Genomic DNA, 142420 nt, shown 5'->3' with positions numbered 1-142420 from the left:
CTCCTTAAATGTTTACGTACCTAGGCCTCGATGGCCGCAGTGTTGTGAATAGTAGGGCTGGCATTGACCGTGGCAAGAAGGCAGCTACAAGGATTTGACCCTGAAACAAGTTTCCATATAGAGGGGTGAAAGTTCACAGGTTATTCTGTGAACTATCATCTCTCTTCTGCCCCCCCGCTGACCCAAGTAAGTAAGTCAATCATTTCCATCACAGCAAAGAATTGCTTGCCTTAAAATATACAAGTTTACACACCGGCACTGATAAGTCCATCAGTTATTTCGCATAGTAGGTTAGCTGACACAATGCCTAGTATTTTTGTGAAAATTTTACTCACTATCAGAGCAAACAGAACTTTCTTTTTCTTTGAGCTGTGTTTGCAAAAGTGTTTCCCAGATTTGGACAAAGGATAGGTCCTTGGTTTTTTGATTTGTATGTAAACAAAATCAGAAGTCTTACTTTTACAAAGACTAAGGATAATGTATTTTTACGGGGATTTCAAATTGGCAACTGACACACACTAATGATGTGTGTGTGTAATTCCCACTATACGTGGCGTCAAAAAAAATTTTTAAGAATTGCTGAAGATTGTGGCAGGACTTCTCCAAATATTTACCTATGAAACAGTAAATACCTATCAATCATGCAACTGGATACTGCATTTAATCACAAAGTGCTCTGATGGAAGAGTAGAGAGGCTAAGTGCATCTCTCCTGTCCAACATCTTTCTGACTGGTGCAGACCATGCAGTGTGTGTGTGTACACAGAGACAATCAGTTTCCTCGGTAAGAGCTGCCTCCATCTATACACCTAGAATGGCTTTTACTTACTTCCATTTTCATCCTCCCTTCTCTTTCCCAGGAACCTCTCACAAGAAAAGGGCAACCATTCCGAGAATGATACAAACCCCAGTCAATGTCACCCTGGGTTCCGATTCCTCTTTTGTACCTAGTTTGCAATGATAGAATTTCCAACATAAACATCTGTTTCACTATCGCCAGCGTATAATCAGTTCACAAATGACAGAGTGCAATTTCTTGATGAGGTCATTTTAATGTCACATAGCTTTCTCATCACACCTGTAAATGTACTGATTTGGGGTTTAGGAGTGGTGTAGAAAGAACAGAATCAAAATATTGCTATTCATAGTTAAAAATTAAAGCCTCAAGTTCCTGTATAGAAATTATCAGATCCTGAACAAATTCCAAATACTGGAAATAAAAAAAAAAGAATTCTCAATTCCAATGTGCAGCTTATTAGAAACATCTCTTCTAAAGTGTGAATTCAGAATTCTATCTATAGCAGGAATTTTTTGCACTACGCTGACTCTTCAATGCTTACAACAGAACCAAGGCAACAAGAGATTAGAAAAAGAAGTTTTGTTTCATTATAGAATAGCTGTACTTGTGCATCATACTAGAAGGGTAAATAGTAATTTGGGTACCAATATGAAAGTAGCCAGGACAAGTTTGTTTTTAATTCAATTCACTGAAGAAGCAAAGGCACACAGCAGGAGAAAAAGCTCTTTCAGTTTTTGGGGTTGTGTGTTTGTTTGTTTTTAAATAGTAACCCAAATATAAATCTCTAACGTCACCTCTACAATTATATTCTCTTTAACTATTTTTTTTATAATTTAATGACAGACAACTTCACTCAGCCCATGATTTAGTAGAGTACGGGTAAAAACTAGTGCTGTGTTTGTAATTACATTTGAAATGTAAAAATAGTAGAAACGTTAATGAGAGCAGGCAAGCCACATATGCATTTCTTTTCAATTTTAAAAATCACAAAAGGCCAAGTCACACGAAACTATTTAGCAGGTGTGCACCCTTGCAGATCTGGCTCATAAGGAGGATATCAAATTGAAAAGTATGCAATACCCAGCTAAGTATTTGGTTACTGTTGTTGAAATTAACTAATTATTTAGAAAACAATTGTTCTTTTTCGTTCACTAATCCCAATTTGAGTAAGTCTGCATAAAAGTTCAGTATAATTTTTCTCGTCTTTTGATCTCTGAATTTCATGAAAGGTCAGCCAAGTAAAGCACACTTCCATTCTGCCAGCAGATGGAGACAACTAATAAGCCACATTCTCATGTCAACACTTCTTTGAAAAGGTGACTAGAGAGTAAAATCTGATCACTTAAGCAGGGTTTTTTTTAGTAATTTTAATTTAAAATATTCCTCTTTTAAAGCTATGTTAGGACAACAAATTTTGGGGGACATGAATGCCTGAATTAGCACTTAAGGACTTAAACAAGCAAACAAAAAAAAAAAATCACTTCTGAAATATGGTATTACACATTGGGAATTTTTTCTGAAACACAGGTCAGAGAGTCATCGTTGTTTAAGTGCGACAACTGTCTTGGGGAAAAGGTTCAAGATTGAGCTGAACTATCTATAAAACAATACTTGTAACATCCAAAATATAAAAGCCATAATTACTTGAGAGATCTTAAAATACATCATCAATTTCTGCTCTCTGAAAATACTTATTCCTTCTCACAATGCTAACATGGCACTAAAAACAAGTTCTGTCAGAAGGAAGGTTTATTTCTTTTGAGCAATAATTTATTAAGCAAAGGACAACAAAGTCCTAAAGGTACTCAGTAGACGGTTTCAGCTACAGGACAATGGGCTGTCTTAAAGATCACTTTTAGACTAACTCCAAAGAAAATTTCTCTGTATCAAGTACTAGGAACAAGCATCTGTCTTTGGCAAAACTTTTGCAAAGTAGCTGAGTTTTCCATTAAATAAACTGGCACTTTTAGCAGCTGGCAAATTCTTTCCCCAGCACAAAATGAAAAATATCTTTCTAAAGAATCCCATCAAATGCCTTACAAAAACTACACTCGTAATCAGCGTCAGGATTTCTATTCTCAGCTTTTGCATAAGATCAGTAGAAAGTAAGCCAAAGATGGCTTGGAAAAACAAACAAACACCCACACCATATCTTGAGGACTGAACAGGGAGTCAGTCCAACATAACTAGCATGTAGTTGCTTTGCCTTGCTATGTGACATTTCCAAGGAAAGCTCATTGTGTCATATAATGCAATAAGAATACAATAATGGTGGTAAGCAGTCCTGTTAGAAGGTCAGCAGTCCTTGTGCAAGTAATATCACAAAATTCAGTTCCACCTCCATCACTAGTCTGAGTTTGATTCATCTGCTATGACTGTGGAAGAATGAAAAGAAATGCTTTAACTTTTCAGAACTTCCTACACAAAGCAGAGCATTCTAATGGCCACAGTAAAACTGCTTCTCGTGCTTTAGCAGATCCCAAGCATTAACCTATGCGTGTAAAACACTGCAGGAACCTTGTTTTGGAGAGCAAGCTCAGGCTCTAGAATTACGTTGATAAACAAGTGGTAAGTCTGGGAAAGTCTGAGTAAGTAGACCTCAACAGAATTTGCCTGGAAAAAAATATTTGACCACTTCTTCCAATTTAACACTTATTCAGCAACATAATATATTTGTAAGAAAAAGAAAAAAAGAGCAGCAACCTCCAGAAGAAGCAAGTCATATTTGTGAACTGATTACACCTATGATGATAAACTGAAACAGAAACCACTTTTCAAATTAAAAAGATAATGTTGTTCATAAAGCTGTTTTAATCATACAAGAAACCTAACAACATATTATTTGTTTATGAATACTGCTCAGAACCTTACGCATGAACATAATGAACTAGAACATTACTTAGAAAAACAAATGATACTTCTACTTGGTATGTCGATCATTCAAGTATGCCACATTAACCACTTCGGTAGCTAATTCCCTCAAAACTTTATTGCTATAGAATTGAAGTTGCAGGCACATTTTGGTTTGAGTACATATTACCTCTCCAGAGTCATTTTTACAGTACAAAATAAAAGCACAAATCCAAGAAATGCAAAGTGAAGACACCACTTATCAAACAAATTCCCCAAGTATTTTTTTCTCCCCTCCTAACACGGCTCTTCTGTTTTGTTACAATCTATCTGGTTTTGAGATTATCTCCCACAAGCACAAACTCTGCAGATGTTGTAATTACTTGTTTAATGATACACAAATAACTATCTGACATAGGCTCTGTTTCTGCTGAAAGGTGCACGTCCACAAGTCCTCTTACAGCAATCACTTACAGCAATCTACCAACCAAAATGCCTTCAGTAAACCACATCTTCAGTCAGAAACATGCATTAATTTCCACACACAACACACCCCCAGAAATTCCACAGCCCTACTAGCAAGATGAAAAATTTACAAATACTAGGGGTTTTTAATATTAAAATGCATTTTCCTTAGGCCAAAAAGAGGAGTACAAGTCTGACTTCCCAGTGCTACACTGCATAATTAACAGGAACTAAGTTACACAATTTCAAGAGCTTAAGTAAAATACAACCCGTACTTTGCATTTCATGGTTGGTTTGCATTCATGTCACTGAGAAAGATAACATGCATTCATAACCTGTTATCCCTACTTCACTTTTTTTCTGTGAAATCATTCTCTAACCACAGATGTAACTCCACATTAAGTTCTTCAAACCTAAGTTTTATGAAGGCTTTCACAGGACCCACCATTCCTAAAACAAAAACCAAGGTGAGTCTTGTGCAGCCCCTAATATATTTTGTAGAGGGCGCATGACCATAACTACTTGTCATCTCATGAGTTGATGGCAATGTGCTTGCAAATATGGAACCTGGAAAGAGCAAAAGAAGTCAAGCTGAGGAATGCCAGAGCAGGAAAGAGGACTGTATCCTCATCTTCTTCACCCAAAAACTCTTCTTGTTTCCAGTAGCAGCCTCCTTTCCAACAAACCACATGATGCTTGCAAGGGAGGACGCCCACTACTGCAAACCACTACATTTTTGCAGCTATGGGAAGGACAGAAGTGCTGCTGCTGACTCGCTCTTTCTAGATTCAACAAAAGGGTCAAACACGCTTCTACTACTCACAGCAGTCTTGTCCACAAGCCAGAGACCAGACTCTCCTCTCATTTTCTTTCTATAAAGCATTTTGTTGGGTTTTTGTTTTGTTTATTGGTTTTTGAAGTAGGTCACAGTGTGAAAACCAAGGGAAGAAGGCACTTGTCTTCTCCACTTAATTTCTGTTAGCAAACAGCCCTGTTACTGGAAGGCACAGAAGAGCACCACAGAACCTTGAGGAATGACAATGGGATGAGGAGGCTTGGGAAAGAGATGATCAGAGATGTTCCCTTTTCCCTCGCCCTGGGAATCCATTCAAGGTGTGCAGAAACTTAGATCCATCCTAGGCTTGCTGATCTCTTTCACAAGCCTTGTGGTGGAAATGCTCTCCTTTTCTCACCAATATATCGCTGAGGAGTTCTTTATATTCCTAAACTCCTCTGCCGGGTACAGGTGTAATCAAAGCTGACATTTTGTTACAATCTCAAAAGTTACTAATTGTTGAAATAAGACTTGATTATCTATGCTCTGTATTAATACTGAGAAGAGCCAAAAGATTCCCATCTAGCAAGTAACCTCTACCTCTTTGTTGCCTGGCTCTTGGTATTGCTTGACCATATAAAGCAGGAAAACAAGTTAGCGAATCTTGGCAAAAGTATTTCTGGTTTTAGGATGTTGTAATTCCAGATTTTTGTGTTCAGTTTACACCAAGTTTTATGGAAAATTCTACCTAAGCTTCAAATCTAACCTACCAGTTGAAGGTTGTCTTAACACTGTGTTCTCAAAGGATAAGCAGATACAGCATATACTCAACTAAGTGACTTCCAAGACTGACCACCATAATGAGTTATCCTTCCTGCCTGAAAGGTAGATATTGCTTGAATTCCTCAGTTCTACTTCTTGAAAGAGAACCAGTTCAGTATTTATTTTCAAAGATGAGGCATGAATTATTAAACTTATAAAACGCATGTATCTATGACGCATTGCACCCCCCAAAAAAGCCAGTATAACTCTGCAGTAAGAGGTAACTATCACTGCAGGATGACATTAAACTTATTAACCCAACTCCAACTTTGGGTTTAATGCTCCAAATCTTTGGCTCCCAGAAAGTGCTGGTGACACAAAGAGAAGAGGCAAAGTAGCAGCCAGACAGAACCAAGTCAAACAAAAGAGCAGTTTGGGACTTGGTTCACTGAAGCTGATGCTAAAACATCATTGACTTCAATAACATCAGGATCAAACCTTGCCATATCTGTCCCAATCCCATTAAAGTAGTGATGGACCTACCAATGCAGCCACACCAATATCATGAAAGTCATTACAGTGTAAGGTAACAGTATATATGAACCAATCTGACTCAAATACCAGACGCAGACCTTATTGAAGTACTCTATGTCATGAGCAACACCTTAATGCACAACAAAATGGACACAGCAGCAAGTATCTAAATTGATCAAAGACAACAATTTAACTCAACCTGTTGTATTTGACACATGCATTACCATAGGTTTTTAAGGCACATTTTCTGCATTTTTTGATACTTCCACTGCTGTTTAAAATGTGATAGTTAGGTAAGTATGTCTGCATAACTTCTACCTTTCTAATCCATGCTTGGGGACCACTGTTGGTCAGCTCATCCGAGGACAGAATCTGTGCTCCAGTACTTCCTGTGAATTGGCCAGGTATGGAGTTTGATTGAGCCCAGGCGTCAATCTACAAAATAAAAATCAACTGTAACACCAAAATAAAAATGTGTTCATTTTTCCTTTGCAATTCTCTAATTTTCCTCTATTTTCATCATGATTCCTCAGTTATGTTTAGTGCTGTGTTCATGAACGCTCATTTGTACGAAGATGCTCCAAAAACCTAAGCATCTTTGGACGTCTGAGCTCAAAGTCTAGCAGGTTCATGGTTTGCTTATCCTCAAAACCAGTGTTACAAAATGCAAAATAAAGGCAGAATTTCTAAACCTGTGCCAATAAACTGGGCTTCTAAAAACCTGTACTTAAATATGTAAGAAATATCAGCTGGTATGAGGGGTAAACATTTACTTCAAGTTCATCAAAATGCTGATAAAAAACGGCAACGTACCTGTTCCTGTGCGCGATTCAACATGCACATGGCGTCTAAATCAAATGCATTTTCATTAAGCCTTTTCTGAGCCAGCGCTCGATCATTCATAGCTGCAGTTATGTCCACACCCTAGGAAGAAAAGGATTATTTTTAAAAATACATCGGACCACGATAACATCCACTTGATTTGGAAAAAGCTGTTGTAGAATAAATGCTACAAAAACTACAGCAGTGTTTTACACAATGAACAGTTGGTTTGACATATAAATAGGCAATGTGAAAAAAATCTCAGACTACTTGTTAAGTATATACAATATGGGCTTTCCTAAACAAATATTCAACTTCAGATTTTGTTTAACACCGTGTACAAACAAAATATCACAATAATTATTTGCAGAGAACTATCTTGGTGACAAAAAGTCCTGGTGTATACTACTTAAAGAGAGAAGCATATTATTGTTCAGTGGACTCTTACTAACCAACAGAATTAAATGTAATGTAAATATGAATTTTAAAAAAAGGCATCAAACAGAGCTATTCACATGAGCACCCTACTATTAAGTCACATTCAAACTTCAAGTTTCATGTATTAAAAAGTTAAAGTAAGAATCACACGGATTCCATGAACTTGAGGTTTAGTGTTTTAAATCTTAATCTTCAGTGTAAAACAGACTTTCATAAAAGTAAAACCAGGCTGGTAGCTCATAAAATTGACGGTTATAGAAAGTATTATTTAGATCTGTGCTGCTGAACTAAAATAAAATTTAAACAAAAACAAATTTGAAACTATCTCACACATGGTAACCAGAATTATGTGGGTAAAAATTATGGTACAAATGAAGAAGCTCAATGCAAACCTCTATGTGCAAAGAAATCAAGAGAAACCCAAAATATTTGGGGATACAAAAATGTAACCAATTATGGCTAGAATACACCTCTTTTGTAAAATTACTTGTGCCTTGTTCTTCAGATGATGGGCATTTTATGGATCATTCTATTTTGAAAGGCGAAGAAGAAGAGTGCTCAGAGACAAGTGAAACTTCTTTGGAGCTGAGCACATGAAGGGGATTGAAAGGGTTGGAACTGTTTGAAGCGCAGAGGAAATCCAATAATCGGAACAGCAGGTAACATATAGACATAAATCAGGTTGATGATTGGCACTTTTTTCCCTGTGTTTTGTTGGGTTTGTTTGTTTTAGTTTTGGCTGTGTTTTTGTTTGGATGGTTTGGTTTTAGGGTGTTTTGTTTGGTGGGGTTTTTCTTCTTGTTTTGGTGCATGTTCGTTTTTTAATTTGTACTACAGAAGATTTGCACCTTTTGTTAGTCATTATCTCATAATCTTAGCCTCTCATACATTACACTACAATAAAGGGCCAGAAGAAGAAACTGAAACGAATTTAAAATTGACCCTGCTGAAGAGAAAAATACCCAAAATCCCTGACACATGGCCCAGGTCGAGAATTTAGTCAATATTAAAAAGCAGGAAGAGCCAGGCACACGTCTGCAATTGCATAAAACAGCATAATTATTTTTGTACTCTGGCTATTAAAACTTAGTTTAAGATGGGGGATTTTTTAAAATCGTTTAGGACAAGAAGAATTTCCGTCGGGAAGATCATTACTGAAACATCTGGCACTGACCAAGACAGACTTAAAATCCCAGAAGTCCTATGTGTCTATGAAATTGACTTCAATATTTATTTCCTCAGCTGACAAAAACACAGATCATGAACAAGGCACAAGAAGAATTAAAAGATTTTCTAACAATCACCTAGCATGACAGTCATGTATGTAAAAGAATGCCTGTTTACAATATATACTTTCTTATAAGTTCCCCTTATACAATTAAAATAATTCTTCAATGTTTTGTCTGTGAAACTCGTTCAGGAGAGAAATAAAAGTTATTCTACTCACCAAAAGCTTCAATCCAGCAATACACATAGGCATGCAAGCAGTCCACTGAAACCACATTGGGACCACTCACATACTTAAACATATATGTGTACTTTAGTGCTTTACCGGACTGGGGCCTATTAGTAGATACCCTGGTTAGTTAGAATTCCCACACTTTCCCCACATGGCCAGTCACCATTTTGGAGACCATCATGGCTTTGTTTTATGTCAACACACTCGATGGCAGCTTTGGATCTTGAAAAAAAAATATCTCTGCTTGAAGTACGAAAAGTTGTTATTATTTAGGCAAGTAAAACAGTTTCAAGTTCAGCATGCTATTTTCCACAAGAGCTCTGCCTTTCCAATCCTGACTTTTAATCTTAGTAACATTTTCCCCATGGACACAAGTAACAAATATTGAAGCAAGAAAGAAGAGAGGGACAGTAGAAAGCAGGCATTTTTGACATACTTCATAGGTCCACTGATACACCAAATGCATTTACTCCATATTTAGATCACAACGGCTTCTATGCGTAACGGTCACCTGTGTATATTCCAAACTAAAATACAACACCTCAGCTCTATTCTTTCAGACTTTCAAATATAGATTCTTTCTCATAGGTTTCTCTGGCTTCTAGATATGCTGATACTTCAGAATACTCAAGAATTTTTCGCCATCTCTCCATCTCCTGCTACCACAAACAGCTATATTAAAAAAATAATGTTTTATTAAAACAATTTGTAATATATTAGCAGGGCCATTTCAAGACTGCTTCTTCCCATAACTAAATCTGTTATTTTAATAAAAACATAACAATAAAACCAATTACATATTTTTTAATGTAAATATAGACTTGCATCAGAATCGTCACAATCAGATTTCAAAATCAGCAACAATGAAGGGAGGTAAATGATATGTCAAACTTCCTGAGGATCCAAGTACACTCCCCCACTACCCTACTCCAACAACAAGGGAGTTTATCTGGCGTATTTGCTCCAAGGAAGCCATTTCATCCACAAAGAATCCTTCTAAGTATTTTTAAAAATTAACAGAAAAACATTCTGTTACCTTTCAGACACCCTGGAGAAACATGCAGGAATTCTGTTACTACAAGAGTATTCCTGTATTTCAAAATTAAGGATTGCCAAACCCAAGGGAATTTTAAGTTCTGCTGTCAGCTAATGACCCCTGAAATCACCCTTAACACAAACCAAGTTAAGGTAAGTGCAAATAAAAATATTTATTTACAAAATATAAAAACAGACAATATTGTTACAAGCATTTATAAAGATACACACAACAGTAAGGAAATAAAGTTATGTTTAATATATTTACTCCAATATCAATTTTTACGGCCTTTTCTACACAATCAATACACAAACCATCAGTGCTTAGCTAACGCAATTTGTCAAAGACACAAGCCGAGCATCATTGGCAACGTGATGCAGCTATCAACAAAGCTCGCCTGAAGTATAAGCATATCATTAACCATTTGAAGGACAAGACTTTTTTACCACCTGGTAAAAATACAGCCAAATGTTGGAATAAAATGTTCCTATGCTCCGGACTTTTTATGTATACACTAGTAACTGGGAATGACATTCTGCACAAACATTTCAGAATGTTTGTCTTATTAGTGGTTCATGACAAAGACCAAACAGCAGTTATCATCTGCACTGAGGGAACAATGAACTGGATGCCTGACCTTCAAACTCTGAGGTACACCCATGAAAATGTCTGTTGAATTAATTATATTCACTGTGCTTCTAGTTCTGTAGAAGACACAGAAGAAAATACCTTCTGTGCTTCAGGAATTGAATTGTACAACATCATAAAGTTTTTGAAAAACAAAGTGCACCAAATGGAAAGATTGTTTCATCAGAAACTGATGCCAAGGCTTTTTCATTTATTTGCTTTAAAAAGTGTGAGGACAAGTCTTCAGATGGAATGAGGTTAACATCGACTTGAAAGAATTTACATCTGTTTTAAATATTTAATTTACTTAATTACAAAGACCCCATAAAATATCATTTTGAAGACATTTCAAGGGGAAAAACATGTCTTTTTTTAATTACACATACAATTACATTTTTCTTTGGAAGGCCACATGGAAGACAACTATGCAAGAAAATGTGACTGTAAAGCTAAAAAATTATTAGATACATCCAGATGAAACAGCAGTTTTAGAAACTACTTTCAAATCTATTTTTAATGGATTGCCTTTCAATGTAATGTTATTGCTTTAAGATTGACAGGACAATTTTAATTATTGTTGAATTTATAATTACGGAAGTCTCAACTTAGCGTTATTAACCTTTTCAAGAAACTGGACAGGAAACTTGCTTTTCATCTTCAAGCAAAAGTTTAAATTCTATCGAGACAACAAAGTCACTAGTTGACAAAAGTGCACAGTATGGGTACAGGTTGCTTTCATCATTGCACACGCAAGCAACTAAATTTGAAGACCGCAGCTGTTCAGGTATTAGCTTATTGAAGTGTTAGATACTACCTACTTAAGTGGTTTTTGTTTGGTTTTTTGTTTGTTTGGTTTTTTGGTTTTCTTCACAGACTGCGATTTAGCACCAGACTGACCAGGTAATGGCTTTGGTTTTCTTATATGATAAGCTTTCCTTCCCTTCCTTACCTCAATGGATGGTTTGGGGAAAACATCGTCCTTGCTGTCTTCTTTGCCTTTCTCAACTGGAACCCATTCTCCATAGACACTATCTGCTTCTTTTTTCCTATGTTGAGACCCAGATGACACAGGAAATTCCTTTGACAGGCTGACCTGATTTTTTGGTTGTGGTGGTGGTGCTGGTTTTATGCTGGGAGTCTTAAAGAAATAAAATTAGAAAGAATAAAAACTTGAAAACACAATACCCATAACACGTCTTTAAGAAACAATTTAATGCATACACTTGATATTAACTTTTCATAAAACAGTCATCCTTCTTACCAACATCAAACTGAAATACAGCCCTAAAAACACACAAGTGAGCAACAAACTGGAGTATAAGACAAAACAGCTAGAAGCTAATTTTGCTTAAATCACCTTCAGCAGCCAAAAATACAGAAAGCCTCACTCTTGCAACTAAGCTCCCTGCTTTCCCCACACCCTACCATAAAGAGAACAATCATAATCTGCCACATACGCATTTTGTAACGGAAAGCTCCAAAATAAAAATCCTGGGCAGCAAAAAACATTGGCTGTGATATCCACGTGATGATAAAAGCTCTACATTACTATACATAGAGAAAGCAGTTTTCAACATTTTCTACTTTTTAAAATTTTTTTAACAGCAATATAAATCTTGAAGTAAACTAAGTCTATAAGCTTGTTTTCCTTAGAAAGTATTGCTAATACATTAAGAATCCACAGAAACCTCTGACAGGTTCCTTTTCCAAGAGGCAAGCAGAGTCCAGACAATATTGAGTAAACTCCTGCTATCAAATGAGCACAGATGGGACCAGTAGTAAGACTAGAATCCAGGAAGAATGAAAAGAACAATACCAGAAGTGCCAAAATTGTGGAAAAGAGGCAGAGCAGCCCATAACCACTAAAGAACATTCCTCTTTGGAGCCTGTACACAATCCCAAGGTTTCTTGAGTTCTGTCGTACCAATTTCTAACAGTACGATATAAACTGTAAACCTGTTTCTACCTTACATGTTATGTAAACATGTATTACTGCTCATTTTGTGTCTGCCACAAGGTATATATATTGGTATACAGAAATATAAATGCTATTTATATTTTCACTTGGCATATTAATACTTTCATAGTACTTCATACCCTACAACATCAGAGCATACTTTCAAGGGCATAAAAAAACCCCAAAGATAAAACTGTTAAAAAAAAAATCTAGACTAATTCTAATCCATTCTTTAAAGCATATGAATCCCAGACGCATTTGAAGAAATGCTCCCTCATTTTATTCCTTCCAACCTGTTCATACCCAGGAAGTGCCAATTCTGACAGAGTCAAAAGCAGAGCCCAAGGAGGGGGCTTAATGGGACATTCAGACCCTCTTGGTAACAAGCAACATCAGTGACCTTCATTCTTAATACACCATTTACTTCTCTATTTATTGACTAACCTCAAAAATAACAGAAATTCTTTCTCCTTTAGGGAACACTTGAGATCTACCAAAGAAGCAGACATACAAGATTTGCAGTCTGCACAAAGCTGATGGCATAATCTTATTTAAAACACCTCAAAATGCTTTGAGAATTTTGCTAGGTTTTTTTTTTGTTTGTCTTTCAAAGAAAAACAATGCTGTCCCAAAACCACTTCCCAATTCCAATGCTGTTTGTAAATACATATTCATATTTTTGCAATGAAAATGAGAAGTAAAACTGATCCTCCTTACGTTATTTAAGCTTTAAAAACTATAAAGACCTTAAGGAAAAAAAAAGCCATTTCAAAAGACATTTCAATCCTATTATGGGAACTACCATGATTTCATAACTACAGGTAAGATTCTTATTGTAGCAAGAGTACTTTAAACAACATCCCCATGCAATTTCACCAAGATTATCAATCCCTGCTATATTTCTCCAAAATTACTGGCATTATTTAAAAATAAACCACAACTTAAATATTGAAAATTAAAGGAATACTCACACTTAAATTGAAAAAAATAGGTTTGGGTTCACTGAGCTTAAAAGGATGATTATAGAAAGGACGTTCTTCCTCCTCTTCATCAGAAACATGGGGTTTGTTCACTATCACATCATCTGTGCTTTGAGCAATCTTCTTGCATTTCTTAAAAAGAGAAAGGGGCAAGGGGGAAGATATGAGAGCTCTGAATAAACCCAGACCTTCCAACCAAAACATACAAAAATAACATTTTTACAAAACAGTGTTTTTCTTTTCCAAAGCAGGAGGTAGAATATAAGTAAACCTTTTAGCAATGTCATCAATATCTGTACTTTTGACATTTTACACACATTATCAAACACCTGCCTAGGTGTGCTAGACACTCATGAAGCAAATAATTTCACAGACGTAACATTTCAGCAGCACACTGTAAAACGTGCTACACAGTGCTAGTTGCAAAATGTGTGTCTAGGGCTGCAACGTTCCAGAGTAGCTACTCACTGGTTGTTTGACATCCCACATAACTAGCATATTGCACTCTGATAGGAATTTCAGTAGAACTCAGAAAACTATTACACAGGAAAATCTAAGAATAATTTCTAATTCCAAATTCCACTGGTAGTGCTGGGACCTAGTCAGAAGCAATGGCATCTCAGATTTCTTCTCCAATATTTTGACACTGGCCAGACATGCGAGATATCCCCAATTCATATTCAACAGGAGTTGAGTATAAAACATCCAGGTGTAATGGGGATACTGCAGTCAAACCTCTGCGGGGGGGAAAATGACATTCTAGAGAGGCTAAAATTTTATTATGAAAAACTCTACACAGATTCTGGTTATCTACACTGAGTGTTTACCAGTAGCAACTAACTTATTCAGCACAACATGTGTTTGAGAACATTATAGTCTAGTGTCATGCTTCTATTACGTCCCCATTCATGAAAAGTATAGGTACAAAGCTTACATGAGATTTGAAGACATCACATTTGAGGAAACAATACCAGCCATCATCTGATTAGATTCTAGTTCAAATTCATGCCATTTTAAGTTAGATCTGTTCATGACCTGACTGCTGGCATTAAGAAGCAAATAGGTAGCTCCGTCTCTAAAAAGCAGAGCGCACTGATGGTTCTGTTCTCATCAGTCCTTTTAAGATTCCTGAACTCTTCTGCACTAAGATGCCTCCCAACAACAACTGAAGCACATTCTTTAGGCAACAGGAAAGGCCTGCACTACTTGGAAAGCTAATCAACCAAAAATATTATCTATAGTTATTAACTGGCTCCTAACTAATTAGAAACAGTGTGTACGGTTTGCAGATTACATTGCAGAGAGGAAAGACAAGGCAGTTAGCTTGGCAAGAAGCTGAGCAGGCTTGGGAAGGGTTCTCCACCTGGACACACTACCACATCATGCAGGCCTGGACTGCTTCTGCAGCCAACTCTGATTCAATAGAACAGGAACGTAGTTCACCAGACTGCCACAGTTGGAAAGGGGAAGGGAAGGAAGGGGCAGGTTTTGGGCTTCCAGATTAGCACCAGCTACACTGGATCTTGGTCAGGTTACATGAACAACCACTTAATGTGTCTGCACAGTGTATCTGTACAATCTCAACTTCTTTACTAACAAGTACTTCTGTTTCCATCAACCCACACACAACTAAGAGATTACTTTTCAGCAATTTGACCTTGCCTAATTTCAGATGTTATTTCCATAAACAGATATTTCAGAACTGTCACACTGATTATACAATTAAAAAAAAAAAAAAGGCAGTACTTTTTTCCCCCAAATTTTCTTCAGTTTCCAGGAAAAAAAAAACATAGGTGGAAATTAGCAAATTTAACTAGGTGGCATTACTGTAGTAAAAGGACAAGAAGGACAAGTATCAAGTTTTTCCCCACAATCAGAACAAAACCATCCCATTTGTAGACTTGGAGTGCAACAGGATAGAACTGCAACAGTAACTCTCTAAAACTATATTAAAGTGCATATTAAAATATACAGAACTATGTGAAGCGGGCAATAGATTTTTAATCCAGCAATAACATTTGACAATGTGAAATTCACTAAGAAATAACATAAATAACTAACAACACAGAAGCAAAAACTAGAAGTGAAAGCTTTTTCTTAACAGGACTGCAAGGTGAACTATGAATTTGTAGAAAATTATAACAGTATCAAAACAAAAAAAAAAAAGCACAAGAACTAGATTTCATGCATTTCCATGGAATTAAATAGCCTGTTTTCAAGACTTAAAAACACTTTTGTAGAGAGTAAGACTTCAAACCACAAGACAGCTTACACACAAACCAAACACAGCTCTCCTTGAAGTCATAAAATCCTCTTTTGCTCATTTTCAGGTTTGATACCGTTGATCTCTCTTACCTCAGTAAGCTCTTTTAGCGTATCTCTTGATGACTTCTGATTAGCTTTGTCATCTTTCTTTTGAGATAATAGAGGCATCAGGCTTGGTGGTAAGGGAACACCAGACTTCGCACACATGGCAGCTGCATTAGCTTTGGCTATTTCAAGTAGCTGAGCCTTGTCTAAAAAAAAAAATTTAGAGAAAAATTATTATTTTTACAAATTACTGTTTTAGTAATAAATAAGCATTTCTAGCAGACTAAACTAATTACAAAGAGAAAACACAAGATTTTTACCCACACTGTGCATTTTTATATCCTGTGAAAATAGCTAAAATTGTACTTAGTTGCTCTGGACTTCTTCAAATTTGCTCTATCCAACAGCCAAGAGAAATTGCAACTTCAGCACAAAGCACAGAAGCCCAAATTATAGCACTCAAAATCTTCCAAAGCCCGGAAGTTCTGATGCTTATTTTACTTCACTGATTCATTCTTGTTTTGGAAATACTGGTTTACTTCTAGACACCCTAAATTCCATACTCTACTTCTTAGCTATCTCTGAAAAGCTTTCAAAGGTCTTGAGGAAGTCCCCCCCTCAAGTCCTCCAGTACATAGCCTGAAAGCTACTTACAACCAAGAGAAAAACATAAGCAAAATGTGCATTTACATAAAATACAACTACAAACAAAACTGTTAATGGAACAGTATTTTGCTTTAACAACAAAAACACATGTGGCCCTATCATAGAAAAAATGAATTAAAATAAGGTATGTCTTATTTGATCTGCTAGTTTGCAAATAAATGAGTTACCACCAACCTAAGCAAGCATACAGCTTTACAAAAATCCTAAAAGGACAATGTTCCTTTACTACTTAGGCAATTAAGCAACAGAAGTATATCGATACAGACTTGTTGCGTAATCAAAGCATGAAGGCCAATTCAGGGACGCTCATTAATTCTCATGTTCTGTACAAAAATACTACTCTGGTAGAGGGGCTTCCATAATGTTATGAGACAGGACTAAAAGGATCAGAACCTGAGGTCCACAACAGGAGGCTTCCTCACACACTGTGCAAGAGCTTGTCTCTCAAAAATCTCATTTCTTCTTTTGTAACTTACTACCTAAGGAAACTTCAAGGCCTCTCTTCCTCTAGTCACAGACAAAAGATATGATTCAATAGCATTTTTTATCTTCTAAGCAGCCAGGTCTGTGAACATATTCAGAAACAAGTCTCCCTTTTCATTAAGTTCTTATCATGGCTAAGAGGAAAAACAGAGTAATGGCAACAAATAAACAAGCATTACAGCTAACAACACAGCTAAGAACTCTCCAACTGGTGCTTACTTTCACATGTCCTTTCATGCCCAATTTGTTCTCAGGAAAACTAGAAATTGTTAAGTTTACAGTACTTGGTCTCTACTAACAATTAGAATGAATAGTATTCCTCAAAACTGCAACAGAGTAGCTTTATATAAAAGCTCTATAACCAAAACGTAACCTGCTGTGAACAGGCTTTCTTCCAAATGGCAAGCATGGATTCAGCTCCACCATATATGTTCCTACTTGAAGTCACTGCCTAAAAGTAACGCACAGAACGACTTCCAAGAAATTCCTTATGAATGCTAAAGATGGGTTAAAATAATACAACCTAGCCATAGAACTACTGAAAATAAAACCATCACTTACCCAAGTCTGTGAGACGTTTAGGTGACCTGACTGAAAACTCTGATGACCTCGACCTACGACGATCAGGTGATCTGCTGTATCTTCTTCTTCCTGAAGATCTGGATCGCCGTAGTCGAATTGGTGACCTACTAGAGCTCCGCCGTCTTCCTCTTGACCTTGATCGCCTTTGACGAATAGGTGTTCGACTCCTGCTCCGTAATCTGAGTGATATTCTACGATCTCTTGAATCTGATCTCCTTCTTCTTCTGTCAGTAGATCTTGATCTATTTCTCTGTGATCTCTTACGCCTGTCTCTTGATAAAGAACGCCGCCTTCTTGATGCTGACCTTGACCTACTCCTCCTTCTGTGCCTTGAACGTGACAATGAGCTAGAACGAGAGCGACGATTAGATTTTGATCTTGATGCTCTTCTCCGTGTTGCTGATCTGGAGCGATTCCGTCTAGAACGAGACTCTGTATCGTATCTCTGCGATCTGCGTTGGGAAGACCTGGAGCGTCTGCTTCTGGACCTCCGTGAAGATTCTTTGTCTGCTGCTTTTTCAATAGATTTGGATCGACTCCTTTGGCGAGCAGTGGACCTCGAGCGTCTACGTCTAGACCTCCGCGAAGACTCTTTGTCCGCTGCTTTTTCAACAGATGTCGATCGACTCCTTTGGTGAGCAGCGGACCTCGAGCGTCTGTGTCTTGACCTCCGCGAAGACTCTTTGTCTGCTGTTTTTTCAACAGATATGGATCTACTGGAACGTCTATGTCTAGATCTCCGTGAAGACTCGTCTGCTGCTTTTTCAACAGATGTGGATCGACTTTTTTGCTGAGTAGGAGATTTTGAGTGTCTGCTTATAGACCTTCGTGGAGACTCCTTGTCAGATGCTTTATCAACAGATTTGGATCTAGATTTTTCACGTTCAGAAGACTCAGAACGCCTACTTTCAGCTATAAAGGAAGAGTCCTGTTCCTCCGACCTCTCAAGAGGCATAGAATCCTGCTTATCTTCGTCTTCCAAAGAGGGCTCTGCATCCTCACCCTCTTCACCACTGGAAGACCCAGACTCGTGCTCATCTGACGATGAAGAGTCTCTTTGTTCAGCTGTCAAGGAGGGTTCCACATCATCTGCTTCTTCACCAGTGGTAGACCTCGATTCATGCCCATCAGGGGATGTGGAACCTCTGTGTTCAGTTGTCAAAGACTGCTCCATATCCTCTGCTTCTTCACCAGTGGTAGATCTTGACTCACGCTCATCTGATGATGTGGAATCTCTTCGTTCAGCTGTCAACGGTTCCATATCCTCCGCATCTTCACCAGTGGTAGACCTCGACTCATGTTCATCTGAGGATGTGGAGTGTCTACGTTCAGCTGTCAAAGACAGCTCCTGATCCTCTGCTTCTTCACCAGTAGTTGACCTTGACTCACGTCCATCAGGAGACACAGACCGTCTATGTTCAGCTGCCAAAGAAGAATCTAAATCCTCTGCTTCTTCACCAGTTGTAGACCTTGACTCGCGGTCATCAGAAGATGTGGAGTGTCTACGTTCAGCTGTAAAAGAGGTCTCCCCATCTTCTACATCTTCACCAGCAGTAGACCTTGACTCATGCTCATCAGAGGACATGGAGTCTCTTCGTTCAGCTGTCAAGGAGGGTTCTGCATCCTCTACCTCTTCCCCAGCAGAAGACCTTGACTCATGCTCATCAGAAGACACAGAGCATCTACGTTCCGTTGTCAAAGGCTGCTCCAGATACTCTCCTTCTTCACCAATGCTAGATCTTGACTCATGTTCATCAGGGGACATGGAGTGCCTGCGTTCAGATGTCAAAGAGGGCTCCACATCATCCATTTCTTCATCTATGGTAGATTTCTGGTCATGGTCCTCAGGGGACACAGATCGTCTGTGTTCAGAAGTCAAAGAGGACTCTAGACCCTCTTCCTCCATGGGAGATTGCAGCTCAGGACCTTCCTGATACGAGGATGTGGAATGTCTACATTCAGATACCAAAGGGGGCTCTAGATCTCCAGTTTCTTCACCAGGGCCAGATTTCCCTCTGTAGCCATCAGGGGACATGAAGCACCCACTTTCAGGAATTAAAGAAGGCATTGCATCATTCATTTTTTCAACAGGAGTAGATTTCAACTCACTGTCATCTGGGGACATGGAAGCTGTATCATTTAGTGCCAAGGGTTCAAGACTGCCAACTTTTCTCAACTCCTGGCCATCAGGCGATGCTGCATGTTCATTTTCAGGTGTTGGAGAAAGCTCTTGCTCATCTGCTTTTTGGACAGTGGTGAATCTTACCTCCTGGCTCTCAAAAGACATAACATGGTCATTTTCACGTATCAAAGAAGAATCCATATTCTCTGTTTTCTCTGCATGAGTCAATCTTGATTCATACTCTTCAGGAGACAGAGCACGTTCATTTTCAGATGTCAGAGAAGGCTCCCTAGCCTCTACCTTTTCAGCAGGGCTAGACTGCAGCTCCTGACTTTCAGGTGACATGGTACATTCACCTTCAGACAACGACAGCTCCTGCACCTCTGTTTTTCCAACAACAGTAGACTGCAACTCCTGGCTATCAGTGGACGTTGAACTTTCGCTTTCAGATGTTTCAGAATGTTCCTCCGTTTCTTCTTTTTCAAGAGGACTGGATCTCAAATCACGGCCCTCCGGGGATACAGCGTATTCATTTTCAGACAGCAAAGAACGCTCCTGCACCTCTGTTTTCTCAGTAACAGCAGAGAGCAACTCCTGACCTTCAGGGTATGCAGCATATTGACTGTCCGATATTAGTGAAGGCTCCTGCATGACTGTTTTTTCAGCACTGGTAGACCGTAATCCTTGGCCTTCAGGGAAGATGGTATATCCACTGTCAGATATAAGAGAAGGCTCCTGCACCCCTTTTTCAGCTGGGCTGGCTGGCATCTCTTGGCCCTCAGGAGATACAGCATACTCATTTTCAGACAGCAGAGAATACTCCTGTACCTCTGTTTTTTCGGCACAGGAAGGTGGCAATTCGTGACTTTCAGAAGACACAGCATATTCATTGCCAGGTACTACAGAAGCCTCCTGTACCTCTACCTTTTCAGGAGAGCTAGATCTCAACTCATATTCATTTTTGGACATCAGAACAAGCTCTTGCATTTCTATCTTTTCAACAGGGAGTGACGGCAACTCCTGGTTCTCAATGGACAACGAAGACGTTCCTTCAGACATCCGATAAAGTTGCCGCATCTCTGTTTTATCAGCAGGAGTTGATGTCAACTCCGGGTCATCAAGCGCTATTGTGTATTCGTTTTCAGATATTTGAGAAGGCTCCTCTACCTCAGCTTTCTGAAAAGGAGTGGATGTCAGCTCATGATCATCAGAAGAAACAGAACATCTGCTTTCCAGTATCAGAGGTGGCTCCTGCACCTGTATTTCTTCCTCATAGGCAGATCTCAACTTGTGGCCATCAGGGGATGCAATGCATTTCAGTTCAGAGGGCAAAGATGACTTTCGCACCTCTACTTCTTCAGCAGGGATAGGTCTCAATTCATTACTATCAGACAAGACGAGAAGTCCACCTTCAGATGTCAGAGAAGTCACTGGGGCCTGTGGTTTTTCAGTAGGTGCACTTACTGGTTCACAAATAACAGCAGACTTGGAGAACTCACTTTGCAGTGGGAGAGATTTCTGTATTTCAATTTTTTCAACTGCAGTGGATGTCAATTCATACCCTTCAGGGAAGACGGAACACCTAAGCTCAGATGCCATTGACAATTCTGCACCTTCTGTCTTCTCCAAGTAATTCTGTTTCAATTTATGGCCATCATGGCACACAGAAATTCCACTTTCGGACATCAAGAAAGATCCCGCACCTTCTGTTTTTCCAGCAGGCAGGTATCTCAATTCATGCACTTCAGAAGATTCAGAGCTGTCAATTTCAATTACTTGTGAGTGTGCTGGACCATCTAAATCTTTTTCAACGGACAATCTGGACTCATGAACTTCAGAAGACTTGTGGCTCTGGCCTATAGTTGTCAATACAACCTCCTGCGCTTTTTGAAAAGCTGACAGTGAATTCAGGTCATCTGAGATCTCAACAGGACCACACACGGATGTCAGGGAAACATCTGGAGCTTTTCCCGTTTCAACAGATAAAGATCTGTGTTCGTTTCCATCAGGTGACTTAAAGGAGCCACTTTCAGACATCAACAGAGGCTCCTCTATTTGTCCAGCAAAGCTGGATCCTGACTCATGTTCAACAGGAGACTTGAAGCATTCACTGTCAGAAATCAGAGAAGGCTCCTGCACCTGGCCCTCTTCAACAGGCAAGGAGGCTGACTCACACACATTAGGGAATGCAGAGCATGTAACATCAAGCACTGGAGATGATTTTTGAGTCTCTACTGTTTCAAAAGACCTTGACTCAAGACTGTCAGTCAACTTAGAAGGTTCACTTTCACGTACTTGCAAAAACTCCTGAAGCTCTGTTTTTTCAGCGGGCATGTGTCTCAATTCATGAGCATCAGACACGTCAGAAAGTACATTTTCAGGCACCAGCAAAGATCCCTGAACCTCTATTTTTCCAGAGGACAAGGAGGTCGTCTTGTAATCATCAGAAGATACAGAGCATCCCCTTTCAAGTGTCAGAAGAGGATCTGGGCCCTCTACTTCTTTGAGAGATCTCAACTCATTTTCATGGGAAGCGGAGAGCTGAAATTCTGTTACCAAAGAAGTTTCTGAATCTCCTCCTTTTTCAACAGATGAGGATCTTGACTTGGGTGTGGAATACGCAAGTTCAGGCAATGATGAAGACTCCAGAGCCACTGCTTTTTCAGCCGATCCATTTTCAGATGTCAGAGAGAGCTCTGAAACCTGTGCTTTTTCCACAGGCATGGACCTCAATTCCTGGTCATCTGAGGTCTTAGAGCTATCAAGTTCAGACATCACAGAAGGCTGCAGACCCATTGTTTGTTCAGATGAGGAGCTTTTTTCAAGACCATCAAAAGTTTTGGAAAATCCACTTCCAGATGCTGGCGGAAGCTCCGGACCATTTACTGTTTCAACAGGCAAAGCTACTGACATAGGACCATTAGAGAATTTGGAGGAGCAGCTTTCACTTGCAGAAGATGGTTCAGGAACATCTTTTTCAAGACATACGGTTGACTCCTGAGGTTCAGAAGACTCCACATGCTTGCTACTGCACTTTACTGAAGATAACTTACTCTCTTTTTTTTCTATAGATTTGGACCTTGACTTAACACTATCAGAGGACTTGGACCGTTTCCGTTTGGATTTTTTTGAAGATTCCTTACGCTTTTTTTCAACAGACCTAGATCTAGACTTATAACGTTCAGAAGACTTTGAGCGGCGGCGCTTAGATTTTCGCGAGGACTCCTTCTTTTTTTCCACTGATTTGGATCTAGACTTGTAACGGTCAGACGACTTTGAGCGCTGACGTTTAGACTTCCGTGATGATTGCTTTCGATCTCTTTTTTCTACTGATCTGGATCTAGACTTGTAACGGTCAGAGGACTTCGAGCGCTGACGTTTAGACCTCCGCAGAGATGTCTTCCGACCTCTCTTCTCAAGAGATCTTGACCTAGATTTTGAACGATCAGAGGAACCAGACCCTCTGTGCCTGAACCTCCACGAGTATTCTTTGCCCCCTCTCTTTTCTGAAGACCTGGATCTAGATTTAGAACGGTCAGAGGACCTGGAACGTCTGCGGCGGGATCTCCAAGGAGACAACCTGCTCCCCCTCTTTTCCACTGACCGTGATTTAGACCTGTAGCAGTCAGATGACCTGGAACGTCTGCGACCAGATCTTCGAGAAGACAGTCGCTTTTCCACTGACCTGGACTTAGACCTGTAGCGGTCAGAGGACCTGGAACGTCTGCGACCAGATCTTCGAGAGGACAGTCGCTTTTCCACTGACCGTGATTTAGACCTGTAGCGGTCAGAGGACCTGGAACGTCTGCGCCCAGATCTTCGAGAAGACAGTCGCTTTTCCACTGACCTGGACTTAGATCTGTAACGGTCAGAAGACCTGGAATGTCTGCGTCCAGATCTTCTAGAGGACAGTCGAATTTCCACCGACCTTGACTTAGATCTGTAGCGGTCAGAAGACCTGGAACGTCTACGTCTGGACCTTCGGGAAGACAGTCGCTTTTCCACTGATCTGGATTTAGACCTGTAGCGGTCAGATGACCTGGAACGTCTGCGTCTGGATCTCCCAGAGGACAATCGGCTCCCTCTCTTTTCTGCTGATCTGGATTTAGACCTGTAATGATCAGATGACCTGGAACGTCTGCGTCTGGACCTCCGTGAAGACACTCTTCTCTCTCTCTTCTCCACAGATGGGGATCTAGATTTGGAATGCTTTTTTCTGGAATCTGAATAGTTTCTGCTCCTAGAACGTGCTCTTTTGGAGGTCAAACGCCTGGAAGTAGAACGCGACCGTGATTTTTTCTTCCGCTTCCTAGACCTGGACTGAGACTTGGAGCGACTCCTTTTTTGTTTCTTTGCATCATGTTTTTTATCACTGCTTCTATGGCTGCTTTTTTCAATAACCTTCTCAAGTCTCATCAGAGTCTCCTTCATTCGTGCCGCCACATCAGGTTGCACATCAGATGTTTCTGAATCTCTTTTCTCTGACTCCTCTTCTGGAGTTGCTTCTTTGACAGCCTCAGCCTCTGGAATGACTTCAGACTGGCTTGTCTCTGCTGCAAGCACAGGAACTCCTGTAACAGTCTCAGGTGCTAAAGCTGCTTCCAAATCTTTTGTCTCTGCCTCCAAACCCACAGCTGCTTCTGCATCTTTCAGCTCTACAGTCTCAGGAAAAGGTGCTGTTTCCAAATCTTTTGTTTCTGTCACATGAGCTGGAGCTGCTTCCAATTGTTCAGTCCCTGCTGAATCTTTTTCACCTGCTGCATGTGAAGAACTAAAAACTGTTTCTGTTATTAAAGACTCAGATGCTGAAATTTGCTCTGCATCTTTCTCAACCACTATCTTGCATTCCTGAGCTTGACCAAGAACTCTCATATCCTCCATTTGTTGACTCTGTACCCCTTCTGCATACTGTACTTCTGCTGCCACTTCACGTTCCAGCATTGTTTCTGGATCTTTCACATCCCCTGGTTTGGGAACTGCATCAGAAGTTTCAATTTCAGCAGTAGTCAATATTTCCGGAGCTGCTTCTGTACTCTTCCATTCTGCAGCAGGTTTTGCTTCTAGAACTGCTTGCAAATGTTCTTGCTTTTCAGTGTGCAAAGCTTCTGGAACAGCTTCTGAAGCATAACCTAAAACATTCATCACTCCCACATCTCCAGACTCTCGAGAAGTTTCCAAACCTTGGATATCCATGTGTACCTCAGACTCTTCAACTGTTTCAGAACCTTTCACCTCTACTGTTGCAGACAAATCTTTTAAATCGGTGAGTGAAGGCTCATTTTTTGGTGTGCTTTCCCTCCTGGTTGCAATTGCATATTCTGCAGCAGGTCCCTGAGTTCTCACATCTGTCAAAATATTGGATTCCAGAGTTCCTTTCAAGTTTCTCCCTTCTGTTGTTATTTCTGATGTCATTGTTTTTTCTTCCACTCCAGAGAAAGACTCTAATACTGTTTCTGAATGACCTACTATTTGTTCCTGTGCAGATTTTGAACTCGTTTCTGAAGTTTGTACCATCACTGTTTGCACAGGTTCTAGCACTGCTTCTTGGCTCCCCACCTCTGCTTTGTTTGGATACTCTGGAGCAACATCAGAGTGCCTGATCTCTCTAACCACCTCAGACGCCAATGTTCTTTCCAACCCTTGCATTAGCGTCCTTGTTTCAGCCATTTCCAAATTTTTCATGTGTAAGGGTGAAGTTTTCAATTGTGCTTCCACATCTTTTACCTCTGAAACTGCCTCAACTTCGGATGAGTTGTCTAAACCTTTCACTTCTACACTGGCAGAACTGGTAGCTAGTTCAGAATCCCTTATGTCCCCTACAACCTCAGTTTGTGAAGTTCTTGTATGTGTCACGACCTGAGACTGTGAAACAATGGATTTCTTTGTTGTGCTTGCACCAAGAGGTTCTGCACCTGTTTCAGCATGTTTTGGTTCTCTCTCTGTTGTGGTTTTCAAATGCATACCTCCTAATGCCTCAAACTCTCTAACTGGTGCTATACTTGCACGTGCAACCACAGATTCAGGAGTCCTTTCTGACCTTTCTTCTAAGGTAAAAACTCCTGGACTTGCTTCCAAGACTTTGTCACCTGTTCTGGCTTCAGAAAGCACATTTTCTCTTGCAACTGCAAGGGTTCCAGGCTGCAAGACTGCTTCCAAAGCTTGTATATTTGCCATACCTACAGATGCTGGATCTCCTAAACCTCTCACACCTTTCATGTGCAGATGTGATAATGTAGTCTTCATCTCTGCCCTAGCTGTACCAAGGTCTGCTTCTGAAGCTTTCCTTTCTGTCTCTGCCACAGGTCTTACAGTTGTTTCTAAATTCTTCACCAGTCTTACATATCTGGCTTGCATAGCTAGGAGACGAGCACCTGAGCCTGCTTCTATTCCTGCTATGCTATCTAGATTTATTTCTGAACTTTTTGACACCACTGATGAACCTGGACCTTTCCTATCTTTCTGCCAAGACAGCGGAGTCACTTCCAAACCTCTCACATTTGATTCACGCTCCTCTGGTTGTCTCAGTAATGAAGTACCTTCTGAATCTTTTGCCTCTATTACAGCTACAGGCTTGAGAGTAGATTCTGAAATTTGGGAAGCATTAGTATTTTCCAGTTGCAGAGTAGCCTGACTTGTTTCTCGATCTTTTATTCCTGTTAGTGCTGCAACATCCACAGTTGCTCGTGGACCTTTAAAACTCTCCACCATCTGAATGCCTGGAGTTGTTTGAGGAAAGGTCTGCCCAACTGCAACAGGCTGTAAAGTTGCTCTTAAATCTTTTGCCTCTGCAACTACATTCACATCTTTCGATTCTGCTGAAACTGCAGATTGCTGTGTTCTATCCACATTTCCTGTTTCAGTCAAGATTGATGCATTCAGCACTGATGCAGGATCAGTGGTACCTTCCACACCTTTAACTACTTCAACCTGCAGACATTCTTGAGCTGCTTTGATATCTGTTGCTTTAACACCCAGAGGTTCTATGATTGTTTCCGAAGTTTTTGCCTTCACTACAGCAACCGGCTGAAGAGCTTCTTCCATGTGCACAGAGCTTCTAGCTGGTTCAATATCCTTCACTTTTGTAACAGCTCCTGGTTCCAGAGGTATTTTGGCACTTTTTGTTTCCACTTGGGTCACAGCAGTTGCTGCAGGTATTTCTAAAGGACGTTGCAGAGATACATCTGCCTTCAAGACACCCGAACTCTCCACAGTGCTGCATTGCATTACTCTCAAATTATCGGATGTAATTGAGGGCTTCAGGGTTGTCTCCAAAGGTCTGCTCACACCCCCTAATTCCAACAATCTTTCCACATTTCCCATATGCATACATTTTTCAGTTGCTTCTGGAATTTTCACTTCTTCCACAGCCACAGCCATGTGAGCTACTTTCACAGTATTCAGATCTGCCTGATTTGCAGATTCAGGAATTGTTGTCACATCACTTGCCAAAGTCACAGATTCTGAAATCGCTTCTAATACTTTTGCTCCTCCCTGTGCCACAGACTGTAGAGATGTGTCTGAATATTTCAACACCTCCATGGTTTCAGACTCAGGAGCTGTATCCAAAGCTTGTACTTGCCCAGTGCCTTTAGATTTCAGAATAACTTCTGAACCTTTTAGTGCTTCTGTTACCTCTGAAGGTAGAGTTGCTGCTGAATCTTTCTGAATTTCAGATTTATTGGTTACTCCCAACGGGATGCTAGATGAAGTATCATTTCCAGTATCAACAAGAACACCCTTTTCACTCACATTAATAGCTCTAAGATAAATAGTTTCATGAGACTGTTTAATTTGTTCTTCTCTAGTGCAAATTTCAGTTTGAGTTATACTAGCATTTTCTTGGATACCAGATTGGCTGCCCTCTAAATTAAGTGGAGGATTTGTTGCACACAAAGTCCCCTTCTCACTTCCAAGATTTTCTGTAGATTGCTGAGAATCAGTTCTTAAATCAGAAACAAGTCCTGCAGCTTGCCTATCAAGCTCCTCATTTGCTTTTAAGGACAGTTCTTCTGGCTGCACGTGGACAGCCGGATCCGTATCTCCAAATCCTCCATGCTGTACACTCAATTTGGAGCTTGATTTCTCTGGTATCAAGTGAGAAACAGGCTGCAAATCTCCATGATCTCCATGACGTGTACTCAACTTTGACTCCTTCGGCTGCTTTTTATGCTTTTTCTCTTTCTTCCTTTTCTTCTTCTTTTTCTTCTTCTTCTTGCTTTTGTGTTTCTTGTTCTTCTTTGATTTTTTCTTAGGAATTTCATCTTCACCAGTAGAGCTTCTTTTTGTAGACTTAGTACTACTTTTCACAGTATTTTTGTCTACATCTAGAAAAAATGATATTTTCATTGTCAACATTATTAAAACTGCATTTTAAAAATTCTTTTAGACTAGTGACCAAGTACATGGACAGAGATACAAAAAATTCAATCTTGAAACCCATGCCTTCTTTACTAAACTACCATACACAAATAGCACACACTCCCTTTTTCAGCCCTCTTACCCTCCCTCTCAGGAGTCACTTTAAGTAAAAATAAGTTAATTTCTTTCAAAAAGTTAACAGAATCTTCTTGATCAGCAACACAGTTCCAGTAGGAACATGACTCTTTGCAAGAACTAGTTGTATATAGTTATACCCATTTTCAACTGGGCAGTGCACTCTTCCAGGAGGCTGGAGATGTGCTTTTAAAGTAAATCAAGATGCACGTGGAAATGAAACAACTCCTCCTGATTTCCAGGCCAATTATCTACAGAGTGGCATGCTTATTGTACAAAATGTGGCTGTGCTGTTATTCCTTACAATGCTTTAACTTCTGAGTAAGCTTAATACTACTAATGTGTTAGAATTATCTAAATGCATGAAGTTCCTCAATAAGTTCTTCAAACAAATTTGGGGAAACAGCATCTATTTCACCAATTCTAAACAACGTTCAAGGCACTGCAGGCCACCAGCTGCTCAGACTGGACGCAGTTGCCACAAGCAACTGCAAACCTTCAATTGTTCGATGGAGCTTTTGCTTCAAACAAGAAAGTAACTAATACATTCAAGTGACTGCAGGGACAATCACTGAGAAGGGAAGGAAAGAGGAAGACTGAGGTTTCAATCACCTGTGATGCATCCATATGTCCTAAGGGAACTGGCAGCTGAAACTGCAAAGCCACTATCCATCATAGTTGAGAAGTTGTGGCAGTTCAGTTAAGTTCTCACTGACTGGAAAAGGGGAATCATAACCCCCATTTTTATAAAGGGAAAAAAGCAATACCTGGGGGACTACAGGCCAGTTAGTTTCACCTCTGTGCCCAACAAGATCATGGAGCAGATCCCCCTGGAAACTACACAAAGGCACATGAAAAATAAGGTGGTTCCTTGATTGGTAACAGCCAGTGTGGCTTCACCAAGGGCAAATCACACCTGGAAAAAATCAGTGGCCTTCTACAATGGGGTTACAGCATTGGTGGATATGGGAAGAACAACTGACATAATCTACCTGAACTTGTGCAAAGTATCTGATGCTGTCCCACACAACATCCTAGTCTCTAAATGGGAAACACATGGCTTCAACAGATGTTCCACTCAGTGAAAAGAAATTGTCTGGATGGCTGCCCTCAAAGAGTTGTGATAAGCAGTGTTCCTCACGGGTCAGTAGTGGGACCAGTGCTATTTAGTATCTTTGTCAGTGACATGGACGGCAGGACCAAGAGCACCCTCAGCAAGTTTGCCAATTACACCAAGCTGTGTAGTGCAGCCAATGTGCTGGAGGGAAGGGATGCCATCCAGAGGGACCTGGACAAGCTTGAGAAGTGGGCCCACGTGAACTTCATGAAGTTCCACAAGGCAAAGTGCAAGGTCCTGCATATGGATTGGGGCAATCCCAAGCACAAACACAGGCTGGGTGGAAAATGGATTGAGAGCAGCCCTGAGGAAAAGGACTTGGGTATGTTGCTTGATGAGAAGTTCAACGTGACAGGACAATGTGCACTTGCAGCCCAGAAAGCCAACTGTATCCTGAGCTGCATCAAAACAAGCATGACCAGCAGGTCAAGGGAAGTGATTGTCTACCTCTACTTTTGAGAGACCCCACCTGCAGTACTGTGTTCAGCTCTAGGGCCCACAACACAAGAAAGACATGGACCTGTTGGAGAGGGTCCAGAGGAATCCACAAAGATGATCAGAGGGCTGGAGCACTTCTCCTCTGAAGACAGGCTGAGAGAGTTGGGGTTGTTCTGCCTGGAGAAGAGGAGGCTCCAGGGAGACCTTATAGCAGCCTTCCAGTACCTAAAGGGGGGCTACTGGAAAGATGGGAAGGGTCTTACAAGGGCATGTAGTAACAGGACAAGGCATAATGGCTTTAAACTGAAACAAAGCAGATTTGGATTAGATGTAAGGAAGAAATTCTTCACCATGAAGATGGTTAGACACTTGAATAGGTTGCCCAGAGAAGCTGTGGATGCTCCATCCCTGGAAGCATTCAAGGCCAGGCTGGACAGGGATTTGAGCAACCTGGTCTAGTGGAAGGTGTCCCTGCCCACAGCAGGGGGGTCAGAACTAAAGATCTTTATGTCCCTTCCAACCCAAACCATTCTGTGATTCTTTTAATTCTACACCTCACTTCCCTCTGAATTTAACCTGTGTTAGGTTCTTACCCTTCTTTGGATCTAGTGTCATGTTTTCACGAGAAAGGCACTTGTATTAAAAGCAGCTTCTGATAATACAGCTCATATTTAACAAGTTATTAAGTCCACTTCTATGTTAGCTTCAATTATTATATTTATACTGGCCAGCGCAGTAAGAGGCATTCTCCAATTATAATCTTGGCTATGATTACAAAACATCCTCTTTCAAGTAAACAATGCAAAATAATTCAAAAGTTGTCGGTAACTGCAACATTAGTAAATTAACATGACTTATGATTCCATAGATAAGTATCTCAGCCAGCTTTAAGCTCACACTTTTTTATGGAATAAACAGCTTAACAAAAAAAACAGCGTTTCCATCAACATTGTTGTGAATGCAATGAAAGAGGACAATGAAGCAGAGTCAAATGACCTTTTCTAAACAACATTTTCACATAATTTCCATCGTTCAACAGCAACGTTAACTCCTTTCCAGATATGAGTAGTGGGAACATTTACCTTAGGTTAAGTTTATTAACTTCCACGTCAATAGGTCTCACTTATTACCATGTTCGCTCATCTCATTTGTTCATAACAGAAGAACAAAAATTTTAAAAAATTAAATAATAAAAATAAGCAAAAAACACAAAAAAACAACACAGGAGACAGCCTAACCTGTAAAGTGCTGCCTGTAGAGCGTAAGTGAAAGACTGTTGAAAACGCTCGAGGGAAATAAGCCACTGTATATAAAAGAAGGAAAAAGCAAACAAATTCTATGCTGCCCCTTAAAAAAAATTACTCTGGAACTATACTTACCAAGCACATAGTAGTGACCCATGTTTCAACTCCAAAAAATTACAATGCAGTAATGAAAGCCTTCATATCAGTAACTCTCACGATTGAGAAATTTTACAAAAAGCACTAGTCCCATAAGAAGGGATACTTGTAGGCAATTTTTTGGCAAAATAAATCCAGTATTTTATTGAAGTTATTTATTGAAGTTATGAGATTGCTACATAAAATATCTTAACCTTGGGAAGATTACAATCTGTGTATCTACACTTTAAAGATAAGTGCATTATTCACTTTAAAACAACAAAGCATCTTACTCTTACAGATTAACCATGTAGTTCTGAATTCTAATAAATGATTTTTAGAAATAATCTTGCAAACCAATCCAAAACAACACAATAAACAATGCTTCTATCCACCAGTACCAGCTCTGTTAGTAAGAACTGCTCATTGAGACCCTGAAGCAGGCATATCTAAAATAAAGCACAATTATATGTATGGATATTATTTATATGTTTTAACATTACTGTAGCTGAAATAAAAATAATTTTTTCATAATGCTTTTATGAAATAATGCTTCAGTAATGCTTTTATATCAGAACCAGATTCAATTTTTAAATTATGTATTTCTCTTTCCATCTTATGGTTGTAAATCACACTAAAAAAAAGAATACTTAATGAACATTACAATAAACATACAACTTGTCAGATAAAGGTCACTGAGAGGAGCAGTACTGAAAAGTACTTTTTCATCTCTATAAAACTGATTCAATTTTAAGCACTATGACAACCTTCTTAAACAAGAACATATTTGCCAAATGTGTTTTCATTTACCTGATTTGCACTGCAGCTCTGTATCAATGGCTCCAGAGAGCACTTCCTCTATTTTCTGCACTATCTGATCATTCTGACGACTCCCAGCACCAGCAACAGTGTCATCTGAAGGGTTGGCTTGCTCAGCTGGGATTGTGTCACCATTGGGTTGGCCTTCTACCTTTCCACTAACCAAGAAAAATATCAACTTAATACAAGCAATTTTGAGCCTTTTTTGATTTTTTAAATTCATAAGCATTTATTACACTCAACCCTTCAAAACAGTATTTTAGCCTCCTGAAGAAGCCATGCTTTTAGCCAAACATCTAGCTTTTGATTAGTTTTCACTTATTCACAACAGAACATGTTGTGACAACCGAATATTAAAGCACAAGTGACGAAAACATAATCTCGAATATAAACACTGTCCCCACGCTTTCTGTAAGAACTTGCACAGGCTCCCCTCATAAAATAAGCACCCAGCACTCACTTTTCTCCAGCAGATTTTCCTTACTTTGTGAGATAAGGCTGGGGAAAACCTAGGCAAGCTTAAACGTAATAAAACAAATCACACAGACGCTCGCCCCTTCCCCTCTTGCAGCAACGCAGCAGAACAAGAGGGAAAACCCGTGAGTGGAAAGGGGTGCGCGTCCGCCAGGAGACAACGCGCGCGTGCGTGCGTCCGTCCGACTGCCCCTCCCCCTCCCCCCCCCGGCATGTTTTCGCTCAAGGCGCTCGCAAGGGCGCGAGCCCCCTGTCCCCGCCACGCTGACACCGAAACGACCCGCAAAGAGCCCCGGGCCCCGTCCCGTCCCGTCCCCCTCCGTCCCGAGGCGGGGCCCGCGCACTTTCCCCCGCCAGCGCACCCCTCCTCTCCCCGCGCACTAGGCCTCGGCTCCAGCGCGGCTGCGTCGCCCTCCCCCGCCACCCCGGGCAGGCTCGTTACCCGCTGTGCTGCTGCTGCTGCTCTTCCTGGATCTCCCGGAATTTGCTAACCACAAAGGACCGAAAGATCTGCTCGATATTAGTCGCCATGACAGCTATACCGCACCGGGGAACCCCCCTCCCCCACACCGCCTCTCTCCGCTTTCCTTCTGGCCGAGACGCGAGGCCTCCAGTATCCCACAAACCACCGCCGCAACTAGAGGCCGAGGGCCCTTGCTGACGTCCTCACTATATGCCCTCTCGCCATTGGCTACCCCCTAACAGATGACGTCGCCGGGGAGGGTGGAGCGATTCAGGCCTCCGGGCGGCCGCTCTAGCGCTGTGTAAAAGCCATAGAGCGCCAGTCCCCGTCTGGCTTCCGGGAGGGGGGGAGGGGGAAGAAGTCTCGTGTCTCGAGGAAGCTCGCTGCTCCCCCCTCCCCCCCGCAGGAGCGCGCGGCGCCGCCATGTTGTTGCACTCGCCCCCGCCCTCCCCACCCCACCGGCCGCGCGCGCCTCCCGGCGGCTTCCCCCCCCCCCCCCCCCGCCTCCCGCGACAGGCAAAGCCCCAGCGGGCCGTCCTGCGCCCCCCCTGCCCCCCCGCCTTCCCGCCGCCGGGTGAAACCGTTAACTGCCGTTCTGCCCCCACACCGACACCACATACACACGCCGTTCCCGGCCCCTCTCGCGCCCCATACACCCAAAAGCTGCTCCTGAGCCACGGGGAGACCGGAGAGGGACAGAAGGTGGAGTGGGAGCAGGGTACCATCGTGCCCGGTGACCGCCGGTCCCTTCGGCCTCGTCCGCGTCCCGTTCCCCCCCACCACGCACACCGCCTCTCCCCCTTTTTCCCCCGTCGCGATCGCGGCCGCCGCCGGGGCCCCGAAAGTGTCTGGGCCTCCCCGAGAGGAGCCCGGCGTCCGGCACTCACCTCGCCGTGGGCCCGAGCGGCTGTGGCGGCGGCGGGGCCATGGTGGGCTGAAGCGTGTGGCTGTGCGTGCCGGCGGGCTCGGGGCCGCTGGGGGTGGGTGGGAGCGATGCCATTGGTCTCCATGGAGCGGGGGCCAAGCCCCGTGTGCCGAGCGCAGGCAGCGCCTAGCGGGGGGGCCTGCCGGCGCGCGAGTGCCGCATCACAGGGCCGGCGCGGCGCTGCCCTCCTCCCTCACTTACCGAGCGGTTCCATGCGAAACGCGCCCTGCCCCCTCCGCCGGGCGAGCGGGCGAGCCCGGCTGCGACACGCACGTGTGCTCCGGGGCTGCCGGCGGGGCGCGGGCGGGCGCCCGGCGAGATGGGGCGGGGGGGGGGGGGGAAATTAAAAGGAACAAAGGAAGACGAGGAAAACGCCGCCGCCGTGAAAAAATAAATGACAGCTGAGGGAAAGCCGGCCTCAGCCCACCTGCAAAGTCGTGTCTTCTGCGAGGTGCTTCGCTGAAACCAAAGTCAATTTAAGCCGGGGGGGGGATGTCGTCCCTTCCTGATGCCCCCAAACCAATTCTCAACTTTGTGTAAAAATAAGACTTTGCCATCTTCGGTCTTGTAAAGCCGGGTAACCTTACAACTCTTGCCTCGTAGGGTTTCTTCTTGTGTCACGAAGTAACTTAGGGGGGTTTAGTAAACCTGAAATAAATTTAAAATACCCCAAAACCTAGATATAACCATTTCATTGCTGCTGGGGTCTTTATTTGCAACATCAGCCTCAACTGCAATGTGGTTGAATAATCACATTGCAAGACCCTTTAAAAGCAGCGTTGTTCTTTACTGTGCATTGCTGGGATGTGTGGTGCCTTAATATTAACCTTGGGAAAATAATGGATTTGATACGTGGGTCGATTTGCTTACAATGTCTCAGTCAATTTATTACATTTATAATATAAAGCAGCTACATTTTAAGAGGGGCTTTCACAAATAACCTGCACCTTCCATGCCATGCCAACATTGACAAGTTTTAGATCTTACCAACAGTGTATCTAATTTCTGGTATTCAATGAGCTAAAGACTGAGAATGTTTCACTTGAACAATTTCAGACATATTTAGGTTCCCCTGATGCCAATGGCCTTGCCTAGACCAGGCACGTTTGTACCCAGAAACAAGTTGTGATATTCTACATAGGCCTAAGGTTACTAGCAGGGGGCCTAACAACAAAGCTGCGAAGGCTGAAGCACCATATAATCGTAACCTACACCTTCCAAAAATCCTCCAGCTCTCCTCGAGGGAACAGTGGGTTTGACTGGTGTAATTTAGCCCATGTTAGGAGTTTCAGGCAGAAAAGATGTTCCAGGCAGGGATCGCACCTCCAATGGAGGCTGGGGGCACCCACACCACCAACCTGCCCACCTGCAGGAGAGGGACCTTCTCCAACCACAGTTAATTGATTCCAAGGAGCTTAGCTACATTGATATCCCTACCAGCGTAGGCCTCCACCTATACAAGGAAAACCATGAACAAAGGTGTAAAAAGAAACAGGGGAGGATTTTAGTGCATGCCACATATTTCACTCTGGGTTCACTAAAAATCAACATGGGCAAAGTAATAACTACAAAAATTACTATCCATAGAAACCTGGATCCACAGCCGCACAGGAAAATAACTATTCCTGCTCACCCCATCTCTACTTGCTGCAAAAAAAACCACCACCACCTTTTAGTGAAACACCTTCATTCAGCAAGGTAGTTTTCAGGTTAATTAAATACTTTCATCTTGTCAAGACCAGTGGTTGTTGCTGATACATTCAGTGTTCGATTTGTAAACATAGTATTATGGGACTTCACTAATAGCAGTTCTGCTGCAATTGTCAGTACTACCTAGAGCATTTATTCATGTGACTGCTCCCTTTTAAAGCAAGAGTCAAAGGTGTGCTTAAATACGCAAACAGTATTGAACGAGCCTATATTTCATGAGCTAATTTACAAAAAGCAGTGAGGTTTTCACATTTTAGCTCTTGGCAGGGGGGAGAAGCAAAACTATGGATCAAATCTGCTTTCATTAACAATGTTGTTGCACAATTTTAATGCTAAATTGGACTGAATGTTGCCCAATACTCTTCGGTTTCATAAAGTGGAAAGTTCAACGTGGTACAAACTAAGGAGTTGTTCCTACACAGTACTTAAAGATGCATAGGAGCATTCGCCCTGAGAGGACACAGAAGCAAAATCAATCTTTGCACAAACAACTCAATTATCACCTTTAGCCTCTGTGGATAAAGTAAAAGCAATAACCTACACACAGGCAATGTTTTTCGGCCGGCTCCAGCACCTTCCCGACCCGGCTCAGCAGGCTCCGCAGGCAACAGCCGCTCTCCGCAGAAGATAACTTAGAGACTTGAAGAATCTACGTGCAAAAGCCAATTAATGGGTCCCGAAGCTGACACATTGATTACCCCGGGCTTCCCGGCTCCCGCCCCCGGGCCGACCCGCCGCCATGTCGCGGTGCCTCCTGGGTACTGTAGTTTTCGGCGGCGTGGCGGAGGATGCCTTCCCGCTCCTTAAAATCCCCCTGAAGAAAAGTAAGTTTTTTGTTTTCTTTTCTTTTATTTTCTTTTTCGCCCTGGAGAAGGGCACCCGCCGGCGGGCCGCTCCGTCCCGGTGTGGCTGCCCGCAGCCAGCCCCCCGCGGCCGGGCTGTCGGGCGGCGGTGCGGGAGGGACGCGGCGGGGCCATGTGCTCCCCGCTGCCCGGGCGGTAAAATGGCGGGGCGGCCCGAACCGGCGCCTTCCCGCCGGCTCCTGCTGCACCCAGGCCCGCCGTGGAGAGCCGGCCTGGCCTAAAAAAAGCCCTGGCGGCTTCGGTTTAACTCGGGTACTGCTCTGCCCGCGCCTCCGGCCATGGAGAGGCGTGTGGAGATCTGATGGCTAGCGGCTTATCCATTTATATATTTGTTTTAACTGCGCGTCTTCTACCCAGATTTACTTCTGGGAGAGCTTGGTGTGTAGCATTTTTAAAGGTACTGCACTTTAAAGTATTTTAAAACGCGCATGGCTCTTATTGCTACTTTTTTTTGTTGTTTTTTTTTTTTTTTTTTAAATCCGCAGCGCTTGGCTTTGAAAAAATGGCGAAATATTTGCTGTGAAGTAAATATTAAACTTCTAACCTCTCTAGTCTTGGACTTTGACTCACTTTGATTCTTTCCCTGCTGTTTGTGAAGTTGGGGACTTACCAACTTTAGCATTGGCATCCCGCCCCAATTCTAGTCTATCCAGTAGGTACTTGAAACTAATGAGAAGAGTTAATACCCTGTTTCCCCGAAAATAAGAAAATTTTTTTGCTCCAGTTGCTTACTTTTTTACATGTATAGCTGCCTAGACACTATTTAAATTGACTTTTGTAATGAACTGTAAGTAGGGCTTATTTTTGGAGTAGCGCTTGTATTTTGAGCATCCTCAAAAATCCTGAAAAAATAATTTTCGGGGAAAGAGGGTACTTATTTCACTATGTTGTGTGCATAACTGAAATAGTAACACAGGAAGGGCATTTCTCCCCCACCTCATTCAGTGTGGTTCTCACCTCATAGCTGCTTCTGAGGCTATGGTGAAAGGCACAAAGCAGTTCCAGTTTCCCACAAAGAGTATGATGGGTCAAAATTTAATGCTTTGGGGAGGGTGATAAAACTTTTAAGGTACATTTATTTTTAGTAGTGAAACTTGCAGCAACATTTTGCCTAGGAAACACACAATCCAGCCATTCCAAGGATCGCACCGGGAGGCAAGACGCCTGCTGTGCAGATCCTTAAATCGGGCCATGAAAGTTTTATTCTCAGCTCTGAGTCAGGCCTTCAGTATGATGCTCTGGTTTCTGCAGGGCTGAAAAACAGATAGTAATTCTTTTCTTGTTTGTGGGGTTTTTTTGTTGTTTGTTCGTTTTGTTTATTTTTTTGTTTGTTTTATAAAACTGTCTAATACACCACAGTTATGGCTGGGTAAGAGCCAGGAATTAGTCCCAAATAAAATGTATGAGCCAAAGATTATTTAAACCCAAAGCCATACCTAAAGCTGATTCTGGAAGCCTCTCAACTCCTTAAGCAACTCTTCACTGTGTTGAAAGCTAAGGAGATTAAAAGTTCTCTAAGGCCATGCTGTTTTCCTCCAGGATGAGCGTAATACTTGCCACAGCCTAAACTTGAAGTTCCGTCATTGTATTTTGGCCATTTTTGCCAGTTCAGGTGCCACAGCTGTTTGTGCACCTCGCATTGCACCAGCAGAGCTGCCTGCACACTTGGTAGGGTGAATTCCTTCAGGAAACTGATTCACATAGGAAAAAAATGTGGAGAGACATGGATCTCTTCTCCTCCCCAGCCATCATTTGATTCTCTGATTCGACTCGCCCCGTGACCACAAACAGGCTGGGGCAGGAGGTGGGAATGAGCAGTTGGGTGGAAAGGTAAATTGTGAAGCAGCGTTTGCCACTGATTGCGTTATCACCTCTCAGTCAATCAAGGTGATCTGAGGGTGCAGTGTATACAGGACAGCTGGGTTGATGAGCAGTTTGCGGCAGCAAAAAGTGAGCTCTTTTGAGCTTCTCTGGCAGCTTTCTGCTGCTGCTTCCCTTGTACTGGCTGCGGTGATCACTTCAGCCCTCAGTGAGTTAGTTTAGCTCACTAAACTGGCAGAGAAGTATTTATTTTATATGTGCGTGTATATATATTTACCTTTCTGTGTTGATTGCTGTTGTGGTGCTAGTTTTCCAGCATTATTGGCTGCCTGGTCTAAGTGACTGCACGCCCTCTGCACACCCAGGTGGGAGAGGGAAGGAGAGGCTGGAGGTGGAGGAGTTGGTGGGACCAATGGGCAGCTGCACCGGCAAAGGGCAGGAAAGCCAGTTGTGAAACACCTGTCAGTGAACCTGCAGCTTGCGCAGTTCAGTCTCCGTTTGGTCTACGAGCTTGAATGGGGTCCAGCAGCTGGCAGAGGTTCACTGGGAAGGCCTGCTCAGAGGTCACCTCCCGTGTACCGAGATCTGTGTGCTCTCATAATGCGACTCCTAAGAAATGACTCGACTTGCTGATTAGAGCATTAATTCAGAAAGCAGAAGAGCAGTGTACAGCCCAAGGGGGTTTGAGACAATGTGATCTGGCTGCTGGCAGGTTCAGAAGCCAGGTAAAGGACGGCAGGTTCCCAGGAGGGAGTATGGCAGCAGCCTAGCTATTGGAGCTGGGAGGACAAAGTCCTGCTTCTTATCCAAGTGGTTCTTTCAATATTTTATCCCGTTATAGGTCTATAAAAAAAAAAAAAAAAGGCATAAACAGTCCTGACTGCTAGGGCTAGAAGCTAATAAATACTCTGCTCGCTGGGGAGGCAGCAGAATTACACAGCCTTCCCAGTTTTGTGTTCTTGCTGTGTCCTGTGAGTTTTCATTTCTTCTCCTGCCTAGCTTCAAGACGAAGAATGAACCTTCTCCTTTAGTCCAAAGCCAAGTGATAAGGGCTCTTCTCCAGGGACTGGGGGGTGTGAGTTTGAACCTGCTTGGTGATGCTGGGCTTGGGTTCTTTGTGTTTGGGGTAAGTGCTGGGCCATTTTGTAGCCTAAGCTCTAGGAAAGGTAGGAGTCAAGACACTTTGGGTGAGGACTGCACCTTCTGTATGTGGAAACTTGAATGCCTGCATCAGGTTTCTGTAATCCCAGTGCTGGAAGCTGAGGTATTGCAGCTTTTAAATAGGCTGCAGCTAAAGCTAAATGTTACACGTGCAGTGACGAGTAGATTGCTGCTGCCTGAAAGGCAAGTCTTGCCCTTGAGTTCCTCTGTTCAGCTCTGTTGTCCCATCCATTCACTGTGAGTGTCTCTAGATCTTGGCTGATTGCACTTTAAGTCAGATCAGTTCACAGAAATCCATTTTGCATTGTTTGGGCTTTTTAAATTTTTTTTCTTTCTCCGGTTAGTTTTATGAAATCTCAGTGAATTGACTGTACTCAGGTGAGCACTGGAGCCAGCATACGGAAGGGGAAAGTGTGTCTGGCTTCACAACATCCCCTTTCAGTGATGACAGCTTCTATGAATGGGTTCAGCATTAATGCATGTGTAAATTTTCGCAGCACAGAGTAAACCTGCTTGAGCAGCACATACTTTTTAATGAAGGGCTGAAGCACTTCGGATGCTGCACAGTGCAATATTTTAAATATACCTAAGTGTTATCAGTGCCACTCCACCCTCAGCTCAGATTTTGTTGAAACTAAAAGACTAAAAAGTATCTTTTTTTAAAACACTTTGTTTTGTGTCACCTTTTCCACACAGATTTTCAAGGTTTGATGTTATTTCTCTCACCAAAACAAAAACCGCTCCACCCAGGTCTCTCAATTGAGGAGCACAGAGAAAGTCATCAGTATTGGAGCTTAACTTAAAAAAAAAAAGGCACTTAAGCAGGGAGCCACCAGTCATACCCTAGATGTTTGTGTTATATTGCGGAGATCTTAATTGCACCTTTTTACTGCTTTAGATAGGGGTGATAATAAGGCAATGGCTTATCACCAGACTCCACCTAGTTGAGACAAAATATTTAGGTAACTTGCACCACACACAATATGAAACTGAAACTGGGGAAGAAATTGCTCAAGGAGTTTACATTTACAGTTCTCTTCTTAAGTACAATCCAGGAGCTCAGTTTAATTTTCAAGCCTGTGCACAGGCCCAGCGCAAGGAAGACTTGATGGCTCCTGTCACTTCTCTGTTGGTAGGGAAGGGGCTGCAGCTGACTTAGTAACCTCATCTCCTACCTGTATTTGAAATCTCACTGTGCCTTGAGGAGGAGTCAGGATGGAGAAAGCTATCAGATGCAGTTGATTTTGCCTCCCTCACTTTATTTTCTCTGTTTCACAGGCCCTGACCTAGTGGAAGAGTTGCCCGTCTTCTTGGTGAGCCCTGCCTTTCGTGGAGAATAGAGGTTTCTAGGCTGATGCTCGTCCCTGCTGACTTACTGCTGGCAACCTCAGGGACAGGCTCTGGAAGTGGACTTGTCTTTGCTCTGTCATTGTTCCTTGTGTCCACTCCTTTGGATACATGGAGTGATTGGCTTGTTTCTGCTTTCCTGTTCTCATTTCCTATAAGTACCTAGTAACAGACCCTTGCCTGAAATGCTGCCTGTCTTTATTTTAAAACGTCTTTTAAACAAACATGTCTTCCTTCTTTACAAGAGCAGACGGTGGTTGCTTAAGGTAATTACATACCGTGTTCTGGAATATTTTTGGAGTTTAAGGATTTTACATATTGCTTCCAAAAAAACCCAGAGGGTGTGAAAATCCTCACAGAAGAAATATCTGCCTTGTGAATGGCTCTTGGCCTTTTGAGAACAAATTTTTGACTCCTGAATTACTGACAAAATAAAAAGAAATGTCACCTCTTGGAATTTTCATTTTTCATGCAAGGTATTGCAGGGCAGCATAGGGCCTACACGGCATCTTTTTGTGTTAGCGTGAAAAAGAAAGGCTGCAACTGCTAGATTGGAATCTCTTAAACTGTGATTGCCACCAGAAGTTCTTCTCAAGCTACATCCCTAAATAGAAGTTATTAAGATACCTCTCGTGGAATGCACAAATAATAATTAGTTTTTAAAAAGTGGCTGAAACTTATTTTTTACTCACATTTAGTTATAAAATTGTTACATTTTATTTCACCATATGATATATGGCTTGTTCTGTTTACCTACTCTTGTGTAAAACTTTATGCTGTATGTGATTTTTTTTTTTTTTTTGAACTGGCAGTAGTAGTAGAATATGTTACTTTGGGGGGAAAAAGGAAGTGATTATTTGACCAAGTTGCCGGCATGGTCAGTTACGTTAGCTGGCAACAGTGTCACTGGGTCTTCAAGCCTGTGCTTCTGCTATTTTTAAGCAGTAGACTTTATGGAGTCTGCATGTGCATCATGCACCTTATTCTTTCATACTGTTGATGTGCATAGGACTATGCATAGCCTCATTTTTATGCATATCAAAAATTAATAGTCTCATTTTTAGATAAAAGGAGAAGGTTTACAATCTGATTAGTAAGCAGTTTTTAACTGCAAAAGATACCTGGGATGGGACAGAATTGATTTTGCATGTTTAGAATCAACAGGATGGGCATCTGGTCTGCAGAGTTTTTGCTCCTCACTCCTAGACCATTCATATGTGAGATTCTGTCCCCTCTTCCCACCTGGAATGGCTGAACTTTTCCATTCATTGGGTAGTGGCACGATGTCGTCAGCGGGGCGGTAATATTGGGACAGGGGTACTACATTTTAACCAGAGGCTGCTTATCGCCTTTCTCTTTGCGCATCTGAGCTCTCGAGTACTGCTTTCCTCAAAGTGGCAGCACGTAGGATAGGGTAAGTGTGTTTCTCTGTTCGGGTTTGCATCTCTGCACTCAGTTCTGAGGTACTTGTAAGAAAATGCTGTCATGTGTATAGTTCAACTCATTATTGATAAAATTTGCCTTAAAAAACTGTTTAGTGATGGCTATCCATGGAAAGCACTGGAAATGTGCTTGTTTGGTTTAACTTTAGTGTAGGAGATAGCTGCCTGCTACATGATAAGTGTTTATTCTTTTATACTGCATTCATTTGTCCTAGGTAACCGTCTTTATCTAATTCATTCCTTTGTTGTAGCCAGTCCCTTTTATCTTTTATTTTTGTTTGAATTGCAATATAAAAGAGGTTTAGTGTAACTTGATATCCCAGATATGTATATTATAGTGGACAGTTTTTACCCCCAAATACTTTTTCGTTGTTGTGAGTAATTCTGAAGTTTTGTAATTAAAACATCTCTGCAACTTTACAGCATGTGTATTTTGTCAAACACTGCTGATTAGAAAGCTATTGGTCTCCATCTACCTGAAACTATGGTTAAATTTTAACTCTAGTGTGTTTAGTTCATAGCGAACAACTTAGTGTTAATTTTCTGTATTTTACCGTTCTATTTGTATTTGGTTTGTCTTTATTCTGACTGTTCTGCCTAAAAGTATCACTCCCTGACCAAATAATTCCTTTATTAACAGATTGAAATACATTAGCAAATCCCACAAAATCTGTGTGGGCTCTTCCTGTCTGAAGCTTATTGCAGATGGCTTGGATTTGAAAATCAGGTTCACCATATGCATTGCATAGTGCCCTCAGAGCAGAAGCCATTCCCTCCATAGGCCAGGCCCTCGGCAAGGACGGGTTTCTCCAGGGCCAGGGCTGTCGGAGCAGCTTTATTCCAGTCAGGCTCTAGCAGCTGATGGGAGGAGAAGCGCACACCCCCGCCTTATCAGTTGGCTGAAGGTCTGCTTTCCGTCGTGTCTTTTTGCTCCTCCCTTAGAAATCCGTTGTTTTTCTCTCTTTTGCTTAAGATGTGCTTTGTGCTAGTCATCCCTCTCTTGTCCTCCTGCGAAGGAGGGCACCGTGGAGGAGTTCTGACTCCTCGCTGCTCTGGGAAATGGAGCTGTCACCTGTGTGTTCAGCTGCATTGTGCGTGTACGTCGGGGTTTTTTTTCTCTGGGCTCGCCTTGGGAAGCCCTGCGCAAATTGGCAAATACAGGTCAACGACCAGCCACCTAACGAAAAGCGGCCAAGGGTTGCGTGTTACGTGTGCCAGGATTACAGCAGGGAGACTGGTTGTTCCTTTTGAGGAAAACTCTTCTCTGGGCAGCGTTCCTCACGCCCAGTGAATGGGGGATTGCTTGTACCGCAGAGGGGCACATCAGGCCTCTTCACTGGCCGTGCATAGTCCTTTAAGTAAATCTTACCGTTTTCTACATGAAATTATTGTTTGCTTATTCTCATTGCTTTAAATGCTTTGAGCCATTTTTTGTAGCTCTAGGTCATCATTTTGCGTATGTTATGATTTAAAGCTTTTAGGTGATTTTCTGCAAGCAGCGCATGCTGCCCTTGGGCTTAGGTCCTACTGCAAATTTGTAGCTGCTTGCTTTCTGCATCACTGAATAGATCCTTCAGGGACCATTTGACTTCTGTGAATAAAACTCCCAGGTTAACCAGTGCGGGAGCATCATTTGTGTATGTAATTCACATGTAGCTGGACTAATGTGGCTCTAACAGCGTATTCTTTGAATAGTTTAGGAGGCTAGCCTTTGCTTTTCATGTAGCTCCAAATAAAGGCTTGTGTACTTGTTTACAAATCATGTGCTTACTTTTTTTTCTTTATTTACTATTTTCTGAATTCCATTGGGTTTTGTCAGTGTAAGCTTTGCTAGTTGTATGGTATCATTGTCAGGATAGCAATTCTTAGGTGACCAACATCAGTAAATATGTAGAGAATACACATAGAAGTAAGCATGTCTTAAAAAGCAAAGGCTACCTCTCAAAGCTGATCAAAATAAAAATTGTAATATTGACATGAATCCGATGTGTCTAAGTTATGAGTACATGCACAGAGAAGGACACAGAGATTTCCTTTCCTTTTTGTGACCATTTTGTTTCCAAACTGCTGAAAAGGTTTTGGACAGTTTCTAACGAAATTGCAAACTTCAGTCATACAGCCACTTTCTGCAAGCCAAGAAGGCACTGATGTGTTTTTCTAAAACACAGCAGAATGGGAGGGAGGAGTGGCTGTCCTGCGGTACCTTCTCAGAGTGAGGTCCTTTATTAATGACTCCTGGTGTTTGCCTTGTGGTTGTTCTCTGCTAAGAAAAGCCAGAAACGGAACTTGATTTCCCTGTCTCATACAGGCTGCTCAGAGAGGCTGTGGAGTCTCCTCTGGAGACATTCAAGACCCACCTGGACACATTCCTGTGTGATCTGCTCTGGGTGAACCTGCTTTAGCAGGTGGGTTGGACTGGATGACCTCCAGAGGTTCTCTTCCAACCCCAACCATTCTGTGATTGCTCTTAGCCTTTCCTTTTCCTGAAGCTCTTTCAGATATTACCTCTAAAAAGTCTGAAGTGGTTCTGTTCAGCTCCCCAACACTGTAATACTGTGTTCACACAGCTAGTTCATCAGAAGGGCTTTGCCCTTTGCAGGCTTGGATTCTCCCGGAGTTACTATAGGTTACGAATCACAGCCTAGTCATTCATAAGGGTTTTTCCTGTATCACAGACTTGGAGCAGTTGCCAATATGACTAAAGGAAAACAAGGATGGTTTGCCCTGCAGGTTACTTCTGTGTTCTGGAGCGATTCAGTCTTTGACATTTAGTTTATATCACATCTGATAAACTCAGTTATCCATTTTCATGTACATCTCTCTCTCTTTTTTTTTTTTTTAAAACAAAACAAAACAAAACAAAACAAAAAAACAGCAAACCCTTACAGAAATATCATTGCCTGAAACAAAGTAACATCATTCACCTCTGTTAGGAGTTGCATTGCACCTGGCACTTAAAACCACAGTCTGTGAAGCTCTTGCTTTCCTAACTTCACACACCTAATTCTGGCTGTTTTGCTTGTGTTCTGGTTTTATGCAGACTAATGGCTGATCGGGTGCTTGTGATTGGCAGTGGAGGGAGAGAGCATGCGCTGGCCTGGAAGTTGGCCCAGTCCCCCCATGTAAAACATGTGTTTGTTGCTCCAGGGAATGCAGGAACAGCTGACAATGGAAAAATTTCCAATTCAGGTAAAAAGTACTGGTTTTAAATGTGGTAACAAATATGCTGCTCCATTCATGGATTTGTTAATGTGATAAGATTATTATTATTGCTACTTTTTAAGGTTCTGGACATTTGAAATAGGCCTTGTGCAACTATGGCTGATTTTACATGATCTCAGTTGTGATAGCTAGTTCTTTGGGTTCAAGGGTGAAGGATGCAGCCAAAACTCCATCTGCCTGATGCACATCCCTCTGGGAATACATCTTGGGATGGCTGCAGTGGTTCCTGCCGCCTAGCCAGGAAGGGGTGATGGTTTCTCTTGCCTGAAGCAAGTGCCAGCACCTAAAATATTAAATTCACTACTATATTCTCAGAAGTGCATTGAAGCCTTGTGATCCCTACAGCCTTTGATGAGAATACTTTCTCACCTAAAACGTCCAACCATAGAAAAACATTCATTCTTTTGTCTCAGTGACCTTGAGAAGTTAAGGTTATTTTCAAACGTTTGTCTCTTTGTACTGACTGCCTGTTTTTAGCTCGTAGCTTAATATGTTAAGCTCTGACTAGCTGTATTGAAACTATTAATAGTTTTGAGAAATCAGGCTTAAGGTATTTCAAGTTGAGCATCCAAAATTACATACTGCATCTTAAAAAAATACTGTTCTAAGGTGCTTGCCTGGAGGTACATAGCGAATCAGTACAAAACCCAGGATTATTACTCAAGAGATTCCTGTGTTGTATCTTTTATATATAACAGATTCTGAATTAGGGACCTTAAACAATCAATTTAAGTTTCCACTTTAAGACGTGATAACATATGGAATTAAGGTTCACATAGTATGCATGTGAACATGAATTACATACATCAATTTTCTGCATTCATATTTGCATGTAAAACCTTTTTTTGCTTCTATGTCATGTGGAAACATGAATCCCATCAGATTCCTGTGTAGCAGGTAATTATCATACTTAATTCCATTGGAATGCTTAATTACAGGCTGTTTAAAGAACTTTGTCTTTAATTTAACTAGTCAAAGTAAGTAGTTTTTTGTTCTATTTAGTCTCTGAGGAGAGGGCCCAAGGAAGAGTCTGACAGGGAAGTCTACGTTTCCTTTTCATCCCAGAAAGTCTAACAAAAGTCTTCATCTTTGTGCTAGATGGAGTCAATGCCAGCCTGTATGGCATGCAAAATGTTAATTTTGGTATTTTTTTGCAAGCAGTGTCTTTTAAAAACTGCCATGCTTTTCTCTCACCTTGTTATTCCATAAAAAATCCTCCACTCTCAACAGTGGAAAATATTTGAGCATGTGCATAATAATGCTTGAGCCAGGTCCATGAAATTTATAGTGTGTGCTAAAATATTTTTTTCTAGACTATGGGCTCACATGGACTTTGGGAGAGAAATCCTCAGTCAACCAGGAGATGGAAAGAATCTAGAATTTGTGAAGAGTTCTTTGTTTTTTAAGGAAACTATTTGTCTTATCTGCTCAGGCATTTTAGTCCTACCACTGTGGTCTAGATTTTAACTCAGGAGAAAACAAAAAACAGCTTTACAGAAGCATGTGAGCCCTGTTACATTGTGTGAGCCTGGGCAACACTGTCTGTGAAACTTTCTGCCTTTTTTGGTGTAATCAAGATTTGGCTCTGAAAGTTCATCCTTCCCTCATGGTTCATGAGATTTCCTTTAATTAGAATTGTAACTCTGGTTCTCACATGGTTTATGAAACATATGAAGACGATCTTAAAATTATAAATATCCTTAAATCCTTCAAACCTTGGCTATATCTAAGTCAAAAAAAAAAAAAAAAAAAAGGTTTTCATGGTTAATTCAAGCCAGTAATCACTTCTGACAATAAAGACAGTTTTAGGTTAAGTGGCTAAATTTAGGTTTATATTCCATTTATATTTAATTAGCAGGGCAATTTTGGTGCCAGAAGCATACAGAATGGCTTGCTGAAATCAGAGGTAGACATATGTATGTCTGTGAATGGACTTGAGCATCCTGACACCTCCTTCCATCCCATTTTAGCTCTCAGTGTAACTTATACTCTTAACTTTGAGCTCTGGCTTTGAAAACCTTGATCCAAGGTCCTTCCATCTGGTTCAAAAGAAGTGTTTAGCTGTTGTTTTGAGCAATGAAACACAGCTACAAATATATCTCCTTTCAGTTTACATCCTGAGGAAAATTATGTTTTGGGGGAAAAGTTAAAATTACTGATTAACAGTGTGATTTATTCTTTTCCATTTGTTACTAGGACATTTCTGCATGGTGTAAATCTGTGTCATATTCACTGTTTATATCACTAGTAGATGAGACTTGCAGCAAGACAATTTGGAATGAAAGGTGCAATCACCTTACAGGCCCTTTCCTTCCCCTGCTCTCCTTTGCGTGGTTTAATCTCATGGGGAACAGGGATTGTCCCTCTTCACTTGCCCACCAGAGCTCCCACTCTCTTTGGTCGGGACCTGCTGTTCTCCAGCTGCTTTCACAACAGCCCCACGGGACTGAAAGACAATATTGACCTTTACGTTAATCAGTACTTTAAAGCCAAGTGTGTTATGCTTTTGGTTTTGCTCTCTTGTGAGCCAGAAGTCAACTGGGATAACTTGCACGTGGAAGTCAAAGGCCTTTAGCTTGTCCTTAAAAATGTTGGTGGAACAAATTTATTCAACATGGGATGGCAGGAGCGCCGTGGACACCAACACCAAGTCATGGCTGTGCGTCCAGCAGCTGTATCACTGCCTCTCCTTTCTCTCTCATTGCTTCCCCAGAACTAGCTGGAAGAGACCATGAGCTCCTGGCACTCTTGCCAGTGCGGTCACCTGCAGGAGATGACAGGCAAAACTGGAAGCAGAGCATTCCGGCTGTGAGGAAGGGCTGTGCTCTGCCATACCCTGCTCCCTTTGCCGGCTTCATGCCCTCATGTATGAATCTCCTCCCCGCAGGGGCAGCCAAGCCACCACTTTTTTGGCTCTTTGGATTCATGTTCCCATCCTCTGTAGACCTTGGCTTTATTTATTCTTGATAAAAGCAGTGGGATTGCATTGCTTTTGCGTAAATTTTTGATCATAAGACTTGACATTATTGTATTTTGTGCAAGCTTGTTTTTTGTTTACACAGATTTTTTTTGGCCTTCCAAGTATTATCATATTAAATGTTTGTTTATGGAAAGGTAACAGTCCTAAAAATCTAAGACCAAATATCTTTAACCATAAGTACAGCACATGCCCTTGTTACGTTCAGCCTATTGTAAGAAAACATGTTCAGATTCTCCTTTGTTTCAGTGGGATCGCCGTTTAGCGTCGCAATTTTTAGCTGGCACTATGTAAAGAAAGAAAAAAAAAAGAAAAGAAAATAGTTGCAATCCTGCCACCACCCACTTGTTCGTACCCCCTACACCATGCTGGCACAAATACGTAAAGCTTCATGGTGACCCTACTCAGGGAGGAGACTGGCTGAAAATAAAAAAAATCTCTTTTTTGCTTGCGAGTTATTTTTCATTTGGATCCCTTGTGATGTTTGTTTTGCTGGCAAAGAGGATGTTCCTGGAGATGAGAACCATTTACTTACCACAGTGTGGGGGAACCTGTAACTTTCTTTTCTCACCTTCAAAAGCAAGGTCAGTTGACAGCACATGTCAACCTGCAGCCTTTCCTTGGGGGTTTGGTGGTGTGTTTTGGTTCAAGCCTCGTGTGTGAGTCTTCATATTAGCGCATGCCTCACTCTTCCAGATTCACAGTGACCTGCCATTCAAGAGTGTGAGACTGGTGAAAATGCTGCTTCAGCATTATGTGATAAATAAGTGCTATGCAAGAGTAATGAATGCAGTCTGACCTCCCTTTTTTTCATCTTTGACAGCTGTTTCAGTCAGCCATCATGCTGCACTTGCCCAGTTCTGCAGAGATCAGGAGATCAGGCTGGTTGTGGTTGGTCCAGAGGTTCCTCTTGCTGCTGGTAAGAGAAAGCAAGATGAGATCATAGCCTTCATATTTTAGGAAGAAAAGTAAATTTTAGTCCCCGTCTTCTGTGCACCATTCAACCGTGTCTGAGTGTCTTCAATAGTGATAGATACTCTGTGGCAGTTTCCCTGAAATTCAGGATTGTACTGCGATGAAAATGAATCTCTGAAGGGTATTGTGTGTGCAATATCACAGTTAAAATGTCCCTAAATGCTCAATTTCCTTTTAAGTGGTATTAGTAAAAGAGATATCAAGGTGTTTCCATATAGGAACCTTAACTAGAGTTTTGATTTTCCTGTGGAGTTTTCATTTTACAAAGTAATAATAACTTGGGACTTGGTAAAAAAAAAATCTATAAACCTTGACAATTTTATGATAAACAATTGTCGTCTTCGCAAAGGACTAATGTTGACTTTTTAGCTAAAAGCTATAATAAAACAAGGTGGGATGGTCATCTCTTACCAAATGCAGCAGATCTTAATCCCAGATATTGCAGGGTTATCTGCTCCTGATTACAGTGAAGAATGCATCTTTTTTACCATCCATCTGGTAAAATAGGCACTGGATAGAAATACAAGGCTTATCATTCCAGACATACTTGTTCCAACAAATCAGTGCATCTGTAGACTTGGACTAAGTGACTCCTGTAAATCATCTGGTGATTTATAACATTTTTTTGTGTTGTCATTTTCAGGAATTGTTGATGACTTGACAGCAGCTGGAGTAAGGTGTTTTGGTCCAACAGCAAAGGCAGCTCAGCTGGAGTCCAGTAAGAGCTTTACCAAAGCCTTTTTGGATCGTCACGAGATCCCAACTGCGAGGTGGAAATCTTTTACTGATCCTAAAGCAGCATGTAGCTTTATTAACAGGTAAAATTCTCATCATAATAGAAATCTTTTTTTTTTTACAGCAATGTACAGTGTGCTAGGTAGGCAAAACAATCAAATGACTACTAATGTATCGGTACTCTTGGCTGTAATAGAACACCTGTAAAGGCTTTAAAGAATAATCTAACATGGCACTATCATGCTGCAATAAGTCTGATAATTAAGCAGTTCCTTATTTATTGCTCTTCAATGAGAGCAAAGTTTGGTGTTCAGTTTACAGGAGAATATAGGACAAGTTTATATTTTTTTTTCAAATTGCCTACTGTGGAAGCCCAGTTTGCAGTCTGATAGTCAAACTTTCTGCCTTCTTTGTACCTTTTTGCCACAAATATCCATTTTGCACTGGAGACTTAACTCAGCAAATTATGATCTACTCATCAGAATACAATCCAGGTGACCCAAAAATGATGCAACAGTAAATTATTAAAAGGAAAACAACCTTTCAGAACAGTAATGAAATTCAGTGGTGGGGAAAAAACAGGAAGCAGAAATCCTTTACAGGCATAGGATAACAACAGAAGCCTGTTTTTTATTTGCGTGTTATTCAATGAGTAAAGTGGTAGCTGTGAAAACTGGTAACTATTTTCATCTTTTAACTGTTGAAATGTTCAAAATGCCCATGAAATATATTTGCAATACCAGTTGTTTACTGTTGAATCCCTCTCCTCTGTCTTTGAAGTGCAAACTTCCCTGCTTTAGTTGTGAAAGCCAGTGGCCTCGCAGCTGGCAAAGGAGTAATTGTGGCTTCAAACAAGGAAGAAGCCTGCAAAGCTGTTAACGAAATCATGCAGGTGAGTAGAAATGTCACGCACTAACTGGAGGAGTTCTCGCGAACAAAAAAGGTGTTAGCCACCTCGGAGTCTCAAAGATATTATTTATTTCTGTGGAATAGGAATTTGGATAAAAGACGTCAAATCTTTTACCCATTAGTAGGACAGCTATGAAGCTCTGTCATGTTTATTGCCTGAGGCAGGATACGCTTTCTAGGCATGATTCCTGTTGGCTAAAATAAAATCATTCTTAATAAAACCCACAGTTATTTCCATATGGATTTGCTTTTTTGTTGTTGTTTTTAGCATGTGAGACTGCTGCAATCAAACAGGTACTACAGTGTTGTAATATTAACACTGTGATTGAGCTGGATCTTGCCAAGCAACATCAGCTTTAGGAGTATAGTCACACAGCACTTAAATGTGCAGCAAAATTCCAGTGGAATTATTTCAAGTTAAGTATGTATTTAGGTAGAATATTCAACAAGTGTGTTAAGTACCATCAAAATCTGAAGGGGAGCAAAATGAAGCAGTTTCATCTGAACAGTCAGGAGCATAGAGCTAGAAAATAAAATACATACAGGTCAGTTCCTCAGCTGCGGTCGGCAGCACAGCATCTTACAATTCAGTGGAGCTGTGCTGATTCATACATGTTATCTGACACACTTGTATTTCAAGAGTCAGAATATAGGCTCTGCACTCACGTTTTTGGTGTGTGTGTGTAGTTATTGGACAAATATATGTCTTAACATATGGCTCAGTGTCTTGAACAAAAACCATGTATGTTAGAGAGTCTTATAGACCCACAAAATTATCTTGTCAGTGTGGACTGGTTGTTCTTAATTGCTTGTATATGCAGCCAGTGTTAAAACATTGCATTGGAATAGGAAAATATTGCCCCCTTCCAATGTGTTCTATAGAATTGTACTTTCTTATGAAGTAGGAGTTCTGATTATAGACTTGGCTGTCGCTGCTATTAGTCTCAGTATCATGGCTGCAAGTTCAGAATGTAAAGCATGAGGAATTGCTCAGTAGTTCATAAATATCATCTACAATTTAAAAATAATCAAGCATAAAATGTGCATTTATTTAAGAATACACAGAAAAGAGAAGCAAAGATTTTGCCATTACTGACACACCCAGGGTGGAGAATGGATTAATAGTCTCAAAACTGTGCTGCATTTTTTCTTTCTGTATTAAAATTATTTTTCTTTTTGCATTCTGAATAGTTTAAGATAACTGAAACAGAACTAAAGAGTTTTGGTTTTACTGTAGGATAAGACTTTTGGCACAGCTGGGGAAACTGTTGTTGTTGAAGAACTTCTGGAAGGAGAAGAAGTTTCTGTAAGTGTGCATCTCACTCTAACACTTTGATTATACCTGTTCTAAACTATTTAGGAAACGCTATGTAAATACCTACAGCAGGGATGTGTAAGATTTTATTACTTAAATTAAACACAGTCACCTGTTTCTAAATAAAATTATATTATTAAAGACAGTTGTGTTAAGAACTAAACTTCCTGCAGTCTGTCAAAATAATGCAAATTAGAGGAAAATAATTCAAACAGTAAACAGATGTTGCCACAAGGAGAAAAAAAATCAAACCTTAAAGATGTTGAGTGTCACTGACGGTGCAGTTCTGTGTTATGATTTCTCTGATAGCAAAGACAGTGTAAGATGTCCCTTCCCTTCCATACTGCTACCTCTGCACTGCTGTTTGACATTGATTCAGTTACACTCGTTACCTGTTTGTGGAGCTACAACCTAAAGACCTTTTTTCGAAGAAATCAACACCACCACCTTGCACGCTTTCTCTGTTCTGGTTGTAGAGCCCAGCACTGCTTGAATCAGAGCAAGGAGTGGTTGCGAGTCAGGGAGGATGGAGACTCTTTAATCAGTTTTGCTGAGGAATGGAATACTTTGAACTGCATCATGAGGGAGCAGTAAACTGCTTTGGAGCAAAGGAGCGGTCAGCTCAGGCAGGCACAGGCAGGATCCAATTTAACCAGTTTTGTCACCAGAGATATTGCCATGTGGGAGTGCACGTGGGGACAAATGACCTGGAGACAAAGGCTGTTGAATGTTTTGAGGATGTTCATTTACTCTGCAGATGAAGAGGGAACATTTCCTATGTTTTAAGCTAATTCAGGTCCTTTGTTTAAAAAAGTGTATCTGATTTAATTAGCAGAGTGTGAAGGAGAAAAGGAGAATTAAAGGTTTTGAGGTGGCAGGGGAATTCGACACTTGTATCACATGAAATAGAACAGCCAAGTACCAGCTCAGGTTCCCGAGTCCTGGAGCTGGAATTGACTTATGCTGGATGTTGTGAACATTCATCTTGAAGGTGGTGGTATTTATAAAGTAAGCGATCGTCTCCAACTCTTTCCAGTCTTTGCATAGTCTGGTTTGCTGCCCAATGTGAGGAAATGAGACGTGCACTTGTTGGTCATCCTTATTCCTTCCTGGTTGGCTTGACCTTCCCAGAAACTAAGGGGTTATCCAGGTCTTCATTCTCTGGTGGAAAATATGTGTTTCTTTTCATTAATACTTAGAATTCTCGCAGACTTACTGTGATATAACACAATAATATAAACATGCAGTTTAAAGGTTTTTTTCATATGATGACTGACACCAATAAAGAAAACATACTGCTTGCTTTGCCTGTCAAAATAATTCACCTTCTGTAAATGACTGTAGTTTTTAGTATCTTAATATTTTGACTTTTTGGGGTTTCATAGGGGAATCTTTGCTTGTTTTTTCATTAGCATTGTAAAATGTTTTTATGAGTACTGCTAGTGGTAGTCCAGACAGTGAACATCCTCATCCAGTTACAGAAGATGCCAGCAGGCTTGTTATTATGAAGATATTGAAGATAAAAGCATCTGGTATATAAGTAATTTATAAATAATTCAGAAGTAAATAGTTTTATCAATAAGGAAAAGGAAATCTTCAAAGGAATGTGATGCCTTCCTTCCGGAGTAGGGGGAAGGAAGAGGGAGGGCAGATGTAGCTTCCATCGTGGAGTATTTTAAATGTCTTTTTAACCTTATGAGTATTTCATTTCAGTACAACTACTGATGTTATAATTTTTTGTGTGTTATACTCAAGATAATTTCTGTAGGAAGGCCATATAAACTGAGGCGCTATTCCCTGAGGGAAAAAGGAAATGTTTAGAATCCTGTAGTTTGTTTTTTCAGGGAGACAGAATTTATGTTCTTAAATATCCATTTGCAACACTGAAAATAAAATATATTTGCACTTTTTGTGCTTTTAATCACACAGTTGGGTTTTAATTATTCTACTTGTTTTCTAGTGCTTATGTTTCACTGATGGCATCACAGTTGCACCCATGCCTCCAGCCCAGGACCACAAGCGATTAATGGATGGAGATGAAGGCCCTAACACTGGAGGAATGGGAGCTTATTCCCCAACACCTCAGGTAAAAATGTATTGGCAAGAAGATGTTTCACTAAAGATGTACTACAGCTCTGGTCCTGAAAGCACGTGTGAACGTTTAGTTCCACCATGAGAAACAGGAGAGTGAAGGGAGTGGGCTCCTTTAGGTGGAGTTTCCTAACACAGACATTGTCAAGTAAAGTACATAGCTTAGATTTGTTTCTCCAAAGAGGAGGATATTTCTACTGATTTACCTTTCATTATAAAGGTGAAAATTTTATTTCTGCAACCTTGTGTTTTGATTTGAGTTTTAAGTGTTGTTTTATAAATAAGTGCTTAAAACCACGTTTTTATCTTGTGCCAAACTAAGCTAACGATGAGCTTAGTTCACGTGCTGTGTACCTCAAGGTAGTCTGGTTTCTGTTTGGCAAGGAGCTATTTACAAGAGGGACTTACTTTGCTTTCTATTCACCTGTGTCATGGCCAGAGATTTTTCTTCTTTAAGTTCAAATAAAGTATGGGTTTTGTTCCTATAGAATGCTCTTTATTTGTTTATTGAATAAAATGTTTTCATTGCTCACCCTACTTTCCAACTGTGATTTGTCTTTGAAAGGTCAGTATGTCTGTGCAAGTTTTTTTTTTCCAGTAAAGCCAGTGGGATTGCTTGCACATGTAGATCTAAGCATGGAAAAGTGTATAAAGAAATGCAGATGGTTGTTTTAATGCTGTGGTATGTTGTCTGAGGAGAGAGAAAAAAAATATTAGCTTTTTGTTGTATGAAATGTTTTGGAGTGAGCAAGAGAGCATCCAGATGTTCTGCTCATCTCTTAAAAATGCTAGACATCACAGCAGGAAAAATCATTCACTCTCTTTTTACGAGCACTATTTTCTGATCCTGTTTTATTAGATTTCTAAAGATTTACTGCAGAAAATAAGAGATACTATTCTTCAGAAAACTGTTGATGGCATGAGGAAAGAAGGTGTCCCCTATTTTGGTATGTACAGAATTTTGGGTTTTTTAAGCATAAGGAGAAAGAAATATTTTTCACTTTGTCCTCTCTATAGGCCTAACTCATACTGTAAGTTAAGGAAGATAACTTTGATCTATTTGGAATCTGAGTTTGGTATCAGTGGCTTGATTTAGAGTCCATTGAAATCAATGGATATTGTTTCATTAATTGTGGATGATCATCAAGGAAGGAAGAACTCTTCTCGGTGACAACCAATGGTAGGACAAGGGGTAATGGGTTCAAACTGAAATACAAGAGGTTCCACTTAAATTTGAGAAGAAACTTCTTCTCAGTGAGGGTGCCAGAGCACTGGAACAGGCTGCCCAGGGAGGTTGTGGAGTCTCCTTCTCTGGAGACATTCAAAACCCGCCTGGACACATTCCTGTGTAGCCTCATCCAGGTGTTCCTGCTCCGGCAGGGGGATTGGACTAGATGATCTTTCGAGGTCCCTTCCAATCCCTAACATTCTGTGATTCTGTAACGGAAAGGTCAACATTTGAAAATAAGATGCAAAATTGTAACCACGACTATTTCTGTCTGATATACTTCTAACTCTTTTAAAGTGTTAACATTCTACCTTTAAATTAACACAGGTGGCATCCTTTTTTAACACTGTTGTGAATAGATTGAAAACAAATGACCTATGCCATTGCCTAGATAGCTTTTCATATACTTTTTTGTTCTAGGTGTGCTTTATGCTGGATTAATGCTTACCAAAGATGGACCTAAAGTGCTAGAATTTAACTGCAGATTTGGTGACCCAGAATGTCAGGTGAGTTATTTTGTGGGTAGGTACAGTTTGTCATTATGGGAGGAGGAAATTCAGTTACCATATACCATTTTTTTAACTAACTTTTGGATGAGTAATTAGCTAATTGCACTGAGATTTAAAATATTGTGTTCATTTATTCAAGCCAGAAGGTCTGTTATTAAATTGTTCAATTCCAGAGACAATTTCAGCAGGTTATACTCAGATATGAGCCTTACAAGGATAAGCTTGAGTGAAACTAAGTACTTTCTTATCTTTTCTGGAGTTGGATTTTTTTTTTACTTTAACAAAGAATTGAACACTTCTTTTCCCCACTCCCTGTTGACAAGTGGAACAAAACCCTTCATTTCCATTCTACAAAACAGAATAGGATTATGTGGCCTCTGCCTTTTTCCCTCCCTCTGTAGCAGTTCTTTTACCCATAGAAGTTATCTTCAAGGAAGAGCACTTTTAAAAGTACATGGATTATGAACAGTATGTTTGTATGTGTGAAAATACAGTATATAAAGGTACTTTATGTAGTTTTTAAACTTGCAGTAGTGTTTTTCAAAGTTCATGAAAAAAACGTAAATATGTACGCTGCTTTCTTTAATTTGCTACGGTGTATTTTTGTAGGTAATTCTTCCACTGTTGAAAAGTGATTTGTATGAAGTTATGCAAGCAGTTGTCAATAAAAAGTTGTCTAGTTCCATGCCAGTTTGGTTTGAAGACAGTGCAGCTGTGACTGTGGTCATGGCTAGCGAAGGGTATCCAGGAACATACCCCAAGGGTTTGGAAATAACAGGTAAATATAGCAGGAGAAACTGCAGAAGCCTTGATTCCTCTCCTGCTCTCTCTCAGTTCTCTCTTTTGCCAGAAAAAGGTGAATCGGTGTACCTCAGATTCATAGAAACTGTAGATCTTGTGGTTAAGGGTCAGGAAGAAACTGAATTTTCACACATCAAAGTTTATTGGTAATGCACGTATAGCATTTTCACATCTCTGCACCGTATTGTTAAGTTCTGTAGCATTTCTTTAATATGTGTTAAAGTAGTTCTGGGTTGATCACTGATTCTTACAAAATGTTGACGCAGATAGGTTGTGTGGTCTCTATGTGAGTGCTGTACAAGATCCCGCTGGAATTAGGTGCTGTATGCAGATATTTCAGCTAAATACCTCTTTCTGTGTCTCTGAGCATACAAGTAGAGACCTGTCTTCTCAAACTGCAGTTTTTACAAATTTATTCCTATTTCCCAGAATAATCACACAGAATTTGCTTGTGGTTTCTAGACACAGTCAATAAATGCTGAATATCTATTAATTTGTAATTTAATAGAAAATGTTCTAATAATTATTTTTTTCTGTATTCATTTAACAACAATCACAGGACTTTCTAAGGCTAAGCAACTAGGATTGGAGGTGTTCCATGCAGGCACAGCCCTGAAGGACGGCAAAGTGGTGACTAGTGGAGGAAGAGTCCTTACGGTAACGGCTGTTAAAGAGGATCTAATGACAGCGCTGCAGGAAGCCAACAATGGAGTAGCAGCCATACACTTCAAGGGTGCCATTTATAGAAGGGACATTGGTTATCGGGCTATAGCTTTCCTGAGACAATCCAGGTAGATATTTGAAATACTTGAAACAGTAATAACTGGCATACAAGGGATTTAAGACACTACTAGTTTACATTAATAAACTGATGGTGATACTATGCATAACTCTAGACAAGTTTTAACTCTGATATTTGTGAGCAATATAACCAAGACCAGCTGAGGAAGGAACAGGCTTTTCGATGGCTTTTTCATCCATGTTCTTATTCTTTCAAGTCTGAGCTAAACCACAGTGACCAGCACATAGGAGTAACTTGTGCCGTTGCTGTCTTTGTTATGTCTGTTTTACAGAAGGTGAACTTCTGGTTCTTAGGCTCTAAACCACAGCCTTTACTATAGATTTGTGTTCTCCATAAGTCCAATATTAATAAAATGAAGTGTGGGTATGAACAAAATTTTATTCGTTCATTTTAGAGTCTTTAGAAATGATTAAAATGGTCTTGAAACACCAACCTCGTTGCAATATACATTTTAATGGAATAGCTGGCTAACAGTGTGGGTAGAATTTATCTCACCTATTTATTATTCTTTTTTGTTTTCATAGTATTGAGTTCAACAGTCTTGAGACGATGTGGGTGCAGGTGTTTCTTTTTAAAGCAGTGTGTCCTACTGTCTCTCTGTTATTGAGAGCTTCTTCCAGGTTTTTAGACTCATTTTTACCTACTATGAAGCATATCTGCCTGCCTATTCTCCAATTCACTCAAAACAAAACTTTTGATAATGGGTTATTTTGTAGTCGATGAAGCATATTAGTGTTTCATTTTTGCTGACAGTGTATACCAATTAGTATCCTGTAAAATTATGATCAATAAACTTACTAAATGAAGAAAGGTCTTTGTATCTAGTCTTCTTTCTCTCTGAACTTCTGTGCATCTTTTGAGAAATTTCTGTGAAAACTTGTAATTGCTATTTATATTGCAGTAGGAAAAAAATGAAGTCATTGTGTGAGGCAAGAAAAGGTGGTTCTTTAACAAACAGTTCTCTAAATAACTGAGGGATGGGCAGCAAGTTTCTTGGTTAGAGTGCCCATATGCTGGGAGGATCCTTGGCTTGTGAAGGAGACTCCTGGGAACTGTTTACAGTCAGAGCCTGTTTCACTGTCCTCGAGTCTGCACCAGCTTTTGCTCAGACATCCTAAAATTGGAGGAACACAGAGTCAGGCACATTTCAGTCTGGACTCTGTGTTGCACACAGTTAAGGAAGGCTAATGGTTTGCTCTGTAAAGTTGGGGATGCACCTCCTCTTGGCACCTTCGCGGGGTTAAGTCCTGTGCCTTTCGCTTTGTGAAAACATCCAGAATAGTTATTTAACAAAAAATATTTTTAGACTATTTTCCTTTTAAAGAGCCAAATCAGATACCGTGCTTTTTAAAATAATGTTAAAACATTAAATATTGATTGCGTTCAGACTGAAAGGGCCTGTTTGGTCTCATGTTATTGCAGGCTATTATTTCCTTGACTCATATTCACAGGCTGAGCAGCTGCTTCTTATAATTATTCTTGCAAACTTTTGAGCAGTGATATAATGTGAGTGCAGATATCTCTGTCATTTAGTGGTACCACGGCTCTTCAACCAGTTGTTTTATTGTACATGTCCCTATTATTCACCCTTAGAATCTAGACGTAATACTGAATAGCAACAATAACAGAGCTAAAATAGGTATGAACCTAAAATAGGGGAGCACTGGGTACCCTGTTTCTTGCCACTGACAGTGTAGAAATAACAATTGCTTAAGTGGAGTGGGATACATTTGGTACAACTAGTAGTAAAGTCGTTAAACTCACTGTCTCCAAAATGAAAAGGTCCTTCTGTAAATATGATACTTAATGTCACCAGTCAGTCATATGGACAGACAATTTACATACAGCAGTTTGTAGTAAGGGTATTTTCTGAATTGTATGGATATCTATATATATGAAAGGAGCTAACGGACATTTCTTTCTAGGTTGCTAAAATGGACCTGAGGAACTTAGTTATTTTTAAATAAACTTAAAAAAATATAATTGAAAGTCCATTTAAGTAAAAAAGAGGTGCAGTTGGTTTTGTGGTGGTATCATTCCAGGTGACAAGGAGAGGCAACATTTAAGTTAGAGTTGTAGAGCCCTCAAAGTGTCATAGAGAACCATTGATTTATGTGCTGCTTCTGTTTGGAAAAGCTAACTTGAGCTTGATCCTGCACGGTGCTGAGGTGTTCTGATTTAGCAGTGCATTTTTCTATACATTTTGATTAGAACATAAGAACTATACTACTGATGCCTCAGTATCCAGAGCAGGTATTGAAAACTTGCAAAATCAGAGCCATTATTCCACCTGTTTTACCTAGTTGGATTTTCCTTTTTGGTTGGTTTTTGTCTTGGTATTTGACTGGGTAGTGTATGATGATGATGATGATGCTGTTTTCAAGATATTTGGAACTATTTGAACACTGCTTATGGCAAACTCCTTGTGGTGCAAATCCATGAAATTCTGTTTCCTTGTTATAATACTCCCTGTCTCCAGGTATATGTGTGATGTTAAGTTCCAGAGAGCAAAAAGATTAACCTTTGAGCCACTGAGCCTGCCTGAAATGAATGCTGCCATACTTAGAAATCATTTTGTATGAGCAAAGTTACTGTACAGGCAGGAAAAAGCTGGGACTTGACAGCAGAATAGGATTCTGCATGGTTAATCCTTTCAGTGATGCAATGATGTAAAGCAGTAAATATTGTTTTAAAATACGTGTTTGTGCGTTTAGTAATCAAGTGCCATAACATTTTTTTAATAATCTTTCAGAGGCCTGACTTACAAGAACAGTGGGGTGGACATCGCAGCAGGGAATACTTTGGTTCAGAAAATTAAACCCCTAGCTGCAGCCACGTCAAGGTCAGGTAAGACTTGTACCTTCTGTTCTGTTTCAGTCCGTTCATGGCCATGAGGCTTATCATTTGATCTTGATCGTGATCTAAAAGCTCATATTTATGTGTTCTGTGTGTTCCTAGGTTACACACAAAAAAAAATCTGTGGTAAGCAAATGCCTGTGATTTCTTAAAAATGTGCTTTGTTGAATTTACAGACTTTCTTCTCAAAATGACTCGAAACTGTATCTCCTGAATGTCATGTGTGTTAAGCATGATAGGGAATACAGTTCAAGGCTCTGAAAGGTTAAATGCAAGCAAAAATCCTACCATTTAGTGCTAATTTTCATTACATGGATTATTAATTCTTGCACAGTGAACTATGCAATTTTTGTAGATAAATGTTTAGAAGGGTGTACAAGATTTAGAATTCCTCAGAGATACTATCCATTTCTTGAGATGTATGTGGAAGACACATCTTTAGCTTGTTTAAAACAGAATCAATTTGTCCTCTTTTTGTTGTGGTCTCATGCACATCTTGCTCTAGCAAGTCCTTGTGATAAATTTTATAGATTTTAAATATTAGTCATGTATATAATAGCCTTCAAATTAAACTTCAAATTAACTGAAAACTTTCAGACAACAACAGATATACATAGAGAGAAAATGATGTATACATACACACACTGGTAGTACTAGTCGCTTCTTAGCATTCATAGTATTTTCTACTCATGTTTGTTTCCCTCTTAGGTTTTAAACAATTTTAATTTTAAGATTACCATACTTACCTATCATAACCAGTTTTAGAAGCAAGGAGTCTTAATATACTCTGAATAGCAGTATTAATAAAGACAGAAGAAATTTAAGTTGGAAGATGCCTAGTTACCATATTTTCCTAGAAAGCAGTGGGTCTCAACCTGTTACCACAATTCCTTTTCTGTTTTTCAGAAAAATACTAAGTGCAAAGGGGAAATATATCAGGCACAGTAAATATTGAACGTTCAATCACAAAGTTTTAGATTTTTTTAGCCTTAGTTAATAATGAAGAAATAAGACAAAGCAAACTTAAGAGGATTAGGAGCTCCCATGTCTCTGTGAACAGGCCCTAAATGTCAGAGAAGTTTCCTAGTGACAAAGCAAAGTCATGTTGACAGATATCAGAGATAATTTGTGTTGGAGATCCTGGAGAAACCCATGAAAGCAAAAGTTTACTATTTTTTCCTGTTTTCTGGCTGGCAGGCTGCAATGCAGAACTTGGAGGCTTTGCTGGCCTCTTTGACTTGAAAGCAGCTGGTTACAAAGATCCTGTCTTGGTATCTGGAACTGATGGTGTTGGCACAAAACTCAAGGTAATGTGAAAATCCATGTAAAGGGAGGAAAACAGCACAGCAGGGAAAATGCTTAATCACATCATTAATGTTTTAACAGCAAACATCAGTTGTCTTAAAAATACCTATTTGTCTTTCTAAAAAGGGAAAGAAAAGTAAACTGCCTTCCTTCGGGAAAAGGAATTAAATCTACTTTTGAATACTGGCATGTAAATAGCCATACGTGAAACAATGCTTAAAATAACTCATTTTTAATCATAAGTACATAATCAGGGACTCCATTTCATTAAGGTAGAATCTCCACCCTCGAAAAGATTATTCATGCAGAAAAACATTTCTTTCTACAGTTGCTATTGTGTTTACACAAGCTGCAATGAAACCCTTTCCCGTTCTGTCTCCTTCCCTAAAGTGCCTTTTGTACTTGCCAATTACGAAAATCACAATTCCTAAAATAAAAAGTCAGGAGAGGCTCACAGAGATGATCATAAATGAAGCTGTTCCTCAACAAGCATCTAGAGGAGCAGCGTGATTTCGATCCCCTCCACTTGCAGACTCTCCGCTTGGGCTTGTTTCTCAGAGCTAACCAAGGGCTTCTCTCGCTGTGTCTTTTGCAGATTGCACAAGTGTGTAAGAGACACGACACCATAGGTCAGGACCTGGTTGCCATGTGTGTCAATGACATCTTGGCCCAAGGAGCGGAGCCTCTCTTCTTCCTGGACTATTTTGCCTGTGGCAAACTCGACGTTGAAGTGGCTCAGGGTGTCATTGCGGGAATAGCTGAAGCTTGCAAAAAAGCAGGATGCGCTCTTTTGGGTATGGACGCTTTTCTTTGAAGGACGTGAAAAATCTTATGCAATCTCTTTATAATTGGTTTTAATGTGTTTGTTTTTCTACTCGATTGAAGAATCTTAGAGGAGTGAAAAACACCCAAAGCGTTGCATGTCTTTGCTTTCAGAGAGCATCATCTCTACCCATTGGAAGGAGATGGTATAAATGTTGCCATTAGCTCAGGAAGTTGCATATAAATTTTCTTATACGTATCTGTTCATTTAACTTTGTAACTCTAACAGCTACCTAGAAAACTAACAATTCATTTATTTTAATTCTTGTCACTTTTCAAGTAAATTTTAAGACATGCCAAATAGATTTTTAAATTTTTATCCTTTATCCTGAAGGAAATCTTCAAGGCAACAAGACTGATACGTGTTACTGTGCATGCACGTGTCTCTGCATGTGTACGTATTATCCTTTGAACCTCTTGGCCGATTTTAAGCAAATTTGACAGGAAAGGTAGAGATCTCACAGCTGTTGTGTTCCCAAAAGCTTCACAAAACTAGAAAGTCACGGGATGTCCTTATGTGCGCAGCAAAAGCTTCAGCTGGAGCTCACTACTTAAGACACAGAAGTTAATCACAAGATAGAAACATAGAAGAAACCAAGTTTTGTTAGTTACAAAACTAATAGCAAAATTACGTGTCTGCAGAAGACTTGTCGAAGATTCATTTCACCAAGATCAGCGCATGTCAAGATATTAAGACTCAAATGTAAACACTTTCCTTTTCAGCCCCAGAATACAAGTACATAATACATTTTACTAACAAATTGTGCATGTATTCTGGTATACAGTAATCTAGTTATCCATGAAAACAACATAATATTTCGCTTCTTGAATCTTGAAAAATACAGCATTAAAACTGTTTAACTCAATAAAAATATTTCTAGGTCAGTGAAAAATACATTCTTTTGTGTAAGTCTTTAGTATATAAAAGGAGTACAACACAGGGTTACATTTTAAAGCAATGAATCTCCAAAAGTTCAGCTTCTTCACATAGTTTTTGTTTTTCTTCTCTTTCATAAAAACAGTAGTGGATAATTACCATATATATATTTTTTTTTCAATGCCTTTTATTTGAAACTAAAAATGACAGTTGGAGTGTCTTACTTTAGGTACCAGTTTATAATTAGTAATACTGTAGCTTTTTCCTTTTTCCCAATTCTTTAAGAAAGTTAGTAACAGAAGTCTTTTCTAAGTGGGGTTGTGTCATTTTGAGGTAGTTTACAAGCTTTGAACAAGAGGCTGTTTATGTTCCGGTCTAATTTTTTCTGCATGAACTGTTAGTCACCTATATATTTGTCTTAATGTGTTCTCTCCATTTATCAAATATAATCAAACCATTCATACTTCAGCATAAGTACATGTTATGTGAAATCTTGCTAGGAAACTGCTTACTGAGATTTCAAGATTTTATTTCCAACTGGAAGATTTTAAAACTACGAATTGCTTTGGATGCTGTAAATTAATTACCAGAGAATAATTTCTCAAAATTGTAAATTGGTTAGTAAATATGTTTTTGTGTTAATATAAAAATTCCAAACTCATAAATAAAACCACCATGATTTCTTCCCCAAACTTCTGACATTCTCAGAAAAGAAGGGACAGAGGTGATGCAGTAACTCTGAACCTAAGAAGGAAATGCCTTTCTGTCGCCTGGATCATCCAAATAATTTTGGTTTGGGCTGCATTGTGCATGCACATAGCATGTAGATCTGCCCTTGTATAGTATCATCTCATGAAAGTCTAATTTGAAGCATGTTCCTAAATTCCTACCTTGCATTTCTGCAATAACTGAATATTCAGCTCAACTGCCTTAAGCCCATCACACCATTTGACAGTGAGGGACTGAAAGGCTTATCTACGGGCTTAGTTTAGCACAAACGTTATTAAGTACAGACTTAAATTAATATATCTAAGCAAATTAACTTCAATTTTAAAGTTGATTATAGCAATGTAATGTAGAAACCTGGAAAAGCTTCCAGAGAATCTCGTACTGTGCAGTGTCAAGCTCTGAGCACAAGAGCATCTTCCACCATCACGCAGGTAAATTTGGAACCCCTTCAGGGACGCTTTTGGGAAACAGAAGAGTTTTGTATTGGATGAAACCTCGTGAGTGCAAAGCAAAAACATGTTGGGCAGAGGCCATAGTATAATGGCAACTTAATCATTGTCCAGTTGTTTTCTTATAGACATCGTGACGAGTGGAGGGGTTTGAAGGAGACTGATGAGATGGATGTGAGGATGTCTGGGGAAAGTTTCTCCCTAGTATGTGATGGGACAGTGTGAAGAGGTCTGGAAAACTTTGGAGTGATTAGTAAATGCTCATTTCATGTGCCAAACATAGCAAGTTCCCTTCTCTACACTGAATGAGGCAGGCGGGACACAGGTCTTCAACAGTGCAGACCATCAGCTTATCCTTGAATAGAAGTGGGGGAGCCAGTATAGAATCACAGAATGTCCTCAGTTGGAAGGGACCCACAAGGATCATCGAGTCCAACTCCTGTCCCTGCACAGGACAACCCCACAGTTCACACCATGTGTCTGAGGGCGTTGTCCAGACTCTTCTTAACACTGTCAGGCTTGGGGCTGTGACACCTCCCTGGGGAGCCTGTTCCAGTGCTCCACCACCCTCTGGGGGAAGAACCTTTTCCTCATGTCCAACCTAAACCTCCCCTGGCACATCTTCCTGACATTCCCTCGGGTTCTATGTATGGTGTATATATACATCTAGAGAGAATAACATCTGAGCAGTGCTGTGCATTTCTGTGCATGCTGGGAAAATTATCTTTTCAGACAGGATGTATCAGCCAGATAAAGCATGGTTTAGGGGACAAAACAAGAGGATAATAGATAATAGCCTAGACAGCAGTTCATCTGCATACATGGGTAGGCCTACTGGTCCCAGAGGTTTTCCATCACCCCCTTTCTCTTTTTGTGGTTCCCACAGGAGGAGAAACTGCTGAAATGCCAGGCATGTATCCACCTGGAGAGTACGACCTGGCTGGCTTTGCTGTTGGTGCCGTGGAGCGAGGGCAGATGCTGCCGCAGCTGGACAGAATTGCTGATGGAGATGTGGTTATTGGAGTAGCTTCTTCTGGTGTTCACAGCAATGGGTACAGCCTCGTAAGGAAGATCGTCGAGAAGTCATCGTTCGATTTCTCTTCTCCAGTTGGTGCCTCTGGTGATCAGACATTAGGTACCATTTATCATGAAGTTCCTTGCACTGTAACTTGAATTTCTGAACAGGCAGATGCCACACATCTGTTTTGTCTGTGCCTTTGCTTTGCTAGCTTTTCTAAGGCACTAAAAAGTTATTCAGTTCTTTGACAAGTTCTTGTGTTCTCTTCTCTTGTGAATCACGTATGTGGGACAGAAATTAAGAGAGGGGAATAAATAACTAATTATATGCAAAAAAAGGTAGAACATTGTGTTTTTCTCTGTAGCATGATGCTCATTAGTATCCAGCAAATGAATATATTGAGATTTCCTCAATTTTTTATTGATTAACATTTCTTTCTGTGCTGTAGCTGGTCTTCTTTCATCCTCTTACATCTACAGGAGATCTCTTGTTAACCCCAACTAAGATCTACAGCAAGACTTTGCTACCCATCCTGCGCTCAGGCCACGTGAAAGCCTATGCCCACATCACTGGAGGGGGCTTGCTAGAAAACATCCCCAGAGTTCTCCCAGAGTCCTTTGGTGTCGTTTTAGGTGAGATAAAAAATAAAAGCTGTAGAAATACCTGCATGTTAATGTGGATTGACGCAGAAGCCTGTGTGCATGGGGCCGTGTCGGCTGACTTGCACTGTAAGAGCTGGACTTGCTTGTCTAGATCTCAGTTTGCTTTTGTTCATTGTTGCTGAGTTTCTCCTTGTGCCTGAAACAGAGCCAGTCAAAGCACACTGTAGTCTTAAGGCTGCTGCCCATTGAATTAACTTCCCCTGGTGGTATTTTGAATTGGATTTGTTAGGAAACTCTATCCATTCTTGCAAAACCAGAACAACTTCAAAAACAACCCAAAGTGAGCTGTCACCATTTGCAATAATCTGCAAAATTATTGCTAATTAAATTACATTTGTTAAGTCCTTGCTTGGCATTCAAATATAGTTTACAGCTTAGGCACATCTCATGATCTTCAGCATACCTTGATTAATCCTCACCACAATCTCATCAGGTTTGCTAGAAATAGTATTTCACTTAAGGAGAAAGTGTAGTATGGAAAGGTGGATTACTTACTATAAGGTTATGCAGTGTTCATTGGGTTATAGAATAAAATAAGGTAACTAATACTGAGTTTTGCACTCCAGAACTGCATATAAATCATTCTTCCACTTGTCACTTAAACAGTGATCCACAGTAGACACTGGTAAATATAAATTGGGATAATACCATTTTAAGTATAATGTGACAAGAAAGAAACTTACTGTATTTGAAGTTCCTTTACAATGGCTTGTCCAGAAGCATTTCTCATGCTGCTGTAAATCATCCTTACCTCATGGGAACTGGGGACAGTGTGAGACTTTTGTGACAGTTTTTAAGGCTATTGTTCTGGTACAATAGTTTCTCTAGAAGCAGAGTTGTCACCTTCAAAAGGATTTTCTGAAGACTGCCTCAGAGCCTGTTTTGAATTACTGATTAACGGATTGCAGTGAAGCAATATGATTAATTTCCTCCCAGAGTGATACTTCTTTTTACTCCCAAGCCTTGTTCAGAATGGAAGGAAAAAACATCCTGTTTCCGTGCATGGAAGCCAGTTTCACTCAAGCTAATGCTGCTGTGGGACTTAGTCTGTGCTTTCCATCCAGATCTTGCCTCTTCTAATTCTCTAACAATTTTAGTATTTGTCCCTTGGTAGTGATTTTCACTCTTCACTTGTATTTTCAATTCTCTTCAGATGCTCTTACATGGAAGATTCCTGAAATCTTTTGCTGGCTCCATAAAGAAGGGAACCTCTCTGAGGAGGAAATGACTCGGACATTTAATTGTGGGATCGGTGCAGTCTTGGTAGTTCAGAAGGAGCTGGCTCAGCAGGTCCTCAAGGACATACAGAGACACGAGGCAGCCTGGCTGATCGGGAAGGTTGTCGCCCTTCAAAAAGGTTATTAGATTTTTGTTTTCCTCTCTAAAAAAATGCAGACCTAAATTCCTTAGCTGGTGAGTGAGTCTCCATGAAGGTCAGCTGAAAATCTCTTAAATTGGCACTTCCATGTTTTTTTAGCACAGTGTATTAAAAAGACAGTCCTCAGGACTTCAGTCTTAGTTCACAGAACACGTGCTTAGCAATGTCAGATGCCGGTAGAACTATAAATAAATAATGAGACGTAAAGTGCGACTAATCTCTTTTCATGGGTACTGTTCTCCTCTTTCTCTTTCTCCCGTTATTTACATGTTGCTTTTTTGTTTTTTGGTTGGTGTTTTTTTTTTCCTCTTTTTTTTCTTGGACGTGTTTAGGCTCTGCCCATGTTAAAGTCCATAATCTGCTCCGAGCCTTGCAAGCAAATAGGTCACTGTCTGTGCACAGCCATATCCAAGGCAAAATCCAGACAAACAAAGTGAAGGTTGCTGTCCTTATCTCTGGAACAGGTGAGAGTTATATTCTTTACTACAGTGTAAAACAGACTGTTGAAAAAGGAACTTCAGCTCGGATTTAAAAATCTCTGAAGTCCCTGCAATATTCCATGAGGGCTCTGGCAGGCTTCTAACAGGCTTTCAATAACAGGCAGCATAGCTTTTGCCCTTGGATTAATTTCAGTCACAAACAGAATGATCTTTAAACTCTGCTGCAAACTGACTATGAATTGCATCTGTGTTCATTTATCTAAAATTTCTGCATGTCTACAGATTCGAGCAACCACTGCATTTCACTATCAGGCCAGCAGCAGTATTTCACAAATAGATGAGAATTTCTTCTTGCCACATAGGCACTCCCCAGGTTTCCAGCATTCTCACTTGCTAAGAAACAGACCAACATTCCCATTCCATAAATTACAGTTTACAAATTTAACTGCTAGTAAAAGCCCTCCAGCTGTCAAATTCGGTTCCCAGTAAGATCAATTTAAAAAAGGATTCCTGTTAACCTCAGTGTTTTCTGGATTGGGTCTCACCCACATTGCTGCTTATTTAAAACATCTTCTAGCTGTTAACTATATTTATTCTCCAGGAACAACTTGATATTCATGCATTATTTTTTCACTCACAGGCACAAACCTGGAAGCCCTCATAAATAGCACAAAGAAGCCCACCAGTTTTGCACAAATAGTTCTTGTTGTTTCTAACAAAGCTGGTGTGGAGGGGTTAAGGAAAGCAGAAAGAGCTGGTATTCCTACAAGGGTATGTATTTCTCGTCTTTTCAAAATTAGCCTTCTTTAGCTCTGGCTACAGTGGAGAGGTACTGTGAGATAATGAGTTTTACTAGAGTAAGAGGTGGTTTTATAGGATGGCTTAGTGGTTTGGGTTTTTTTGATCTATGATGAACTTGTGCCCTGGGGCAAACTGTCTAACATGGGAAACAAGTACAATTCCTTTTCTCCTCAGAGCTGCTGCCAGCAATCCTGATGATTTTGAGAACGGTCATTATATTAAACCAGTGCAAAACTTTCACAGTTACGGTTTAAACTTTCCTGTTTATTTAACTGTAGTGCATTTGCACTAAAGTAACAAGCTATTTCATCTGAATTTGATTTTAAAATTACACGCTAAACAGACACGGTAGTTCATTTGAATGAATTAGGGAGGGCAGACTCGATGGGACCTTCCACCGATTCCCTGGGCATTGCTTCAGGCTCTCCAGGATTCATTCAAAGCAAACATCATTTCCCTTAGTGTCACGGGATCTAGTGACAACTGGTTGCTTTGCCCTTTGTGTAGCCATTTGCATTACACATGTGAAATGCTATTGTTCTGACTTAAGAGCATTTCACAGTCACTTTTCACTGATAACTAGAGACATACAGAAGATTTGGGCCCCTGTATAGTAGGAGGATCTGATTGTTAGCAGGATCTGATTGTTAGCACTGCTGGTTTTTATTGGGAGTACACGAAGATCACAAGTAAAATATATCCATGGTATGCAGGGGAAGAACAAACATGTAATGAGGAAAAAAATATAGTTTTGGAGAGATGATGGTCTCAGTGGTTAAGATGGAGAGTGAGTGGTGAAACAGAGGCACTGAGGAGTGCGCGCTGTGCCAGTCAGTACCTGGTAGTTCCTGGCAGAGTTCAGCCCAGTGTTGAGCTGGGCTCTATTTCTAGGGACCTCTGCCGCCTCTTCAGCTAACCAGTTCTGGTTTTTCAAAACCATTCTGTGATATTTAAAAGTGCCACCATGGTAAATCTGGCAGGGATTAACAGGTACTTTTATTTGAAAGGCTATGGATGCACTGCTATATTCTTCTTTAAACTGAGGGATGTATCCTGGATGGAAGGTGCATTACTCAGTTATATTGACCTGTTGGAGTAAGGGCTGGTTTATCAGTTTGTGATTAGCCTTTCTTTCAAAGTTTTACAACATAATTTTCACCAAGGTTCAACTGCTTAAAACTGTCAGGGGTCTTAAACTGAGTGAAGTAATTCTAAGACTCTAGGTTGTCTTCATGATCTACGGATGTACATTGTTAAATTGTGTCCAAATGCTGGGACCTCATCAAAGAAAACTCATATTTACTTTCGTGATCACTGTGTGAATAGGACTAAAGACTGCATGTTTGTCTGTTAGCTGCATGTATTTATGAACTCTTGCTGTGTATGTGCACCCAACCAGAGCCACACATTGAGATTTACTTGGTTTTTGTTTATTATTTCAGAGTACCATTTAATTGTGCTCTTAAGACATTTATATTAAATTAACACCGTGTCCGTATTTCTTCATCTTTTGGATTACCACAGGTTATTGATCATAAATTGTATGAAAGTCGCGCTGAATTTGACAGTGCAGTTGACAAAGTCCTTGAAGAATTCTCAGTTCAGCTGATCTGTCTGGCTGGATTTATGCGAATACTGTCAGGTCCTTTTGTCAAAAAATGGGAAGGTAAGTACAGCATAGTAGTGTATACATTAAAAAAAAATAAGTAATTATATAGCTTGTCGTCAGGAAAAAGAAAATGAGAAAAATATAGAAAATGGACCGTATCAATTCTGTGTTTGCAGGAAACTAGACTCTTCCTATCTTGTAAGGAAAGAAAAGGATGAGAAAGAGAAAGGCAGTATTTTTCCTCTCTCTCTGTCATTTTCACAGAGATTTAAGGAAGCCAAGGGCAAACGCAGATCTTGTGGTCTTTGATGTACTAGAAAATAGTTTAATATAAGATTGTGAAAACTTTAGACCTCTGCAAATACAAGGTGCAGGACAAATTGTTGCCTAAGAAGTAAGTGTTGGTTGGGCAGAGGTTAGCATCTAGCCACTGAGAATTCCTTCCCCTAACAGATGAGCTGCTTTGGCTGCGTATAAAACTGCAAAACTAGGCAACGATACAGTTGCTATTAACCTGATCTTGCCAGTCTTTGGTCCGATGTCCCAGTAGCCCTCTGAATCCGAGTGTGGCCTGTTCATAGGCAGGTTCAGCCCCTCTGCCCAAAGTGTTCACAGTGTCTCCCTTCTGGTTGTGTTTTACTGTTTTCACGGGTCTTCATTAGAGGCTGATAACACCTCTCCCTACTTCAGCGGCTGCTCTCCCTGCCCCAGTTGTTACATTCCTTTTTTTGTCTCTTTTTGTCGTGAATCACACAGCGGCAGCTGCTCTTCTCTCTGTTTGCTCTGCTTTGGGTTTTGTCATTTGGGTTCAGTTATTTAAACTAGTTCTTGCTCATACCAGTCATAGGCTGGTCAGCCTATATATAATATAAGTTGCAGCTCTCCAGGTGGCCGCTGTTGTTCACAGGGCGACTTTTGTGTTACTGTGGGTGTGCCAGTGACATGGACCTTTTACACCTGAACTACTTTTCAAACATCTCTCTAAAATCAGTGGAACAAAAGAGGCATTCCTAGGAGGCAATTCATTTTATGCTAAAGCTGTCAGCTAACGTAAATCAGAGGTTTTTGTTTCTCTGTATTCATTACCGAGTCCAGAAGATGAAGATGTAAATGTGCTGTAGATAGCTGTACTTAGGAGAGAGGAATCCCTCACTACAAGAGATGTGCTTTGAGTAGAGTATTTGTGCAGAGGATGGAAAAGAACTTTCTCTAATGCAGAAATCTTACGTGAATAAAGGTTTAGTTCCCTCTGATTTAGGGACAGAGCACTTGCAGTGCTGATAGTGGCCCTGCATAGGACAGGGTTTGCATTACACGTGTGACTGGCCTGAGAGCAAAAGACTTCCTTTGGTGCAGGATGGTTAACTCATTTTTTAAATGTCCAGCACTGAATTGAGCTTGAACACAGATACCTACCTGATCTCTGACCAAGAGTTTCCTTCAGTTAGGTCTTCAATGTGAGCTCGGTCAGTTCAGCTCAGGGATCTGTGCCAGCCAAGACGAGCCCACCATAAAACTCTGCCCCGCCATACCTAGGCACCGACTACCTGAAATTACCCAGGAGTAATCAATTCTTACTGCTGCTCTCTTGAAAGCTGTTACTTTTTCTTTCTCTTCCAGTCACAAAGACATAGAGTGTGAAGTTAGTTGTGAAACTCCTTGCTTAACAGCCCTGAAATGTTAATTTTGAATGGTAACATAAAGGACAGATTAAAAACCAAACCAAAACCAGCAAACAGGAAACCACTTTCCTTTAGAGCAGTTTCTGACAGTGCCGTAATTAGAAACTGGGGAAACTCAGAAGTGCAGAGTGTTGTTTTCAGCTCACTGTCCCAAATATTTCTTTGCCTAAGCAGCAGGCAGGGAGATGCTGATGCTTAAGAAGTAGTGTTTTTTGAGATACAAACCACATTTGAGACACTGCTGAAGGTCAGTCGATACATTTGCCTCTTGAGGTTGCACAGGGCAATAATCTGCGTGTGCTGCTGCAGCGAGGGGGCAGGTTTCATGTCATGCGGCCAGAAATGGCCTTCACTCACATTACGAAATCACAAGCCTCTATTTCGGGACACCGCTGCCTCTGCTAGCGCATGTCAGCTCCGTCTCGCTGCTTGGCATTTAGGTGGTGTTCAATAAATCCTGATGACATACAGTCTTCCTAAACGGGAGGCATGCAGAGACGGCGTGGGCGTAGCATACTCTGATATAAATAGTATCGATGGCCGATTTTTTTCTTTTCCTGTGAGGGTTTGTACCAAATCTAAGAGAAGATCTAGGGCTATCAAGCACCTCTTGACTTCACTCTGGTCCAGAATGGGCAGGAGGAGTTGTCACAGACGTGTTAGAGGCAGACAGGGGAAGTCTGCCAGAAGAAATGAGGTTTTCTCATGGTTTAAACCATCACATTGCTGTAGCGGTGAGACCCTGAGGTCACCAGCAGCCACTCTCTCCTGCTGTACAGCTAGGTGGGAACTCAGGCATATGCTTTTTCTTTAAGGGAAACGTAAGGTACAAGCTTCCCAGGGTTATACCCACAGTCACACCTAGTTGAGGGTTAAAGGTTACATTATCAATTTTGGGATTCCCCAGCCAGCTGTCTTTGTGGAAAGTAGTGGTGGTAGACAGGTGCTTTTTGGAAGGGCAGAGAGAAGGGCTCTGATCTGAGCAGCTGTTGTCTTTGATTAAGCCAAAACAGGTGTGGGGGGAAAGTCCAGGCTAAGGAATTTTTGCCGTGTCACGAGGGGTCTGTTACATCATTTGAAATCGCACCAAGTTTCTTCCAGGTGCTGAGTTTATAAGGAAGAGGATTGTGCTTGTGATCAAAGAAGAGAAGGACAAGATGCTGAGGGAAAGGAGAACTATATGAAAAAACTGATCATTATTAGTCACTGGAGAAATCTGCTTTAGCCATGCGATTAATTGTTACTGATTGCTGTCTTTGGTTTTTCTGAAATACCGAGACATTCTGAAATGCTTTGGGCTGGTTATCTGTCAGTATCCTCACAAAACAGGTGTATGCAAAAGTCGTGAAAAAACTTTTTCACCAATGTATTTTATTCCTCTGTTGATTACGGTACTTCAAACATTCTGGTAAGGCTGAATACTAAAAGACAATGACCTCATTTATTATTTTCCAGGAAAAATACTGAACATCCACCCATCCCTACTACCTTCTTTTAAGGGAGCAAATGCCCACAAATTGGTGCTACAAGCTGGAGTCCGAGTCACGGGCTGTACTGTCCACTTTGTAGCTGTAAGTACTTCCTTTCCCCACTTTAACTCTAGAGCTGGCCACTCTTAAGATTTTCACCTCACAGCTTGCGTGGAACCCCCTTATACCACCACGTTTCATTATCTTTTCTCCTTTGTTCATTCATAACATTGTTAGAAAATATATTGCTTTATTTCGCTGTCCCTGGAGAAGGAACTGGAAATGAACAGTCCATATAGGAGTTTAAACTTTACCTAAGCTAACTTCTGCCCTAAGCATCCCGCTGCTGTCTTTCACCAGGTACAGTGGGGTACTACTTCATATAAGGTCTTGGCTGACCCAAAATCTTTATTACTACACAGCAACAGCTTAGATTTTATCATAACCTTCCTTATTTGTTGTTTTCAAGAAAAAGAAGAAACAAAACCACAGCACTGGAAATTGTACAAGAAGCTTAGATTTGTTAAGAAGTAATTCAATGTTTGTGGGAACAGAGGAAAAAATAACAAATCATGTTAGTCAAAAGCTGAGAAAACGAAAAAACAGAGAGATCTCAATTTGGAAGATGCACATTTTTATATAAAAATTCAGAGAGCATTTTTTCCATCTTGTTCAGTTCTCAGGGTTGAGAGTAACTAGTCTCCCCTCCTCTGCTGCATTCTTCAGATTATCTTCCCCTTTTCCACTGCTCCTGAAATCTGTTCCCATTATTTTTGCTTTCTCTTGGAAAAAGAGACAAAAACTATTTTTCCAGATAGAAGGAAAAAAATGCAATCCTTTCTCCACGATATGGCTTAGGGTTTCTTCTCCGTGTGGCCATGTACTTGAGAAACAATAACTAAACAGCAGGGATCTGCCTCGTTAACATGCCAAGGAAAGATCTGCTGGGTCTTCTAGTCCAGCTCTGTGCCAAGGCTTGGCTAATTTCTTCTTCTAATTTGAAATGTCAGCGTTTTGTCCAATTGAGACTATCATGTCCACAATTAACGTGGCTTTTGTTGTTTCCTGTGGCAGAAACGTTACTCACTGGTGTTCTGCCTACCTCCTCTTTTTCTTTGAACTTTTGTTTAGCTCCTCACAGGCCAGCCTGAGTGCCAGCATCTTTTCTGCATTCCTCGCATTAGCCCAAGATTCACGTTTCCTGTAATAATGTAATGATAAACAGATCCCTGGAGCAGCTGGATTACATTTCTGGTCTTATAGCTGGGCCCCCCTCTCTCTTGCAGCCATACAGACCTTCTGGCTGTTGCTTTTTCAGGAGGAAGTCGATGCTGGAGCCATCATTTTCCAGGAGGCAGTTCCAGTTAAGGTTGGTGACACGGTGGAGACCCTCTCCGAGAGGGTGAAGGAGGCCGAGCACCGAGCCTTCCCCGCTGCCATGCAGCTTGTCGCCAGCGGGGCCGTACAGGTGGGGGAAGCCGGCAGGATCTGCTGGAAGTAGGAACAGCGTGTCCGCAAAGGTCCTCGCATGGGACAGCTGAGTGCCTTAATTGCTCAAAACAGAGGTCACAGCCCAATAACGCGCACGCTACATTCTCTTCACAAAGTGTTTTCAACATAGAGTTTACCATGTCATGTTCTCACTCAAACGGCTAAAGATTTGATGTAAAATCTGGAGAAAGCCACAAATAGGAATATTAAGGCAGGGGGCTGTTCTCAGCAGTTTCAGCTATGGCTCTGTTACACCCTTCCTCGTTATAATCACTTCCTTGGCCAACATTTTGGTTCTCAGTCGCTTTCTAAGCAGTTGGCTACAGAGGGATCTGAGCATCTCTTGAGATTGACTGAGGAACTCTCAGTGATAACTCTCTGACAGACCATACAGGCTGTAACAAGGGATTCTCTTGGCATGTGCTGTGAAGTGTTTGCGAGGAAATGTAATGGAACTAGTACAATGGAAGAGACAGCTAAAGGCAAAAAACTTTACTCATATAATAAAAATCTCTGGCCAGAACAAGAAAAACTGGCCTCTAAAACACTAACCCTGCAGATAAGGAAGTAGAATTTTTTTTCATACAGTTTCTGTTTTAATGTTGGCAGATCTTGTCCGGCCCATATTCTGGATATATCCCGTAATTTCAAATGTTGGACCTGCTATCAATCAGGTGCTAAATAGAATTAAACAGCTGCTGACCATTTGGCTTAAAGCATCCCCATATGAATCCACATCTGAGCTCTCAAAAATTTGTTCAGAGCCAAAAGAGTTAGGTTTTTGGGGAAATAAGCAGAATGGACTAGATACAAAACATGATCTTGGCTTGTGAGACATTCTTCAGAAATTCTGCTGAAGTGCCTTTATTCTCGGAACAGTATTTTTACCTGGAATAACAGTGGTGGAAACTCAGTAAATATTAGCATTCTGGAAACAATAAGGTTTTTTGCACAGCTGAACTCTTGTGAAAAAGCACCTGTTTTTTCTATGTTTTAGCATAGCTGTGAAAACATTTTGATGTATTTAGTAAAATAATCAGTTTTGCCCCATACAAACCAGAAGCATTTCACTGAAGCTAATAATGTATATTGTAGAACTCCCCTTTAATGCAGAGAAAGGCAATTCCTATTCTGTGCAGTGATGTCCTTATGGTACTTCCATGTTGACATCATCTTAATTTGGATTTGAAATAAAGTCTAATAAAGCTGAAAAATTAAACATCACAGTCTCTCCTCGGAATTCCTTTACCAGGGCTATAAGCTGTAGGACAAGTTTGTGAAACAGAATCCAACTTCATCTACAGTACAGCGACTGTAAATCAGTTGGTGAGGTGACAGATGTGCAATCCTGCATAGGTTAGTAATGATTCGCGGAGTGTGGTGACCTTACTGTTTCAGTGGCCAGATGGTCTGTGATGAAGAAACTTGCTGACAAAATATTCCTCTCATCATTAGCCACCAAGGATAAGGCTCAAGAAAATACGGAGTCAAATGGTCGAATTTAATTTGCTTGTGAAGGGCAAAGATTAACAGCTAAGTCTTCAGCCCAGTGTTTTTCTTTACAAACCTGCCCGCCCACAGAAGGGCCTCCCCCCTGCAGGCAAGCTTCCTGCCAAGGCTTGAAAGCCAGCCTGTCTGGGTGAGAATGCAAACCATGCGGGGAGCATCCAGCCCTGGCCGGGCTTCAGCCTGCACAAGTTCAGTGCCTCCGCCGTGACGCAGCAAACCTCGTACAGGTCAGAAGAAATCGGATGTAAATTAACTCGCACATTAGAAGAAGAAAGACTTCTGGAGGTGAAATCACTATGTGTACAGTTAATAAATGTAACATTAGGGATAAAGGCAGTTTGATCACTGCCAGGAAGGCCAACAGCAGAAGACCTGGGAGCCCTGAATCCCGTACCCTGCTCCATCACAGGCAATTTGAGAAAGACTCAGGTATTTTGCCCTCTAAGACTGATGACAAATGGAGTGTAAGCACCTCTTTGTATTTCTACAAATGCATAAAAAGGAATTTCTTTGTGAATGGGATCTTAGCTTTGCTTCAATTACCAGTCTATAAAGAAAGAATAAACAGATTAATAACCTGTCACCACACCCAGTCTCAGGGGGATGGCAGTAGCACAACTAGAGAAGAGTTGTTCGCTACCATGGTGATAATTTGGCGACCTGCCAGAGCACAATAACCAGCACCCTGTTCTCTTTTAACATTTTATTTGTTAGGTTTGAAACATTCAGTCATGCATGCTATGCAATTCAAATAATAAAAACCATGAAGTTACGACAGACCAAAAGCCAACATGTTTATCATAAATTTTATCTACATATACCAAACATTCATTAATCTTGCCTTGTTACAGTTCTTCCTCCTTCTCCCAGAGCATGAAAAATATATGTTCCTTGCTCCAGTTGTTAGAATGCAAGAGATAAATAAGTTTTTCTGTAAACAAATGGCAGCCATTATGGAAGGAAACTGAATTTTTCTTCCCTCCTGAACTACTGAAACACTCCAAGCTACACATTAAAAAAAAAGAGAAAGAAAAAAGAAAAAATAAAGGAAAAATGTATACTTTTAAACTGATGTAGCCAAGAGTGAGATATATAGTATGTCCCTTACTAGTATGGTACATGTAAGAGCAAAACAAAAGTACTTTTTTTTTCACTGCATCTAATGGATATTAATGATCTTTCCTCTGGAAAATTCAGCTCTGGCTACTTCTTTTCTGGTTTGTTCAAGTAGCTCCTTAACTAGCTTTCTTCCTCTGATTTGTTACTTGCATGCACGTCTTTAGTCTGGCAGATATAAAATAAGCTTCCCACAGAAAAAGGTTTTATTTAACAGCAGCAAGTCTCTGGATCAAGCCAATCATTCAGTCAGCAAAGAAAATGGAGATTTTCCTGCCACGGCAAGTTAAGCTGAGAGTGTCTTGTGTTGATTTCAAGGATGAAGGCAGAAAGATGCCTGAAGTCTGGTGTTTCTAGTCCCTCAATCAAAACTTTCACCCCACAAGATCCAAAAGTTTTAATATGAAATTCCAGGAATGTCTATGTGCTGCCCCCTTTCAAGGAGCCAGGGAAAGTGTCTAGATGTATGTTCAGCGTACACTGTCCCATCGTATTGACAAATAATCTGTGACGAGGAGCTTGTTTCATTTTGTTTTGCCTTTTAAAAGCTTCCTGCCTTGCTGGCCTTTGGATCTCCTGCTTGGCAGCTCACTGGACTCTGGCTCCCACACTGGTGCATGTTTACACATCCTCTTCTCCTCCATACCTGAGGTGCTCCACATAGTGGCGATCACAAGGACGAGGTACTTGTAGGCTCCTACCTCCTCACACAGAACTTTGCATTCATCCCTTGATGCCAAATCCACACTGTGCCAGCCTGGGCCTCACTTCCCATCTGCCCCATCATGTCTGGCCTCTGCCATCCAAGTCGGTTACCCCCTTGCAGCAACACAGTTCATGATTGTGGTTGCTTCGTGAAGCTCTTGGTGCTCTGCAATGTGACACAGCCAACAAAAACTGATCCCTCAGGAGAATGAATTTCACTCTGAGGCACTATACCGTTTCTGCAGCTTAAGCCCCCTCTTTGGTCTGTAACACAGTATCTGCTTTACAGATGAAAAAAAAACCAAAATAACTAAATTCAAAACTTGAAATGATCGCTTGGCTTCCACTGCCAGTTTCGCAAAAGGAGGGTAACTAAAGATGCAAGCTAAGGGAAAAGGATCAAGGCTCAGAATGGAAACCTGTGACACTGATATGCTGCCAGTCCAAGAGAATCAGATGGAAGGCAGCGGGAAGGAGGGGAAAAATAGTGGAGAACAAGCTGCTCATTAACCTGGCTACACCACATTGTTTTCTGGAGGTTCCAGAGCCATGAGAGAGGACGTGCCCATCTCCTCTTGAAGACAGAGACTTTGGCTCTCCTGTTTCCAGCAGGTTTTACCATCAGCTCCTAACCGCACTGCCCCGCTGGCCACCAGCTGCAGGGCGATGGGAAAAGCCCGGCACTCAGCTTCTTTCACCCTTTCTGACAGTGTCTCCTCCGTGTCGTCTGCCTTCACAGATACTGGCTCCTGGTGGATCACTGCTTTTGGACTGGACTCCTCCTAAAATGGGGATATTGGGAGTCTTTTAGAAGAGGCTGGTGAACAGTCTCAGGATGGTCATGGATGATGCGGATGAGACAGGGAAAACCTCATGAGGAAAAATCTCATGAGAGGTCTCAGAAAGCACGTGTAATTGTGTGCAGGAGGCTGAAAGTGCATCTGGAGAGGCTTACAACCTCTATTAGGGGTATCCACATTACATTAGGGGGCACACCAGGAAGAGAGACATGGGCTAGAAGATTCAGAGGACAGTTTGCTGAGAGTAGGAGAAACTGAAAAAACACCCCCTCATAATGTGAAGAAGACAGGTTCTCAAGAAACCACAAATGCAATGTAACTCCCACATCTTCCTGTTTTTACTGGTAACAGTCCCAAGATTTCCACACATTCCTGTTACCTCTTCATGTTTCTGCATTCAAAAAGAAAAGAAAACAGGTAAATTCCTTTTCATAGCCTAATGTTAGGTAAGAGGACACTTACCAGGACAAAATGCACGGTGCAGCCTGTGCCTTTGAATCCACTTTGCAGGGCTTGCTGATGGGCATTTCCATCCTTGACTGGTGGGAAAAGTGATGGGGAAACATTCAAAATTTTCCCTGGGCATCAATGTGAGAGGAGAAAAAAAGGAAAACAAAACAAAAGAAAAGAATTTGAACTGAATTTTCTTTAAAAAGAAAAGTGAGATGTGATCATCAGCTCAAAACAACAGCATTGAGCACCACTCAGGAGTTTAAATGGTCTCAACAGTAGTCAGAATGTAACAGGACATCTTCAGGTTCAGGTTAAAAAGCAAAAAATACACATGGTGTAATGAAGGGGAGATTTCTTGTGGCCTTTCAATGCTTAAAAGGTCCCTATAAGAAAGATGGGGACAGACACTTTAGCAGGGCCTGTTGTGACAGGACAAGGGGTAATGACTTTAAACTAAAGAAGTCGAGATTCAGGCCAGACATGAGGAAGAAATATTTTCCAATGAGGATGGTGAAACACTGGCACGTTGCCCAGAGAGGTGGTAGATGCCCCATCCCTGGAGACATTCCAGGCCAGTCTGGACAGGGCTCTGAGCAGCCTGATCTAGTTGAAGGTGTCCCTGCTCACTGCAGAGGTTGGACTAGATGGGCTTTGAAGGTCCCTTCCAACACAAACTGTTCTATGATTCTATGAAATCTAGGGAAGTGCTACTCTGGACAGTCCCACTGGCTGGAATGAATTAAGGCGCAGGGCAGCCCCACTGATTTACGTGGAACCCTCAGTGTCAGCAAGGCTGTGAGAGATTTAATGAAAAGATTAAGAACTAGGACTCTGTAATTCTGGTGAGACCAAGCATCCACATTTTAATTTCTCTTTTAGAGTTACAATTTCTTACCTTTCCATTTTCTGAGAAAAGGACCGGACAAAATTCTCATAAATCCTGAAAGACATATTAGTTCAACAGCGAATTCTTCAAGAACTTGGTCAATCGTGCTGTCAAATTCAGAGCGACTCCCATACAACTTATGATCAATCACCTAAAACGTTAAAACAGATCAAAAGCCCTATCAAGGAAATAACTTTGCATGAATGAGAGCAGCTACTTAGGCAACAAAGAGAAAGCAAAATGGATTCATTCCAGGACATGCAAGGATTTAAAAGTTGTAAGTTTGTGTATTATTCAGGATACTTGTGATTTTTCACATTCATACAACCATTCCTGGGAACACCCCAATCACTTGCTAAGTTAACACTGGCCGTTTCACATGGGATACCTTCTAAGATGTGTAGAAAATCTGCACAAAGAGAAGCCAACTGCAAAAAGAGAAACATGTGGGTAATGTGGTGGAGAGGGAGATAAGGGGGAACACATCAGAAGATTCTGACCTCTTATTCCAGAATGTCTAGTCAAAGACTAAAGTACAAATAGTAATGGCTCATCGACAACACCATCACCAGTTACTCTGTAGTTGCTTTTTGAAAATCATGAGCTTACCTAAAAAAAAGAGAACAAACTGGCCAGACATTCTGTGTAAGGGAAGGAGTCATGTCTTGTTCTATTTCTACTTCACCTCTCAGCTCCAGTTCCCAAGCTAAGTGTTGATTCCTGACTCTGTTCATGAAGACATTCATCAAATAATGGGCTAACAAAACTGTCATGCTCTTGCCTATGAAAATGTCAATTAATTTTAACTTTTTTTTTTCCCCAAAGATGAGTCTCTATACTTCCAGAAAAAAAAAGTAACATGAATCCAATCCAGCTGTTGAGGGAGTGTGCTGAAAACATTTTGATGCACGGAGAGCCTCTAACGGCATTTATTCTCACCTGTGTGTAGCTGTACAAATAAGATAACTGCTCAAAATCATTAAATGTCAGAAGGAAGGGTTCTCGGTGGGCTGCATTTGAAATATCAAGTTGCTGAATGTTTTCAAAAGCCATGTTCTGTGTTTTGACAAATATGATGACATTATGTCACTCTCTATATATTTTTTTCTTTTATGAAACAAACCAATAAAAGTTTCCACAACACAGTGCTCCTTTACTGACCGCAGGCAGGAGAAGAGACTTGTATGGTGATGTTGAAAGTGACTAAGACAAAGCTCTTTCTAAGATAGGATGAGCCAAGGAGACAACATACTTGTGTTGGTGCTGGAATGTGTTCAAAAAAGAGCAATGAAACTGGTGTGGGGTCTGGAGCTCAAGTCTGATGAGGAGCAGCTGAGGGAACTGGGGCTGTTTAGTCTGGAGAAAAGGAGGCTGAAGGGAGACCTTATTGCTCTCCACAACTACCTGGAAGGAGGTTGTAGCATGGAGGGTGTTGGTCTCTTCTCCCAAGCAACAAGTGATAGGATAAGAGGGAATGGCCTCAAGTTGCACCAGGGGAGGTTTAGATTGGATATTAGGAAAAATTTCTTCATGGAAAGGGTTGTCAGGCATTGGAACAGGCTGCCCAGGGAAGTGCTGGAGTCACCATCCCTGGAGACGTTTAAAGATGTGTAGATGTGGCACTTTGGGACATGGTTTAGTGGTGGACTTAGTGTGTTAGGTTAACAGTTGGACTCAATGATCTTAAGGGTCTTTTCCAACCTAAATGATTCTATGTGTTTCAAAGAGACTGAAGTCTTACTGATTTCAGTTAAAGCTTGAAGCTGCATGGGCTACAGTCTCAGACTCAAATCATCAAAGCACTTGCAATTTTAAGTGTCTTCCTAACTCTGGACTGTAGCACTCACTGAAGAGACGACAAAGACACTCACAGCCTCCAGTGAGCACCGTCCATACAGCTTTCAGCTCCACCTCTACTGATAGTTCTGACAGCTTCGGGCTACTTCCACTTAGCAACATAAAAATTTTAAAGAAAAGCAAAACATGAATGCTTACCAAGCACTTCATAAAGACCTACAGATTCAGTAGCTGTGAGGTGGTGATAAAAAGAAAAGGAAACAGGTGTCTTTACCCTGGTGGGAATTCCAGCCCGGGCTGCATTTCGTAGTTCTTCCACACCAGACTTGTTGGAAATGACAAGCACAACTTGAGCACAACTGCCTGGCTCTTTTGCATAACTGATGAGTGCAGCAAGGTTTGTGCCTTGAATGAAGAGAGAGAGGAAACATTAATGAAACAGATGAGCACCTGTGCCACTGAAAATTGGCTCTCAGTCCTGTTTATCTAACAAAAAAATCTTGTTTTCAACAACTGCACAAACAGAAGAGGACTAAGGAATTTCTGCACTAATAAAGCTCATTTGTTTAGCAGTACAACACAACTTCCTGACTTCAGTCTAAATGCAGCCTTGGTTTTAGAACACTTCATAGACTCTACTGAAATACAGGCAAGGCGGATACACCTGTACCAGGGCTGAATTCACCCTCTCCTCTGCAAGGACATATCTCTGTGTGATGATAAATGAAAGCTCACCTGTTCCAGAGATGAGAACAGCTACTTTAACTTTGTTCTTTCTGGGCTGGTGTTGACTCTCGACAGCAGCGCTACTCAGAAGATGCTGGGGGCTACTCAGCTGCAGAGCTTCAAGAAGATTCTCAACTTTGATGTGAGAACCTCCTCCAAATATGTGAGGAAAAAGTTAAAATAGCTTAGATTTTACTTTCTCTTCTAAAGTCACTTTGTATAGGTCACTAATCATAAGATTCAATAAAGAGAAAAAGCTGTCAGCAATTAATCTATGCTAGCACTACCTGAAGTGCAAAAACATATGTTACTTGAACAAACCAACTCAGGCTGTTGTGCTGATTTCTTTCGTGTTACCCACTTGCAGAATTGTCTCCAAAGGCCTAGCTATGGCATAGTCTTTTCAAGGATTTTCCCCACCTTTTACACCTGTCTTCCTTTTTCTCTTGTATTGCAAAATTACACTGAAAAAGATGTTGACAGAGCTGAGGTTGCATTTTGACCATCAAAACTTCTCCCCAAGCTGTCTGGTTTCCAGAGGGATTCTGGCTCTTGTCTTGATGCATGTCAAGCAATGGACATCCCAGAATGAAGACCTACAATCATATATGACTGTACGCAGCCGTGGCCTACACTTGACCTTTACACAGGATTCATGTGAGTAGGGAAGGGGTAGGAAAGGACGTGGGTTGATTACCATGATTGTGGTAAAACATAAACAACTAAATCATGTTTCAGTCTTTAGAGACTGTCATCAGAGGGATTTACTCAAGTCAGTACCTAGATAAGACACTATTCAAGTACTGTCACTCTGAACAAAAAAGACATTCACTTCTCACTGAATTTAATAATGAAATGTAGATGAAGGGTGTCAAGTAGTCTCCAGCCTAGTGAAACGACAGGAAAACATGCGACCTACACAACCTTTGCAACAGGGAGTCTCCTCAGAGCCTACACAACTGAGGACAACTGGTACATCCCAGGAGATGTTCACACTTCACAGCCTCACACTCTAAACCAACTTAACCTGTATGAACTTAAAAATTAAATAGCTCATCCTTAAGTGGAAACCCCTCTGAAGTGAGACAGATGAATCTGTTACCCTTGGAGTCAAACTATAGTCTGTTTAATTTTTGTGTCTTCATTTCCCATTAGGACACCTGCTAACCTGTGTGACAAGAGGCAGCAACTTTCCCAATCAGCCAAGCTTCCTCATGTCTCTGTATGTCCTTGAGAACATGCTGAGCCAGGTCCTTCTGCACAACCAAGACTGCACCGATCCCACAATTAAAAGTCTGAGCCATCTCCTCCTCAGAGAGGTTTCCTTCTTTGTAAAGCCAGCAAAAGATTTCAGGAATCTTCCAACTGAGAGCATCTGAAAAGGATTGGAATTTGTATATGGCCAGCACAAATGTTTGCTCCCCATCTTTTATTAGATATACAATGACAGTGGTATATTATAAGAGCTGATAGAGATGAATTATTTTAAAAATACTACCCAAGGAGGACACTGACCCAGCTTCCAGTCAGCTTTATAGTTGCTGCTTAGCCAGAGGTTTCTAGCTGTAATTTGTGTGAGCCAAGTTGTCTCTGGGCTTTCTAATGGAAACATGTAGGAAATGATGGCGAATTAAGATTTACTCATCTCTCATCAGCCAGAAGGACAAAGCTACAGATGACCTGCATCTCTTCTGTAAGAGATAAAGGAGCTGTGGGACACACAATCCTCTGGCTTTTTTTGGACTACTTAAGCAGATCCTGGTTTTCTGTTTCAAATAACCAATAATCAGTACAAGAGTGTACAATTATGTGTACTGATGGGCAGACTGAAACAGGGCTGAGAGTTCTACACGCAGATGGGAAGGGTGGATGGCATTTCACAGTGACTCCGCTCACACAGGCACGGCCTTAGGTTGTTTGTGGAAAAGCTTGATGGTGCAGACTTGCCACCTTGACTTTACTTTAGAAAATTAACAATCCCTTGAGCTTGTTACCTTGTCTGTGCTCCCAGGCACTGGCAAGCAAGCTAGGCACCACCTTAGTAAGCTGAGTTCATAGAATCATAGAATTATAGAATGTCCTGAGCTGGAAGAGACCCACAAGGATCATTGAGTTTCTTCCTTCCCCTTCTAATTTCATTCTACAGAAATGCAGACAGACATACAGACATCTTCCTTCCTCCCTCCCCACCCCCACAATATTTTTGAAATTGCATGAATAGGTTTTTCTTTAATATTTTGAACTTTTAAATACTTTGCTCAATTTCAGCTTCAACAAAAAAAGTTCTATAATACCATATTTACAGGTGTCAAATGCTAATCTGTCGCAGGGAAGCTACCATCCACCATAAAACTGCATTAAATATGTGTGTGTGTACGTGTCTGTGTGTACACATATTGTGGAGCAAATAACACAAATTAATTCTCTCAAGAAGCATCCTTGCTCAAAATGTTTAGTATGGAGATGTGTCTTGCAGAACACACAATCTTCTCAAACACCTTTTGTCCTAGACATGAGCTGCCTTCAAACTCTCCTTAAATTTCCCTTCTCCAATGAGAGAGTGGTGCTCATCAGCTGATACCTACTTGAAATGTGAATGCTTTTGGTAGACTCTTTGGAAAAGTAATGACTTCAGGTCATTCAGTCTTCAATTATGTAGACACATACATTTCTGAGTATCTCTATAACTGAAGCTGAAAAATCGAGTCTATGCTGTCTATTAATTTTGTCAAACAGAAACAGTCATCTTTGATACTTACCTAGGACAGCACTGACATGTTCTGGCAAGATTCTGGAGATTGCTTCCACCAACCCCTCCTCAGCAATGAAGGCAAAAGCCTTCACATGCCCTGAGCGAAGGACAGGCAGCAAAGATGGACTGTACATTTTTGCTGGAGTCAGCAATATATCTCCTGCAAACAAAAGTGTCGATTAATTTGTTTAAAAGGTCATTACGTGTTTGGTGGGAATGCTTCTCTGAACAGGTCCCCTTCTGATCTTTGTGGCAGACAGCCTTGGGAAGCAGCAAAAAGTGCTGGCCCACTCTTCCAAAACTGTGGAAGCAAGCCCACATACCTTCCCCAAAGAGGGACTATCTGTAACCCATCCTAAAGTAAACACCCCTTGGCAGCAGCTAGTTATGAAAATGTCTGAATACGATTCATTTGTGGGTTTGGTTGTGAAAAGAAAGATATTGTACCTAGAGTCTTGTCACCACAACTTCCAGGTGCTGGTGAGGAGTAGTGTAAGGACGACATTAAGAGAATCTTCCTTATGATGCTGAAGCCATGGCCATGAATCCCAGAAGAGGCCAGTCCAATAAGCACATCCTCTTCCTCAGCTCTCTGCAGCCCCAGGACCATCTGCCCTCGCTCCACGGCGCCAACCACGAAGCCAGCCAGGTCATACTCTCCAGAAGAATACATGCCAGCCACCTCAGCCATCTCCCTGCCTAAGTGCGGGGAGAAAGTAGCCAGCACGAGCTGTAAACATTTTTTTATCCTTTACTTTAAATCTATAGTATCTCCTAAAATAAGCATCGTATCCAGGACAGCTGCAGAGACATGCAACCTAAGCAGTGCATTCAGATGTATTTTAAAAATCCTTCTTGGTTTCTTGCTTCACCTCAAGACTTCAACAAAACAAAGCTTCATCTAGTCAGTGAAAGAATAAACTTGATTTTTTTTTTCTTGCTACTTATCTGGCACCTCCCTGCTATGACTGAAGATCAGAGAGGGAATGAAAACATCTTAACGCTTCACAAATGTGATGCATCCAGTTTTGCTCTCTTTTGTGCAAGGATAAATAAGCAAGAATCAGGATCCAAATGCATGAATAGTAAAAATCATCCTTCTGTGCTGACCCATTTTAGAGATAAAGAAGAATTTAAGCCCAAATGCTTGACTGTTTTTCTCACCAAACAAAAAACAATTGTTCTAATGCCACATACTGCCTCTGCCTACAAAGTCTATCTCACTAGTAATTGTTTCAACATCAGAACTCAACTGAGAGGAGTGTTCATACCCAGGAAAACGCATCCTGCATTTCTGCAGGCTTCAGCTATTCCTTCTTTGATTGTTTCAGTCACTTCGACATCAAGTTTGCCACAGGCAAAATAAGTGAGGAAGAAGAGAGGCTCTGCTCCTTGGGCCAGGATAGCATTGACACACATGGCAACCAGGTCCTGACCTATGGTGTCATGTCTCTTACACACTTGTGCAATCTGCAAAAAACATGGTGGGAACCAGCAGTGGTGACAAGAAATATACAAAACTCAGATATTAATCAGTCAAATAAGCAGAAATCTTCTTTTCCCTGAAAAGAATCACAATAGAACATACATGCAAAAGCTAATCTCCTGCATCATCTGTTTTAAATCAAGAGAAACCAGTTCATTTTCTAGCACAGAAAAAAAAAAAATCTATTTTATTTTTTTAAGCATTAATTCAAATTCTAGCTCCAGATACTCAAAATTTGTCATTTTGCGCTGCTTGTTTGGTTGCTTTTTTTTTTTTTTTTTTTTTAATATTATGTCAAATCCAGAATAAGAGGTGTCTAAAAGCAATTAGAAATTCCCAGGATATTCAACCTACAGAACATCCTAGCAATTTCCATAATAAGACTGGGTTGCTCAAATATCACTGTGTGTTCTGCTTTACTTTTGTCTGCTAATTTCACCGGGCTATGCAGCAACACTGATACAATTTATTAAGTAGTTTTCTTCTTCTTCTCCAAGTCCACAGGGAATGAAATTCTTCACTCCCACGCTCCCCAAGAAGACTTTTGATCTCAGCTATCTCATATCACAGACAAAAATGTGGGCCTGGTCTGTAGGCTCCCTTGAAAGACAGGTCTCTCACAAAGCAATAGTATTCCCTTGGGAAGGCTGCTGTTTGTTTGTTTGTTTGTTTGTTTAAATTATTAAGGTGTTTTCACCCTACAAGTAATGCAACCTGATTCAGACAACCTGGCTTCTATAAAGTAGTGACATTTACACTACTTTATTACAAGCAGAGGTTTCTACACTGTTAGGGATACACCAGAGCAGTTCCCTGTGTGCCAACACTGATGTAGATGCACAGCGCCAGCTCATACAGTGCAATTAGTCTGTCAGTTACCACTTCAGGGTCTGAAATAGGATGAAGATTGCATATATATCAAGAAATTTTCAAGGTAACTACCTTTTACTGACACAGCTCTATCAGTGTAGTTATACCAGTGCAGAAAAGCTCAGTCCAGAAAGATGGGTGAGGGAAAAACGCAAATAAATATTATCACTGGCTTCAAAATGGTAAGAGATCAGCATCTAAACAAATTCTGAATTTGGATTACAAGCCTGACTTTTTCATTGGCTGGTGGATTTAGAAGCGCTATGGAATCCAGTCATCCCGTGTCCTTTGCTGCATTATAACATCTCCTTCCCACCAATCTAGTAACAATTCATGTAGGCATCGGCCAAGTTTTTTGGCCAAGGAGAAGTCTTGGGAGCAGTCTGTGTAAACACAGTTGGGAATGTCTCTCTGCCAAACAGTTGGAACAAAGACTCACAAGAGCCAGCACCAACCATTTCCTCATGCTCAGAGGTGTCCAAGGACATAAAGCTGCAAATGACCTTCTGAATTATTACATTTGGTCTTCTCCTTTTGCAGGAAGCCACACTACACTATCCCATCACTAAAGGTATAAACAACTTGAAACAAGTTAAGTTGCTGTGCTTGACCAGGGAAAGGCAGCTTCAGAACACCAAATCCTCTGATAGCTGGAAGTTTTCTTCTAATTATATATATATATTTATTTATATATATATATATATATATATTTATTCCTGGCTGAATTTATCCTGTGTGTCCTTGTGTAATTAGCTTTCTTTATCTATTTGCTTCTCTTCCCCTTAAATGTTTGTCTCCTCCACTGTTCTTTTCCCCAGTGCCCTGACAAAGGTAAACATACTACCTCTCTGCACACAATTTATTAAGCTAAGTCTGACAGTTCCTGTCTCAACACTCCCTCTGTACTTCTCAAAGACAATGAACCTTCTATTTTACAGCACAAATTCTGGTTCTTAGTTCCTGAAGTGCTCATCTAAATGTTTTGGTTTACTATCATTTCATCACGAAATACAGAGTCTCCACATTCTCAATAACATAGAGGCCTTGCTCAATTATCATCTACAAAGTTCAAATGACCATTGCAGTGGACTAGAGATGTATTTATAATGCGCAGAAAGGATGCAGATGGTGCAATTGGCTTTGGCATTTGAAACAGTTTCGGGAGATTACATGAGCTTTGCTACGTCAAGTTCCAAGTTACCTGGAGTTTAGGTCCAAGGCCTTTAGTTTGAGATACCAAGATAGGATCATTATAACCAGATGCTTTCAAGTCAAAGAAACCAGCAAAGTCTCCTACTTTTGAATGACTGCCTGCCAAGTAAAAATATGTCAAGGGTCATTTTTATGGGAAATAAAAAGACTCACCAAGACAAGTACTGCAAATTCTGGTTTCCTGGAGAAGACAACATTGTGTTCACTGACAGAAACATTCACAGATTTATGAAGCATGGACCCCAAAGTCACATATTTCATGATGTTGTAAATAGATCTTTATTATTCTGTATTTGTGACCTATAGACTGTGTATAGCAAAGGTTAAACATTTTACCAAACTGTTAACAGCTCACCGTTTTAATTTGTGTAGCTACTTTTTTCTAAGGGGAAAAAAATCAAGAAGAAATTTTCCTCAGCAGATCATTGCTAAGAGTAAAGAACATAGTCTGAAGAGCAAATAACAAGTTCAGTGATTGTTAGCCACAGTCTAACTAACTGTTTGGATGCTGTACTCATATGTAGAGTTGGTAGGATGACTTTTGTCTAGAGACATACAAAACCATTCCATTAATCCGGGGGTTATTCTGTTCACTAGATTAACCTTGAAAAAGTGCAATCATCTCAATGTTAAGCCAATCATTTTTTTAATTAAGAAAAAGAGAAGTGATAAGAAAGAAAAGAGAGTTTTCTTTCTTAGTGGAGACCCCAGCCTAGTTTCTCAAGCTCAGTTTCCATGCCAAGAATGCATTGCTTATCTCCTGGGGGAAAAAAAATAATCAAAAAAATCCTCAATATATGGAGGAAATTCAAAGATTCTTCCCAGTCTTACCTGATCTGGTGCCACTTACAATTGATGTTTCCAGCTGCTGAAACAAAACATCACTAGTTACAGCTTCCACATGTCTCTCTTTGTACATTAGACCGCTGTGGAGAGGAAAGGACATGCTAGCAGCAGCAGTGACATTTTCTGCATAGACCATCATTCATCACACAAATGGGAACAACAGATACAAAACTTTGGACTAGCATCAATTTCTGCTAGTGCCTTTGCTTACATACAGAGACTGTTTGAGAAGCCGAATACCCCGATGGCCAATGTCCTTCCGGTAAGTGGCACCCTTGAAACGTACGGCTGCTACACCCCTGTTGGCATCTCCTAGTGCTTTCATCAGGTCCTCTTTAACAGCAGTAATGGAGAGGACTCTGCCACCACTCGTCACCACTCTGCCATCCTTCAGCGTTGTGCCAGCATGGAACACCTGCAGGCCTAACTCTTTGGCTTGCAGCAGCCCTACAAAAGCAAAATGAGCTCTCAGAGTATTTTAAATCACATGCTATGTTGGCAAAGCAGTGAAGATTGAAGTCCTTTCTTCAGACAAGACAGAAACATAAAGCTTCCCGCCTTACCTTTCTTCTGAGAAACAGCATGACCTGTGAAGGGTATCCCACCCCCCTGGCCCTTAGTCTCCCTTCTGAGACATCCAGTAAGGACACAGATGACACAGGAACAGAAATAAGGGATCCAGGAACCACAACAGGACATATAACTACCCTGTGCCAGGGCAAATCTGTGCTGTATATTGTAATTGTGAATTATTTGTGCTGGGATTTCCTGTATGAGATCACAATTCATAGCAGCTTACTGCCTGGATTCTCCCCCTCCTTGATATTAAACCAGTAATGCTAATGTTACCTCAGCATTCCCCTAGAAATTCTGCTGTGCCAACACTACACAGCTCCCTACCACATCAGGAATTAGTGCTCTGCAAACACTTGCAGGTGGTTGTCCAATAGCTAAAACAAATGATTGATTCGATTATTTTCATTTGGCTCCGTGCATTTTCCTTTTAGAGGAAAGCAAAATTGTTCAGGGGTTTTTTAGATTTGTATTTTGAGGAGAGGATAAGGGAAGAGGAGGAACTGCTGCCATCGCCTGGAAAAAGCAAAACAAAGCACAGTTTTCCCTTGCTATCAGCCAGATAGATTCTACAGATGAGTAAAAAGGACCTTTATACTTGCTGAAGGTACAATGTGTTACATTGCCACAACACTGCCCTGACAAGGTCAAAGCTGAGCCTCAGCTGGCCTTGCTGCAATGGAAACTTAACTCCTTACCATCATGTTTTAAGGAACACTCCAGAATAAAATGCTTGTTAAAGCCATTAAAAAGTGGGAATCAGTGAGAAAATAGGAAAAAAATACCTAATAAACCCCACACAACTCCAGAGGCTGGAGTACAACAATGAAAGAATGGATTGGATTTCATAGTTTTGATTGTCTGTTTTGTGATTAACAAGCAAAGGGGTCATACCATCTCACTCTTAAAGGTGTCAATACCAACATGAAAAGGGTTAAGTTCCTGAGACTGACTAGTGAAAGGCAGCTCCCTAGCAGAAGGATTCCTTCAGTTACGTGATTGGGATTTTTACAGTTACGGAAATGCAGTGTTTCACAGAATATCACCGACAAAACAAAATAAATACAGTGAGTGAAGTGGAGGAGGGTGGGTGAGGAAAACATGACAGCAGAAACCTTGACAAGGGAAAAGGCAGAATAACGTGACCTTTTCCCTGAGTGATGTAGGGTAACTTGAGTTCTGACAAAAATAAGGTGGCTTTGATACAGGATCAGTTATCTGGGTTGCTTTCCACAAGGCATAGCGTTGGACTGGCAAAGCAGTAACTGAGGGGGAAGGAAATAGTTCCGCAACAGTTCCCTCCATTTTAAAACTTTTTAAACGATGAGATATTAAAACACAATAATTTTAACACAGAAAATCAACATTGATCTGAAGTGCACCTTCCCCAAAACCCTTCAAGCTCTATGAAGAAGACGTCTTTTTTAGTATTACAGTGCAATGATTCTGGCTAGCTGGCTGGCAGGCACAAGGGAAGGAAACAAGGCGATGGTGGAGGCATGCACTATCGCAGGTCCTCAAGTCTCACCCTGATCACCTGGCCAGGCATTAGTTAAGATAACACAACCTCCCAGCAAGAGAGCAAAGCTAGGAAAAAGCAGTCACGTGCTGCAACACTGTGGTCGGTCCATGTTTCCAGCACAGTGTGCGGAAGTACTCCACATGGACGTACCAGAGCTGTTCCAGGAGGACATCATTCCCCATCACTTTCTTATCTGAGCAACCAGCTACAGACATCGCTTTATACACTGATGTAATTTTAAACATTTAGTCCCCCTGCTACTTTGGGCAGGCATACACTCCAGTTAAAAGTTCGTACCGAACAGCTAACCTTTCCACAAGGACAGGGAATGACGGATGGACGCAGACTCTGATAGAGTGTGACGGGTGCGACGGAAGAAAACAGTACAGGTCTCTGGGAAAAGGGGTAAACCTACTGAAGTACTACACTGAAATTAAATAGTAAACAACCTATGGCAGTTACCTGTTACCTCCATGCCTTTGTCATAGTCTCCTGGGTATCCTGGACTTGCCATGACCACACACACAGCTGTACTATTTTCTGACCAGGCTGGCATGAAGCTGCAGAGTTTGCCATCAATTGTTGCTTGAATCACTTCATAAAAATCATTTTTAAGCAGTGGAAGAATTACCTGCAGAAGATTTTCATAGTGATAGAAGTTAATTTTTATTTTGCTGACCTGAAATTCAACTTAGGTAAAATTCAGCTAATAGAGTAAAATTTATACCTGCCAAACTGAAGCTACTCTATTTCCCTATACCGGTAGATTTGGAAACTATAGGCGAGCATTAGTTTGCAGCATCTTTTTGCAACAGTCATAAATTTACAAACATGAGATACGACATTATGTAGAACGAACATGAATTTAGGCCCCTCTCATTCTGCTGCTATACAGAAAAAATAAAATCTGAGGAACAGCTCTTTAACTTAAATTAATCAATTAATAATTCACAGAAGCTGACAAGCTAAAACTATAAGTTACCTCATACATTATCTAAGACATTCTCATTCAGATCTGCATGTTCAGGGGAAAGAAGACATAAATCCAAATATATAATGTACATTTCCCTAAAGATAGCAGTCAGAAGTAGCAGAATGGAACACATTGAAGTTTCCAGTCTCTTTCACTCACCTGGCACTGAGGGTCACCAAACTGACATTTAAAGTTCAAAATTTTCACACCATCTTTGGTAAGCATTAAACCTGTTTGCAGCACACCTGAATAGGAAGAACATAGCCAAGCAAATGAATGCAACTGTTTATTTTTCAAGAACTAGCCTAAACACAACACAGTACTATGGAATGTGGGATGCATTTCTGCAAACTGTAAGGAATTAGAAGCAGGGATTCTGCAAGCAGTTATACACAAGTCATAAAAGTGCCACAGTAACCAACAAAGTGGCTAGCCACAAACTGAGGAACATTGCATCACATTTTAGACCAAATCCAATGGAGAGCAGCCTCTCTGCCTTCTGCTACAGCCTTATAATTCCAGGTATTCAGAGATCAGAAGGAGCCGACAGTATGAAAAAAACAGTTCCCAAAAAACCCCATTCATCACACAGACATGGTGATTTTCTTACCATTAAGTGCACTACTGTTATGCATAAATATAGAAGCATAAGTATTCTAGGCCAAAAAAATAAAACCAAAATCAAAATTCATAACCGCTACTAACAAAAACTTATTGAAGGTGGCCTTGGGTAATTTCTACTGTAATGGACATATATGCCTATCATGATCTAAAGAAAGCCTTTCATTGGATAATCAGAAAACCAATCCCCAGAGAATAACAAGTATTAAACCTTAAACCAAACCACACAAAGCATTAGGTCCTCCAGCATCATAATAAAAATGCTCAACATCCGTTACATTCTTACTGCAGATTTGGGTGTCGTAAAAAAAGTTACCAAATATTAATAGCAGGGAATACACTGCAGACTGGAAGCCAACTCTTTACATGTAGGTGATCTTTACAGTCTTCAGTACCAAAAGCAGCCATTGGCATTAAGTGACAGCTGTGAGCATCACCCTCCTTTTTAAAAACAGCCTTGAGACAAAGATCTTAAGAGAACTTACATTGCTGTATATAGGAATAAACAGTACAACTGAACTTAAGTATAAATTATACCCAAACTACAAAGACTCTGGTTGTAACTGTTTTAATAAAAAACATTGAAAAAAATACAGTATGTTTTATGGATAAAAGACTGAAGTTCTTCTCTTTAAAGGAAGAGCTATAAACCAAACCAGTGAGGCTTAATACTGCACTAAAAATGAACTACTTAAAAAAAAAAAAAAAAAAAAAGAATTCGAAAGCAATCTCTAACAATGAAACTAACCTTGATAAGACTTTTTACCTTGGTTTTCAGTTGAATGTTTACTTACCTACATATGCTGTTCCTTCTTGTCTCATACTATCAACGACATGTTGAAGGATAGCATCATTGATTTTCTCTAGCAGAACTTCTGGAACCTGATGACCAACATGAAACAGACTGAGAGTGATGACATTTGCTGGACTAGCTCATTGGACCTGGAAGAACTGGGGTAAGTAAATTCCTCAGCTGTGTTTTCCACTCTCCCACCCACAACCAGGGCACTCCTTCCATTAGTGTGCTGCTGCCCAAAGGCCAGATGCACTGATCCTCTGTCTTCCAAGATTCTCTGTCTGGTTCTTTCTTTAGAAGGCCAATTTTAAGGAGGTTTGAAACACTGGCAACCTGGGCTGTACACGGTAAGCTTGTTTCTGTACTTATAGAAAAACACACTAATAGTGTACTTGAGTAGAGCAGTATATTTAGAACAATGCAGTCAGTTTTAAGAATCAACAACAAGAAACCCAAGGTTATGTCCAAGTCACAAAGACTCCAGGCATGTGTAGAATTTTACAGAGACATTTCAAGTGATTCTAATAGGAGCAGAGAAACACCAAGTTTAGGAATAATGGAAAAGGTAAAAGAGACCATTCCTGAGAACATTGGCTCATTAAATCTAAAGAATGACTACTAAAGTTTGCGCCCTGTATTGCACTTACACAAGCAAAGAGTCAATCAATTCCAGAAGTCATCTGGCCTATGTGATAGAAACAAGATTGAGCCTTAAAGGAGATATATTAACTACAGACGTGATCAGCCTTATTGCAGGCTGAGGAGCTAGAGTGCAATACCTGAGGAACTGGGCAATAGGCTCCCATCCCTCCAGTGTTTGGACCCTGGTCACCATCCAATAATCGTTTATGAGCCTGGGCTGGGGGCATTGAGGCAATAGTGACACCATCCGTGAAGCACAAGCACTGTTAAGAGACACATACAACTAAGAAACAGTGACAATGACCTGTCCTAAGGGAAGTTAACAATGCTGGTCACAGGCTGAGGCTCAGTTCTGCCACGACAATTTAGGAATCAAAGCTCGAAAACAATAGGTTTAATTTATTCTGCTGCAAGCCCACAGACCTGAGGGATTTCATTCAGGTCTTTCTCATTTTTTAATTATCAAGAGAAATGGTGCCTCTCATAACAATCCCTTTCTGATGAATCAAATCTTGACCTATCAATCACGTGGACATATGCTTACCTTAAGCCATGTGAACAGTCTTCTTTGATTGGCAGAATTATTCATGTGTTTCAAGATAAACATGTGTTTGCAGATTTGGGGCCTGAATGAGTGTGAGGCATTTTCAGCGCAGCACAAACTTGCACTTTCAGTTTTCATGTGGCATATAATATGCATGCTTAAGTTTTATTCTGCCACTGAGTAGTAATCAATAGTAAGGACGGTGCCAAAATAGGCACTAAATATTAGCACAAAGTTATTAATGTCACAAGAATTACCAAGACGAAGACCACAAAAACATGTTTTAGGACACTTTTGAAAAAATATCACTTTCCACCTAAAAACACCCGGCATAATTGCAATTTTATGGCTGATGTAGAAGAAAATTTTACTGACAACATCCATTAATTAGTATGGCATCAAATTGCTTTGATTGCATATTTATGTAAGTGCAACTAAAACAAAAAACCCCACAATTTGAAACAATAAACTTGTGTGCTTATACATAGAGCATAGCAATAATGCAAAGAATAAAAGTACATAACCACACCATTGATCACATACAGAAAGTTCTTCCCCTTGAAGAAGTTCTTCAATAACAACCATTTCTCCAAACATTCTGTCCTGTACAAACAAAAAATAGTTATCCAGTTAGCAAACATGACATTTACTGGTTAAATCCTCTCTTTATTTTCTTTTAACACAAAAACTAGGTACATGAAAAAGTACCAGCTTGCTTGAATTCTGGTAAGTTGTGCAAAGCTAACAATCTCATTTGGAGATAAGGAAGAGACATTGAAATGCACCTTATCAGATCCCAGGAGGCAATGAAAAATGAAAATGTTGGAGGGGCAGGGCGGCAGGACTCAGTGCCAGAACAAGAGTTCAGTTACAAACTCTACTAATCCCTGCACACTTGCCCACTGTCTGGAGCAAACATGAGGAATCTGAGGATGGTACCCAGAGAAATTCCTTAATCAAATAGGAAAGTTTCTCCTGAAAATACTTGGTTCCTGTGGGCAAAATTACAAACTCACAGGCTACAGAACATTGAGAATTGGATTCTCACTGATTAATTAAAGCTTTATCCACCTGCATAATCTCTTGGACAGCTCTGCAGGCTTCTTCTTTGCTGGCTGCAATAGTCACTTCTTTTCTAGCAGCAGGGCCCCTCGCCCGTACAACTCGTGCAGGAAAGTCTGTGCTTTAAATGAAAGCAAAAGTGAGATTTAGACATCCCTACTGCATCCAGTGAAATTATAATTTTTAAGCTGAATACCTCCCATACTCCTCCTTTTTTTATGAACAGTTGAAGAATAACACATCAGAAAAATACATTCCCTGTTAGTCCATCCTGTCATGGAAGCGAATGGGCTCTTATAGCCCTCAGCACAGGACTGAACCAGAAATCCATGAATTGTGGTGTTGGTTCTGACAACAACTCAATGTATATCCTTGGACAAGTCACTGAATTTTAATGCCTTGCAGTTTCTTCTGCTTTCCCCTGAGTTGGGTTACTATTTTATTCCTGTCATAGGTTTGGAAAGATGAACTCATTAATGACCTATAGTTTTATAACATCAGATTACAGTACATAATCCTATAGACCACTATGGATGGTCTGTTTAGGGTTATATGGTTAAGGCCGAGTTAGGTCTTGCACATAAAGGATATGTTAGAACTAGTGTATCAGCACTGTATCCCCAGAATTGCTTCACTTACTCAAACACAAACTAAATCTAGGAGAAAAAAAAATAGCATAATGTTAATGTATTTTAACTACACTTTACCCACTCACCTCTCTCCAGCTTGTCAACAGCCAAATAAAATGTCCCTTTTGAAGAGCTGATTCTACACACTACTAGCCTGTTTTCTCAAAGAACACCTCATTCCTTCTCTCCACATTATGATTTATATTAGGATAAATCTCAGCACTAGATTTATACAAGCAGCTAAAGCAGGCTCACACAAAGCTCCCTTTCTCCACATCTCAGTGTGCTGACCTGAGATAGTTTTCCTTTTTGAGCCTTATGCGTGCTTACAGACATACGAGTTGCTGGCCTGTTTCTCTACGTGGCAGTAATACAGGCTAAACGCTGTCACAGAGAAAAGTCAGTGAAAAGTTTGTTTTTATTTTTTTTAGAAAAGAAGTTCCACTAGATTATACCATATGCAGCAGATGACAGCAAAACCAAGAAGTCCGTGAAACCGACACAGCCACAGACCAGTGTAGCTGAACACAGCAGCTGCTGTGAGGCTGGACCAAAATAGTGACAGCCGTAAGTTACTCTCCCAAAGGATCCTCAATGACTTCAGAGGTATTACTGCTCAAAGCAATTGCAGAGATATGCAGCTATATTTCTCTCTCTCCACATAAGATATATGCTGTCTAGCCTTGAAGAAATAGAAGTATCCTCCTTGAGTTATGAGTATTTGACCAGTATCTTCCAAATCACTCCACTGACAGTGTTTTGTTGGTATCTGTCTGTGTAAAAATTATTCTTACTCTTAGAGAAATATCGAAATATTTTTCTCTGCCACATTTTTTTGTCTTTTAAAAGACTACCTAGCATCCTGAAGAAGGTCATCAAAGGGAAAAAGAGCTGTGATCCCTGAACAGAAAAACCAACCTGTTCCCTGCACCTTCACCATCTGTCTCTAATTACAAAACTAATTCATTCAGTAGCTATTTGAGAAGAACAACAGTTGAAAAGTTACCTAGTTCTAGGTAACTATCACGGGTGAGGGCCCAATGCACAGATGACTCAACAGAGGAGTTTCCAGTATCAAAATATTTACCTGATAATAAACCTACAAGCTTCCTGGGGATTGGTGAAGGCTTTCCATCTTGCTGTTGGGATCCCATGTCGATCCAGAAAGGCTTTGGCAAAACTGGTGTTGGATGCCAGCTGGGCTGCTTTTGCAGATGGTCCAAAACACCTCACTCCTGCTGCTCTCAAATCATCAACAATCCCTAATTGTCAAAAATAGCAAAATAACCAAGTCATCTCTTTGGAAACATCAAGTCATTTTCACAAAAGGAAAACCACATAACCATTCCAGCAGTCTGCTACACTTTTCCTTGTCTCAAACACCTCATTCATCCTTAAAATAAGGTTCTGCATATCCAGTGACCTGTTTCATCATTTATTTTTAAGAGGTCTCCAGCTCTTTGCATTAGTAAGCACTGTCACAGTTACCACCCCATGACTACTGTTAGGTCTGTCTGGTACTTCTGTTCACTATTTAAGATGTGGAGATCTTACTGTACTGCTTTACAATAAATGCATGTGATGGTCTGGGTACTGTTGCAATAATGTTAGGACTACTGCAAGACAATTCCTCATACAAAAGAAAGCAGAGCAGAAAACACAAGAGAACTGTTACTGATTCTTGATCCTGCATGACTTCCTCTGCTGATTTCTAACATAGAAAAAGCAGCATACTGATATGAAGCCAAGTGTTTTCAGCAACTACAATTTACAAAATAATCTAAATTTTCTTGCTCTATAGTCTAAGTCAGTGTGTTTCCTAAGACCAAGGAGGTCATTTTAAAGCAGAATTCAAGGTGCTGATTTTTACTGTCAAGCCTTACCAGCTGCCAAAAGAGCTTCTTGTCCAACTAACACAAGTCCAATGTTATGATCTTTGCAGAACTGGGTAACAATAGTGTGATTGCTCACTAATACAGCTGAAAAGGAAAAGGAAACATAATTAAGTCATCACTGTAAAGCCTAAATAAGAGATGGGAGATAAGAATGTCATTGTTTCATCTCCCCAAGAAGTATGATTAAAATAATGAAACAGTCCATGAAGGGCACAGTAAAAAAAACATATAATAACAGAGTCCACAAGGAACAGTGAACATTTCCAAATTGCACTACTGTTTTCAATACACATCTGCTAACTTATTAAATTTATTTTATTTGCTATATGTAACCAATATAAACTTTTAAAAGCTGCTTATCGTAACAGAATAAAACCTTAAAAAAGATAAAACTTTACGTTCATAAGGCAACTCAATTTCAACATCTGAGCAAAGATTTAATCAATGCCAGTGCATGATGCAGCTAAATTTAGGTGAGCAGCCTGGGCAGACACCAGAGAAGTTTCTAGCCAGAAGTCAATGACTTTGAGCCTTCTATTCCTCTGTTACATTTCACTGAAATTGGTAAGAGAATTAAAGCATAACAGTGTGAGGAAAGAGATGAGGTGCAGAAATACACAGTCTCACATAAGCTCCAGTGTCTTAAGAAGCTAGGCTAAAAATAGATATAGTACAGCATTTTACTAGGCAGTTCTAAAATCCAGAAACAAAACATATGGGGGGAAAAAATGTGCCTTAAATAATTTGTGGTACCAGTAAAAAAATATAATTATCTCCTATCGACTCAACACAAATGCGGTCAGTTTTGTTTCAGTTCCAACAACCATATTAATCATTACTTGGCACAATATTTTGTTTTTTCTTTTTACCTGAATTGGAAATTTTTCCATTGTCAGCTGTTCCTGCATTCCCTGGAGCAACAAACACATGTTTTACATGGGGGGACTGGGCCAACTTCCAGGCCAGCGCATGCTCTCTCCCTCCACTGCCAATCACAAGCACCCGATCAGCCATTAACCTGTGCAAACATGGAATCATCATATATAGCACTATCCATTTATTTCACAAAACCATGTACAAATAAGCAAAAATATATAAATTATATCTCTCACTTGTAACTGGTAAGTAATATCAATCCAGTTTGTATTAGAAAGGTATCTATAAGACATTTGAACAAAGTGACTGCACCAGTAGTGTCACTGAATGGATTCATCATCCACATTTGGTTTAAATAGTGAGAACAATGAAATCACTGAGATTTTCTTCCCACTTGTTTCAGCATAGTCAAGATTTCCTCTCTTCAGTATCCAGGCTGAAATAACTTTGTCATGACTAGGTCCCATCAAGTTCTTTGCACAACTACACAGGTCAGGACAGAAAGTTTCATACAAATGCTCTAGGTAACTTACCAGATACATATATTTCCAACTGAACACTGTGGTCAATCTAGGAACTTTTATGAGTGCAAACATCCTCAGTAATAAGTGGCAAGGACAGCTTTAAGAACAGATTTTATACTTTGACAATTGCTAAGAGTGTAACTTTAGCAGAACAGCATGCTCAATAAAAGAACAACTGTTAATTTCACTAGCACACTGACATTTAAAACAGTTCCTCAATAATATTTCTAGGCAAATTAGTTTTGATTTATTTCAGAAATATTATCATACTCAATGTAGGTCACATCTGCAAACTTAATTTTTCCATATGTGCTGAATGTGGACAAATGTCAGAAAGAAAAAACACCCCAGAACATGACCTTTAAGAAAGATGCTAATGGCATAAACCAGTCCTTACTCAGGAAATAGATAATAAATTAAAGATACCATAAAACACCAGCTTTGCAAGCAACATGTCAGTAGTCTTCTCTCAAGAAATCATAACCATTGGTTTGAGGTCATTACTTAGCTTCCAAAGGCAAACAAAAGCTAAGTGAAGACAGAAGTATAATATTTCAGAAAAGACGTTCATGGAACTGTGATATATCAATTACCATATTTCAAGTTCCTGAGACAGTATTAAGATGTCTTAAACTATTTTCAACAAAATAAAATGTAACTATATGTATTTTCATAATTATTAAATTGTCCAAGTACAATGCAAGCACTTCAAGTAGCCTGCCCCTGGGGATTACAGACCATTGTGGAATATCTAAGAGACTAATTTTAAGTTTTAGTTGCTGCGCTCTAGGTGTGTAAACACAGAGCATATGCTTAATGCTCTGTCAATTGCCAGATCGATTTCCTTGCAAAAGACTTTTCTAAGTCTTTATACATCCAATATGTCAGACTTTGTCTTTCCTTTTGTCACTGCTTGACAAATAATTCTGGAATCACTAGGAAGTTGTTGTGGACTTAAAAGTAAAGGGTTACAACTGCTCTGTGTCTAACAAAGACATCAACATGCTCTCTACAAATGTTCATTAGGCACTGTGGTCCAACCATTTTTTAATAAAAAGTGAAGTGGTTTTAAAAGCAAAATTTGTTTTTTCCCTTAAATACATTTTTACAAGTCACTGAAGTTTTTCTAAGGCAGAATAAAGTTCCTGACTGGGAACACAGTGAAACCAAGCAGTGCCTCCTACCCTGTGGAAAAAATGCACATTTCCATTCCACATCACAGTGAGGACACTAAAGACCTTTTCTACAATGCAATTCAAAAGCATGCTGGCAGGAAAGAAAGCTAATAAGACAGCTGGTCCTAGAGGAAAGGCTGTAGAGAGGGATGTCTCACTTGAATCATCTTCCCTTACCGTGTCAGACCCTGCTCTTTGTCCACGCAAAAGGCTGAGGAGTCCTCTGGATGGATCTGAGCTCTTCCTTCAGCTCCTGCTTCAGCTCCAAATGATTTCTGATAAGATAAGGCTGAGAGGGTGAAAGAAGCAGACAGACCTGCATGCTGCCCTGTCTCCTTTTATCCTCCTATCTAACAGGAGCATCCCCAGCGGGATCCCCTTAATGCCACCCGCCCTTCAAAACAGACCTCCCCACAGGCTTCAGCATCATGGACCACTCTCCTCTCTTGCCATTTTTCCTTAGCTAACAACAAAAACAACTCCTCCCCACCAATCAGTCCTGCAATGTTAATAGTATTCAACCCTAGGAAAAAAAGGAAGCTACAATGTGGTATTAAAAAGCTGAGATCATTGCTCAGTTCCCATGTTAAGAGTAATTTTATATCCTCTGACAAGTAAAGAATCTCAAAGACAACTTGTAAAAACAAAACATAGTTTTCAGGGTCTACAGCTAAACAGAAACCCTCCAGTTAAAACCTGCACCCCTAACTCCCACAGACCTATTCTTTGTAATGGAACATATTCTTAGATGTATATATAAAGGTTATTTTAACATCTATCACACACTTGAACTGTGCCTCCCTAAATTACTACCCTTTTTACCTATTGAAGAAATTTAACACAAGCAGTGACAGAGATACAATGTATATAATAAGTTCTTTTATTCTCCACTGGTTCCTGCACAATCCTCTTCAACACCCTAATTCTTTCATGGAAGTATCTGAAGTCATTTGGTTAACATTTGGCAAGCTTACAATGCTATCACTCTTTACTGAAAATAAAATTAATGTACCCCAACATAGCACTGACCAGTATCCATGTGTCTTAAAGTCAGGCAATGAAAAATAGAAAAGTACGTTAATAGAAACACAAGCCATTCCTTTCACACAACCATAACAATTTTTAAACGAAATTTGCAAAGTCTGTTTAAAACTTCTACAGAATTAATGGCTTGGGTACTGGCGGATAGATGCTGTACTTGAACATCCTAGTTTAAGGAGACATGGCTCCCACAACACTCTTATGCACCACTTATTGAGTACCTGTAGACTGCCCTAGATTTGCAAACTCACAGTTCCACGTTTTCTGCCGGTGACTGAAGAGCAAACCAACATAAGGAAAGAAGAGTCCTATTTTATATAAGACAAAACAAGGATAAAATTTCTCTCTCTTTAGTAAGGGTTTTTGGAATATTTTCTTATAGTCAGGAGGCTGTGACAATTTAGGTCAGAAACAGAAACATCCCTCTGCTGCATGACTGGCCAGAAGAAGATAGTTTAAACTTGTATTCATTCTAGCAGGTCAATTTGTATTACAATTATCTGACCAAATTGTTTTCTTAGGTGATGGAGTCAATATGCAGCAGAGAAAGACAATTATACATAGAAACTTCCAATATCAAAATTTGACTCTTATAGAAAGAAAACTTTAAATAGAAATATTGTAGAAAACCATTACCTAATGAACAAAAAATATATCTGAAACAATGTATTTTAGTGTTGTTTATTTACCAAGATGGTATACTGGCAAAGCTGTAACAGGATGAGTATAATCCTGGAAGCTGTAAAACAAGGCAGATTGCTTTGTGTGGTTGTTGCTTCCTTTCAGACATCAATAGTGCCATTTCACAGGCTGGATATGCAGCATGCTAAACTATACTCCATCAAGTACTATTAGTAAAAAAACACAAAGGTTTTTGTTTGTTTGTTTGCCTGTTAGTTTTTTAATAATACATGCTGGTGTTCAGGGAGGAAACAAATTGTTGTGTTCCATCTACTGGGCCTTTAGCTTGTGCATCTGGGTTCTCTTTTCCAGGCTGAGGATAAGAACTGTTTCCTGGTTTGGGGCTTCTTTAGCTGAAGCTGCCATTCCCCAACAGGCAGGAGATGCCACACACAGAGGTCATGGGAAAACCCACCACGCGTTACCTGCCCGGCAGTAACACAGCAGAGACCAGGAGCTCTGCATTACAATGGGTCTGCACTGCCTTTTTGGGTGTGCACAACGAATGCCAACGTACCCTGCTGCTACCACAGCTGCTCAGAGGCATTCACAGCATTTTGAAAAACATATTACGGGCAAGGACGAGAAGGCTGTGAAAGACCAAGGTTTTGTCAGGGTAACTCTGCAGGGGAAGTTGGTGAGGGGTCTGGAGCACAAGTCTGATGGGGAGCAGCTGAGGGAGCTGGGGCTGTTCAGCCTGGAGCAAAGGAGGCTGAGGGGAGACCTTATTGCTGTCTACAACTGCCTGAAAGGAGGTTGTAGCATGGAGGGTGTTGGTCTCTTGTCCCAGCTAACAAACTGATAGGAGGAAATGGCCTCAAGTTGCACCAGGGTAGGTTCAGATTGGGTATTAGTGTGAAAAATGCAGTTGTGATTCGTGCTAAGATGTTTAATGTTTACAGGTATAACCAAATGAGGCACGGACTCTGAACTTGGAAAAGGGAAAGGTGGCTAAGTTCTATGTAAAAAGTTATGAAACTTGTTTAGGAAGTTATATTGATATTGAAAAATTTCTTCACAGAAAGGGTTGTCAGGCACTGGAACAGGCTGCCCAGGGAAGTGGTGGAGTCACCATCCCAGGAGGTGTTTAAAAGACACGCAGACAAGGTTCTTAGGGACATGGTTTAGTGCTGGGACTATGGTTGGACTCAATGATCTTCAGGGTCCCTTCCAACCCAAATGATTTTATGATTCTAAGATTCACAAGCCCGTGAAGAGGCAAGGGCGTTTGTACTGTACTACGGTGGAATCCATTCAGGAGAATGAAGGCTAAAAAGCGCCTAAGCTCTCCGTGTCTAAGCGTTCACACAGGAACAGTGCCTCCGCCACATTGCGCATGCGCCAGCCGGCTGCTCCCGACATAACCTCCGCGCCTCCCGCAGCCTGTTCACGCGCCGCCTAGTCACGTCAGGGGCAGCGCGCGGCTGCGGCAGGTCTCGGGCTCCCTCCGCTGGCGGGCGGGCGGGGAGGGGGTGTGGCCGGCCCCTCGGGCGCTCTTCCTGCCGTTCGGAGACGTCCTTGAGCGAAGGGTAAAAGCAGCCGCCCCTCCTCTTCCTTCACCTCCTCTATTGCTGGCGCTCGCCGCGCCCCCCCTCGGGCTGTGCGTTGCTGTGCAGGAGGGGGAAGGGCGGGCGGCGGCGGGGACCAGGTGAGGCGGGGAATGACGGGCAGTGGGGGCGCTGCGGGTAGCCTCCCCCGCCCCACATAACAGCCTGGGGAAGGGAGGGGTGCCCAGGTCCTCGCCTGCCCGTCGCTGCTTTCTTCAGCCCCCTTGTGTCGCGTCTCCTTAGGGCGCTGGCCCCTTTCCGGAGCCCGAGCGCGTCCTTGTGCCCACAGCTCACGCGAGGCGGCGGTTGGGGGGCGGCCGTTCTGGTGCGGCGGTTGGGGCGCCGGTTGTGGGGAAGGCTCGTGCGCCAGGCTCGGTGGCGGAGGGGGCGGGACTCTGCCGCCGGCAGCGGCCTTACGCGGGGGGCTCGGTCCTGTCCCCCTTTCCCTCGCCCCAGAGGGGAGAGTCGAATTCGGACGGCGGGGGAATAAAAATCCCCCCAGCCGGCACCCTGGGTGAGTGCTATCTGTGCTGTTTTGTATAGTTTTTGAGCACAAATACATCGCAATCAAGGCCACAGAGTTAGGAGAAAGCCTGGTTCTGATCAGCATGTTGAATTTCAAGATTGCGTTAATTGATATTTCCATGAAAGTAGTAATTGTGCGTATTTTTATGGCCATATGGAACTAAATTGTTATCTTTGCCAACCACCTAGAGGAAATAAATCACTAATCTATATCATAAATGAAAACAAACAAACAAAACCCCCAACATATTAATGAGGTCCATTATATTAACTGCAAGCTGATGACTTAATATATTACCTGCATCAAAATCAACTGAAAACATTCAGGATTGATCCAGTCTCAAGTGCATCACCTTTCCCATCTCTTTTCAGGTAGTTTAGTGCAGGAGGCCAGTTTGCTATATGCAGAACATATAAACAATGTTTATTCCTTAAACTTGATTTAACCTAGTTTGGAGAGGAAGTCAGCAAAAGATATGTTGGATCATATGTTGGATTACTGATGGATCTATGAAAGGAGACTCTTCAGCACCATGTGTGCAGGTGTCCTGGGATTTTCATTAATAAATAGAAGTTAGCCAGTGTGCAAATTATGTGTGCAGTTTATATGATAATTTTCTACTTTTGATTTTATGTGAAGACTTACTGATATTGTCATTTGCTAAACATGTTCCTTTTGCTCTTTCCCAAAATAATTCAGAAGCACTGTTTTTCCTGACAGAGTGAGATTTTGTCTGCTATTGATTCATTCTGAGTTCCAGATTTATGACATTACCTGGCACAAATGAAGGAGACTTGCCACTAGGATGTGAGAGCCCCGCTGGGTTACAAGAGTTAATCTAAATGAATCTATAATTGAATGCTGTTTCAGTTGTTGCTCTGAAATACCAAAAGGGTACTATAATTCTTCAAGAATGTATCAGGCAGTAGATCTTGAGGCATTGGTGTATGTAAATAGAAAATTCAGTTGATGGCTGAATGTAGGTGTATAGAGGAAAAGGGAAAGATTGTTTCAGCAGGGTTGCCGTTCAGTGTAAAGTATATTTCCAGTTTATGTTGCACTGAGTTTGCGGAAAGGTGATAAAGCTGTGGCCTTTTGGGAATTCCACAGTGCTGAGCAAACCTGTGCTACTCTTAGTATACCAGGAGAAAACTAGCCTGTAAATTAACTTTCATTTCCATTGTAATACTACTACCTCAATAGTAATTGATAAGAAATACAGATTTCAATATTAGTCTGTAAAAGGGAAGAACATTGTATACTGTTCTGAATCATTCTGTGATTGTGTGAAATTTTGTAGGGATTTCTTTAAATAATATAACAAGTTAAAGACTTAAATCATACAAGTTGTTTTAAAAATCATATTTAATACAATTTTTGTAAAAATGTGTTTATAGGTCATTATTTATAATGTAGCTGCATCTGAAGAAATACAAAGTGGCTTTTTGTCATGCTGACTAACAACACAGCACATCATTTAATGGTACGTCAAGCAATGATTCCAAGAAAGCTTAAGGTGTTTCCCTATGTTTGTGGCAACAGAATGTTGTCGGGTTACAAACCTAAAAGCAACATCAAGGACTCTTACAAAATTCTTGAGCTTGAGGAAGGGTGTTCTCTTGATGATATCAGAAACTCCTATCGAAGTCTTGCCAAAAAATACCATCCAGACAGCAGCTCTGCCACAGCTGATTCAGAAGCATTTATGAAAGTAGAAGAAGCATATAGAGTTGTGCTCAGTGATGTGGCAACCAAAAAGAAATCAAAAGAGAATAATGAGGAGGAGGAAGACCAGTTCAAACCAAAAGCACCACAGCATAGACACTACTTGAGCTTTGAAGGTGTTGGTTTTGGAACACCAAGCCAAAGAGAAAAGCAATACATGCAGTTTCGAGTAGACCGTGCTACTGAACAAGTGTTGGAATACCGGAAGCAGAGACTTGAAAGCCAGTATGCTGCCACTGATCTAATGAAAGCCAAAGATGTGAAGCAGAGCAAAAAGGTGAAAATAACTCAGGCAGTTGAACGGTTGGTTGAGGACCTCATCCAGGAATCGATGGCAAAAGGAGACTTTGACAACCTCAGTGGCAAAGGGAAACCTTTGCAGAAGTTTTCCGACTGTCCACATATTGACCCCATGACTCACAACTTGAACAGGATTCTGATAGACAACGGATACCAGCCAGAGTGGATCCTGATGCAGAAAGAAATACGGGAAACTATTGAGCGGTTAAGGAAGAGTATTGTGGCATCTAGAAGTAAGCTTGGAAGGCCAATGACACCATATACGCAAAAGCAATGGAATGGTATTTGTGAGCAATTTATAGAAGATATCAGGAAATTAAACAAAAGAATTGACAGCTTCAATTTAGTTGTCCCTATTCTGAGCAGACAAATGGTGCACTTCAGTGCAGACAAAGAAATTGTTCGAGCACAAGAGACTTATGAAGCGTTGATGGAAAACAGAGAGGCTTCTAATTCAGACACAAAGGAAAATGAAGAGGAAAATGTTAAAAGGTTTGGATGGAAGTCTTCTCTATTTAAGTGGTTAAACCTTCCTGTGAAATAAGATAATACTAATTCATCTGTCTTGTCAAGTTTTGAATGCACTTTATTGATGAAACTTGTAGCACTAGAGAAATTTCAGGTACACTGAAAATCTAAAATCCAGCTGTCCACCATTACTCCAGTTAAAGGAATTGGTTTGTCTTTTGCCTTCGCAAGTTCTCGATTTGTGAATATTGTTAAGGAACAAATAAATTCAGTCATACTCTTGCAGCTCATTTTACTTCTGTTTAACATTAATGCTTCGCTTTAGCATAGAGTATAATCATTCACCTTTTGAAGAGATAACAGACTAAAACTGAGGCCTTACAAAACACCTTAAGGAAGAAGTGGAGTTAGAGATCTTGCTGTGCCTTGTTAGTTTGACCTTTATCCTTTCTTATTTAAATGCTTACAGCTCATAAATTGTTGACAGGTTTCATGTATTTTTCAAGAGTATATTCATCTTTTCAGATTTAATTTAAATGGGAATGAAGAGAGAGTTCTGGATGTCTGGACTCAGACTGTATATTCTGCAAAAGTCTGGTTTTGTATCTGCCTTTTAACACAGAAGGAGGTCTTGGGAAGCATTCAAGCAAATAAGGAAGACTGGCCAAAACTGTACCCTAGTCACACCTTCTTTGGGGGGCAAGAGTAGAAGGGAATCTTAATTTTCAGAAGTTATTGCACTGTTTGAATATTTTTGAATATTGGCATCAAAGAACTTCCTGTGAAATTGCAGTACTATTAAAGTTTCTGGGCAATGGCTTGAAGGGTGGGAAAATCTCCATTATGCCAAAGATTTATTTGCCTTTGGTAACTTGTTGGCTCCCCAGGCAATCTGGTTTTCCTGGAGATCTTAGCCTTTGAAAAGATGTCGCTGGGTATATTAGTATCTGTGTGGGCCCCTTACCTCACTCATGCCCCTTTGACTCAGACTGACATTGTCTCCACCTGTGCAGGAGTTGTGCTGTCCCCTGCCAGTCTGTGGAAAGGTGTCCCTTAGGCTGTGGCATGCCAGGGAGTGGGAATTTCCACTCCCAGAGTTTCAGAAATGAAAGCAGGAGGATGATCACAACCATCCTTTTGTAGATGTCCCAGCACAAGCAGAGTCTGGGTTAATGTGTTTACTTTTGGGCAGATAACACTGCACTCATTCCTTTTGGTCTTTCTCCTCTTGCTTGTAAAGATGATGTCTTAACATGCAGGTTGAACATCAATTAATCCATTCTACTGACAAATATAAATAAAGTATTGTTTGTCAGAAGTTATTATATAATCTAGTAATCTAATTGAATATAATGTATTTAATGGTAAATATCACAGTTCCTTCAAGCCTTTGTGTTAAAACACTGAAGTAATAATGACAATATGTTTGTTGTGTCTTAGAAAACAGGGCTAATCTCAGCTTCATTTGACATTAAGGTAGGAATTAAGGTGGCAGAAGTAAAAAGAATAGCATTGTGTGCAGACTGATCTGTTGCCCCTAGGTCATGCTCTTCACTCATTTTAGCAATGCATGAATGCTTATTCAATAATTTATCTGTGCATTCTTGATTTAATAAGAACTGTAAATTAGAACATACTTTTATGGAAGTCCTTTGACATAGTACTCTTAAAAAGATCAGTTTTTGATTCTTATGGTCTACAGGAATTGGATATGAATTGCTGTTCAAACAAATCCAGTGACAGATTTAAAAAGAGCTAATTGCAAATTGAATTCATTGCACAAGAGTAAATAGAAACCAGATTGCAATAAATCCAGCTTTGATGGAATCCACTTTGGCTCACAACAAAGATAAATATCAGCAGTTTAAATATTTAAGCTGCCATAATAGATGAGTCAGCATACCGAGTGATTTTTATGTTCCTTTTAAAATGACTTGGTTTTAAATGGAGTAGATGTGACCTGACTCTCAGCACTTTAAATCAGCCTTATACTTTTGTAATGAAAAATTGCCAGGCACAAAAATCCACTTCTTCAACATTTACAGCAATTATGATGAAAAAAAGTAATTTAAATGTTTGTTTTCCCCAGGTGTGTGGAGGAGCATATTTTTGCAGGACTGGTGTATTTTTTGTTGCTCTGAGCTCACAAAATATTAGAAGCAGTATTTAGTCAGTACTTCTGGAACAAGTAGTACCAAAAACCCAGGAAAGAATGGCCTTCAGAAGTAATTTTTCTATCTGAGAGCAGATTGTTAATTTGAATTTGATAACTCTTGTCTTATTACTGACCTATTACTGACCTCAAAAGAATGAAATAATTGCTGGTTCCGGGTACAAATACATGTTGGTTGTTCCCAGAACTCCCTATGTATTGGTCTAATTACCATAACAGTGTGTGGCTTCAAAGGCTTATCTAGCTGACATCTTAATACAAAGATAATGTAGTATTTCTGTTTATTATTAGGATATATTAATTGAGGTATCAGTTTTTCTCAGGGTGAGGAATCTGTTTCTTTCCTGACAATCTGATGGCTCTTTGAAGCACCATTAGGAAGCTGTGCACTTACACCTGTTGGTGCTTTCCAGTAAAAGGAGAAGACACACAGCTGTAGACTCTCTGAAATAAGGTTCTCAGGCTGTCCTGTAAACTGAAGAGTTTCTATATACACTGTAAATGTTGAGGCCTGCTGAATATCTTTCTGTTCCAGAGAAATAATGGCTCTTAGGGTGCACATGGAGTTACAGAGAAGGCTTTGAAGAAAACGAGTAAAAGTCTTGAGAAGCAAAAGCAGGGCAAGCTGTAAGAGACAGATGAGTGGCAAATCTTTATTGTGAGAGGGAGAAACTGCCACTATGGGGGAGAAGGGGATGTGTGTTGTCTTCCTTGATGTTGTTTCCATACCAGCTCTGTTTCCCTGAATGTGGCAACCATACAGTTTACCTGCCTACAGCTGAGATTGGCTGTTAAGAAAACAGAAATGTGTGTGTGTGTGCATGCGTGGGGGTGGGAGGGGTCATGGGAAAGGTCTGGAAAGGAGAGAGAAGATTAGGGGCAAAGCAAACAGCATGTGATGCTTCTGGATGAGAGTGAGGAGGTGGTGGCACATGTATTCACTGGAATAAAGGTTGGAGAGTAGGCATGTGTGAAATAAAAAAAGAAAAAGGCTATGATCTAAGGAAGAGCAAGGCAAGAGTTTTGTTAAAAAATTTTTATTCATGGGACCATGCTGAGCATCACGAGTAGGAGACAACTGTTGATACTAATAATCTCTGCAGTGGGTAGTGTCTTCTCTGGGCCAGGAAAAGAGATAACTTCTTCAAAGGAAGACTGTGGCTTTGCTCCAGACCTGTGGAACACAGCAAGCGCATGCAACTGAAGGAAAAAAGGAAGGGAGATGATCAGTAGAGGGGTCCGAGTACAACTTTTAACTTCGAGTGGGATTTCATGGGTCCACAGCTTAGCTGTCTTTTGAGGAGTAACTGAATATTCTGTTGCCATTTGTTTGTGTATTTATAGGCCTTTCTCACAGTGCTCCTCTCCCTACTTAGTGCCCTGTACTGCTCTTGATTGTTCTTGAGCAATATCCTTGAAATGCCTTCCTCTTTTTTTTTTGGTATAAATTTCTACTTCCCACTTTTTGGGTTGATTCTGCACTTTTTTTATCTTAACAGAGCATGGCTTTTCAAGACCAATCCCTCTCCTAACTTAAATACTTAATTCAATTGAACATTTTCCTTTAGTATCTCTCAAATTTTTACATCAAATCTTTTGTAGTAGGCAACAGTCTGTATTTTATGAGAAGATGATTCTTTCTTAAAGTGCTGGTATGGCTTCCTTTCCAATACTTTGGCAAGGAATAGGCCAGAAAATGAGAACTAAATCCTGTGCGTGGGAAGCATGAAGGAAATTCACTGAGAGTCAAAAATTTGTGGTCAGTTGGTATGATTTGGGCACATTCAAAGCCAAGTTGCAAGCAGATGTCTATTCATGTCTATTGTGCAATCCAAATGTGTAGGAACACTCTCAGCTCTCCCTGGCCAAGGCAGGTATGGAAGGATCCTGGGGTGAGTAGTCATAGAATGTCCTGAGTTGGAAGGGACTCACAAGGATCATCGAGTCCAACTCCTGTCCCTGCGTATGACAACCCCACAGTTCACACCATGTGTCTGAGGGCATTGTCCAGTCTCTTCTTGAACACTGTCAGGCTTGGGGCTGTGACACCTCCCTGGGGAGCCTGTTCCAGTGCTCCACCACCCTCTGGGGGAAGAACCTTTTCCTCATGTCCAACCTGAACCCTTAATGCTGGGCAGGGTTCCCTGCTGGCCCAGCCCCAGCCTCTGTTCACTTAGGGCTTTCAGGAAATGGGATTGTGACATCACCTGGCTGCTAATGAGGGTGGTGTACAGGTGGGTCAATTACCACTTTAGACTGTTGAAGCCAGCTGGGAAATGTGGTGAAGCCAGAAATAAATAATTCAGATGCTTCTTCCTGGACCGTGAAGAACACAGAATTAATTGTTAATTCTGTTTGTGTTTATTAAATCGGGCACAGGGCTAAGGTGTGGCTGCATTTTGTCATGGAGTGTGCGTATTCTGATAGGGGAGCTACTTGAAAAGCGTTAAGGTTGATGCATTGCACTACACTCGTGGGACAGTGTACGGCGACATGAATCATACGCGGTTTGCGAGGTGACTGGCGGGTCTGATGCGGCACCCAGGTCCGCAGGCTTTGGTAGGGGCAAGGGGGGCGGGGCGAGCAGGCCCCGCCCCGCCGGACAGCCCCCTCCCCCACACAGCAAGAAAAGGGGCGGGGATTGCGCCGGCCTCTCCTGCCGTCTGTAGTTCCACTCGCTAGCGTGGGTGCCGCGTCGCCCAATCGTGGCGCCCTGTCCTCACCCAGCCTCCGGTGACGCGCAGCGCTAGCTTGCCATTGGCGGGCGGCCGCGTCGCTCGCGGGTCTCTGCCCCCTCACCCCTGCAGGCGGAAGAGTGTCGCCCAGGACTGGGGGGTACGTGCGGGCGTTGTTTTCCTGCCGCTCCGCTGGCGGCGGGGTAGGGGGTGGGGGCGGGGGTGGGGACGGGAGGAGGCGGGGCGGGGGGCTCGTTGGCGGGAGAGGAGCCGGGGCACCTGTGTCTGGCGGCAGCGCGCGCCCCCTCGCCTCCTCCGGCCAACGGCCGTCGCGCGCCCCGGTGCCCAGAGCCGCCTCGCTGGGCCGCGACGGACCCCCCGCTGCCGCCTCCGCCGCGGGCAGCAGCGGCTTCCTTCCCCCGACTTGCACTCGGAGCTCCGGGCGGCTCCGTCGGTCCCGGACCCGTTGCTCAGGGCTCCCTCCCGCGTACCCCTCGGTGCTGGCCGGGGGCAGCGCGAAGGGGCTCTGCGCGCCTCGGGCTTGGGGCGAGGGGTGTCCCCCTCACGCAGAGGCCGTGACCTTCTGCCGCAGCGCGGCCTCAGGCATGGGAAGCCCCAGGCCGGGCTCTGGGTGCTGGAGGGGCCAGGGGGCAGCGGGGTCCGGTCCCCCCGCCGCAAGGCCATAGTCAGGTCTTGCTCACATGGTCATTGTCTGCATCTGGGAAAGGAGGCGGTGGTACTGAGCAGAAAGTTTGAAATCCATAGACGGATTTTTTTAAAAAATTACTTCATTTTTATAAGTAGCACTGCCTTCAGTGTAACAATTACTGTCTGGACTTTGATTGCAGCTTGGGATTCTGCCTTATATTGCCCTGTCATGGCTGGAGCTCATTAAGTAAATATTGATGCACATGGTATACTCCTATGAGCTAAAATAAGCCTGTGGATAATTCCAGAATCGATTATTTTTTCTGCCTCTCTGAAGTCTTCAAACTTTAGTAGCGCTGTTAAAGAGTACTTGCCATAGACAGCAGTCAGATTACTCTGGGGCTGAGCATCATGCAGATTTGTTTAAGGTGATTACGTGTTTAATAATTTTGCCACACAGCCTTATTTTTGTATAGTTCATTTAGAAGTTCCTTTCTTTTCTCCTCCTGTCTTTCTATAATACTGAAAAACTAGACACTATAGCATTGTGCTATGGTGTATGGGAAACTGAAAGTGAAACTGCATGTTATTAGTGCAATGAGTGGTCGCAAGACCCCCCCCCTTTAAAAATTGTAGTGGACTTCATAGAAATGTTCACAGAAGCTCATTACAGTGACTCTGCCAAATACCTTTTCATAGTATTTGCACATGGGGAAAGTATGTGTCTTAAAGCATATTCTTATTGGTTGCTTGTGGAAGGTGCTGTCATCTTTGAGGAAAATAGGATTTTCTTCTTGGCTTGAAATTTCTTCTCTTCCTCCTATCTTTTGCTTTCTTCCTTGGAGATAGAAAGGTCCATTGTTTTTAACTTGACTGTGTACTGCTAGGGCCCTTGTGCAGCTTTTATTTTGTGCAGGATTTTTGTATTTTTGAGCATCTGCTTTAATATTTTGTTCAAATGAAGTTTATTCATTTTGAGAGACGCTGACGTTCAGATGAAAATTTTGAACTCGGATTCTTTCTTGTGTTTTCATTTCACTTCATTTGTCTGAGTAATATACTGGTTGTTTTAACTGACGTGCTAGCATCTACCAAGTATTTTTACAGTGAGTGTAAGTGCCCTTGTTAGTTCCTCAGTCACCAGTTTGTTCTTGTAAGTGTTCTTGTGTTTCAGTTTACTGGACATGAGTGAGAAATGTTTCCTGAGAGCAGTGGGAGAGTCTGTCTGCCCTTGGAAAAGGGGAGGAGACAGATTGTAGGAAGGGCAATGAAGGACAGCTAGTGCAAGGGGTTTTACCTGTTGCGTTGCTGTGAAGTATGTGACTGTAAAAGTTTAAACCAAGAGAGTGAGTTTTGTACCTTTATTTAGCTAAGAAAGTCAGCTAAAAGCATCTGCCTTCATCAGAGCTTTCCATCTGTGTAGTAGGATACATTTGGACTAAAACTTGTGTGTGCGTACTTAATGCTTATGAGGAAAAAACTTAGCCTAGCTCTTATGGTCCTGTTGAAGACTCAGCTTCACAATGTCAGTGGTCTTTCACAGTTGAAATATAGCTTATTATTTTCTTCCTTCTTTGCTAGGGGTTTTGAGAACTGCATACATATGGAGCTTTAAGATAGAAGCACAGAATGGTTTAGGTCAGAAGAGACCTTAAAGATCATCTAGTCCAACTCCTCTGCCATGAGCAGGGACGCCTTCCACTAGACCAGGTTGCTCAGAGCCCCATCCAGCCTGGCCTTAGACACTTCCAGGGATGGGACATCCACAGCTTCTCTGGGCAGCCTGTCCAGTGTCTCGCCACCATTATAGTGAAGAATTTCTTCCTAATATCTAATCTAAATCTCCCCTTTTCCAGTTACAAACAATTGCCTCTTGTTCTGTCACAACAGGCTTTGGTAAAAAGTCTATCTCCCATCTTTCTTATAATCCCCTTATATATATTGAAAGGCTGCAATGAGGTCTCCCCCGAGCCGCCTTTTGTCCAGACTGAACAACCCCAACTCTCTCAGCCTGTCTTGTAGGAGAGGTGTTGCAGCCTTCCCAAATGGGACACCTCTGTTTTTGTGGCCCTCTCCTCTTGACCCACTCTAATAGCTCCATGTCTGTCTTGTGCTGGGGACCCCAGAGCTGGACACAGTACTGCAGGTGGGCAGAGCAGCAGAATCGCCTCCCTCAACCTGCTTGTTATGCAGCTCAGGATATTATTTGCTTTCTGGGCTCATGCCGGCTCATGTCTTTTTTTCCACAGGGCTGTTCCAAATCCATTCATCTTCCTCTGTATTCATACTGAGGGTTGCCCCAGCCCAGGTGCAGGACCTTGCACTTGGCTGTGTTGAACTTCATGAGGTTTGTGTGGGCCTACTCCTCAAGCCTGTCAAGGTCCCTTTGGATGGTGTCCTTTCCCTCTAGGGTGTCAGGGCACCCCTTCCCTCTAGCATATTTAAACCAGTATTGTATAATAGCTAAGTGTACATTTAACAGCGTGTCAGAGGGTGGCCAGCCTTTAGCATTGGGGTTGGGTCTGTACTGTCAGTCCTTCCAGCAAGTCCGATAGGCACTATGCTTCCCTTTTAAATGAGAGCACGGGAAAGCAGTTAATGGGACTTTAGGCTGGATTAATTGTTCTGGCATGCTGCAGTCTGTTTCCTGCTGTCCTTTTTTTGTGAAAACTCCACACCCCTTATTTGTTTTGCTCTCTACATGTGGTTGTGCTCAGTTGGGTGTGCATTTGATCAGAGATGGTATTGTCTTCGCAAAGACAGGAATATCCACAGGTTGGTCATAGAGTGTAGATGCATTCAGTAGTGCTGGAAGAAATGGTGTACCACTGCTTTTTAGTCATGTATCTGCGAAGGCTGTACACATATGAAGCTACATAGTTTATGAGAGAAATGTTTAATTATTTTTACTGTTAAGTGGGGGTCTCTTGAAATACCTCTGAAAGACTCCTTTGCAGAATTCTGAATGGGATCGGTTAATGTTTAGATAATCTTAAAAAAAAAAAGGGCAGCAGTATTAGTACCTCTGTTTCCTTTTACTGCATGCCTGCTCTAGCACTAAGCTTTCTTTGTGAAGCAAAGCAACTTTCTGGCATTAGACACATGTAGAAATAATGCTGCACTTCTTGTGTCTGTGTTCTGTTGCAAATTCCCCGCACCTTGTTTCTCCTTGTTTGTCATTTCAGTGAAATGCGGGAATTGTGTTGTCAGAGTCTTTGTTGCAGAAAGACTGCCAGCAGATAGTGTTTATCTTACCTATTCACGTTATATAGGATGTTTCTCTCCTGAGCACAAAGATAAGGTTAAAGCAAAGTTCAGGTTTGTGAACCAGTATCAACCACCAAAAACAGAGTTTTTGTTGAAATAATATGCTTTGGCAGAAGTTTGCCCTGTATCTTGGAAGATATTAAAAAAAAATAATCAACTTTTTCTGGTCTCCCTAGCTTTACTTCTTTGTCACTAATGCAGTTGTGAAAACTCCATTTGATATCCAATAAAATTGAGTTTTTAGAGAGATTTTTGCCTCAGATTTTTGAAATTAGCAAAATGCCTCTATTTTGTCACCTGATGTTTAAAAAAATGCTTCATAATTATGACCGGGTTTTGTGTAATGTATGGTATCCATAACATTTATCATTACTGACTTTGCAAAGTTGAAAGGCTTTTACTAGGATAAATGCTAGGTTTTGGATTGGAAGTGCGCTTAATTATATTAGCTGGAAAAACTAACTATATCCCCTTAAAATCATAGAAGGCAATGATTTTTTTCCTTTCAGCCTTTTAAACGAGAGCATTTTTGTAGCAGTAAGAAGATTTCTATCATTAAGTCATCCAAGAATTTTAACAGGCTGTTCCTTAAGAACCACAGAAGTGTTGAGGTTGGAAGGCACCTCTGGAGGGCATCTGGTCCAAATCCCCTGCTCAAGCAGGGCCACCCAGAGCCAGTTGCCCAGATGGCTTTTGAATATCTCCAAGGATGGAGACTCTACAACCTCTCTGAGCAACTTGTGCCTGTGCTTGGTCATCCTCACCATGAGAAAATGTTTCCTGATGTTCAGGTGGAGCCTCCTGTGTTCCTATTGGTGCCTGTTGCCTCTGGTCCTGTCACTGGGCACCACTGAGAAGAGCCTGTCTCTGTCCTCTCTGTTCCCTCTCTTTAGGTATCTATGTATCTTGATGAGATCTGCCTGAGCTTTCTCGAGGCTGAAGAGTCCCAGCTCTCCCAGACTTTCCTCATAGGAGATAATCCTTTCATCATCTTCACAGCCCTTTGTTGGGCTCTCTCTAGTGTGTCCATGTCTCTTTTGTACTGGGGAGCCCAGAACTGACACAGCACTCCTGCTGTGGCCTCAGCAGTGCTGAGCAGAGGGGCAGGATCACCTCCCTCACCTGCTGGCAATACTTTGCCTAATGCAGCCCAGGACACCAGTAGCCTTCTTTGCTACAAGGGTGCATCACTGGCTCATGTTCAGCATGGTGTCCACCAGGAGCACCAGGTCCTTTTCTGTCAAGCTGCTTTCCAGCTGGACAGCCTCCAGCACAGGGTTGTTCCTCCCCAGGTGCAAGACTGGGCAATTCCCCTTGTTGTACTTAATGAGGTTTCAGTCAGTGCATTTCTCTGTCCTGTCAAGGTATCTCTGGATGGCATCCAGGTAGAGGGTGAAAAATAATTTCTGTTGTTGTTGACATATCTGAAATGATTTTATTCAGTGGCTTTTCTTGACTTGGTTTCTGAATTGTAACAGAACTTTACATTATATTTGAAGGAGGTGATTTTATTTATATATGTTTATTCTATTTAAATGGCCGATTGTGGGAAAATATTCCAAAGGAAAGTTTAGCTTCGAAGGAGTACAGCTTCAGTCATTCTGAAAATGACTGAGAGTGTATTTACAAGCAAGGTAATAAATTTGGTAGATTTGATATAACCACTGTTGTGTTCAGTGGAGAGAAGAAATAGCATGTTTGTCTATTTGCTTTTCAGGGTGAGAACCATGTAGTCTGTAGTAACGAGAGCAGTGGGAACTGTGAGCTGTGTTCCAGTGTGTGTGGGCGAGGAGCTGGGAGGGGAAAGGAAGGGTGGCTGCTGGATGAGGAAGACGCATTCAGGACTTGAAGAGGAACAAATGAAGTACAGATGGAGACATTTTAAGAGTGGAAAAGAAGGAAGGGCTATAAGAGCAGTCGTAAATCTGTAATAGCACAGTGAGTGTGGCAGTCTTGTGTAGAAGTTGTAGAAACAATAGGGATCTGAAAATTGCTAAGTAAAAGTGTGCTCTAGGAAAATAACTCTGAGCCCAAATACTGTACAAAAGAAAAATACTTTTGGAATTGAGTGATTGATTTTAGTCTTTTAAGGCAGTGTCATAAGTATGGATTTCTGAAACTAGATTTGGGAGGACAAACTTTTTTATCTTACTGATAGGAGGTGGCCTGTCTTTGTAGTGTGGGTAAACTATTTATTTATTTTTCTTTCACTTAATGTAGACTTCTAATTAACATTATTAACTAGGAAAATATTCTACATCAGTCTGTTCTGTAACATAACCATAAAGAACATTTGTCATTAGCCTTTAAGAACTGTCTGGAAATTATGTCAGGTTGGGAAAATACAGAAGTTGACAATATTCAAAGAAAATAGAATGGTATTAAAAGTGGCTGTGAGTCACTGCTAAATAGAAAAACTATAAATCTTCTCATGTTCAAACTGTAGATGCTAATCGTCTTACAGTGTGAGAATAGATACTTGTCCAGAACTTCTATAGCTACTGTCTTACCAAATTGTTTGAGAACTGTGTTGTTTTAGTAGTCACTTTGTAACACTAATTAACTTTGCTTTCTTCTTCCTATATTTAAAGTTTTGTGTGATCCTCTCTCTGTGGATTAGGACATTCTTTACTCTTGGTATTAGTTGATTCACTGTCTTGATTCCTTTTCTCCCTATGTTAGAAAGGCATTATATTATCTCATTTGGAGACTGGAAATATGTGTATCTTACGCAAGGTTCCTTGGCCTGACTCAAAGACCAAGTTCTGATATGCATGTGGAGCCCTGTTGTATGTATCTTACTATTTTTAACTGCTAATTCCAGAGAGAGGGTTATGTTTTGAAGATGAAACTGAAGTTGAAAGATTTGCTTTTTCGCTCCTGCTTCTTTTCTTTTATTTTTGTGTTTTGTACCTTTGAATAAACAATACATTCTATTTAATTTCTTTTCTGTTTCAGATACAATAATTTATATGTAGTGCATAAGTTTTGGGTTCATGTGATGATTTTATTTTGTAATTCTGTTTGGAAGGTAGGTGGTTTGAATGTAGCTCAATATAGAATCCACAGAGTATATGGAATACCTAATTCTGTTCAAAAACAAAGCAAAAAACAAACCACAACAGCCAAACCAAAACACCACACACTGGAAAGATTGCTTGTGATGGTTGTCGAGCATCTCAAGTTTTTACTACTTTGTATTAAATGAATCTTTGGCTGTGTTTCAGGTATTCAGGACACAGTTGTTAATGGAAGAATTCATGTATAAGTACAAAATAAGAAGGGCAATCTAATCTTTGAAGAAATGGCAGGATTCCTAGACAACTTCCGGTGGCCGGAATGTGAATGTATTGACTGGAGTGAACGAAGAAATGCCATCGCTTCAATAGTTGCAGGTGTATTGGTAAGTTTTGAAAGGATGTGAGTCATAAGTATGTTGAAAAATTTGGAAGTACAACAAAGTTATAGTTTTGTTTCATATGTTGTGAAGGTTCACTCCTTAGGTGCACCTTAATCCAGTATATTTCTTTATACTTTTTAAAAATATAATTGTTAGGCAGCTTTTTTACAGGTCACATAGCATTGCATTTAATTTAGTAATGATGTATCAGTTCTGCTATCTCATCTTTTAAACAGATTGAAATTCCTAGTGGATTTTTAGCATGATTAGTTGCATTACAACACCTATGTTATACTACGGTTCATGTCTTGAATACATTTAGAATCTGGATTCTTGTTCTTAAACCTGTACAGGGAATTAACCCATACACTGGTATCTAATTTGAATAGAAAATGTGATTGATTCCCAAATGCTCTTCTGAAAACGTCAACGTTAAGGTTTATGCGGAGCTTGCATATCAAACAGATATGCAACTTAAAGCTGACTTAAAGATAATACCTTTCTAGAGTAGTTTGTACTTGTTAAAAGACAATTAAACCAATGGTATGCATGAACATCTGCTGTGTTTTGTCTGCCTGTCTCTATACCCTTCCAGCCTCATAATACCGGTCTGTTTTATTTGTAGTTTTTCACAGGTTGGTGGATAATGATAGATGCTGCTGTAGTTTACCCCAAGCCAGAACAAATGAACCACGCGTTCCACACCTGTGGGGTGTTTTCAACACTAGCTTTTTTCATGTAAGTGTATATAAAGGGATTTATAAAATAAATATGAGCTGTTAAACATGGTTGTTACTAGACAATGTGGTATATGATAAAACTTTGAATCACTTGGTTATAAATTACTTACAAATAATCTTGTACTTCTCTGCATGGTAATGTAAAGGTCTTTTTTCTTCTAGCTGTGAACTTTGTGTCTGATCCTAGTCTGTTCATTCACTGTTCTGTCTGTCCCCCCCATCTGTTTAGGGTAAATTGTGTTTCATGTACACTTTGACTGAATATAAGAAGCAGATCTTCCTTTATGCAATTGGCTTTCTATAATAAGTGTTTCGATTCTTAGATCAAAATTCATGTAATGCTGCCTAGTTGCTTATCGCAATATAAAACACTTCATTGCATTTTCCTCCGTTTTAAAATAAGGTAGTAGTATTACAGCTATTGTTATAAAGATGTAAACGTGGCAAGCTTGAAGGAGAAATAATAGCTTTTATTGAACCGTACAATATCAGTGAAGAGAAAAAGATGCGTTTGGTTACGCAAGACTTTCTTAACACTTAGTATCTGAAAGTTTCTGGGTTCTTTTCCTCAGCAGTGTAACTCATTTTAAGAAATGGTATTGTCCATCCTTACAGGGTGTCTCTTACTTGAATATTTGTGGGTTTTGTTGCGAAGGAAGACAACTTGTATCATAACCATGAGAGCACTGTGTTATTGGCTGTTGTTATTCCTGTGAAGTGCCTTTAGATATTTTAAAAACTTAAACAGCCAGAAAATGAGCAGGAATATTTCAGTCGCTGACAAGGGCATTTTTTTCGTCTTACAGGTCTGTTAATGTAAAAATTTAAGTAAAAACTTAAGAACAAATTTGGGGTTGGCTTGAAACTCAGCTGGAATCATTCCATTAAGTGACATGTAATAATATGTGACTGTACAGAATGCCAAATAGTTTTCCCAGAATTTGTTGCATCTTAAAAAAGCTAGCTTTTTACTTTTAACTTCAAATTGATTTTCTAATAATCTGAAGTGTATACACTCTTTTGTTCCTAGGATAAATGCTGTATCAAATGCACAGGTGAGAGGAGACAGCTACAGTGATGGATGCTTAGGAAGAACAGGTAAATTAATTCTAAAAATCATGTTGAGTTGAAAGACTGATTATTTAGGTGGTGTTAAGTTTCTTCAAACTGGTGGTTTGAAGAAACCACAAAATAACAGTTGGAAGTAAGTAATATCTTTGTTTAAAAAAGTGAACTTGAAAAAATTGACTTCTGTGTATCTTGAATACCTAAACTTTCCCCTGCAAATCCTGTACAGCTACTGAGAGAAATAAACTTTGGCCTTGGGTAGGCCATGGAACAGACATTCCTTAACGAAGTCTTATTTTAACATCCTTTTTCCTCTGTATGTCACCTACTGTGTGATGTCTGCGGCCCTGCTGTCCTCTCTGTGCTTTCATTCATAATTTCCTTACTGTTTCCCATGCGGATCCCAGCATCTGTTTTCATGTGATTTGTAGAACACCTCACTAGAAATCTGGTAGGATTTACTAAGTTTTTGGGTTTTTTTTAACTAGCATATGTTGGGGTTTGTGTGTGTGTTTGTGTCATAAATCAGCTCAAGAGAATCTTTGCACAGAAATATTTTTTCTTTGCCATGAGTGAGGTTGATTGTTTTCAATGGCATCATCTTCCTTTTTCAGTAGGTAATGTCTAGCTATGGTAAATATTGCCCACCTGAAAATATCTTTCTGAAGTCAACACAGGAAGTATCTATTATACGTACCCTAATAGAATGGCATCTTTACCACAGCAACACTGTAGCTTGGGCAAAGTATCTCATCATCGGTCCAAGTTGTATTGAGTAGTGTTACAGGCATTCCCTACAGGTGAGGGGAAATTGTTTCTGCTCACTAAAATATGAGGAATTCAGCTACTCTGTATTATACTAGAGAATACAAATTTTGGTTTATCTTGCCTTTGCCACAGAGTTTTAACCCTTTGCCTTTGTGCCTTCAGTAAAATAGCATATCGTATAATAATAGAGCAGTAGCTTGGATCATCTGTCTGTATGGATAATAGTCTACATCATTCTCAGAGGTCTCAATATTTCCTGCAGGTGCTCGTGTCTGGCTCTTCATTGGCTTTATGTTGATGTTTGGTTCACTTATTGCTTCAATGTGGATTCTTTTTGGAGCATATGTTACACAGAGTAAGTTAATTTATTTTCGTATCTAGAAAGTACTGTTGCTGTCAGCCAAAAGGCAGAAAATCCAGAAGAATGAAAGTGTGTGGTCTGTTCTTGTCAGAGCCATACCGTCTAGTTTTGTAGCCAGGGAATAATACTATAAATTGCTTTTTAAATTTACCTTCTGATAAAAAGAACTTAATATTTCCTTTGTTACTTACTTTGCAGACACTAACGTTTACCCTGGATTAGCAGTGTTTTTCCAAAATGCATTGATATTTTTCAGGTAAGTTGTCTGGGCAAATTTCTCTTCTTCCAAAAGGGTGTCTGACTTACCTGCTTCCATGCACATCGATGCTCCTGGAAAATAAGTTCTGAAAGCTGGGGGCTGACTCCAGGCTTGGATCTTCCACAAAGTATAATTCACTCATCTCAATGCAGGACCCTCCATATTTCAATTTATTACCCACCCTAACCTTTACTTGAGGAGGGTGGCATGTAAGCCAAAGGGACCTCTTGGGCTACTGAGTAAAGTGACATTGTACAGACAAATGATGTGTTAGTGTTCAATGCATAAACTGATCACACTTTTGCTAAACAACTACATTTTTTTTTCACTCTGCTACTTTTTTCTACTCCCTTTGCTCCAGTGCTTAGAAACTGTGTTTTATTTGCCCATTCTCAGCCCGTGAGAGGCTCCTTATTCCCCTCATGTTCCTGTTAGTCTAGCCCTTTCTGGTCTCACTGAATTTACAGCTCTGGAATGTGGATAACCAAGGATACGGACATTATTCTGGATGAGATATTGTCAGTGTCTTTGGAAAATGGCAAGAATGCCTTCATCTCTGTACTACACATACCTTGGCATATATCCTTACAGCAGCTGGTGGGAGATCCTGTTGTCCTTTTCCTGACTATTTCACACCAATGGCTCGATTATCTGATAATTGATACACCTGGATTTGTTTTGACTGGATGAGCACTCAGTTATCAAGACTGACTTTTTTTTTCCCGAAGAGCCTGATGGTGTGTTTTGTAATGTTACACTTAATGATATTCAGCAAAATAAAATAAATTAAGTGTATCATATGACATTTAGAAACTATCCATATCTGTAAGTCTTTTTATATCTATAACGCGTACTGCAATTCATGAATTTTATTGATAAAAGACAATGGAAGTATTAAATAGTGTAAGTAAGCTCACTGAAAAAGTTCACATAACCTCCTGTTTTGCAAGTTCTTGCCCACTTAAATTACTGTGCTAACAATTTGCCTTCTAGTACCATATCAAGTACTTTGCAGCCAGCTAGATCGGCAGGCTTCACTGTGCTTACTTGACTGGAAAATCAGCCGTGTTCTTGCAGAAAATAGCAGTTCCTAAATCTCTTCTGTAGCCTTGCAGATGATTGAAATGGGATACTGATGCAGGCAGACATCTGAGAATAGTTTAACCATGCCTGAAATTTTTAGTCTTATTTCAGCAGTTTGATGAACTTTTTTCTGAAGCTGCTTTTTTTTTTCTGAAAGTGCCATTCCTTAGTTTCTTTTGTATTCTGTTTGTAGATAAATTTTAGGTTTATTTGTTTTCTTTTGTCGTCTAAAATTTGTTTTATAGGTATGAATTATGAGATCAATTCTAGCCTTGTTATTTTAAAAAGTATCTGTATCTTTGTGTTTTAGCCCACTGCACACTTTAGGCAGAAGCATTTGAGAAATCCATCTATCGCCGTAGACTCTTTTCCTTAGCACTCCTCAATGTCCTTATAGAAAACTTTTGTTCTGTTTGAATCAGATTCTCTTCCATTGGTGTTGTTCCATAATGTCTCTATTCCCTGAACCGTGTGTCTCCTTCAGAGTTTGTGCTTCAGCCCTGGTTGTGACTCCATCACTTTTTTTACTTGGTTTAACGTGCTGTATTCGTTCTCTTCTCTTCTCTTCTCTTCTCTTCTCTTCTCTTCTCTTCTCTTCTCTTCTCTTCTCTTCTCTTCTCTTCTCTTCTCTTCTCTTCTCTTCTCTTCTCTTCTCTTCTCTTCTCTTCTCTTCTCTTCTCTTCTCTTCTCTTCTCTTCTCTTCTCTTCTCTTCTCTTCTCTTCTCTTCTCTTCTCTTCTCTTCTCTTCTCAATCACCCAGGTGTCTAGCTTGTTATTGTTGTTCTCGGTGTCAATATTTCTCATTTCCCTCCCTCTTCATTCTCTTATGATTTATTATGACTGTGCCCTTCTTTACCACCTATACAAAAAATACTTGTCCACCACAGGATCTTCTTTCTGATTAGCTCATAAGAATGTAATTGCTAAGATTGCTAGGATGATGCGTTATGTTCAGCTGGTTGCCAGGTGCCCAGGTGAGACTTGCTGCTCTGTAACTCTGTGGATTGATCCTAGAATGTCTTAAATACCAGGGTTTTTTTCTTTCAGAAGGGCAGCTGCTTGTACTGTGAGACTGGCTATTTTTTTATTTGAGCGGTTGCTTCAGCTGGATATTGTAGTTTTAGCAATGCATAGAAAGTTAAATATGAGTACAAAAAGTAGATACTGACTTGAGTAAGAATTACAGTTACTGGGGGGATGTTGATTGTCAGTACAGATTGTATTAAATTATAAGGATATAATTAAAATCACCTTTTCTACCTTATGTATGGTCTGATTTATTTTTTTTCCCCTTTAGTACTCTGATCTACAAGTTTGGAAGAACAGAAGAGTTATGGGGATGAGACATCACATACAGCATTGTCTATTCCATGGTTGCTATGTCATACTGTGTATCTGGATATATTTACATTTATTTGTTTTTGCTTTCAAATTGTATGAGCAGAGACAAATTACTGTTTCTGTAATAAGCTCCCTCTTTTCACAGGACAGATTTGTGAATATGTACATATGACTGTATATATCTTAAAAAGGGAATGTCAGCCTGTCTTTCTGAAATCTTCAGGTTTATTTCTCCAAATACGTGGGTTTCCATCAACTCCTAAGACTTGATCTTCCAAACCTCCACATGTGTCAGAGACCTCAGTGGAACTGTTGGTGAACAAGCAGGATAAAGCCCCCATACCCTGTAAAAGGGGTTGCTGCTTTTATGCGTAGCTGAGCTAGAGCCAGTTTTGCCAGGGCTGACAGCAAGGGCTGCCCATTTACCTGAGAGCTGTCAGTGCATGGATGTGACCCAGCTAAGCCTGTATTTAATGAGGGTAAATTCTATTGTATGCTTAGGTAAGAGCTGATTTTAACATTTTTGTATAACTGTTCAGAAGAATATAAAGTAGCTATTTTTTTGTAAAAGGTTATGAGTTTTTAAACAAGGCCCTGTATTAAGCAGGTTCTGCATGGCAAAATTGTTCTTGAATTCTGATTGCTATAGCACAAATGACATTTGGTAGCACCACAGTCCATGGAATTAGTTTGATAGCTTTAGTGTGATAGATACCAATTAGTACTCCAAGTATTTACTGATGTTAGAATTAAAAAAAACCAAAACAATTGAACCCAGTCAGACTCAATTTTCTTCAGGGGAAGCTTTTTGCTGATAAACAGTTATCCTGCTGCCTATGACCTTTTCTATCTAAAAGACAAGCATTTCTGGTGGGGATATAGCAGATATATTTATTGCTAACAGTCTTTCTTTGAAATTATTGCCGGTTTTGGGACTGCTGTTTGCCCCAGTTAAAATGTATTTATTTCCTAAATTTCATGGGCACTTTATGGGAATGCTTCCATTACCGAAATCCAGTTTCTTCTAGCTGGGATATACAGAAAGGGAGAATAATGATGTTTTACAGTTTTAGGCTGGTCTTGTGTATTGATCTTACTGTTGGTGACTTCCTTCTCCTAGGAGTTCTATGCGGTTTTTAAAGCTTTTGAATCTACCTTGTGTCTAAAAGCTTTTATAACTTTCCCATGTATTGAGATTGCTGACCAAATGGTATTAAACTTCAGAATGTAAGTGCTGTGCGTGGTCACTGCATACTGTTAGTCATTTAATTGCTCCCTTGTGGGAATCTCTCCAGTGGACAGAATATGAAGCGAATACTGCAGCTGAAATTGTGCTACTGGCTAGACTAACTTTGTCCTGATTTCACCATCCTGCAGTGAGTTACACTATATTCACTGGTGTTAATCATAGCTTTGTACAGAACTTGTCTGTTGGGTTGTAATTTCAGAAAACTGCAATAAACTTTATCTTATTCTCAAAATAGTGAACTTCACAAGGTAATTGTACAGTAGTACTCCTTAGCTCCCATAGTAGTGACCTTTAAGCAAGTCTTATACCAGCTATTAAGTAAAATCAAGGTTTTGTTTTTGGGACTGTCAGTTTCTTGCTTGGAACCGTTTTTTTTTTACTAAGTGAGAGCTACTCTTGCACTTGTGTCTTGCATGTGACATTTGAGCAGCATGAGCTGTGTTTGACTCTGGAAGATCTCTTCCTGCCCACTTTAATGCAAGTGCCCGGTTAAAAAACCGTTTTCTTAAGAACAGGGCAAGTTACCTGCATTTTCTACCAGAACTTCCAAGTATTTCTTGCCCATCCCTTGGGTTTGAGAGCAGGGGAGTGATCATGCTCTCTATACAGCTGCTAAGAGAAGAGACAGCTCAGAGGATGTGTCTTTTCTAGTATCCTACACTGACAACAGATGTTGAACCATGTTTCAGTGTAAGAACCATGTACACATCATTCAAAATATCCTGAGGTCCACTTTTACACTACAGGTAGCTGAAGCACAGGCCAACCTGGATTTTAGGTAACGCCTTGGCTCACTACAGTTGGCAGTTGTGAAGATAAACCTCGAGTTACTCCTACTAAAAGGTTTATAACTTTGGCCTATTTGTGTACCTGTAAGAAATGCATAGTAACTACTCTCTGTAACAGAAGTTGAGCGTAGGGCTTTCTCACCCAGTTGTATGCTGCATTGCTAAATGATCACAGGAGATGTTCTATTGCCCTCTTATTGATGTCCTCTGTTATGCATTTAGCTTGTTCCTTTAGAGAGCATGTGGTTCCACATTTGTTAACAGCACAATATATAAAAAGAACGTGGGTGAACCTAAAGCAAGTATTATGTAGCTGACTTGAAAATTCTTACCAGACTTGAAGTATGACTAAGTCTTCTGATAACTACATTGTTTTGGCATGTTGCCTAATTACAAGTGTCCTATGAGGAAATAATCTCATGAAGTTTTGGAAAAAATGTTAGAGATTTTTCATGCTAGTCTTGATCTTTCCTGGAAGGGGTGGAACAGCATTACCTCAGGTAACCCACAGTTCTGACAGTGACCAGTTTCATTCATTTCCTAAGTAACTTGAACAAGTAATTTGCAAATAAACAAGCATATTTATTTATTTTTTTAATAACAAAATATACCAAACCTAGGAAAAAAGTCAAACAAATAAAAGCCATTTTTTTCTACTGCAGAAGTGGTTCATTGTTCTCTGTGCCACCTTTTGCCCCAGCCCCCCCACCAAGGATTGTGATGTGAGGCTTAACTTACAGCCTTCTGCTTTCAGGGACACAAACCACAACTCTTGGTCAACTCTTTATTTGCAGGACTAATCTGACAGTCAGCACGAGATTCTTAGTGTCTGATAATTACTGATACATGTTATATAAATTCTCAGCAAAATTATTTTAAGGTTTGTTTTGTTGGGAAGAACAACTGTCTCACTGCAGGAGCAGATTAATGCTTCTCATGACTGTGTTAGGAGGCAAGATATTAGGAGGCCTTTCTTGGAGCAGGTCTTTGCACAGATTCACATGGAGGACAATGAAGAACTATAAAAGTTATTTGTAACTGCTGTTTTTATCTGAAGTGGCACATACTTAAAATGATTCAGAAAAGCATACTGGGGTGGAGATAATGCACATAGAGTACTAACACAGACTTCACAAATAAGGCAACAAACCGAAAGCCACCATAAAAGTAATTCATGATGCAATTATTCAGTCACTGAAAAATTACAGGTTGTACTACATTGTAGCATAAAGTGCCATTATTTCTCAAAGCTTTATTTCAATTTGGGGTGGGAAATAAAATTATGTTAATATAACTATCTGTCTTTCTTTAGGCAATTTAGTGTTCATTTCCTTTTCATGTTCCACCTTTTAAGTCTCTTCAGCAGAACACAGTTGCTCTTGTAGCAGAACAAAGGCTCAGGGTCCATGCTATTCTCAAGAAGCACCCTCTCATTCAGGATTTGTCAGGGGCCACTTTTTGTCGAGACCTCTTTGTCTGTCCTGCCAGTAGCCACCCAGAACTGCTCACTTTGCTCTGCAAACACTCGGTACAGACACTCGCACTGGGGTGCTGCTTAAGTTATTTCACTGTCGCTGGAGATGCTGCGTGAACGAGCTTGACCATCCAAACTGCTGCCACAGGCTTGGCTTCCTTCTCCGTGAGATATAACAGATAAGGAATCTTGGGGATCGTCCTCAGGATGATTGTCCAACCCTTCTAAAGCAGGCATGCTCGGGTCCCTCAAATACTGGAGAAAGCCAGAAACAACAGTTTAGATATCCACAAAACAAATGTATTAGAAATGACAGAGACATAGCAGGTACCACCACCTATAGGCAAGTTGATTTAGACCAGAATTCATAGTGAGGGCTGCTAAATATATTAACATATTCTATTCTAAATTTCTTTGAAACTACATTGAACAAGGAAGAAGTGAAAACCATTTTATTTCTGTGGGGAAAAAAAAAATCAGTCATGTAAACCATCCATTTAAGTAAGTTAAAAAAACATGTATTTCCTATTTTTTAAAAAATTCTGGCTACTATTCTTTTTATGTAAGTTCAAGCAAATTCCTACAAGTTAAGAAAAAAAACACAGCAGAAAACATTTCTTTATTACACTGCTGGGGATACATCCTCCAACTGCAGGAATCCAGCAGCCAACAGCTTGTCTAAAGCGCTGGCGGAGTAAACGAGATACAAGATCATGTTTTGTTCGGTGTCAGTCAAGTCAGATCTCTATCTTGTTGACAGAAAACTCTAAATGGCAGTCTTCTCTTGTAGTTACATTTTGCTTTGACTTCCCCTATGCCCTGCTTTGATCCAAAATCAAGTCATCAGCATTACAATGAATGCATAATCAAAGAAAGGAACACTAGAAAGCAAGCGTAGGCCAGAGAAAATGCTTTCTGTTCCACCTGCCACCACTGTGTAGTCTCCTTATGACTAAGATGATCTTGTGTTTCACAGGGAATTGGAGCCACCTACCATTTCATGTACTGAACCAAACCAAAAATTCTGCATATTTACTGATCTTCCTTTGTTTCTTATCAGTGTTTTGCCTAAAACCGGCTCACTGTTGTTCAAGAGTATCTACTTTTGCTGCATATTTTCCAGATTAATACAATTACTCCTGAACCCATGACGAGAGACTCTATTCTTGCAAGTCCTTTGCATGAAATGCTGGACTATTTTAGTACGCTGTACAGGGGTTTTTTTTCCTGCATGCCAGATGCTTTGCTGGATATGTGATACAGCTGTCTCCACTGAGCCTCCATGAAATGACAGCCGAGGTACGATGAAGAGAAAAGTTCATTCACTCATACTGCCATAAAAATTTGGAAAACCAGCTCCACAATCACGGAACTGCCATAGTTCAACAGACTGACATGCAAATACATACAAAAAGATACACCTCAAAGAACCACAAACAAATGAAAAGCTTTTAAAAATACGGATTGTGTGCTGAATAAGAACTTTTAAATCAAGAACTTTGCTTAGAAGACTACTTCCTGTTTAAATACAAAAAAAGAGGAAGATGAACAGGACTGAAACAACGTCATTTAGTACAAAAATGTGTGAGCTGCAAGGAGAAAAAAGTCCAAGGATAACTTTTTCGTCTGAGTATTGCTAAATCTACAGGAATAAACAGAAAAAGCCCAAGAACATTCCCCTAGGTAGTCCTTAGTCTTCAAGTCAGTCCTTGCTCTTAGAATGATCAGTGTTGTCTCTTCCATGTGCCATATATTGCATATATTTCTAATCAGAGACTTAGGCCCCAAGTAGATGTTGTGCAGCACACAAAAGCTTTTTGCTTCAAGTGAGCAACTGTTTCCGGCCCGATGACTCAGAGAAGCAAAGAAAGCAGTGGGCAAAGGGTTATCAAGGAACAGAGAACATTACTTCAGTTTCCCAGCAGGATTATAGCACCATTTGTATCTCAATGCAGAGGAAAAAATACTTCACTTGAGTAAAAGAGGAATAAAGCGGGAGATCATATATGAGAAAAGTAAGTTTACACTAAGTCAACAATTATTTTTATCTGTTATGCAACGACTAGCTTCTTTCATATTCACTCCAACATCATCACTGTCTTTTAGGGGAGGAGAGGGGGGGAAAACAAAAAATGTCTACACATACCTCTTCAAAGTGTGATGGGATTTCTAAAGGTGGCTGAAGCCAATATTTAATTGCTTTGTGGTGTCTCCACAGATGAAACAAACCAACTGTTGCCAGAGTTACAAAAAGTAACACCAAAATTAATATTAGTATAAGATGTCCAGTTTTGGTTGCCTCTGAAAAAGAAAAAAGAAAAAACATCAAAAAAACCAACCCACTATATACATACAGGAGGTTCGCATTTAAACATCATCAAACGTAAACCAATATACAGCAAACTGAAATTTACTATACTTGGTAATCAAAGGATAATTTCCAAGGCTACGATCACAGCTCTACTACGGAGGAACCCTAAACACCTGCGTTCAGAACAACAGCTGCGTTTTGCGATTCCACATGAAAGTCACCAGCTCGCAGGAGCATTTTCCCCTCCCCACGCAGCCTAAGCCAAGCTCCTACCGGACACGCCAGCAGAGAAAACGTGGAGCTGAAGGAGTCCCTGCCGGTGGTCAGAAATGCAATCTGTCTGTCCTTCCACCATCAAGTTCTCAGCGAGGGGCATTAATGCAGCAGCTTCTCTTTCAGAACAGGCACCTCTTTCCAGCAAAGGGAGCAGCACAGACTCTGACATCCCAGGCTCAGGGGCCTGCGATCAAGTGCTTTAACTATAGGTCAATGCTACCCCAGGGTTCAGCTCCTGCGGGGTCTCAGAAACTGCACAAGCAGGTGTCATCTACACGTCTTGCAGTGTGCTCAAAGCGTGCCTGTGTGTCGGTGATCGCACCGACAGACTCAAGAGAGGGACAAACTCTTATCTTGCACATGGCCTCTCCTCCCCTCACCCTCTCTTATCTCATACAAAAACATGGAGCTCAAAACGTCAGAGAGGGAAGCAGGTCGAAGACGAGCTGTGGGAGCTGAGGGAGAGGATTTGCAAGAGTAACACCATCTCCTTCATCGATGACTTCCTCTAAAGATCAAGTATTTGCCTTTATTTTCTTTGCATGTTTCTAGATAGTAATACCCATAGCAGTATTTATGAAGGAAAAAGACGAGAGGAACAGTACAACACAGACCCTCAGTTACTGACTGACATTATTTTGCCATTAATGACAATTGTGAACTACTATCAGTGGTGCTCTCTTGGCACTCCTGACACATACAGGTACATAAGTGACCACTTACACAACGATCCAGGACTTGTGTTCTACACTCATTCCACTATATACAAAAAATAACAAAATTCAATTTATACCACTGATTGTAGTTCTGTAACACTCTGGGACACTTGGCAGTCCAAGTAACTGGAGATCCGGATATACCTTCAATACTACTTGAATTCTAAAACAATAAAGCGTCAATTCCTTCAGATTTTCAATTTTGAATAGTGTATTGCTCAGCTTTATCTCCTGTTTAAAAGACAAAAAAATGTAAGTGTTAGTGAAAAAAACAGACCTGTCTCCAACACAAATCCCCTCCCCATGTTTAAGTTCCTCATTCAAAAAGCACAGATTCTCTTTTTCATAATTCAGCTTTCCCAAACAAGAGAAGCAGCAAAACATATTCCACCTTTCCTACTTGAATGCATTTGAAATGTCATTATTTTTAAAAGAAACGAAGCCTGAGTGTTTAAAACCATCTATAAGGGCACAAACAGCAGAGGCGTGAAAACTGATGCAAGGTCTCATTTTGTCCACAATACGCTGCTGGACACTTTGAGGCAGCGTCTGTACCAGCTCGGGCAGTGAGCACTATATAGGAAGGGGGAGGGAAAACCAGCCATAAGCAGTGTCCCCACCATCGGGGGAGACTGAGGGAAGTGTCGTTCAGTAAAGAGCTTCCACCATCTCAGTTCCTTCTACTGAAGAGCAAAACAGCTGACGGGCAGTGCAAAACCTCCACGTGGCCATCACAGTCTGTTGGGAATTCTTGACCTGTAAAGGGGGCTCTAGGATAAGAGCCTCAGTGAAGCCAACAGAAGCACACAAGAGTGACTTCTTGGCTGAATCTCAAGCATGAATGTGTTTTATGTGTGTAAGAAAAATACACTTTAGTGCAACAGAGGAAGGAAATTGAGACGTTACAGATTTAGGAAGGTCTTTGAAACACACTTTTTTTTTAATATCTCTTTTTCTGCTTCTGTTTTTTAAGCATTTGACTTTAGAACGACGTTCTTTTGAATCTTCTTCCTGTTTGTTTTTTGTTTTGTTTTGTTTCTAACGTAACTTAATCCCTCCCCTACAACGCTGGTCACTCAAGAGCATAACTACCAGGGCCCCAGAGAGCAGCATAAGCACACAATCAAGATGGACACCTCTAAGTCCCCATTTGAACAGGGCCGGCTCATCCCAGCTGCGTCCGGCATGTTTGTAATAACTCTGCCTTTCTCTGCCGTAGGAACAGGCGACATCCACCCAGCACAGCCTGTTACTGAAGCCGCCGACACAGGAAAGGAGGAAAGATAGTTCCAGAATTTTCAAATTGCCTAGACCCCATTTTAAAGCTACTTTTGACACTTCGTGGATTCTCTCCCTTGACCTGCAATGTGATTTAACCATTTCATACGGAGCAATAAAAGATGTTTTTGAAAGTTTCGTAATACATGCAATACTTCTGCCAAGACCAAATTAACTCTTTTTCGAAGACAACAAATGGTGACCTTCACTGCTAGAGAAAAAGTTACATTCGTTTTCTTCCTCCATTTCTGCTGTTTTGCCAAGAGACACTGACTCATATCTCTCAGTCACAAAGGCATTACGAATGACATAATCAGAGAAAATCTTACTCTTTTAATAGTACTTGTCGCGTTCTCCCAGTAAGACACATAATACTCAGGAAAGTAACCTGCTTCAGGTACAAAAGGAGGCGTCACTCTAACGAGAAGCGAGTCAGAGCTTTCAGTCACACTGTTCACTTTAGGGGGACCTATAGTAGCTGAAAATAAACACAGAAAGAGCAGTGAACCTCCAGGATGCAGAGCAGCCCATCATGCTGTCCCCAGCTTTACTTAGATACTCTCAGCAAACATGCTAAATGTCAACAGCTTTTTCCCAAGAAAGGGAACACAACATTTTCACACCTACTTAACACATTTAAGATTACAAATCTGAGGAAGAAGACCTGAAATCATAAGAGAAATTAGCTAATTTAAAAAAAAAAGAAAAAAAAAGTTTCCTGTTAACTTTCCCTGGAAATGCGGTAAATATTCACTGGAATGTATCTGAATTTATCTGCAGTTTATGGTGGATTGGATGGGTACAATTTTTTTTTCTTCACATAGCCTGCTACATACTCCACGTTCTTTAAAAGCACAATGTTTGAGTCAACAGATTAGAAAAGGAATAACTAGTTTCCCCCTCCTTGCTTTGGTGTCTCCATCTGTCTTGCTGGGTAAAGATGATGACTTCCTTTTGTGAAATACTATGAGGTCTAAATAATGAAAAATATTATAGAAAGTACTGTCAGTCCTAATACAAAAGACTTGTGTGATGACAGGTCATTAGTCCTTTACCCATTGCATGTCTACTTCTTTCACCAGTTAAGCTTACCAGCATTTGTAAAGCACTCCAGGATCTCAAAAAACCCACTCATGCAAATATTAGAATAGTTAACAGATGCTTGCATACTAAAGAGGGGTAACTATTAATGGTAAAAATAAATCCTTGCATGCTTATTGTACCTCAAGAAAAAACAGCAGAACCTGCTCTGTCCACTGCTACTTTAGAGACAATTGATCCCTGTGATCTTTACATCGGCAGAGAAATCTCAGTTTCTTTCTACTTCCTGCTGCTGTACAACTGCAAATGCCTTGTTGTGCGTCCTGGCAAATTCCCAAGCTCCCCTCTCAAGTGGGACTGATCCAAACATTAAAGGAAAAGAACAACCCGACAGAGTAGCCCACGGTCTTGGTGTCTAGGAACTGACCTCGAGGGCAGTCACTCAAGAACAGCCACATGATGTTCCTCTTGCTTTCCCAAGGAACAGACACACAAACGTCTCTTCCACACCAAGCGTCTCCTTTCTCTTGTATTCCTAGTGAAGTCTTTGTCCTGAAAGCCCAGTACTTCCCTAACCCTCAAAGGATCCTACTCCCCAACAATCCTGCATCACAAGCTACAGATACATCAGTCGTAACCTTCAACTCAGGATTCAGGTAATTCCTCATCCCCACACTTTACCACTATAGAAAATCCAAGATTTAGAACTGAAGTCACCAAGAAAAGTATATTCTTTGCAGCATGGACCACCACTGCTTCTCACAAGGTTTTGGAAAGCTTGAATTAAAGAGTTAATAAACCAAATTTTCTGCTTTATTAGAGGCATTCTTAAACTCAACGTTTACTTTCTTCTAATATTGACCCAAATCACAGCAAGGCAAAGAGCAGATCTTATGAGGAAAAACAATATGCTTGTTCACACACTTAACAAGATTTAAACTGTGCCCTTGACCCTTCTACACTGTAGTCAGGGCAGTTTATATTTATTAGAAGAGGGATCTGTTCAACAGAAACAGGTAGTTCATACTCAGACTACCACAAATCATGGGGGTGTATGTGCGCATGTGTGGCAGTGCTAAGTGGGGAAATAAGAAAATGGAAAACTCTCTAAAAAAATATATGTTGTAGTTCTTACAAGGTTTAACCACCCAAGGAAACTCTTCTGTTTCTCTTTCGATACCTGTTTAAAGAGCATACACTACAGAGGAACTAAGCCGTATCAAATTCCTAGTGACACACCGAGGCCTTGCAGTCTGTCTTAATGAAACATCTACAAGTCTCTCACTTGGCTTTTGTACCCAATAGAGCCAAAAAAGCCTATAACAGACAACAAACATTCTTGTCAAAGAAATGTCCATCGAGAGAGAGACGCTGACATCATAAACAGCACTTACTGTTTCTCTCTGCCACAAATGCATCTGTTTCCACCCAGTCGGAAGTCGCTTGCCCCAACTCAGCCCTCACGCGCAAGAAAACTGTCCATCTGCGCTCCTTCAGTGACCAGGGGAAGCTGCATTCAGTCTGGGCGATACGCGTGCAGTTCATCTCATCCCACTCGTTTAAGAACCCCCTGCAACGCAAAACACAGGGCAAATAAAGCATCAGCACGACAGCGCAACCACCTAAAACACAATCCTTCCCGCTCTCACAATTTTTGTAACCAAAAAACGTGCTGCAAAACTACTTCTTTGATGGGGGTTTATTCCAAAGCCCCTTCAGCGCTTGCATATCCTCAGTATCTGGGAGAAATTAAAATTAGTGAGAGAGGTTGCTAAAAATAAAATTAAACAGGAAACAATGCAACATTTCTGGGTGCTCTTCAGATATCTGATCTTCTCTCAGTTTGGTGGATATATCACAGGCTACAAGATTGTCAGTCTTCAGAAGCTGCTTTTGGATGTACATCTGTAATACACAACTCATTCTTTCATCTCTATGCTTGTTTATTTTTTTTTTAAACTGGATTAGAACAAAATCAGTTTGGTTGTTTTTAGAACTATGAACTTACGTTTTAAAATGGACTGTATATAACACCAAGCCTCTATCCACTTCAACAGGAGACCACCTCAGCAAACTACGAAAGTTATAGGAATAAACCATCACATTCTTCGGTGCCGGTAAACGGGGAGAAGATTCTAAAATGATAATAAGAATAAAGAGAATTATATTGAAACATTCAGGTACACAGTGACTAACTTTTGGTCTCCAAATCCCATCACCATATTATTACTTTTTCACTGCTTTGCAGGCAAAACCATTCAACCTCCTCATTCCTTTTCTAAGTGCATTACTAGTGGTACATTTAAGTCCCTGCTAACCACAAAGCACTGAACTGCAACTTACTGCTTTTATTTATTCCATACAGAACATAACACTGAAAGCAGAGAATCCAGCAGGAATCAATAAACCCCACCCAGCTCCCCCATGAAGCCATAAATTAAGTTCCACAGCCACTTGCCAATACAAAGCTCATCTATTTCCAACTGTCTGCATCTCATACATCTCATATTTTACTGCATTAACAACTCAGCACACATTTTCCCATACCACCTGCCTCCTGCTAACTTGTTTGAAAATGCTGAGGTCACTTCACCGAAACTTTCCAGACAACAGCTGAAAAAAAAAGCACCTTCTCATACTTAAACATCAACAAACACATTCTAGCGCACCCTTCCACTTGTTGCAAGCCTGAAGTTTTGTCAGCTTTGAAACCAATTTCACAATGTGAAAAAGGGCAGAAACCTCTGTTGGAGGCGTACCTTCTGCTAGTAGGAACACATCCATCCAAATTTGGTGACGCTACAAACTCCTGGAGGTGAACAAAGACTGCAAGCAGTTTTGGGCGGCTTGTCAGGAGGCAAGCAACATGGAAGAGGAGAGCAAAGGGTTGTGTCTCTATAACAGCAGAGGAGAACCACCACCTCCCTGCTGGCTCACGCAGCGGGGAGGAGGAAGCCATCTATGGGGACTGGAGCACTGCCAAGGGTCAGATAGCGAGCTGGGGACAGGGAGGGAGAAAAACCAAGTGGAGGGAGGGAGGGAGGGCAGCGGAGCAAAAGGCAGAGAGAAAATCAGATGAGAAGCAGGGGAGCAGCTGGTGGGAGATGTCAGCTGGCAAACAAGACAGCAGGCTAGAGAACCAAAAACCACTGAAAAACACGGAGACCAGTGGGGAGGAATTGGGATTGTCAAAAGAATGAGACTAAGGCTACCACAAGTAGGCTGAAGCGACAACAACAGGAAAACGCACTTACCGAATTCCTTTAAAACCAGAAAGGCCTCCCACTTTTAACCCCAGCACTGCAGTGGCTCAGGCGGGAAGGGCCCTCGGGAGCCCCCCAGTCCAGCCCCTCACCCCAGGCAGGCCCAGCTCTGGCATCAGACCAGGCTGCTCAGGGCTTTCTCCAGGCAGGCCCAGAACCCCCAAGGATGGAGCCTGCACAACCTTGCTGGGCAATGGCTGCGCTGTCCGCCAGTCCTGAGAGGGCAAAGGGTTTTCCTTCTACACTTCTTGGTCTTTGTGGTGACCCCCTTACACCATTAAACATACTGGGTCAACAGGCTCCAAGCTCAAAGACAGCCATGACATGACATGATATCCCGAGTGATAAGATTCTCTTTTTTTTTAATTCTTAAAACAATAATCTCCCAAGATACAGTTTGTTTATATTTACGTAATTAAGATCAGAAGATCAAACACTTAAGCTAAATTCTGGCCCCAACTTTCTCTGGGAATATGAGGATAATGTTGAAAAGTTTTTTTCTTTTTGATTTCTACATCTGATTTTGTTACACAGCACCAGACAGCACACTGGTGCTGACAGTGCTCTTCCAGGACAGGCTTTTAACATCCTTCACATACAGGAAAGAGACAACACATCTTCATAAAGTTCCATTAAACCCGAAGTCCAAAATACAAAATAACTAGTTAAGCTCTCAAAGTAGCTACATTACTAGTTTGTTACCCTCCACCTCTGAGTAGTGCTCCTAAGTAAACACACACTTCCTTAGGCTACAGATGGATCACTCCGCATTGCAAACCTGTTTGAGATTCCTTACAGTTACAAATGACACCTAAACTATTAATCTCTCCAATATCTTAAAGACCACCAAGTAACCTTTTCTTCATTCAAGAAGAGTTTTCACTTTCCAGTCACACATATTCTGTCATGCACTCTCACTATTGGTCTGGCACGTGGCAACATATCTCACACCATCAGTAATCTGTGTACTCAGATGTTGGATACAAACTATTTTACAAAATAAAGAAGTCGGAATGAAACACAAGCACCACCATTTTTTTTTTCTCCTCTCCCTCTTAAAAAAAATAAAAAAGAAAAGGAAAAAGCAATGAAGGATGAAAGCAGCTCGTTCATCTCCTCAATCAAGACTGCACATGGATTATTTTGGTTTATATTAGCATTCAGAAACAGATCATTTCCCCTTCCAGTTCAAAAACACTGAAAAAAAAATGTAATCAAATCCATGGTTCTACAGTTGAGCATCAAGGTGCTGTGCATCACCAGGCACTTACCACTGTTCTGAGGAACTGTTTCCATTGCACACCAAAGGAACAGCTTTGTATTTCGGTAAGATACCTCAGCTTGACAAGGGAGGTTACTTAAATTTATGAAATCACACACTGAACGCTCTGTAACAATCGTTAGTTTGTATGACCCAAAGTAACAAAATGCGCACTTCAGAAAAAAGCACCTACACAAACAACTGTCCTAGAAAAACCCAAACTGCCTCAGACAGCGAAAGGCAGAAACACCCTGTACTTTCTCTCTCTCTGGAAGATGGTCTCGCTGAACCGGTTCTTTTAAAGCATCTGTCAAAACGGACACTCTCAGATTGTTTTTTCCTGGTGCAGAGACTTCCTGAGTGTTCAAGCCACAAGTCAAAGTTTTCACACAGCAGAGTGTGAAGCCGCAAGTTACAGCGAGTGAAAGCAGCTCAGCCTGGCCTAGCCATTGGTTCCGCAGCCTCTGTTACTGTGTGGCTGCTGATCCCCTGCCCTGCATCAGCCTGAGAACACATCATTTTGCCAAATGGCAAAAAAGAAGGTGGGGTGGGGGGCCGGCATTAGATGGACTTCTGCTGTTCTAGTGTACCAAACGGCTGCTGCTGATGGGATGGAACTGGGCAACACTGAACTGCAGCAGCTCCCCTGGCTCACTTCAACCCACCCATGGGCATCTGGACTCCTGATTCCAGCCACAGACTGCAGGCCTGGAATGGCAGCTGCCCCCAAACAGCCAGAGAGCCCCATGGGGCTCACCAGTCACAGGCTGGCCTTGGTGAACACGAGGAAATGTGACGGTGGAGGTACCGTGTGCCTGAGTAAGGGCCATGCAGACTGTACCCAAGACATCACAGCAGCTCTTCCACACCTGCTGGGATTCATACTGAAGCCAGCATTATACTCATGTGCTAGAGCTCAGAGCCAACCTCTCCCATTATGGCAAGGCGTTTAGATTGAAGTCTAAACCCAATCCTACCTAAACCTAAAATTAAACAGAGAAGTCTCAAGGACATTTGATGAATGGGTGCCACATCACAAAGTACAGACATATCAGAAACTTATACTGTCTCAATCTCACTCAAGGCAGAACTCACAAAAGTTTTATATGCTGCCTGACAGGCACAACGGGTTTGGGCCGCACTGCCCGGTGCCTGGCAGCTGGCTGCAGAACCAGCCTCGGCCCGGGACGCAGCCGGTGGCAGCCTAGATGATGGCAGATGTTTTGGGAGACACCACCTCGGGGTCTGCATGAGAATCACAGAATGTTAGGGATTGGAAGGGACCTCGACAGATCTAGTCCAATCCCCCTGCTGGAGCAGGAACACCTAGATGAGGTTACACAGGAAGGCGGGTTTTGAATGTCTCCAGAGAAGGAAACTCCACAACCCCTCTGGGCAGCCTGTTCCAGTGTCTGTCACCCTCCATGAGAAGTTTCTTCTCAAATTTAAATGGAACCTCCTGTGTTCCAGTTTGTACCCACTACCCCTTGTCCTATCCTTGGTTGTCACCGAGAGGAGCCTGGCTCCATCCTCGTGACACTCACCCTTTATATATTTATAAACATTATATTAATACCTATTAACAAACATTTATGAGCAACCAGGACTTGTCCTCCGGGTGAAACCCGCCCCAGCCCCGCTCTCCCCGCTGCCACCCCCCGCCCGCAGCTGCGGCTCCGGCACCCGCCGGGGCTGCTCCCGGGAACGGGCCGAGCGGCGCGGCCACGCTGTCCCCCGCCAGCCCCCTCCCAGCCCGCGCCCCACAGGCTTCCGCTGCCTCCCGGGCCGGAAGCCGCCGGGGAAGCGGCGCGCAGGGAGGCGCAGGCCGGGGGCACAAGCCGCCGGGCACAAGCCTCCAGCCCCGCGCCGCCGGGCGCGACCGCACCCACCTGTGCCTGAGGCCCGGACTGAGCCGAGGAGGAGGAGGACGAGAAGGGAGAGAAGGACGAGGGAGAGGAGCGGCGCCCGACACGGCATGGCCCGGCTGGCAGCGCCCCGCCGCCCAGCCCCGCTCGCCGCAGAGGTTGCTCGCCGATCCCTGAGGAGCGGGGCCGGCGGCGGGCGAGCCTGGCGGGGCCGCCTCACACCGCAGCCCTACGCCCGCTGTGGCTGCCGGCGGGGAGCGGGGCGGCTGCCGCCTCCCGGCCCCGCCTGCGCCGCCGCCCCCGCCTACAGGGAGGCAGAGCCCGCCCGCGGCCCCGCCTGCAGCGCTGCCGGCGGTGACAGCGTTCCGCCGGGCGCCCCGGGAGGCCCCGGGCCCGGCGGCCCCGCACCGCCGCTGCTGCGGTGCGGCCGCGCTGGCAGGCGCGCAGGGCGGCGTGTGCGTTCATGGCGTGCGGTCGTTGTGGGAAAAATCCTGCCGCTGAGCGGTTAAAGCTCCCCGACTTTCTCTGGCTGCATCTCAGCCCGACACCAACCCGTGGTTACGCCTG

At 41.1% G+C, this 142420-nt stretch overlaps 6 protein-coding genes across 28 annotated transcripts in view; 3 read left to right on the top strand and 3 right to left on the bottom strand.

The window, feature by feature from the left end:
• SON (SON DNA and RNA binding protein) overlaps positions 1–33995 on the bottom strand; it is a 42437-nt gene extending 8442 nt beyond the window's left edge. Inside the window, exons 1-10 of one of the 5 annotated variants that reach the window (XR_010473378.1) lie at positions 33737–33995; positions 31904–32070; positions 17524–27990; positions 15859–16019; positions 13495–13635; positions 11516–11704; positions 6998–7108; positions 6503–6619; positions 829–946; positions 21–100 (exon numbers count right to left, since the gene is read on the bottom strand). Coding sequence is in view for 3 of the 5 variants with exons in the window: in XM_065066778.1 (XP_064922850.1) it covers positions 6503–6619; positions 6998–7108; positions 11516–11704; positions 13495–13635; positions 15859–16019; positions 17524–27990; positions 31904–32070; positions 33737–33849 (11466 nt within the window). In the remaining 2 variants the exon portion in view is untranslated. Of the gene's footprint in view, positions 1–20; positions 101–828; positions 947–6502; positions 6620–6997; positions 7109–11515; positions 11705–13494; positions 13636–15858; positions 16020–17523; positions 27991–31903; positions 32071–32828; positions 33076–33736 lie in introns of those variants that run through there. The other 4 variants (XR_010473377.1, XM_065066778.1, XM_065066786.1 and 1 more) reach the window with 4 other exon arrangements.
• A 2177-nt stretch (positions 33996–36172) lies between these two features.
• On the top strand, positions 36173–76494 carry LOC102096509 (trifunctional purine biosynthetic protein adenosine-3). 13 transcript variants are annotated; one of them, XM_065066943.1, is made up of 24 exons: positions 36223–36308; positions 40608–40642; positions 44427–44523; positions 45159–45307; positions 49141–49236; positions 49936–50110; positions 50808–50919; positions 52174–52242; positions 54212–54337; positions 55202–55289; positions 55991–56076; positions 56689–56857; positions 57440–57671; positions 60435–60529; positions 61736–61845; positions 62439–62637; positions 65607–65855; positions 66218–66370; positions 67554–67757; positions 68111–68242; positions 68859–68989; positions 70544–70685; positions 73766–73881; positions 75098–76494. In XM_065066943.1, the coding sequence occupies exons 4-24, from the start codon at positions 45163–45165 to the stop codon at positions 75278–75280; spliced, it is 3012 nt and encodes a 1003-aa protein (XP_064923015.1). In that variant the 5' UTR covers positions 36223–36308; positions 40608–40642; positions 44427–44523; positions 45159–45162; the 3' UTR covers positions 75281–76494. The 13 variants fall into 13 exon arrangements, with proteins under 13 accessions (XP_021155261.2, XP_064923068.1, XP_021155264.2 ...); XM_021299589.2 differs by lacking the exon at positions 44427–44523 and having other exon boundaries at positions 36191–36308; positions 75066–76494; XM_021299584.2 differs by lacking the exon at positions 44427–44523 and having other exon boundaries at positions 36192–36308.
• A 2451-nt stretch (positions 76495–78945) lies between these two features.
• On the bottom strand, positions 78946–102568 carry LOC102088577 (trifunctional purine biosynthetic protein adenosine-3-like). Its single transcript, XM_021299581.2, has 22 exons — positions 102438–102568; positions 100555–100703; positions 99674–99769; positions 98878–99052; positions 97171–97282; positions 96643–96702; positions 95693–95818; positions 94912–94999; positions 93656–93741; positions 92986–93154; positions 90644–90875; positions 90414–90508; positions 89572–89681; positions 87286–87484; positions 86462–86713; positions 86022–86174; positions 84431–84637; positions 83272–83415; positions 82811–82941; positions 80749–80890; positions 79863–79978; positions 78946–79382 (listed from the first exon to the last, which is right to left on the bottom strand). Exons 2-22 carry the CDS (start codon positions 100697–100699, stop codon positions 79116–79118), a joined length of 3105 nt encoding a protein of 1034 aa, XP_021155256.2. The 5' UTR covers positions 100700–100703; positions 102438–102568; the 3' UTR covers positions 78946–79115.
• A 2808-nt stretch (positions 102569–105376) lies between these two features.
• Positions 105377–108838, top strand: DNAJC28 (DnaJ heat shock protein family (Hsp40) member C28). Of its 3 annotated transcripts, none has more exons than XM_065066703.1 (2): positions 105377–105511; positions 107453–108838. In XM_065066703.1, the coding sequence occupies exon 2, from the start codon at positions 107506–107508 to the stop codon at positions 108622–108624; it is 1119 nt and encodes a 372-aa protein (XP_064922775.1). In that variant the 5' UTR covers positions 105377–105511; positions 107453–107505; the 3' UTR covers positions 108625–108838. The 3 variants fall into 3 exon arrangements, with proteins under 3 accessions (XP_064922775.1, XP_064922770.1, XP_005511436.1); XM_065066698.1 differs by having other exon boundaries at positions 105416–105630; XM_005511379.3 differs by lacking the exon at positions 105377–105511 and adding an exon at positions 105897–106043.
• Positions 105447–127812, top strand: TMEM50B (transmembrane protein 50B). Of its 5 annotated transcripts, none has more exons than XM_065066766.1 (7): positions 105447–105511; positions 120539–120714; positions 121337–121449; positions 122482–122549; positions 123550–123642; positions 123847–123904; positions 126288–127812. In XM_065066766.1, the coding sequence occupies exons 2-7, from the start codon at positions 120616–120618 to the stop codon at positions 126331–126333; spliced, it is 477 nt and encodes a 158-aa protein (XP_064922838.1). In that variant the 5' UTR covers positions 105447–105511; positions 120539–120615; the 3' UTR covers positions 126334–127812. The 5 variants fall into 5 exon arrangements, with proteins under 5 accessions (XP_064922838.1, XP_064922819.1, XP_005511437.1 ...); XM_065066747.1 differs by having other exon boundaries at positions 105494–105630; XM_005511380.3 differs by lacking the exon at positions 105447–105511 and adding an exon at positions 113341–113556.
• A 1117-nt stretch (positions 127813–128929) lies between these two features.
• On the bottom strand, positions 128930–142126 carry IFNGR2 (interferon gamma receptor 2). Its single transcript, XM_065066718.1, has 7 exons — positions 141878–142126; positions 137473–137599; positions 136859–137034; positions 134753–134901; positions 133223–133376; positions 131989–132143; positions 128930–130097 (listed from the first exon to the last, which is right to left on the bottom strand). Exons 1-7 carry the CDS (start codon positions 141963–141965, stop codon positions 129924–129926), a joined length of 1023 nt encoding a protein of 340 aa, XP_064922790.1. The 5' UTR covers positions 141966–142126; the 3' UTR covers positions 128930–129923.
• Between the last annotated feature and the right edge of the window lie 294 nt (positions 142127–142420).

This window comes from Columba livia, chromosome 1 (genome assembly GCF_036013475.1).
Source record: "Columba livia isolate bColLiv1 breed racing homer chromosome 1, bColLiv1.pat.W.v2, whole genome shotgun sequence".
Lineage (NCBI taxonomy): Eukaryota > Metazoa > Chordata > Aves > Columbiformes > Columbidae > Columba > Columba livia.
Note: the sequence above shows the minus strand (reverse complement) of the source record. Positions and strands in the feature narration are given on the sequence as shown.

Coding starts and splice junctions, on each gene's coding strand:
- LOC102096509 (XM_065066921.1), top strand. CDS start 40,902: ATGTCTTCCTTCTTTACAAGAGCAGACGGTGGTTGCTTAAG. Junction 61,846..62,438: donor GTGTTGGCACAAAACTCAAG/GTAATGTGAAAA, acceptor TGTCTTTTGCAG/ATTGCACAAGTGTGTAAGAG. Junction 68,243..68,858: donor TGTCCTTATCTCTGGAACAG/GTGAGAGTTATA, acceptor TTTCACTCACAG/GCACAAACCTGGAAGCCCTC.
- LOC102088577 (XM_021299581.2), bottom strand. CDS start 100,699: ATGGCTGATCGGGTGCTTGTGATTGGCAGTGGAGGGAGAGAGCATGCG. Junction 95,000..95,692: donor CCTATTGCCCAGTTCCTCAG/GTATTGCACTCT, acceptor GTTGGTCATCAG/GTTCCAGAAGTTCTGCTAGA. Junction 79,383..79,862: donor GCACCGTGCATTTTGTCCTG/GTAAGTGTCCTC, acceptor TCCCCATTTTAG/GAGGAGTCCAGTCCAAAAGC.
- DNAJC28 (XM_065066703.1), top strand. CDS start 107,506: ATGCTGACTAACAACACAGCACATCATTTAATGGTACGTCAAGCAATG.
- TMEM50B (XM_065066766.1), top strand. CDS start 120,616: ATGGCAGGATTCCTAGACAACTTCCGGTGGCCGGAATGTGAATGTATT. Junction 120,715..121,336: donor CAATAGTTGCAGGTGTATTG/GTAAGTTTTGAA, acceptor TTTTATTTGTAG/TTTTTCACAGGTTGGTGGAT. Junction 122,550..123,549: donor TGGATGCTTAGGAAGAACAG/GTAAATTAATTC, acceptor TATTTCCTGCAG/GTGCTCGTGTCTGGCTCTTC.
- IFNGR2 (XM_065066718.1), bottom strand. CDS start 141,965: ATGCCGTGTCGGGCGCCGCTCCTCTCCCTCGTCCTTCTCTCCCTTCTC. Junction 132,144..133,222: donor TTACAGAACTACAATCAGTG/GTATAAATTGAA, acceptor TTTCTTTTTCAG/AGGCAACCAAAACTGGACAT. Junction 130,098..131,988: donor TCCCATCACACTTTGAAGAG/GTATGTGTAGAC, acceptor GGCTTTCTCCAG/TATTTGAGGGACCCGAGCAT.